At 38.8% G+C, this 144,179-nt stretch overlaps 1 protein-coding gene across 4 annotated transcripts; it reads left to right on the top strand.

Moving 5' to 3' along the window:
• Positions 1-41,712: 41,712 nt before the first annotated feature.
• On the top strand, positions 41,713-99,639 carry ST3GAL5 (ST3 beta-galactoside alpha-2,3-sialyltransferase 5). 4 transcript variants are annotated; one of them, XM_074285654.1, is made up of 7 exons: positions 41,713-41,805; positions 63,558-63,678; positions 71,798-71,909; positions 79,575-79,918; positions 85,859-86,045; positions 88,328-88,486; positions 93,799-99,639. In XM_074285654.1, exons 2-7 carry the CDS (start codon positions 63,560-63,562, stop codon positions 94,045-94,047), a joined length of 1,170 nt encoding a protein of 389 aa, XP_074141755.1. In that variant the 5' UTR covers positions 41,713-41,805; positions 63,558-63,559; the 3' UTR covers positions 94,048-99,639. The 4 variants fall into 4 exon arrangements, with proteins under 4 accessions (XP_074141755.1, XP_074141752.1, XP_074141753.1 ...); XM_074285651.1 differs by lacking the exon at positions 41,713-41,805 and adding an exon at positions 42,181-42,441; XM_074285652.1 differs by lacking the exon at positions 41,713-41,805 and adding an exon at positions 42,711-42,877.
• The last annotated feature ends 44,540 nt before the right edge of the window (positions 99,640-144,179 follow it).

Here is a 144,179-nt window from a genome sequence, read left to right as displayed (position 1 = left end):
GGACCCCAAAGAGAAAGTTGCTAAGAAGGTGTGAATTTTAGGGTTATTTTATCTTGTGAAATACAGGGTTTCCGGAGATCATCAAACCCAGATGACCAGCCAAGTAGGACAGTGTCAGAGACAGGATTTGAAAGCAGATCTTCTTGCCTCCAAGGCCACAATTCTGTCCTCTCACTTCAAGGCTATTGAGGAAAGAGGATAATATAGAGGTTGATTTTTTTTTTTTTTTCATTTTCTTCTTCCCAGCAGAGATGCTAGCCACACTTTGTGAAAAGATCAATTATATTTTAGGGGGAAAGAAAGCTGCTCCTATTGCAATTTGAGTGGGTCTCCTGAGGGCCTTATTGTTTGAGCTCAGCTGAATTACCAGCTGCTGTGTGAATGTATTTCTAAAACTCCTTCCCTCCTCCCCGAGGGCTCTGTGCTCAGGCACTACTTATCTTGGAAGGTCTGTCCTGGTTCTAGATGGAAAGCTCTCATACCTTGAAGACCCCAGACTCAGAGTGGCTGTTCCACTTAGAATCTGAGTCCATAAAACAGCTACAGGCTGCCTGTCTCCAGTCCCACCCTCTTGTTTTCCACAGGGCAAAGAGAATTGATTCCTCTCCACCCAGGTCCACCCCTGTGCCCCATTCCACTCCATTGTTATCTCCTCCCCCCAGCACTGGACTTTGAAATGAAACAAATGGGTTGCTGGGTCATTTAATCCACCTGATGCTAAGAGGTAGGTGCTATTATTATCACCATTTTTCAGGCAAGGAAATTGAGTCAGTTAAATGACTTGTCCAGGATCACACAGCTAGTAAATGTTGGAGAACAGATTTGAACTCAGGTTTTGCTGACTCCAGGTAGAGAGTTCTAACTGATTCTATTAAAAGGGGCTTGAGTGGTTATTGCTGCCCAGGGTCCTTCTTTGCTTATCTGCTCAGAACATGCAAATGCCACATTTTTTTTCCTGAGAACATGGATTCTAATGAACGCATGGATTGTAGCTTTCTCCATTCTGTTTTTCTTCAGCCACTTTCATTTGTCCCATCAGAATTCTCACCCAACCTGATCACTGTAAACAAATGTACCCCCATAAGCATTCAACTAGGGTCATTATCTTCCTGCCTTTTTCATATCCTTCCAGCTACTCTCCTGCCACCATCTGTGTGCCTCTCCCCCATTTCCTACTACCCTAGGACAATTCATCCCCCTCTCCCACTTATGTGTTGCCTTCTTCTATTAGAACGTAAGCTCCTTGAGGACAATAACTCTTTTTTTCTTTTTACAATATTTTTATTGTTATCACCCAAATTTTCCCTTTCTCTTTTCCAAAGAGCCATCCCCTATAATAAGGAAATTTTTTGTGAAAGAAAATATGGAAGAAGAAACAATCAACAAAATTGCATATATCAGAAAGAAGTCCAATATATGCTGAGAAAAAGAATTAATTTGGACCCCTACTTTATTCCAATCAGTATTAATCATTCTGACAGAATCATATCAGAGTTCTGTCTTTAAGGCCCCAGAGCTGTGAGGTGTAGATTCTAAATTCACTTGCTTAATCTAGGAAGTTAAGGAAAGACCCTCCACTTTTGTTTTGCCTTGGTGATCAAATCCAATGTGACAGAAATCACAACTATGCAGAAAGTCCCCCAAATATTTTTTAACCTCTGGACCAATGTCCCTAGGAGCAGATAACCATCTTATGACCACTCGGGTCACTGACTGTGATGGCTTGCACCATTTCCTCCTGCCCAAATTAAAAGAAGCCTCTTATGTGAAGATATTCCTTGTTTCACTCAACTTGTGCCCCTGCTGACATATTCTTTTGCTTATTTTAGCTTATGCATCATATGTCAATCAATAGAATTATTCTGTATTTGGCAAAGATGTTCTTGAATGACTGGACATCTAATCCTATAAAAATAGGGCCTTGCAGGGAGGAGGCATCTCAGATTTGTCATGATCATTTGATTCATTGATAGAATTAGATCATAAAATCATAGACTTAAAGCTGAAGGAGACTTTAGAAGCTATTTTGTCCATTTTACAGATAAGGAAAGTAAAAAAAAAAGTTAAATACATTTTAAAAATTTTATTCTCCTCATATAGATCATACTTGTGAGGATAAGATTTGAACCTGTAACTTCTGTTTCCAAATTCAGTGATCTTCCCACTGTATTGTTTTAGAACACAGCTTCAATTGTCAAGTTAATTGTGACAAATCAGTGAGTATCTCTGCTAGATTGTCCCATTCATCCCAAACTTTCTATCCTCTAACAGCCAGAGGGCATCCGGGTACTGCTAGAAACAGGATGGGTTTAGGAAGTTCTCAAGTCTTTATTCTCAATGGCGATAGGTACTTCCAAGCTCTCATTCTTTTGGGGAATTTTGGGGGAATTCTTTTGGGGAGAGCACTCAAGCTTCCTATAAGGGAGCCAGTCTAGGGAGAATCTCAACAGGTAAAACTGAATGTGGGTAGCTAAAACCAATGGAGGCTGGGGAATTTTTTGTGAGTCAATAATGAGTCTATCAACAAATATTTATTAAACACCTACTATTTATTTCCCAATGTACTAGGCACTAAGACTATGAAGGCAAAAATTAAACAGTTACAGACCTGAAGGAGCTTTTATTCTATTGGGGAAAGCATGTATGAGTGTGTTTGCAAAGTAAATCTATTTTCAAAAATTCTAAGATAATTCTAGGGAGAGGTTCTTTTGGAGTCATCTCAGAACCTCATCGTAGGAAGGGACTCCATCTAGTCTAGCCCATAACCCCCAAAGAGTGCCTTCTGCAATATACACAAATTGTCATCTAAGTTTCTGCTTGAAGACTTCCTCTGACAGAGAACTCACTACCTCATGATGACTAATATGAAAACAAATGAGTGGAGAGGATCTGTTTTCTTTCTGAAGTCTCTTACCAAAAATTACTGTAACTACTTCAAATAGTGAATTTATGTGGGGTTTTTGGTCTTCTTTCAGCTTTGAACTTTTTTTTTTTTTTTTTTTAGGAAAACTAGCACTCTCTTTTTTACTTTTTTTATCCTTTCGCCTTTTTGCAAGCCTCAGCCACTTCTGTGCTTTCCGCTTCCTGACAGTTCCTTAAAGAGCTAAAACATTCTTTTGAGTTTGATAATAACCCTTCCACTTCCTTTCCCTTTCAGTCATTTTATGACCTGAGCTCAATTGGGGAATTTCCTGGGCAGTCACATTGTTGTTTGTTTTCAGATGTGTCTGTTTTGTCTTCCTCCTTGGGATTATTTGTGGACACAGCCACTCTTATTTCCGAATGCCCCCCACCCCACCCTCACTTCCTCCCAGCTACATTTCCCCTCTTGAATAGGTTCAAGCCTATTTTTTCTCCTGATTTTTTTGAAAACTATTTTCCTGGGAGAAGGAAATCTGGCTATTTTACTTCATCATAAGCAAGGGTGTCAAGCTGACACTTGTTGGAAGAGATTATTTAAGGCAGAATTTCATTTTATTGAATCAAATGCTTTGAGTCTCATTTCAGGGTTCAACCTCAATGGGAAAACTTCCCCATTCTCCACCAAGTCTCCTATTTTTAGTGCTTTCCATTTCTTTAAGTGGCCTGGTCTAGCAGCAAACAGAAGTTGGACTAAAGAAAAAAATCACCTACTTTCTCTCTTGCCCCAAGCCTTGTGGGATGGAACCATTCTCTCCCATCCCCTTTAGGCCTGATTTTCCCTTTTCTTATCATCCTCCACAGGTCCTTGATGGAGGGGATAAAGCTTTTTAAACCTGATTGAGAATAAACAATAAGAAAAAATGATTTGACCAAGATTTTAAGGAAAGGAAAGAGAAAGAATGAAGCATTTATATCCCTCTTATGATCCCAGGCAGGCAGTCAGGAGGGCAGTGGATAGAGTGGAGTCAGGGAAAACTCATTTCCTGAGTTCAGATCCAGCCCCTGAGCAGTTTGTCTCAGTTTCCCCATCTGTAAAATCAGCTGGAGAAGAAAATGACAAACTATGGCTGGATCTTTGCCAAGAAACCCCCAAATGCAGTCATGAGGAGTTGGACACAACTGGGGGAAAAAGACTGAATGTGCTAAATGATGAGGAGTAAACTGAGGTATAAACTGAAATGGGTCAGTTCCTTTTCTCCTTCCCAAAGTAACCACCACGAGGGTCGGGCAGCAAGTGAATTTGCTACTCAGTGCTGTATGGAAACAAAGTCTTTATTGATAGTAAAGGGATAGACAGGCATTTGGCCTTCAGGAAGACCCAAACTGCCTGCAAGGGGATGCCAGTTGACGGGCATTGGCTGGTATACACCAAATGCAAAGATTTCATTTTTCAACCTTTCTTATATACATAACTAGAGTCATCAAAACAATGTTTGCACTGAGGTGTTATCAAGGGGTTCCAGAGATATTTGTCAATAATACAAGAACTCCCTGTTATCTCCTTCAGTCTCTCCCAGAAAGGAATTTCAGATCATTAGAATGGGGGCTGAAAACCAGAACTAGTCCAAAGGAAATTGGAGATTAAACAAGGAATATCAGAGAGGGCTACCGCCCCCAACACTAAGTGCTTCCCAAATATTATCTCATTAATAATAGCAAGTCTCTTCTCTGTTAATACACCTTTTAGCTCAGGGTGCCCAGAGAATCCACTAGGTCTGAATTCATGTGGTTTCTTTTTTCTTTTTCCCAGTTTGTGGGAATCACAACACTATTTCATCAGAAAATATCTCTTTGGTTCATATTGGAGCCCCAGTCAGACATCACAGGGATTTGAAAAGATAATTGCTTCCTGTGTTTGTGGGTGTGTTTCAGAGTAACCCTCCTTCTAGCTCTAACTGCTTCCTATAATCTCCCTGAAGACTCCCCCTCCAGCGATCAATATCCTAGAGAAACCAGTTTCATTTGGTGAACACTTGGCCCATACAGAAAGCAAACAAAGTGCCTGAAAGCAGTAAGAAATGGAAAAGAGAGAGAGCCAGCAGGGAGTGGGGGTGGGTTGGGGATCCGGCTGTGGTTAGCAGGCAGCAAGCAGCCACGCTACCCCCTTACTCCCCCCTGCAGGGTTGGCAGTGGCCACGGCACTATGAGGGACCTGGTTTTTTATCCTCTGTCCTGGTCATCCCAGAAAAGTGCCCTCTGCTACCCCTTAAGCATTTTTCACGGCCTGCCTCACATGAGTTTCCTTTTGGATAAAAGGAGGGAGAATAATCTTTTGGGCTACCCTCCATGTTCTCACAACTCCCAGGGGCTCATCTAGATACACACCGGAGACTTGATATCTACTTGAGGGCAATGTCTCTAGTGGTTCAGTAACCTTGTTGTCTATCTGTTTATTTATTTCCAGGCCAGTGATAGCCAGGTATCACCGGTCATGTGGGCCGGTGTCCAATGCTAATCCATCCATCCTTTAAATCCTTCCTGTCTTCTCAATATGGGAATCGGGCTTCTCAATGCTTCAATTTTATCCCCTATCTCAAATTCACTCATTCCCATGGGATAATTCTATTATTATTAATAATTATAAGTTAATATATTATCATACACAATACTATATGACATAATCTATTATAATAATAATAAAATAATAATTATTAAGAGTCCTCCCTAAGAAGAAGGGAAATTTAAAAGGCACCAACAATATAAACACAAATGATGTGTGCAACAGATGGCTTTATTCCCAGCCAGAGAAGGTCATGCTAACCAATAGGATGCTCAGAACCAAATTCAGTAACTTATCCTTATACTACAATCAGTTGAAAGAGTAACACACTTAAACCTGCTCATTCCTTGGAAGAAAATATGGGGAAAGAGAAATGCCATCGTTAAATATCTTTCTTGCCATTCCAGGAGATGCATTATCAGGCTTTTAGCTGTGAAGGGAAGTAAAATGTAAGAACAGAAGGGTAGGAAGGGGCAAGGCTGCAGGAGTTTGAAACATATTTAGATTAGAGTTGACTCTGACTATATCTCAGATTCAGAACTGCTCTAGCTCAGAAGGAAATAAAAATGAGACAAGTGAATGTTGATAAAGCTCTGACCTAGGAGGGTGTCAGTGACTCTAGGTAGAGTCCAGCCTTTTTTTTTTAATACTCCCTTTCATGCATGGTTGCTTCTTGCATCCACAGATGAACAAAGAAGTTCCAAACAGGACAAATGGAGATAATTCACAGAAAGAAGAGCTCTGGAACGAAAAGGTATTGAGGAAGATTTCTTGTAAATATATGGGATTTTAGTTATAACTTAAAGGAAGCTAAGGATGTCAATAGTTGGAGAGGAGGGATAGCATTACAGTGATAGGGAACATCCAGAGAAAAAAACGGGAGGGATCTTGTTCCTGGAATGGCCTGTGGGCAGTGTCACTGGATCAAATAGTATGTGTTGGGTAATAAGGTATAAGAATACTGGAAAATATAGGACGAAATTAGAGTCTGAAGATTAGATTGTTGAAAACCAAAAAGTATTCTTGGGTTTGATCCTGGAGGCAATAGGAAGCCACTGGAGTTTGTTAGGTACAGAGTGACATGATCCCACCCGCATATGAAAATTACTTTAGTGGCCAAATGGAGGAGGGATTGGAGTGAAGTGCACTCTCCATTCCCGCCTCCCATCAAGCTATTGCAATAGTTCAGGTGTGAGGTGATGAGGGCCTGAGTGAGGGGGTGGCAGTGTTGGGAGAGAGCAGGGGTATGTTTGAGATGAAATGGAAAGCCTTGGAAAGAGAATGGATGGGATGGGATGGGGGAGAGATGGGGGAGAGAAAGGATGATCCTTGAATTGGGTCTGAGGGTCTAGGAAAATGGTACTGCCCTCTACAATAATAAGGGAGGTAGGAGGGAGTGGGGGTTTAGGGGAAAAGATGGTGATTTCCATTTTAGCCATAATGAATTTAAGAAGTCTACTGGACACCCAATTCAAGATGTCTGAAAGGCAATCGGAGATGTTGTTATGCCACAGTCTCCTTGAGCTGTTCTCCCTCAGTTTCCCTGCACTAGTTTCTCTTATTGTCCTGACTGTTTCCCTGAATTGTTCTGTCTCAAGTTTCCTTAACTGTTCTTCCTCAGTCCCTTAAGTTGTAAAACCCCCTTGGTTCATTAAGACTGAGGACCATTTGCTCTAAGGTTATAAATTGTCAATGGGAGATGAGGAGCAGATCAGACTTTCTGGCTCCTAGCTCCTTCTGCCCTCAAGAATTTATGACACTGCCCCTCTAAGATATTCCAAAAGATAAGACTATCTCGGATACTTCACTGACATCTTTACTTCTGTTTATTCGAACTTCCTGACTCTGGCTTTTAGTAAGAATTTATAGCCTCTCCCCCAACCTGACAGAACCAAATGGTTCTAACTTTTCCCGCTCTTCTTCTTTTCTTTGTCTGAAAAGCTATAAAAGGGTTTTTCATTCCCCCATTCATGACTGGATACTTTGAGATGAGAGTCCTGTCCAGTCAATTAAACTCTCCAATTAGTAAAATATTAAAAACTCTCTAATCTCTATCTTGCCTCGGTTTCTCCGGCATTACAATGTGAGATTAAAGTTAAGCAGAAAGTTTGGGGTAAGATCTGTAGATTTGAGAATCATCAGCATAGAATTGGTAATTAAATCCATACCAGCTATGAGATCATCAAGTAAAGCAGAAATAGAAAGAGAAGGAAGAGGGCCCAGAACTTGGAGAGACAGCCGTGTTTAATAAGGGACATGAACTGGAAGAGGATCCAGCAAAGGAGACAAAGGACTGGTCAGAGGGGTAGGAAGAGACCCGGGAGAGATAGTGTCACAATTGTAAACAAAGCTAGCACAATTAGATTATTAGTAGAGGCAGAATCTACTGACAGTGTGGGTCAATGGCCACCTCAGTAATGCCCAAAACGCTGATAAAAGCCTCACTTCTCAAATATATAGAGAACTGAGGCAGATTTATCAGAATACAAATCATTCCCCAATCGATAAATGGCCAAAGGATACGAACAGGTGATTTTCAGGTGAAGAAATCAAAGCTTTCTATAGTCATATGAAAAATGCTCTGAATCATGATTGATTAGAGAAATGAACATTAAAATAACTCTAAGGTGCCATCTTACACCTCTCAGATTGGCTAGGATGACAAAGAATGATAAATATGGGAGGGCACATGGTAAAACCAGGACTCTGATGCATTGCTGGTAAAATTATAAACTTTTCTAACCGTTTTGGAGAGCAATTTAGAACTATGCCCAAAGGGCTATATAAAACTGTGCAAATCCTTTGATGCAGCAATACTACTACAAGGCATGTATACCAAAGACATCAAAAAAAGAAAAAGAGAAAAATAACTAAAATAACTATTTGTACAAAAATATTTAAAGTAGCTTTTTTGTGTGTGTGTTGGTAAAGAACTGGAAATTGAGAGGATGCCCAACAATTGGGAAATGGCTGAAGAAGCTGTGGTACAGGAATACAATGGAATATTATTATGATGAGAAGTCATATTTCAGAAAAAAAACTAGAAAGACTTACATGAACTGATACAAAGTGAAGTGAGCAGAAGTAGGAGAATGTTATACATAACAATGGCAATATTGTGGGATGACCAACATGATTGACTTTGTTCTTCTCGGCAACATGATGATTCAAAACAATCCTAAATGAAAAATGCTATCCACATCCAGAGAAAGAACTGATGAGGTCTGAATGCAAATCAAAGAATACTATTTTATTTCATTTTTTCATGTTTTTTTTTCCTTTTGGTTTATTTCTTTTTTCACAATATGACTAATAATCAATCATGTTTTACATGATTGCATATACATACAATATTCTTATTGTCAGGGAAGGGAGAGAGGAGAAAGAGGGAGGAAGAAAATTTGGAACTCAAAATTTTAAAAAGTGAATGTTAAAATTTGTCTTTACATGTCATTGGTAAAAAATAAAATACCATTTTTATTTTTTGTTTTTTTTTGTTTTATTTATAATTTTTTTGACAGTACATATGCATGAGTAATTTTTTTAACATTATCCCTTGTATTCATTTTTCCAAATTTTCCCCTCCCTCTCTCTACTCCCTCCTCTTGATGACAGGCAATCCCATACATTTTACATGTGTTACAATAAAACCTAAATACAATATATGTGTGTAAATACCATTTTCTTGTTGCACATTAAGTATTAGATTCCGAAGGTATAAGTAACCTGGGTAGATAGACAGTAGTGCTAACAATTTACATTCACTTCCCAGTGTTCCTTCTCTGGGTGTAGATGTTTCTGTCCATCATTGATCAACTGGAAGTGAGTTGGATCTTCTCTATGTTGAAGATATCCACTACCATCAGAATATATCCTCATACAGTATTGTTGTTGAAGTGTACAGTGATCTTCTGGTTCTGCTCATTTCACTCAGCATCAGTTGATTTAAGTCTCTCCAAGCCTCTCTGTATTCCTCCTGCTGATCATTTCTTACAGAACAATAATAGTCCATAACATTCATATCCCATAACTCATTCAGTCATTCTCCACTTTTGGGCATCCACTTGGTTTCCAGTTCTTTGCCACTACAAAAAGGGCTGCCACAAACAATTTTTACACATGTGGGTCCTTTTCCCTTTTTTATGATCTCTTTGGGATGTAGATTCAGTAGAGACACTGCAGGATCAAAGGGTATGTACAGTTTGATGGCCCCTTGGGCACAATTACAAATTACTCTTCAGAATGGTTGGATAAATTCACAACTCCACCAATAATGTTTTCCCGCAACCCTTCATTTATCCTTTATCCCCTCCCCTCACATTTAAGATTATCTTTTTCCTGTCACCTTAGCCAATCTAAGAGATGTGTAGTGGTATCCTCCCAGATACTCTTAATAATTTGCTTAAATCCAAATAGTTCTCATCACTTTTTAGAAAGAAATGGAAAGGAAAAGAGACTTAGGTCATGGAATTCTATGACTTTTGGGTAGATCCATGAATAAAATGGGGAAACAGACTTCAAAAGCAAGAAAAACTCAGAAACTCACAGTATATTTTGGTCAAGATTCAAGTTTTGGGGAGTTACAAGATCAAAAGTTAGCTTATATTTCTCATCCACCTATTCCCTAAAACTGTCTAATAATCTTGAAAATAAAACAGAAGGGAAGACAGATACAGCATTGTGAGGATGGTTACATGGGAGAATAAGCCAAACCCTTAATTTTCTCTCCTTTTTTTTCTTTTTACCAAGGGAGTCCTAATGAAAAAGAACCCAATATCAAGAATAGATTACTTTATCTGTTCTAATATTATATCCCTCTGCTCCACTTTTCCCCCCTTGCACCTCCTCCCCAAAAAAAATTAGGACTTGAGCTATTTTATTTCTGTCTTTGTGTGCTTACTACCTAGGATAGAGCTCAGTGTGGAGCAGGCTGTTTTGAAAAAAATGTTTTCTTGACTTAACTTAGATCGAATAGAATGCTAAAGGGAAGAAGACTGAGTTTCTGTCCTCTTGTGGTTTTCAGAATTCTCTCTTTTGCCTCAGGCTGGAGATCTGCTCCTTCTGTTCTAGGAAATGGTTTATTCTCTTCAAAGGCTCTTTCTACTCAAATCAAGAAGCTTTTTAGTTAAATGTGGCTTTGTAGGCTGGAGCTATCACATAGAGGTGACATCAGAGCCCTCTGTAATGACATTTTAGCTCTTTTAGCAAAATTCAAGATCTATTTTTAGGATAAAGGCCCTAACAAGATGGGCTTCATGCTCTGTTTCCCACAAATTCAATCATAAATCATTTACCAAAGGCCTGAGTAAATGGAGAGAAAATGTCTCAGCCTTGCTGGTGACCAGATGTTACAAACAACTTTTTGAGTTTGAAAGTCAGTATCTTGGCATTAAACTTCAACTGGCCTATGTGGCCCCCTTTTCTCTTCAAGTATTTGTTGTAGAATTCTTCTTCTTCTTTTTTTTTTTTTTTTTTGCTATGGCAATTGGGGTTAAATGACCTGCTTAGGGTCACACAGCCAGGAAGTGTTTGAGATTCAAACTCAGGTCCTCCTGACTTCAGGGCTGGTGCTCTATCCACTGCACCACCTAGCTGCCCCTTATTGCAGCATTCTTAACCTTTTTCCATAACATGGCCCCTTGGGCAGCTGGTCAGGTGAAACCTGTGGAAGTCTCTTCAGAATTATATTTGAAAGTAACTGGAAGAAATGCATTAAGTTTGAGCCTCTTCTCTCCAAAGACAGAGATGGTAGAGGAAAAATTGCTCCAACTATTGGAGGAATATTTTATATTTTTGTTCTTACTATATCTTCATAACATAATAGTAAAGCTAATTGATGTTATTCTATTGAATAATAGTTGGTATTTAATATTGGGGTGAATTCACCAAAATGGGGAACTCAAGCCAATACATTAGAAAAATTCCTCTAACCTCTCAGGGATGCCCCTGAATTTAGATTCCTGATGGGAATATGTAGCCAGTTATGCTCTAGGTAGCTGACTTGACAAAGAGTAAAAATTGAATTAAGAATCCTTAAAACTTAAAATGGCTATTTTAATATTATGCAAACTCAGAAGGATCCTCTATTTTTTTAAATAATTCATTTGTTTTCCTCTTTTTCTCATTCTCCTGAAATGAATTGTTTCAAATCTTCTTCTCTTTCCTAAAAGTCCCAAATCCTCAGTCTCTCCTTTGCTGTTAGTTAATAATCTCACCCATTGATATAAGAATCAATCCCAACCACAGCTTATTGATCTGATCAGCGGAACATATGTGTAGATATGTATATGCATATAAACATAGAACATATGTAAAGAAGGTGCAAATTAATCCCTGGAGGGAAGATTATTTAGCAGCTAAGTGGGGAAGAAGGAGGTACTTGATCTGAAAACTAGAAGGAACCTGAGATTTCAAGAGGGGGAGTTTAGGAGGGAAAGCATCCATCAGCAAGTAGAGTGGGGACCATACTTGAAGGTTGTCTCCTTATAAAGAGGTAGATATCAGCACCAGGGGAGAGAAGAAGCAGACTGAGGTAATCCTATGTTCTTGAAGTTTTGAGATCTTTGACAACAAAGATGGCTGGCAGAATACTGGATACCCAGGAACAATAATACTTTGCATTTATATTGTACTTTATAATTATTGAGTCCTTTCGCAATATATTATCTCATTTGATTATTTCAATGACCCTGTAAGAAAAACAGATAAAGTTTGAGCAGGAGTTTTTCACCTTGAGTCCATGAAAGTATAAAAATATTTCTATATTCAATATAAGGTGCGTTGCTTATGTATATGTGTGTAGGTATGTAGGTATTACGTATTATTCTGATGGATGGGGTTATGTATATCTACATGGATCTGTCTAGATGTGATCCACAGGAAGGCAGGAATATCTAAAGTCTTCACTGCTGGATTGGATGACCATTTTTAAATTCCTTAATCTGGCTGATCCTTCTGGTCTCTTTTGCCTTTGACACGCTGGTGACGTCTTGATCCGATAAATCCTCCTGCAATCCTCCTGTTCGCTCTCTCTTCCCTGTCTTGGATGACTTTGTGACACAGGGCTCTCTCTTGGTTCTCTTCCTTGCCTGATCAATCACTTGGTCTCTTTTGCTGAATCATTATCCCAACTGCTTTTGGTGAGCTTATTGAAAGATTATTCAGGGTCCTCTTATCTCCTCTTTCAAGACGTTCCTTGTCCATCCGGTGGGCGGATCCCAGAGATGATATGACATGACTCAAGGGAGGTTGCCAACTAGAGAGCAGAGATAGCTTGGTTTGGGGGGAGCATTTCTGGGGCGCGGCTTGATAGTGAGGAAGAACAGGCACTTGACAGGGTGTGGGACAGTGACCACTAATCCAAAATAGTTCAAATAATCCAAAATAGTTCGCAGAGCCAGAGCAGAAAGCACTTTATTCAATTCCTGCAGAAAACAGGCGTCACCTTCACCAGTATAGTCTAATGAAAGGAGGCAAAGCACAGGCAACAGAGCACCATTTTTATACTCTGAAACAATTCTCACCCCATTTTGGACCCCAATTATCCCTGACTTAATATCGAGGCCCATAGTCTGTCTCGGGAACACACTCCACTCTCAGGATACAAGAACAGGGGGACTCTAGATTACAAAGCGTTTTATGGGAGATTAAGCAAGGGTACAAGCAAGGGGAATTTTCCTAGAATTATAGCCCCAAACTACAATGTCAGGGTCAGTTTTCTTTTTTTTTTCTTTTTGTATTTTTATTGAAGTTTTTTTTTTTTTTATTTTCAAAACATATGTAAGGATAAATTTTCAACATTGACCTTTGAAAAATTTTGTGTTCTAATTCCACCTCCCCTTCTCCTACCCTCTTGCCAAGATGGCAAATAATCCAATATATGTTAAACAAGATAAAAAATATATGTTAAATCTAATGTACGCATGCTTATTTATACAATTATTTTGCTGCACAAGAAAAATCAGATCAAAAAGGTAAAAAAATGAGAAAAAAATAAAATTTAAGCAAACCACAACAAAAAGAGTGAAAATGCTAGGTTGTGATTCACCTTCAGTTCCCACAGTGCTCTCATCATCACAAGATCATTGGCGCTGATCTGAATCATCTCACTGTTGAAGAGTGCTACGTCCATCAAAATTGATCATCATATAATCTGGTTTTTGCCATGTATAATGATCTCCTGGTTCTGCTCTTTTCCCTCAGTATCAGTTCACGTAAGTCTCTCCAAGCTTTTCTGTATTCATCCTGCTGATCATTTCTTACAGAACAGTAACATTCCATAGCATTCATATATCAGGGTCAGTTTTCTGAGAAGGCCTTGCGTCCTCTCTTTCCCACTCAGTAGCTTCCTATTTTAACTAATTTCTATTATTATAAGAGAAGTTTAGTCTTGCTACATTTGCTTGAGACAAATCATATTACTTGCTAGACTTGGAGAATTCAACTAAGACATCAAATTTTAGTTCAGATGATTGATGGGTTATTGAGAAGAGTATATTAGCATTGTTAACTCTGTGCACATATGGTGAGCATATAAAACGAACTGGAGAAGGAAATGGCAAACCACTTTGATATCTCTACCAAGAAAACCCCAAATGGGACCATGAAGAGTCAATGAAACCTGAAGTAACTAACAACAATTAAATTATAACCCTTTTAAAATTATACTATGTATGTATGCATACCACATAGAACATATATACACTATGTACTATGTATTTATTTATATGATACAGACGTATATGCATATTTAGCCTCTGTATAATAAGAATTATAGTTAGCATTCTTTTTCAGGTAGGAGTGGGACTAAATGGATGCTATGGTCCCGTCCAACTCATCAAATCTGTCCTCAAATACATACTCGTTGTGTGACTTTAGGCAAGTCACCTAACTTCTATCTGCCTTAGTATCCTGAGGATAATAATATATGCTTTGCAGGCTTGTAAAGATCAAATGAGATAATATTTCCAAAAGTGTTTAGCAGCATATGGCATATTGTAGGCACTTAATAAGTGCTTGTTTCCTTCCCTTCTTTTCTACCACAATTATAAAGGCTCTATCCTTCCTCAAATTACTTTATATTTACTTATACAGCAGAGTGTAAACTTCCTAAATTTGTTGTTGTTGTTTTTAGTTGTGAGTCCTGTGCTTTCTAGTCAAAGATACTGGAGTGTTTGGCCATTTCCTTCTCCAGCTCATTTTACAGATGAGGAAACTAAGGCAAACCAGGTGAAGTGACTTGTCCAGGGTCACACAACTAGTAAATGTCTGAGCCCAGAACCACAGTCTATTCACTGAACCACCTAGTTGCCCTCAAGTTTCTTAAAGGCTTATTTTGTTTTCTATTTTTCCATCACATGTATCTTGCCTTATGTGGGAGGCACTTCATTCCTTCAGTATACCCATATTTATATGTTGTAAGGGGAAGAACTTTTTTGGGAAACTCCTCATCCATTAATTTACAACTCCTCTTGCTTCCCTTCCCCATTCCCAACCCAGTTGATGAAATCACAGAAAGGGAGGGAAATGAGAGAAGCAAAGAGGTACTAATATTTTATTTTATTTATTTTTAGGCTGGGGTTAAGTGACTGGCCCAGGGTCACACAGCTAGGAAGTGTTAAGTGTCTGAGACCAAATTTGAACTCAGGTCCTCCTGAATTCAAGGCTGGTGCTCTATCCACTGTGTCACCTAGCTGCCCCGAGGTACTAATATTTTAAAGAATCTAGGGGAAGCATTTCCCCTTTCCACATCTATGTTAAGTCCTCTTTGATGTAATTAGAGGGCATGTGGCCATTGGCAGCCCTTTGGTAGCCTGTAAAAAGCAATCTTGTCCATCCTGACCTAAGTTTCAAGGTGTGAAATCTTGGCAATCCAAAGGAGAGCCAGTAACCAAAAAATCCAGCTCTTGAGTAGGAGGTTTCTAGATGGGGGGTTGTTAAGAGATTTCTCTGAGTCACAACTACTCATCCAGTAGGAAGCTATCGTATCCAATAAGAACTGGGATAGTCAGTAGAGGCAGCTTCAAAGAACAGGACCCCTAGCAACCAAAAGGAGAAACAGTTATGGAGTCAAGAGAGAATGGGCTCAAGTTGTAGGAAGGTACAAGTATGAGGACGTCCAGAAGAGATCCAAAGGAAAAGTCACCCAACAACAACAGGAGAAGAGAAAGGGAACAGGACGGGGGTCCTGCAGGGCAGAAATAGGAGTAGCCTTGACCATATATTTTTCCTCCATGTGTATTTCACTACCAGTATATTCTATATATGTGCCGAGCCTTAAAACCAGTACTCTTTGCATTTATGGATATAGTATTCCCAAGGTACATCGAGGAGGAGCTGATTAGTAGCTATTGTTCTTACTATATCAGCTTTCGCTAATGCCTTTCCTTTGAGCTAATTATGTCTACTGGGTGACTATTAAAGATAAATAACCCCATAGGGGCTCATTTGCTATAAATTAAGAATGTGAACCCAGAGAATCTGTGGAATTTATAGCAATGATTGCCTCCTGGGACCCAGCTTACAACGGTAATATCAAGATGGGGGCCATGGGGAGGCGGAATAATTGAGAGGAGGTGCTACATAAGAATTTTGTTTTCCTTGATAAAAGGTAAAGGACTTACTTCATTCTTGCTTTTATATCTCCGTTGCCAAACAATTCCTGACACATGGAAGACATTTAATAAATGCTGGTTGACTGATTGTTTGATAAATGTCTATTGCACTGAATTGAACTGAACTGAATATTAGATTTGCATACCATCCTTAATATCATTTAGTTCATCTGCTTCATTTGAAAATGAGGCAAATGGTAAGATAGAATAAAACTCATTATAATTTTTTTAATACTAACAATCATACTATTCCCAATAAGGAGTGAAACAAGGTTGCCCACTATTACCATTACTATTCAATATTGTATTAGAAATGCTAGCTTTGGCAATAAGAGTGGAGAAAGAGATTAAAGGAAGTAGAATAGGTCATGAGGAAACCAAACTATCACTCTTTGCTGATGACATACTTAGAGAACCCCAGAGATTCTATTAAAAAGTATTAGAAATAACCCACAACTTTAGCCAAGTTGCTGGATAAAATAAACCCACATAAATCATCAACATTCTTATATGTCACTAACAAAATCCAATTGAGTTACAGAGAGAAATTCCATTTAAAGTAACTGTCGCTAGTATAAAAATGTTGGGAATCTATCTGCCAAGGGAAACTCAGGAACTATATGAGCAAAACTACAAAACACTTTCCACACAAATTAAGTCTGATCTAACCAATTGAAAAAATATTAAATGTTCTTGGATAGGGCGAGCAAAAATAATAAAGATAGCAATACTACCTAAACTAATCTATTTATTTAGTGCTATACAAATCAGACTCCCAAGAAACTATTCTAATGACCTAGAAAAAATAACAACAAAATTCATATAGAAAAACAAAAGGTCAAGACTTTCAAGGGAACTAATGAAAAAAAAAATCAAATGAAGGTGACCTAGTTATACCTGATCTAAAACTATATCGTAAAGCAGCAGTTACTAAAACCATTTAGTATTGGCTAAGAAATAGATTAGTTGATCAATGGAATAGGTTAGGTTCACAGGACAAAATAGTCAATAACTTTAATAATCTAGTGTTTGACAAACCCAAAGATCCCAGCTTTTTGGATAAGAACTCAATGTTTGACAAAAACTACTGGGAAAACTGGCAATTAGTTTGGCAGAAACTAGGCATTGACCCACACTTAACATCCCATACCAAGATAAAATCAAAAATGGGTCCATGATTTAGGCATAAAAAATGAGATTATAAATAAATTAGAGGAACATAGGATAGTTTACCTCAGACCTGTGGAGAAGGAAGGAATTTATGATCAAAGAAGACCAAGAGATCATTATTGATCACAAAATATAAAATTTTTATTATATCAAATTGAAAAGTTTTTGTACAAACAAAACTAATACAAACAAGATTAAAAGGGAACAATAACCTGGGAGAACATTTTTATAGTCAAAGGTTCTGATAAAGGCCTCATTTCCAAAATATATAGAGAACTGACTCTAAATTATAAGAAATCAAGCCATTCTTCAATCGATAAATGGTCAAAGGATATGAACAGACAATTCTCAGATGAAGAAATTGAAACTATTTCTAGACATATGAAAAGATGCTCCAAGTCATTATTAATCAGAGAAATGCAAACTAAGACAACTCTGAGATACCACTACACACCTCTCAGATTGGCTAAGATGACAGGAACAAATAGTGATGAATGTTGGAGGCGCTGTGGGAAAACTGGGACACTGATACATTGTTGGTGGAGTTGTGAAAGAATCCAGCCATTCTGGAGAGCAATTTGGAACTATGCTCAAAAAGTTATCAAACTGTGTATACCCTTTGATCCAGCAGTGCTACTACTGGGCTTATATCCCAAAGAGATACTAAAGAAGGGAAAGGACCTGTATGTGCAAGAATGTTTGTGGCAGCCCTCTTTGTAGTGGCCAGAAACTTGAAACTGAGTGGCTGTCCATCAGTTGGTGAATGGCTGAATAAATTGGGGTATATGAATATTATAGAATATTATTGTTCTGTAAGAAATGACCAGCAGGATGATTTCAGAAAGGCCTGGAGAGACTTATATCAACTGATGCTGAGTAAAATGAGCAGAACTAGGAGATCATTATATATTTCAACAACAATACTATATGAGGATCAATTTTGATGAATGTGGCCCTCTTCAACAATGAGATGAACCAAGTCAGTTCCATTTCTTCAATAATGAATCAAACCATCTACAACCAGTGAAAAAACTCTGGGAAATGAGTGTGAACCACTACATAGAATTCCCAATCTCTCTATTTTTTCCACCTGCATTTTTTATTTCTTTCACAGGCTAATTGTACACTATTTCAAAATCCAAGTCTTCCTGTGCAGCAAGATAACTGAATGGACATGTATACATATGTTGTATTTAACATATACTTTAACAAACTTAACATGTATGAGTCAATCTGCCATCTGGGGGAAGGGGTGGGGGAAAGGAAGGGAAAAGTTGGAACAAAAGATTTTACAATTGTCAATGCTGAAAAATTACCCATGCATATATCTTGTAAATAAAAAGCTATAATAAAGAAAAGAAAAAAAAAAAAGAAAAAGAAAAAACAATCATCAACAAACAAATATTTAAATATGTGAAATTCAACAAAAGGATTACATATGAAACTGAATTTCCATGATGAAATTAGTTGTTTTAAGTGTGAATTAAATATAACAAGATAGTGAAATAATCAGATTAATTTTTAATTGATCCTATTTACAGTCAATTGATTTTGTCCTGCCACTACCCTAAGTCATGGTTTTTTATCTCTGAACTTAGTTCAGAATTCAGCTGGCCTGTAATAAGTTAAGTTTAGAAATCCTGTTCACTCCTTAATCATCATTCTATTTTTGTGTCAAGAAAAAAGGAAAGAAAAGAAGGAAAGAAAGGAAGGAAGGAAGAAAGAAAAAAGAAATAAAAAAGGGAAGAAACAAACAAACAAACAAAAGAAACAAAAGAAAGAAGATGAAGGGAGGAAGAAAGAAAGAAAAAAACAAAAAAAAAAAGAAAAAGAAGGAAGGAAGGGAGGAAGGAAGAAAGGAGAAAAGAAAAATCAAATTGAGAGGTAGAAGAAAAAATGAGAGTAATTAAACAACTGAAGAAAAATCAATTGCTCATGGGAAGGTGAAAGAAATATTATAAAAATGATAATTATGCCTAAATTTTAATTTACTTATTCATTGTCTTACCAATCAAACTACCAAAAATTATTTTATTAAACTAGAAAAAAGTAATAACAAAATTCATCTGGAAGAACAAGAGGCCAAGAATATCAAGGGATTAGTAGGGAAAAAAAAATACAAAGTATGGTGGCTTAGAAGTATCAAACCTAAACTATACTATAAAGCAACAATCATCAAAACCATTTGGTATTGGCTAAAACATACAGTGGTGGATCACGACACATGACACAATAATCAAGGCCTATAACAATCTAGTATTTGATAAACCCCCAAACTGCAGCTTTTGGAATAAGAAGTCACTATTTGACAAAAATTCTGGGAAAACTGGAAAATAATATGTCAGAAATATAACATAGACCTACATCTCACACCCCATACTAAAACAAGGTCAAAATGGTTGGATGATTTGGCCATAAAGGATGATACCATAAATTAGGAGAGCAAGAGATAATTTATCTATCAGATCTTTGGAGAAGAGAGGAATTTATGACCAAAAAAGAACTAGAGAATATTATAAAAGATGAAATGGACCACTCTGATTACATTAAACTAAAAAGTTTTTACACAAAGAAAACTAACAGAAGCAAGATTTAAAAAGAAGTATAAGGCTGGGGAAAACGTTCCATAGCCTGTATTTCTGATAAAGGTCTCATTTCTTAAATATATAAAGAACTATGTTTAAACTTATAAGAATACAAGTCATTCCCCAGTTGATAAATGATCAAAGGATATGAGCAGATAATTTTCAGATGACGAGATTAAAACTTGTATTACATAAAACTTGTATTACTTTCCTCACTTATGAGGGTCAAATGAATTTTAATAGATAGATAGATGGATAGATAGGTAGATAGATAAATAGATAGAAAAATAGATAGATGGAAAGATATAGAGAGAGATCTCACTTTGTAATTATTAAGAAATATATAAATGAGAGTTATCACAATTCTCTACTCATAATAGGGCTGACATAATAGAGAACCTGAGTTTGAATCCTGCCCCTTGTTTCTGACTATATGATCCTTTAACTTCCATTTCCTCATGTATAAATATACAGAGGCTAGGTGATAAAATGAGTAGAATGCCAGTCTTGGAGTCAAGAACACCTGAGATTGAATCCTCCTTAAACACTTGCTAGCTGTGTGACCCTGGATAAGTCTCTTAACTACTATTTGCTTAGTTTCCTCATCTGTAAAATGGGTATAAAAGTAGTACTTGCTTGACAGGGTTGTTGAAAGGATCAAATGAGATTACCTATCAGAAGAATTAAAGCACATTGTAAATGGAACTGCTGCTGCTGCTGTTGGTGATGGTAATGTATTGATAAAAGGCAACTTTGACGCATACTAGGAACAAGACATTTAATCTCTCTGAATTTCAATTTTAATCTGTAAAACTGGAGAAGCATCAGGACATAATCAAGAAGACCTGGGTTTGAGTCCTTCCTTTCAAACCTATAGACTGAACCATTCCAGGCAATTCTTTTAAGATGACCAGTTTTAGAAGAATGGCCTTCTTTTATGGAGGGAGTTCTCTAACATTGGAACACAAATTTCAGGCCAAAAAAACTAAGTATAATAATCTTCACAGACCCTATCTCATAGTGTTGTTATAAATGAAAAAATGAAATGTGCATACTTTGCAAACTTTACAGACATATGTGCATATACATATACATATATATTAGATAGATAGATAGATAGATACATAGATATATACATATGTGTGTGTGTGTGTGTGTGTGTGTGTGTGTGTGTGTGTGTGTGTATGATCAAGAAAGCCAGGACACTCTCTACTGGGCCTGTATGCCAAAGAAATAATAAAAAAGGGAAAAGAACCCACATGTGCAAAAATGTGGCAAGCCTTTTTGTAGTGGCAAAAACTGGAAACTGAGGAGATGTTCATCAGTTGGATAATGGCCGAATAAGTTATGGTATATGAATGTTATGGAATATTATTGTTCTGTAAGAAACGATGAACAGGCTGACTTCAGAAAAGCCTAGAAAAATTTACATGAACTGATGCTAAGTGAAGTGAGTAGAACCAATAGAACATTACATATAGCAACAAGATTATGTGATGATTATCTGTGATGAACTTGGCTCATTTCAGCAATGAAGTGACTCAAAGTAATCCCAATAGACCTGGGATGGAAAGAGCCATGTGCATCCAGAGAAAACTATGGACTGAATGTGGATCAAAGCCTAGTATTTTTTTTTTTTTTGGTAGAGTTGTAGTTTTTGTCTTTTTTTTTTTTCTTTTTCATGTTTTTTCCCCTTTTGATTTGATTTTTCTTGGGCAGAATGACGGATACAAAAATATGTTTAGAAGAATTTCACATGTTTAACCCACATAGGATTACTTACTGTCTAGGAGAGGAGGGAAGGGAAAGGGAGGGAGAAAAAAATTGGAACTCAAAGTTTTGCAAAGGTGAATGTTGAGATGAAAGGATCCAAATCAGTTCCAATTGATCTGTAATGAACAGAATGAGCTACACCCAGCGAAAGAACATTGGGAAATGAGTGTGGACCACAACATAGCATTTACACTCTTTCTGTTATTGTCTGCTTGCATTATTGTTTTTCTTTCCAGATTATTTTCACCTTCTTTCTAATAGGAAAGAAAAACAATTTCTGATTTTTCTTGTGCAGCAAGATAACTATATAAATATATATACCTATATTGTATTTAACATATACTTTAACATATTTAACATGTATGGGTCTACCTGCCATCTAAGGGAGGGGGTGGGGGAAAGAGGGGAGAAGTTGGAACAGAAGGTTTTGCAAAGGCCAATGTTGAAAAATTACCCATGCATATATCTTGTCAATAAGAAGCTATAATTTAAAAAAAAAAAAAAAAAAGGTGAATGTTGAAAATTATCTTTGTAGGTATTTGGAAATAGAAAAAATTATTATTAAAAAAAATTAAAAAGACAGCCAGGCCTTCTTATCAGACCTATTCTTGAAAACCAGACTTCTCATCTGAGCTCTGGTCTGAGAAGAAAAGGGATTGTCCAAGGGGGGCTTAAGGGAGGTAGCAGACCTGCAGAGATTTCTGCTGAGGGAGATGTTTGGTAATACATTCCTTCAGGAAATGAGAAGAGGTCTGTATAAGAGGGAGTTTAGATCTTGGCAAGAATCCATGGGAGGGCAGAGGGAGCTGAAAGGAGCCATGCCAAGTCCTCCCACGGGGCAGACAGGAATCCAGATACCAAGGAGACTCCCTGTATAGAGAGAGGTACCATTGTCTCTCAGGCTTCTGACTGCCCCTGGGGGCTGGCAAGCTCTCTCTTAGCTCGACCTGACTGAATTCAGGGATTGACATGATGACCTTAGTTATGAACAGGAAAGAAAGGGCTGCCCCATGCCCTGTAAGAGGGAAGCAGGTGAGTCTGCAGACCTGTAGCCACTCGGATTAAGAGAAGACGAATAATAGTAAGGAATTCATCTTGTTTTCCCTATGACTCTTTATTTTTCCCTCTTTCTTTTGCTTTGTTGGAGAATCTACTTCTAACCTGAAGTCATCATGACATGTGACTCTGCTTAACCAACCAACCAATCCACAAGCATTTATTAAGTGCCTACTGCATGTTAGGTGAAAATACAAATAAAAAAGTGAGACAGTGACTGGCCTCAAGGAGATTGTATTTGGCCCTTAGTTTACATAAATGGTACAATGGATAGAGCCCCAGTCTTAGAGTCAAGGAGCTCTGGCCTCTAATCTGTCTTTGGACACGCACGAGCTATGTGACCCTAGACAAATCACTTCACTCTGCTTGCCTCAGTTTCCTGAGTGGATGCCCCCAGTTGGGGAATGGCTGAATAAGTTATGGTATATGAATGTAATGGGATATTACTCTTCCATAAGAAATGACAGGGAGGCTGATTTCAGAAAAGCCTGGAAAGGTGAGCTGGAGAAGGAAATGGCAAACCCCCCAGGATCTTTGCCAAGAAACCCCCAAATGAAGAGTCAGACATGACTAAAATGACTGAATGACAGCAGCAACAGCAAAAATGAGACCTTCCAGCTCTACAACTAATATCCTATCATTCAATTCAACATACATGTACTGTGCACTTACGCTTTGCTTACTCTTTGCCAGTAGCTGAGAATACAGTGAAAGGCAAAAGGCAATTCTGCTCTCAAGGAGCTTACATTCTAATGAGGGAGGAGACAACATGAAAACAAGTATGTTCAAACAAGTTGTAGACAATACAATCATATTTATTATACTTATAATCAATTTAATTTCTTAATAAATCAATATTATAATTATAATCAATAATTATCAATTAGTTGGGATTTGAAGGAAGCAGGAAGTAAAGAAGAGAAGGGAGAGCATTCTAAGCATGGCAGCCAGCCAAAGAAAATGCCCATTGATGGAGCTCAAGAAACAGCAAGGAAACCAGTGCCATTCAATAGAAGGTTATTGATGGGTGTGAGGTATAAGAAGACCAAGAAGGTGTTGAGAGGGCAGTGTCTGAAGGGCTGTGAATGCCAAACGGAGGATTTTGTATTTGATCCGGAGCCATTGCAGTTTATTGTGTAGGGGTGACATGATCAGACCTTCGCTTTAGGAAAGCTATTGCGATGGCAGAGTGGGGAGTGGGCTGGACCAGCAACTCCTGCAACAGCCCAAGCATGAGGAGATGGCGGTCTGCACCAGAGGAAGGCAGCATCAGAGAAGAGTACTCGATAAATGTTGCAAATGTGAAATCAAAAGACCCTGGCAACCAGTGATTTAGTGGGCAGTAGAGAGGACCCCTGGGCAGCTGGGAAATCAAAAAGTTTGATAACCTTTGAAGACACTCTATAATATTCCCTTCTAGGTAATAGGGAAATCTGGATGCAGGGAGGGCTTGGGAGAAAAAAAAATTCAGTTTTGGATGTGCTTAGTTAAAGATGTCTACGGGACACTTCAAGATGTCTAATAGACAGTTGGAGATGTGAGACAATGTACTAAGTGCTGGGGATGCAAAGAAAAAGTATTTCTTCCTCAAGAGGAATTCATGATCTAAAGGGGAAGACAACATGAAAATAACTCCGTGTGAAAAAGTTAAATACAGGATAAACTGGAGATCCCCACAGAGAGAAGGGATTAGAATTAAGGATTACTTGCTTCCCTAGAGGACTGAGTCAGAGATAGACATTTGACATCTGGTTAGGGTGGCTGGAAGTAGGGCTAGCTCTCTGGGGAAAAAAAATGAGAAATTGTCTTTGGCTCCTTTCTCTGATGGACAGCCAGGTAACCCCGCAGTGCATGGGGAGCCTGGCCTGGAGTTAGGAAGCTGAATTCAAATATGCCCTTAGATGCTTACAAGCAGGGTGACTGGGCAAATCATTTATTCCTGTAAAATGGGCTGGAGAAGAAAATGGCAAAACATTCCAGTATCTCTGCTAAGAAAACCCCATGTGGGGTCACAAAGAATTATATATGACCAAAATGAATGAACAACCTTTCTCCCCTCTCAGGGTCTCTCCCTTCCCTCATAAAGTCCTCCCTTTTGTCCAGGACAGCCTGGTGTACATTCCCTACTTGGAACCTCATGCTCTTGAAATTCCCTGCTCTAGCCCCTTGCACATCCCCACTACTCATCATAACTTATTAGCTTTGTTCCTCTTTCCCCACGGGAGCTCCTTCTTTGCCTGCTGATGGAAGTAGAAAGAAAAATTAATTGGCAGTCTTGTTGGGCAACCTTGAACAGGTCACCTCATTGGAATCAGCTTGCTTTTCTGCAGATTAGGAGGATGGGCTTGGATAGATGAATACAAAGTTCTCCGTAAGCTCTGATATTTGATATACTGATACTTTCCAAGTTAAAATCCTGCCATCATCCTGATTTCCAGACCTATCCCACACTGTAACCTCCCCAGCCTCTACACTTGAGTAAACTGGAAAGTATGGATAACCTATGAACATACTCTAAACTCTCTCTCCCTTCTATGTCTTTATTCTCATTGTTCACCAGGATATGCCTAGAATGTTCTCTCTCCCCTCCTTCACCTATTCCATTCCTTTTTGTTATTTATTCATTTTCAGTCATAGCTGATTTTTCATGAATTCATTTGAGGTTTTCTTGGCAAAGATACTACCACTTCCTTCTCCAGATCATTTTGTTGCGCCACAGTTCCCATTTCCCTAATTGTCCTACCTCAGTTACTCTGCCTAAGACTATAACCATTCTCTCTTAATCATTGGAATGTTTGATAGGATAAAGGTCTTCTATCTTAGACATCATTAGAATATCAGGTACCTCTCTCCGTTGTGTCATCCCAGGTGCCTCCCCCATTAGGTTATTGTTCTTGTTACCCCATAAAAGAATCTTTGTATCTGATATTTGCTGCTGGATTCTTGAAGACGACAGTCTCATTTAGCCCTGGGACCAAACCATGGATCCATTTTGTCCCGGTAACTCTCTCCCTTTTAAATAAATTATTAAATACTCTCTAATCTCTATCTTGCCTCAGTTTCTCCAGCATTGCAGATGAAGAAACTGAGGCAAACAGGAATAAAATAACTGTCCAAGGTCACACAGCTAGTAAATGATTTGAACTCAAGAAGATGAGTCTTCCTGACTCCAGACCTAGTACTCTATCCTTTGTACCACTTAGCTACTCAATTCCAATTCCATTCCTATCTATTAAACATATCATTTACCAATCACAATGCAAAAAAAAAAAAAGTATTCAATAAAGGGCTGCTAAAAAGCAATTAACAATTAATTAGAGACTAAATAACTTAATCCCAAAGAACAAATTTCAGATAAGGCAAAAAATAAGTCATAGCGAGTAAGTGTCTCAGGTAGTATTTGAACTTGAGTTTTCTTGATTCCAAGCTCAGTGCTCTATCTACTGTACCACTTACCTGCCTATAATGACTTGTTTCCTGATGGATAACCTTTCTGCATTTTTAAAAGGTGAGGGCTGGGGAAGGGAACAAAGTGGAATTTCTTTATAAAGACTTCCTCTCATGTATGATTAAACATTGGAGATAGTCCTGGGTTCTTGAAAGTTTTGCTGGGAGAAATGGTTTTTGGTAATTCTCTAAAGAGCTAGGAAATCATCAAATCCAGACCCATAGGGACTATATAGTATATTATCCAAGCACTAGCAGAGCCCATTCATGTTAGTCACAAGATCTTGAATTTTTCACCACTGCAACTTTTAAAGACTACCTACTAAGTGCTTCCTCAGGGTGTAGGCTTTATCAGTGAAAGAAATACCCAAAGAGATAGAATTACAGATCCTATGGCTAAGAGGGATAGTAGGGGGAGGGGATGAGGGATAGTAGCAGCTGTCACCCACCCACCCTTCCCCTTTCTTCTCCTCCCATCTTTCCCTCTGCCATTTCTAAACTTTTTGTATTCAGATTCATCTTAACTACTTTGGGTGAATCAGTCCTATGCCAGGATAAATGGAGAGTAAAATTACAGAATTACTGTAATTACTGGAACCTGAGAGGATAAGAAAGGATTCAAGATGACCTTTGGTAAATTGTGGAAGAAGATACAGACACTTAGAATGTAATTCAGTTAAAAAACATGCAGGATAGATCAAATGAAAGATGAAACAAAGAGCCCAAATGGAAGAGTAAAAGTAATGGTTGTAGCACATCCAGCCAGAAAAGATCCAGAAATCAGAGTGAATAACAGTGTGGACAAATACAATGCTGCAGTGAAGACAAGGGGGAGGGGAAGGAGGAGGGGACAGAGATATACAGTTTGTGTCTATGATGGTCTGTTGAGAAGGGAGGAAGTGTCAGGTCATTCTCCCATTGCCCCTAGCATGGGTCAGGCCATTGGAGAGGAAAATGTGTTCAGATCACAATCGAAAAGCACTTTGTACAAAGTACTCAGAGAGAGAGAAGTGAACAGCCTAAGAGTAAACAGGTCCCTTGAGGACTTGTGTGGGAATATGTTTTTGCAGTAAATAGAGGGGACATAACTAGCAATTTTGGTGTCTGAGGAGGACGGCATGAAATAAACCCTCAAACTGGCTCTGCAACAGACAATGTGAAAAATCCCACAGGAATCAGGAAACACCCAATTAAGGGAGAGGGAGAATCTGTTACTATAGTGACTCAAAGGATAAAAATCTCCGCATAAGAAAGGACATCCCCCATATACATGTATAATATACACATACAGAGTTGGAAGGAACCTCAGAGGTCATCCATCTATTCCTATCCCTTTATTTTATAAATGAATTTATACAAAGCAAAATCATTTATAAAATTATAAAAAATACTAAAATTTGTTGCATTGTGAAATTACAAAAGCATCTATTCAAAACATTAAAGTTTGCAAAGTGCTTTTATAATTACCAGCCCATCTTATTTTCACAACAATCCTGAAAAGCAGGTGCTATTATTATCCTTATTTTACAAATGAAGAAACTGAGGCCCAAGGAGGTGAAATAATTGGCCCAAGGCGGTAAATGACAGAGATGGGATCTGAAACCAGGTATCTACACTCCAAATTCAGGAGGCTTTCCACTGTGTTATGCTTGCTGCCCCAGCAGGCATCCAGGCTAAGCCACAAGATCTATAATTTTATGCTACTTTTGTTCCATGAAAGAACCTTGGTCAGGAAAATGATGCTGGGATTATTGCTTATTCTCACTTGGGTGAAACCCTGTTGCTTTCAGAGGGACACAGGAAAGAGACTCCTGCCTGAAAAGGAGAGAGGGAATAATAATAATAATAATATGGATAATAATTTAGTAATTTTTATAATTTTATAAATGATTTTGTTTTATATAAATTCATTTATAAAGTAAAGTGATAGGAATAGATGGATGCTAATGATTCAATCACCACAGCAAGAATTTGCTATGACAAACCCGATGATCTATAAATACTTGACCATTTGCAGTTTAACATTTTTATCAATGAATTGCATGAATTAGATTGTAGCGAGCTGTCGTCTCCAGAAGCTGCCGGATCGCTCTCTGGGAAGAGATCTGCTGTGTCTACTCAAATCTCTCAGACAGATTCTTCTTCCTGTAGAGAACCGTTGTCTCCAGGCAGTTGCTGTTAACTCTTGTCCTTAGAAGTGACTTCCCTTCCTGCAGAGAGCCCCGTCAGGCCTGATGTAATGCAGAGAGTCTCTCTTCTTGAATCCTGGCTCTGAATCTCCTCCAGCTCTTATCCTTCTCCAGGCCGATCTGCTCTCTGCGCCCAGTGCTGTCTCTTTTTATCCTCCCAGAGAATGGGCGTGGGATAATGCAAGGGCTTCTGGGAAGAACCACCCCAGCCAATGAGCTTGCCCCCTCTATCAAGTCAACCTGAGTTCTCACCTTGTAATTGTCCAGAAAACCTGAATTCTCACCTTGTCACTATCCAGACAACCTCAGTTCTCACTTAGTAATCCTAACATCTCCCCCTTTCTTTTGATTTAGAACATAGGACAGTCATGACCTTGAAACATAAATCCATCAATATGGGAAGTATTACAGATAATTACATACATTACATAAGCACATAGTAACATAGTAACATAACACATGCTAGAAGTATATAACATAATCATAATCAAATAATCATAAATTGAAAATTTATAAATGTCCATAAGTCCATTGTCCATTAGTCTCATCTTATGTGAGGAAGTCCAATGATTCCTGCTGGTTTTTAAAGTTCTTTAACAGTCTTCTTATTATCCATGCTCTTTCAGTGTCAGATGCTTCTTAGATCTTCTCCTTTATTTTGAGGTCTTTCTCTTTTTCTGTCTCTCTCTGATGGATAAGGCGAATATGACTCGTTGGCACCCATCTGATTCCTTTTCCTGCTGAAGAAATACAAGCAAACCCTCTCTCCCAGGCAGTTAACCTATCTAATTACCTTCTATTTACCACTTTCTAAATATCTTCTCATCATTTGGCAATTACATTGGAATTGTTTGCACTGGACACAGCCCTGTTGGTTTAAAAGGCCTGTATTCTCCCCAAGTGTAATCCATTTTTGCAATCTGATTGCCTTTTGGCTCACTTATCAGGTAATCCCTTTCTACCATGTGATTACTTTTCTGCTGGTTGATCAAATCAGAGTCCTGCCTTCTAAAGGCTCTTTAGGTGTAACATCAGCTGCCATCATGCCCCAAGTCTTTTTTGCCTGGGGCCCTGGATCTGGGCCCCTCATCCTATTTCCCTGAATTATTCTACACTCTGATGCCCAATGGAGTCCTCTGTTGCATTTTGGACATGGAGTTTTAGGTCTTCTCTCACCCTGTCTTCTCACTGTATCTCCATATCTACACTGAGCTCTTAGATGTCCAATTTTTCCACATTGAAAACATCGCCGAGTTTCTCTAGAAGGCCCTTGCCAGGAGGGACCCTGTCTTTCCACATTCATCATTGTCCGGGTGTAAAAAGCATTTGTTCCCACTGTAGCACAGCGTCTTATGATCTCCTCTAAAGGAGCATCTTTGTCTAATCCCCATATAATTCTTTTGCAAATCTCGTTGGCATTTTCCTTAGCCAGATGTCTGGTCATTATTTCTGTAGCTGAATTTTCTCCAATAGTTCTTTTGACAGCAGTTTGCAAACGTCCCACAAAATCTGCAAAAGGTTCATTGGGACCTTGCTGTATTTTAGTGAAAGCCTCTCCGCGATCTTTCTGTCCAGGGAGGACACCCCAAGCTTTTATTGCAGCCTTAGCAATTTGTTCATATATTGTCATGGTATAATCAGTCTGTTCTGAATTCTCTCCATACCGACCTTCACCAGCCAAGTGCTCAAAAGTGAATTGTGTGTTAACTCCTGTTTCCAAATTGCATCTGACTTGAATTTTACATAATTCATGAAATTCCGAAAGCCATAATAAATTTTCTCCAGGTTCCAGGCATATCCTTGCTATGGATTTCCAATCATTCGGGGTTAGGACTTCATAAGACAAACCATCTAGTAACATTTTAACATAAGCTGATGTAGCCCCATAAAGGGTACAACCTTTTTTCAAATCTTTAATTTTATTCAAATCTAAAGGTGCATATCTTCTCCTTTTTTGACCTACAGAGTCAATATTTTCAATCACAGGATATGCATGTATAAAATCACTTATATCCTGTCCTTCTCTCTTAGCTTTAACCAATGCTTTTTCTAATCTTGTCAAAGGCTTAGGCTGCTTCACAGGCAATTCTGTTTGTGTTTCTGCCTCTTCCTCTCCTCCTTCTTGCTCCACCCCTGAAGGGTTAATTGAGGGAGGAGATGGGAGGTGCTCCTGTTGCTGTTGCTCAGAATTGTACTTAACTTCATTGTTATCTGATTCATCCTTTTCACCTAGTTTAGTTGACACCTCCCCATTTTGCTCCTTCATCTCTTCCTTTAGAATAACATTTTTTAAAGCCATTTGGATTAAATTGTAGGTATGAATTGTATCTTTGGAAACTGAGTTTGGTCTGGAACCAAAGGGCAAAATGTCACAAAGGCAATTGTAGTGTTCACCTAATTGCTCTCCTACTAATTTCCACTCATCTGGATCCAATTCTTTTTCCAGAGAAAAAGAAGGACATATGACCTTCACAGTTCTTAAAAGTTCAGTAATCTCCTCTAAAATTATAATCAATCCTTGGCTTTTCATAATCTTGATGATGCTCTCTAAACATTTTCCTTGAACAGAAGGTGTTTGCCCCATTTCACTATAAGAGATTCCTGGTTTAGCCCTTAACAAGTTAAGTTCCTTATTTATCTATTAGCACGCTCACTTAATCTTTAACGAAGTTTCCTTGTTACTCACGGTTCTGGGTCAGAGAGACTGAGATCTGGATGGGAGGCTTTTCCACTGGAATCAGGACCGTGTCTGTCCCTGTTCGGGCGCCAAATTGCGAAGGTCTGGTCTAGCTCCTCTTGTCAGGATAAGCAAAAGTCCTTGCCCCACGTTGGGCGCCAAATGTAGCGAGCTGTCGTCTCCAGAAGCTGCCGGATCGCTCTCTGGGAAGAGATCTGCTGTGTCTACTCAAATCTCTCAGACAGATTCTTCTTCCTGTAGAGAACCGTTGTCTCCAGGCAGTTGCTGTTAACTCTTGTCCTTAGAAGTGACTTCCCTTCCTGCAGAGAGCCCCGTCAGGCCTGATGTAATGCAGAGAGTCTCTCTTCTTGAATCCTGGCTCTGAATCTCCTCCAGCTCTTATCCTTCTCCAGGCCGATCTGCTCTCTGCGCCCAGTGCTGTCTCTTTTTATCCTCCCAGAGAATGGGCGTGGGATAATGCAAGGGCTTCTGGGAAGAACCACCCCAGCCAATGAGCTTGCCCCCTTTATCAAGTCAACCTGAGTTCTCACCTTGTAATTGTCCAGAAAACCTGAATTCTCACCTTGTCACTATCCAGACAACCTCAGTTCTCATTTAGTAATCCTAACATTAGATAGTTCACTTAGGTGGTGTAAAAGATAGAACACTGGGCCTGGAGTCAGAAGACCTAAATTCAAATCTAGCCCTAGCCATTTTCTAGCTGTGTGATCCTGGGCAACTCACTTAACCCTGTTTGCCTCAGTTTCCCTATCTGTAAAATGAGCTAAAGAAGAAAATGGCAAACCACTCAGAGAGTACAGACATTTAATACACATACTTCATCTGCAGAGGAAGGAGAAGGATGGGACAATTGTGGGGATAATGGATTGTAGATAACTCAAACCTTTCCTTTGCCTTCATACCACAAAGGTCCCTGAAGAATTTAGGACTAAAGAAAATATGGAAAGCATTACAAAAATGTAAAATAGATTTTTTTATGAAAAATTTAAAAGTCTTTTATAAAACAAGACCAATGTGACCAAAAATTAAAAGGAAAGCAGAAAACTGGGGATTTTTTTTTTTAACAAAAAGTGTCTCTAATAAAAATCTCTTTTCTCAAATATATGGAGAACTGAGTCAAATTTCTAAAAATGCAAGCCTTTTCCCAGTTAGTAAATGGTCAAAGAATAAGAACAGGCAGTTTTTAGATGAGGAAATCAAGCTATCTCTAGTTATATGAAAAAATGCTCTAAATCACTAATGATTAGAAAAAATAAAACAACCCCTGAGGGTACTATCTCATACCTATTAGATAGGCTAATATGACCAAAAAACAATGATAAATATGGGAGAGCATGTTGAAAAATTGGGATAGTAATATACTATTGGTTGAGTTGTGGACAGATGCAATCATCCTAAGGAACAATTTGGAACTATGACTAAAGGGCCATAACTGTGCATACCCTTTTAACCTGTACTACCATGTTAGTTCTATATCCCAAAGACAAAAAAAAAAAAAAAAAAAAAAAAAAAAAAGAAGTGGGGGGAAAAAAGATCTATTTGGTCAAAAACATTTATATAACACTCTTTTTTTTGGTGGCTAAAAACTGGAAATTGAGGAGGTGACCAATTGGGAAATAGCAGACCAGATTCTGGTATATGATTTACAAAACAAAACCAATGTAACCAAAATTAAAATGAAAGCAGAGAACTGGGAAAATTTTTGTTTATTGAAAATGTTCCTAATAAAAGCCTCATTTCTCAAATAAATAGTGAAATGAGTCAAATTTCTAAAAATGCAAGTCTTTCCCCAACTGGTAAATGGTCAAAGGATAAGAATAGGTAGTTTTCAGATGAGGAAACCAAGCTATCTCTGGAAGGAATAGTAGAATGTTCTGTGCAGAATATTACAGGTCAAGGTCTGTGTTATCTTAAGGAAGTTAACTCCAAGACTTACCAAAGTGTAATTAAAACAGGATGTAGTCTTTTCATAGATCCTCCCTGGCAGACCTTATCTCTAGAAACTTCTATAAACAACTTCCTTTAAGTTCTTTGGACTCTTGCTTAACCTGGAAGTAGCTAAGCAAATAGGCTATTAAATCATTCTTTCTTTCTTTTTTTTTTTTTTTTTTTTTACTAATCTGGCACCTATTAACATCGGATCATTGAAGGATTCATCTATGCACCTGACTTTGCTTCTTTAGATAAATGTTTCCAGTAACCTAAATTTTGCCTCAGTACAGAAAGGCCAATTAGCTAGAGATTAATACAAATGTAAATTAAGACAGAGACAAATTTGTGCTTAAATATTAGGAATTTTTCTAATTGGAGGCTCTAAGCAATTATAATTGTACATCATTTAATATAAATTTTCTAAAGCTGCAGAGGAAGGAAGTGTATTGACCTAAGGAGCCATTATATTTCCCAGGCTTAAAAGCAGATAATTATTGTAACAGGATGTTACATGTGAATGGAAAGTTTTCTGTGAACTTGGCTTGGACCTATAGAATGTGTCACATGCTACAGCCAGAGCCTGCAAATTAAGAGGTTCCATCTAGTCATTTCATTATGATTCCAAGGAATGAGAAGAGGGAAAATTTCTTGGCTCAGCTGAATAGCCCTTGGTGGTTTTCAGTCAGATACCCATAAATACTAAGTAGTGAGGAAAAAGGAGATTATATGGACTCACTTCACTTATTCACATGATTCAGAGGCTTTATTTAGAGTATTCTCTTGTTGTGTGGAAACCAGTTATAGCTATGTCAGTCAGAAATCTTACATTTGCCTCATCTTGGTTAGTCAGTCAATCAGCAAACATTAAGTGTCATTATGTAAATATTAGTGTTAATTGTGATATTAGTTAATATGACAGTAATTTAAATATTACAATCAATAGGTGAATATTGATTATGAAAGTGAGTTATCTGCTTCCTTCATGCATATGTTAGGATTTTTTATGTGTGTATCTTTTGTTTCATATGAATGAGTTTTATAAAATAATACAGATATTGGTTGACCAACTATGAGTGAATATAAATGGGTAAATCTGGAAATACTATTCGGTGTACATATTGAATATGAAAACTTAAAAGAGATCAATTTTTGTAATGTTAGTGATATTTTGTTTAAATTATGAATTGAAAATAAAAAAAAAACATTAAATTAACATTATTATTTATTTTTAAATTATTAATTAAATTAAATTTTAAAAAATTTAAACTAATATTAAGTGGTGAGTTATTCTGTTGTACTATTAATGATTAAATTCCTGTTCTGTTAATAAAATGCTAATAATAATTTATTAGTAATAATGCAGCACTTTAAATATTACAATTATTAATGTTAATATAAATTATTAACACTGAGTTAATAGTGTTTATATTAATATTAAATGCCTATTATTATGTGCCATGCTAGACACTAATGGTATAAGGAAAGGGAAAAAACCCACTTCTGAGGAGTTCATAGTCTTATGGAGGAGACAACATACAACTATATGCAAACAAGATTTATACAAGGTAAACTAAAGATAATCAGGAGGGAAGTCATTAGTACTAAAGGGGATTAAGAGAAGCTTCTTGTAACTTGTGTGAAGATGTGAAGAAAGCCAGGAGGTAGAGATGAGGGGAGAAAACATTTCAGGCACTGGGGTGGGAATGCATGGGATTGGGAGATAAGAGTGCCTTATGAGAAGAACAGCAAGAACACCAGTGTTACTTGATTGCAGAACACATGGAGTTGAAGTTTACATTCTAAAAAGGCTAGAATAATGGAAGGGGAACAAATCATAAAGGGCTTGGAATGACACAGATCCTGGAAGTGACAGAAAGCCACTGGAGTTTATTGAATAGAGGGATAACATGTGTCAGACCTTGCTTTAGGAAGATCAGTTTAAGAGCGGAGTCTAGGATGGTTTGGAATGAGAGACACTGGAGGCAGACCAACCTACCAGCAGCTATTGCAATAGTTTATGTGGGATGGGATGAAGGTCTGCATCAGAGGGATGTAAATGTAAGAGGAAAAAGGTTTCAAAGGTAAAATCAGTAAGACTTGGCAACAAATTGAATATGAAGGGTAAGAGAGAGAGGGAGGAATCAAGGATAACGTGTAGATTGGGTGCTTAGTTTGACATTTCAATAATAGGAAAGTTTAAAAGATTATAGGATCTGGGAGAAAATTCTCTGAGATGACTTTCCATTTATACTACATGTCTTTTATTTAAATAGTAGTGTACAGGACTGTCCCACATGTGGCAAGGACCTTTTCCTCCCCTTGTAGCATCTGTGTGATTCAATGGGAAGCAGAGTAGTTATCTCTAGCCTCTTCTTCCCCCACCATTTTCTACTCCAGGTCTTAATTCCTGTCAGGGGAGGAGATAGTTGCAGTCAGAGGACACTCTGCTCTCCTCAGAGATTTACATCTATTTTTTATATATATTTACTATTTTAAAATTTTATTTACATTTATAAATAAATCTATTTGGTTTCTTAAATGCTGTTAGTCTAGGGGATGTGATCAGGTTTAATCTAATTCCTGATTGCCATATCATTATTGGGGGGAGGCAGGACTTCAAGCTCTATAAGCAAGGCTTGACTCTTTCCCAACAAATACAAGTTTCACAATAATTCACATAGTGAAAAGCAAAGAAACACATCTATCCAAATTGTAGCAAAACAGAAATTAAAGACCGTGTGAGAGGAGGATATGTACCAGACCATACAGCTTGAAGGAGCTTTGCGGCTGGCAGCGAGATAACTTGGCTCAACCAAGAGAATGCCTCTTAGATCTTACCCTAAGGGAAACTCCCTGAAGTCTCTAGCCTAGCAAGGTGGGTGTACACACACACACACACACACACACACACACACACACACACACACACAAAATCATGAAGCCTGCCAGCTCCTCCGTGTCTTCCCAAAATCTTTTTCTTCACGTAGCTGAAGTGTAAATGGCCTCTGCCATCTTGCCTCTCAAAGCTGAAAGCCAAAAGCACCTGAAGTGACTCAAAGCTCTAAGAGAACTCCAAAAGGCTGGATGTCTCCTGCTTTGCCCTGCCCCTCATGTGGGCAATCTGCACCAATAATCCCCAAACCAATGGGCTTTGGTACTGCAGTTACTTTCAATCATTGTCTCTCTTCTTATAATAATATAAACTTCTTGGGGGAAGGAACTAGTATTCATTGTAGGGAGCAGTAACATGCTTCCCTTCCATACCATTGGATCCTTTCCTTTCCTTAGACTCTCTGCTTTTATTTTTCCCCAGCTTGTCTAGCCTTGAGATCTTCTCTTTAGTTGTGGCTCACCACCAGCCCTGGCAGGTTCTGGGCTTCTTTCAAATCTTCTTCATTTTACTTAATTTTTTATATCATTCTACTTAAGTCCCCTATTTTTCAGATTCCATTTTCCATTCAGATTCCTGTAAGATTCAAAATCCCAGATTTTCTTGCTGAAATGTGATTCTTATAGCATTTGATGGTTTTTCCTGTCCTCCCTCCTCCTAGTTTTGGGCTTGACTGGCCGTTTCTGTGTTCTTCCCTTTTTTCCTCCAAAGCAGTAACAAGATGGTATTGTGTTCTATTTTGTCCGAAGCCTCTCTGCTACTTTATCCATTCCCAAATTAGCTGCAGCTCCAGATTCTACCCCATTTCTACCAGTACCTCCATAGTGACAGAGAAAAATGGAGAAACTGATTGTTTTCCTTACCCTACTTTGAGAATATTCCCAACTCTGCCTTTTTTCTCCTCTAGAACTCTGTATTTGGAATCTTCTGTATTGGAAATGTCACATGATTTGGGAGGAGGAAGGGAATGGACAGGAAGGATAACTCTTCCTACCTCTCTGGTTAAAGATGAATAACCAATCAGATATACCTAAGTGAGACTTTCTCTCTTTAAACTCCCCCTGGCCCTAGTCTATACCTCTGTGCAACAGGAAAAAACCTCCCAACAAACTAATAAGAGTAAAGGGTTTGATAATAGAACCTTGGTCTTGGCAAGTCCAAAGGGCAGACCCACACCCACCCCTCACACACATATACTATCATACTTATTCCTTTCTGTGGTCTAAAAATCTTCATACCTGAGGCCCGTCATCCACCTTCCATGATTGAGATCAGGCTGTGTGTGTGTGTGTGTGTGTGTGTGTGTGTTCCTTGGCCAGTCTTCCTCTTTTGTGAAAACTTCAAAGACTACAGACTAAGACACATATGGAAGCAATGATGCACAGAGAAGAAAGAGGCAACTTCAGAGCCAGGAAGACCTGGCTCCACACATACATCTCATAACATTTGGGTGCTCTAAGTAACCCTGTGGGATTCCTGAGTTGAAGCAAAGTCGTTTTCTATCCCAGTGAAACCACAGGTCTCGTCCAGATTCACGGCTGTAATTGTGGCGAAATCCTTCCAGGACAGAAGACAGAGACGTTCCATGCTGGGCGCCATCTTGAAAATAAGTGAGAATAATGCACATGATGGCATTCCCATACAAAGTCTCTCCCACTTCCTTAGACTTGGACTCTGCCATTATCATGTTTCTCAGAAACATCTTTACCAGCAAACTCATCATCCAGTCAGATTACATCCTATTTGATAACTGTACCTCCTCAGGATCTTCTCTCCCTCTAACTGGAGAACTGCAAAACAGAGCAGAGAAGCTGTTCCAAAGCCCTCCTTTGAAGAGGGCTCATAGACCAGCCAACTTTTCATTTCTTACTGATGGACCTGATGGTACTTGGACTTCTATCAAAGTTACTCCAAACCTTGAAAATGAATGTGTGTGGGGTCCTGAGGCTGATTCCCAGGAAGCACATCAGCTTTTTAGGATTGGCAATGATCAGTCCTGGCAGATGAGTTCTCCCAGTTCTATTTGTATTCTGGTCTTCAGGAGTCACTTGGCAGATTTATAAGCTTTCACAGAAAAGAAAGACTGGCTAATGAAGGTAACACAGAATCTTTCCTTCTCCCCCTCTTTCAGGCTTCTTTTGTGTGTTGTGTGCCTCCTTTACTTTGTAAATTTCTTAAACTTTCTTTAAAGAAAAAAAAAATGAAAAGAGAGAAAGGAAGAAAGGAAAAGTTAAGAAATGTGTATCCCAAGCACTTTAGCACTTTACTTAATTACTTAATGTTTGTCAGCTTATTGACCTGTCCTTTACCAATACTGCTTAAGTTAACCGCAACTAAAATGCTATGAGAGCAGTAGGTTCTTTGCCATGAATTTTGTGAAACTGAATGGAAATCAACCATAGTCATTTTTGTTGTATTGTTTCAATCATATGAGTCTTTGTGGTCCATTTGGGGTTTTCTTGGTAGAGATAGTGTAGTAGTTTGCCATTTCCCCCTCCAGATCATTTTATAGATGAGAAAACTGAGGCAAACAGAATCAAGGAACTTGCTCAGGGTCCCATAGCTAGTAAGCGTCTCAAGCCAGATTTGATTCCAGGAAGGTCAGTCTTCCTGATTTCAGGCTCCATTCACTGCACCACCCAGATGCCATGATCATATGGTGACAGGTTATATAATTAATATTTGTATTGTTCTGAGCAGCAGACTGATGTCAGAAAGGTCTGGAGAAATTTACATGAACTGATGCTAAGTGAAATGAGTAGAACCAAAAGAACATTATTGTACATAAGCAACAAGAAGATTATGTGATGATCAACTATGATGGATTTGGCTTTTTTCAACATTGAGATGATTTGGGACATTTCCAGTAGATTTGTGATGAAGAGGGCCATCAGCATCCAGAGGGGACTGAATGTGGATCACAACACACTGTTTGCTTGCTTGGTTTTGTTTTTGTTTTTTGTTTTTTCTCTCATTTTTTTTCTCCTTTTTGATCTGTTTTTTCTTGGGCAGCATGATGAATGTGAAAGTATGTTTAGAAGAACTGCACATGTTTAACCTGTATTGGATTGCTTGCTGTCTGGGGGAGGGAGGAAGTAGGGAGGGAGAGAAAAATGTGGAATGTGAGATTTTGCAGGGGTGAATAGTGAAGGCTATCTTTGCATGTATTAGAAAAATAGAATAATAATTAATATTTACAAAATTTGACATTCTAACCTTGGCTTAGGAAATTCTGGATCCCCTGCAGCTTAGATATCAAGGAGTAATGCAGAATGAAGGGCTCTTCTTGGGAAAAAGGAAGTTGCATAGAAAGTCAGTTATGTATAACAGTATAGGCAGCTGCTTCTGTCTAGTGATTAGTTTCGAGAAGGTGGTTTCACTCTGAAATATCTTCCCTCCTGGTTTTGCCCACACACTGGATACCAGGTAGTAGAGGGCTAAGCAAATGCAAGAATTCACCTTAGCGCACCAGTCATTTATTAGCCACTTTCTATGCATAGAGAATTGTGCCAGAGAACTACAAAACAAATATATGATCCCTACCTTCAAACAGATGATTATTCAGGTGGACTGATTATGTGGTAAATGAGGTAATCAAAAAGGGTTATTTGGACCTCACAGACCCCACCATTGATACAGATCTTGAGATATCTTTAGAAACTGTCTACACCTGGAGCTTTGTTCCGAGCAGACGTCAACTACTCCTCAGCCTTTGAATATTTCGAAAAACAATTTCACTCCTCCCTGTTGCTGCCTCTCCCAAGCACACCTCCTTATTGAAGTGTATTTAAACCCAGGTTCTCCTTTCCATCTCTCCTGCACTCCAGTTCTGTGAATGGCCTCAAATTGCAATTCCTTTGCCTCAGTCGAGACCCTTGTTGTGGTTACTTTAGTAGTGGTTATTTCAGGTTGACTTATGTATCCAAACAATTGGAATATATGAAAGCTAGAAATAAAACCCTATTATCGTTCAATGGAAAGGGATCATTCAAGATGGCAAGAAGCAAGTAGTATTTGAGCTTACTCTCAAAGGATGAACAGTATTTCAATTAATCAATCATTAGAAATCATTTGTTAGGAGCCAACTAATAGACCAGACCTGGAGATAGGAAAACAAAAGTGAAACAGTACAGTTTGTGCCCTCAGGAAGCTTAAATTCCAATGGAGTAACAACATATAAAAATGGTATTTGAGTTGTGTTTAGAAGGCAGTCAAGGATTCCAAGAGAGGAAATGAAGTGAGGTATGTATTAAAGGTAAAAGGATAGTCTGTGAAGAGATGGATAGGAATTGATTAAGGAGATAAAGAAGCAGCAAAGTGTCTCATCTTTAGGAGCCTACCTAACAACCAGCAAAAACTGGGAAGATTAGAAAAGGCCTGGTTGTGAAAAACTTTAAATATGAAAAAGAAAAGTCTATACTTGATCTTAGAGGTAACAGAGAGCCTGGAGTTAACTAAATGGAGTGGGGAATAGGATGGTCGATATGATTAGAACTGAGCTTTAAGAAATCACTTTTGGCAACTGTGTGGAGAATGGATCAGAGAAGGGAAAGAAAAAGTGAGGGGCTCATTTAAAAGACTATTGCAAAACTCCCTGAACTAGAGAGGTGACTGAGAGAAAGGAATATGTGCAAACAATGTTGAGACAGAACAAAACTTGGCAACTGATTGGCTATGTGGGGTGAGGGAAAGTGAGGAATTGCACATGACTCAAAGATTTTTAGGGCCTAGGTGACTGGAAGAATATTTGTGCACTAGACAATGATGGGGAAATTCAGAAGAGCAGTGAACTTTGGAGGGAGAGAAGGATTACCAGGGAGGGGGGGAAACAATAAATTCTTTTTTGGACACATACTTGAAAATATGTAAATATTGAAAAATCTAGTTTGAAATGTTCAATCATGCAAAGGAGGTGAAGAGAGAGGGAAAGAAGGAGAGAAAAAGATAGAGAGGGATTAGAGATAACTAAATTATTGTGGGAGTTATTTGCATAAAGATAAAGGAAATACACTGGAATTGATTAAAAAGTTAGAGAAAAACATACTTGTAGTTAGTAAAAGGCTTACCTAGATGATACAGCAAAAATAAATGAGAAAAAGTTTAGGAGGAAAACTCAGAAAGGAGAGAGTAACTGTCAAATGCTGGCAAGTTTTTATTAAACTGCCGACTTTGTGTCAGGCTTTGGGGATACAAAGGCACAAGACAATTCCTGCTCCCAAAGGAGACAAGGATGAGGATTGAGAAGAATATGGATTGAGGAAGATCATAAGATCCAGTAATTAAGCAACTCGGTTAACTTTGGAACATTTTCTCTGAGTGATGAAATCAGAAGTTTTAAAATCCAGTAGGGGGCTACGCAGTGGAGGTGTCGAGTGTAAATTGTAGTGATGGTGAGATCCAGTTTTTAAGAATGGATGGTTGGGGTAATGCACGGGCGTGTTTGGAGGTAGCAGGGAAGCAGTCAGTCCATAAGGAGATATGGAAAACTAGAAAGAGTGGGATCTGTAGGCTGGAAGAGACCTCACAGGCCATTTAATCCAATTTCTTCTTTTTGTAGATAACGAAACGAGGTTTGAAGAGGTGAGTTTGGATGCCCTACTTAACCGACCCAAAAGAACTGATTGCTGTATTTTTCGTGTGAACATCTACATCCGGGAAACCCGCGATCGTTACAAACCGGAGCTTGATTTAAGTGATGTAGAAATGCGCACAAAGCAGATTAAAAGTGTGTCGAGGGTGCATCCTCCCCTCTAGCCCTCCAAGAGAGCAGGTTGTTACACATCTACCCGCATACCCCTGTGGGTAATTCTGGACTAGCTGTTGCAGTTCTCCCTACTCTACAAACGCGGTGAAGTTTTTACCTAATTGTTAATCAGGGATGCCCCCAGGGCCTCACGTAAAAAGAGAGATAAAAGCCCCTCCCAGTCAAGGGGCTCGAATTAGGGAAGGGCTGCAAAAAAAGCCCTCGGCCCTCCTCCAAGCTCCATAGAAACGTCAGCAGTCACGATGACGATGCTACTGCCGCCGGCGGTAAGGGTGATGGTGCTAATTCTTTGGGAAGAAGGACTTGGGTCCCTCCCGATACCCCCAGAGTCTATTCAGGGCTCCCCTCTCTCCGACCCGCCGCCCCCTTAATCGGCTCGACTCCGAAAAAGTGAACTCGGATGAACAAGCGGGTCCCCACGTTGGTCCCAATGGTTGGGTCCAGAAGCCCACTGCGGGCTCTGAGTGGCTGGCTGGCTTCCCCGTGACCGCCCCTCTCTCGCTCCGTGCTGGGATCTGGGGAAGGCGGGGGAGCCCCTGAGGGGAGGGGGAGGACGGAAGCGGACGAGGGGAGGGGGAAAGAGTGGAAAGGAAAGAGGGGAGAGGGGAGGGGGGCGGGGAGGAGGGAGAAGGGGGTGGCGGCTCGCGCGCGCCTCTCTGTGGCCACCTGGCTGCGCCTAGCCGGCGCGTGCTGAGCCTGGGTCACCCTTCCTAGAGTGTCCGGCGGCGGGCTGGCGGCAGCCCGGGAAGATGCGCTAGAGTCACGCGGGCCCCGAATCTTTCCAGGCTTTATTATGAGGAGGAAGCCCAGGGCCGGCGGTGGAGAAGGACGCGCTCTCCCGCAGCCCACCCGGGACCCGGACCCGGCTCCCGAGGAGGCGGCGGCGGCACCTGCCGACCGAGGTGGGTGGTGCCCCCGAGCCGGCCCGGTAGCGGACTTGGCCGTTCCTGCTCTCCCCACCCGGCCGAAGCCGTAGCCGGGTGCCCGGCACATAGAGCGGTTATCTCCGACCGAGCCCCGCGCGGCTCGGCCTCTAGTGTCCTCGCGCGAGCAAGGATCCCCGCGGATCATTGGTGAGGGGAGGGGGGAGGAGCGGAGCCGGCTCAGATCGAGGCTCCCCCCGCCCCCGCTGCCTCCTGCGCGCGCCTCCCTCTCTCCCCCCACCCCTTCCCCGCCTCCCTCCTTCTTTACCCCCTGCCTCCCTCTCGGGTCCCGCGTGCCTGAGCTGCAGCGGCGGCCACAGCAGCGGCGGGGGCGGCACGGGGGACGCGGGCACCGCGGCCCGGGCGTTATGGCACCGAGCACCGCGATCCGGCAGCCGCGGGGGAAGCGGAGCAGGTGAGGAGAGAGCGCCGGAGTCCGCTCCCCGGAGGGCAGGAGCCGCGAATGGGGGCTGGGGACGCGGGAGTCCCGGAGGGAGAGGAGGTGTCCCCGCTGGGAAAAGCCTCTTCGACCCGGACGGAGCTCCGGAGCGTGTCCGCCCCAGCCTCCTCCCTTCCTCCGCGGCTGCTCTTTCACGGCTGTGTGTGCCCGTGCATAAGCGGGCTTGTGTGTGCACGCACCTCTGCAGCTGCGTAGTCGGGAACCGCAGGACTTTAAGGAGGTGTGGGGAGCAAAGCGGTCCATTGCGGGAGCCAGGTGGCAGCCCTCTGCTGCGGAAGAGGGGAGCATAACTGCAGAGAGCCTGGCTGGAGCGGGTGAGAGGGGCCACCACTGGGAGATGCCCCTTTCACAGCGCACCTTTCCAGAGTGCTTCCCGCTTGGCCCTGGCAGCTGCCCCTAACCAAGCGCCTTCCCTGGCCAAGTAGCTCCGTCTCTTCGGAGATTTATCTCGGAGGCATTGAAGTTTCCGTGTGGGTTCCCACCGTGGAATGAATGCAAGCCGCCTGACAGTCAGAGCTGGTTTGGTTGAAATCTTCAGTGCGCAGCCAGTACCTGGCACACAGGGGCCTCTGAAAATGCTTGTTGGTGATTGATAACATGACTTATCAATCAAGTCATGACTAAATAGCCTGCCGGTGGAATTCAGAGGCAGCAAAAGACATTTCTCATGGCATTTATTAAAACTGTTAGTGCCAAGCTCTGGGGTACAAGGCTGCGCTCATGGAGCTTTCATTCTGCGGAGGGGGTGGGGCAAAATATGTAAATACTGGTATATAAAAAAAAATGCGGAATGTTGGGGGGGCATAACTGGGAAAAGTTAGAAATAATATAGAAACAATTTCTTAAGGTACATTCAAAAAAACTTTTAAAATAAGTAAGGCTGTCATGTCTTTTTTGTCTGAGGGAACAAGAACCCCGCTGTGACCTTAATTCTGCTCATTTGTTCCATTAATATTTTGGCATCCTTGACTTGTTTAAATTGTGATTTAATTTTTTAGAAATAATATATGTGTATATATGAAGGATATTTGTCTTTTCTTTTTTTGGGGGGGAGTGTTTCCGAGGCAGCTGGCATTAAGTGACTTGCCCAAGGTCACACAGCTAGTACTAAATATTTGAGATACTCCAAGTATTATATGCACTCCACATCTAGTGGACCCTGTGAAGGATTTTTTAAATAAAAAAGGCAGGGAACTTTCTAAGATCTGTCTAAAGAGAGAGACAACATACACAAAACTATGGATAAACGAGATGTAGACAGAATAAATTGGAGGTAATTAGCAGAGGGAAGATAGAAGAATTAAGGGAAATTTAATTAGAAGACTACATACATAAACATATACATTTCCCATGTTACAATGTTTCTTTGAGGGCCCAGACTTTTGCTTTTTATATCCCTAGGGCTTAAGTAGTTACATATTTAATAAATGCTTATTGGTTCAGTGATGTTTAGAATGTTTACCTGGTAATAAATTTCTGTGGCAGTTAAGAGACCACATAGTACATTTATTTCAAGACTATTTTTGCATAATTATTTCATATACCACAATGTATTTTCTATTAATTGGACAGATAAGTTAGGGTGTATAACAAAAATTAGGACTCAACAAGATTAAATGTTTAACCAGGGGTTACATAACTAATAAATGTCAAAGGTGGAAGTCTCAGATCTTAACACCATAACCCATCTGCACCTTAGGTGTGAAAAAGTTATCATTGTCCTCCTCCTCCTCCTCTCTCCATTTTTCATAAGCAGCTCTGATTGATTTTTTTTTAATTTCTTTTTATTTTTACAAAAATTTTATGCATAGGTAATTTCCAACATTGACAATTGCTAAACCTTTTGTTTCAACTTTTCCCCTCCTTCTCCCTATCCCTTCCTCCAGATGGGAAGTTGACCAATATATGTTAAATATGTTAAAGTATAAGTTAAATACGATATATGTATACATGTATATAAGTTAAATACAATGTATGTATACATGTCCAAACAGTTGTTTTGCTGTACAAAAAGAATCAGACTTTGAAATAGTGTACAATTAGCCTGTGAAGGAAGTAAAAAATGCAGGCGGACAAAAATAGGGTTATTGGGAATTCTATGTAGTGGTTCATAGTCATCTCCCAGAGTTCTTTCATTGGGTGGAGCTTGTTCAGTTCATTACTGCTCTATTGGAACTGATTTGGTTCATCTCATTGTTGAAGAGGGCCACCACGTCCATCAGAATTGATCATCATATAGTATTGTTGTTGAAGTATATAATGATCTCCTGGTCCTGCTCATTTCACTCAGCAGAAGTTCATATCATTATCTTCTTAATCATGTGTTTTGTTCATTATTTCAAATTGTCTTCTATGGAAGGAAAAATTTCCACTTTACATACATAAAAAAAAAATTTAAGTAAACACTTGTCTTTAATAGTTTTTTGTTTGTTTTTTCAAAATCATGTTGATAAGTGACAGTGTTAAGGGAGCAATCAGTTCTTAGGAACAACGTTCCAAATGAGTACAGAGTTGTAGCAGAGGTTTCCAACATTACATAGAATATAATGTACTGTTGATATTATGAAACCACAGTGGTCAGGATGACCTTAAAGTATCAGGGAGCTTTTTTGATTGGTCAGTAGAACTTAGAGTTTTTATATTGGTAATTCTGAACATTTGGATATCTTTGGGAGCTTTCCTATGTTTCTGGTTCCAAAGCATCAGTGTGTCCCATTTGGAGTTTTCTTGGCAGAGAGTATCTCTGCTTTGCCATTTCCTTCTCCTGCTTATTTTCTAGATGAGTAAACTGAGGGCTTCAGGGTCACACAGCTACTGAGTCTGAGGTTAGAGTTGAACTCGGGAAGATAAATCTTCTTGTTTTTGGGCTGAGCCCTCTATCCAAAGTGAATTTGGCCAAGATCAAAGGACTAAGTAGCCAAAGAGCTGGAACTGAAGGAGGACTCCAGATTCCAAGTCTGCTGCTCTTTCTGCCACATCATCTAGATGGCCCAGGAGTCTGGAAGACCTGAATTCAAATTATCTTCAGTTATTGTCTGCCTCGGTCTCCTAAAGTATATAGTGAGAATCAGGGTTATTATGAGAATCAAATGAGATAATATTTGTAAAGTACTTAGCACATAATGTGTACTTAGCACATAATGTGCCTGGCACATAAGTACTTAATAAATGCTTATTCCACTCTTCCCCCCCCCAAAAAAAAAAATCTTCCATTGTTTCAATATGTAAATTGAAAGAATTATGAACAAATAGTTGCCATTTTATATAGTCTTAAAGTTTGCAAGTTTTTACTGCATTCTCATTTGATCACCTTAGTATTAATTAAGGAGAGTATTATCCCCACTTTACAGATGAGAAAACCAGGACTTAGAGAAGCTAAATGACTTCCAAATCTAATTCCTTTCCTATTAGACTATTATTATTATTAAATCATTAGGATGTTTTGCACTTTTATCATAAATGTTATTATTTTTGTTTGTAGTGTCATTGTTTTTCATAACTTGTTACTTTAATTGGACTTGGAATAACTTTAAGAATCCAAGAATGTTCCTTGTGCGCATTAGCCTTTCTGAAATTTATGACAATGGTCAAAATTCCTTAAGGTGAAAAGAAGAGGAGAGAGAGGAGTAAATGAGATTGAAGAAAGAAAAAAAGTAGGGGAAAGCTGTGCCTTTAAAAATCAATTGCACTGATATGAGTTGTGCACAGAAAACTTATATAAATACGTATAAGTTTCTTGGGGCAGCTAGATAGTGAATTGGATAGAGTACTGGCTCTGGAAAAAAGGAGGACCTTAGTTTAAATCCAGAATTGGAAACTTAATATTCCCAGCTATGTGACCTTGGGCAAGTCACTCAATCCCAATTGTTTTGCAAGAAAATAGTTTTTTGATGAACAAAAATAACAATAGAATCATGGACTTTGTCCAATTTTGACTCCTCCCCCCTTCCTTCCCTCCTCCTCCAATCTAATGTCCAAGGATAGGGATTTGATAATTCTACTGAAGTCTCCCCTGGTGATAATAGCTCTCATTTACATATTTCTTTAAGGTTTACAAAGTTATTTCATAACAACAGTCTTATAATGTAGGTAGTGCAACTATAATATCATTTTACAGATGGGAACATTGAGGCTCTTAAAGGTTAAATGATTTGCCCGGAGTCACAGAACTAAGTATCAGAATTAGGGATTTGAATATCCATCTCCTGATTCCATACCTATCACTTAATCAACCTCTAGGAATCTGAGATAGTAGATTCACTTTTTGACATGTTTAAAGGCACATTTTAAAAAAATCTTATTTTATGACTATATTTTGTTTTTATATCACCTTTATTTCTGAACACGTGCTTCCCTCCTCTACCCAGTGAGTGATAACCTTGAAACAAAAAAGAAATAAGAAAAAAATACCAATTCACCAAAACCAACCAATAAATCAATTGTATTTGATAGTGATTTCCCCCACCTATAGGCATCCTCTCCCCAATGAGGGGGAAGAGACATTTAAAAAAATCTCTTTACCAGTGCCAGTTTATCCAGTTCATCATAATCAATGTTCCTTGATGTTTCTGTTTACATGGTTTTAATCATTTTTCTATACACAGACTCGCAAACACACATGCGCATAGGAAATGATTTTTTCAATATGTGGTTTTGCTTATTTCATTCTGTATCAGTTCACATAAGCCACCCTATGCTTATATGAATTTTTAAAAGCATAATAATCTTATCAGTCACAATAATCAACATTCATGTGCCATAATTTAGCCATTCCTTAATTGATGAATGTCTACTTTGTTTTCATTCCTTGTTATCACAAAAAAAAATTTTGGTGTATGAGGAATCATTGTCAAATTGAAGTGTATCTAGAGAAGAGTCAACAATGGTAAGACGCAGAACTGTCCCATGTGGGGAGAGTAGAAGGAACTAAGAATTTTAAATCTAAATACAAGATGACTTAGGAATGACATGGTTGTTCCTCCAATATTTGAAGAGCTATTACGTAGAGGAATAGATTTATTCTTTGTTGACTTTAATATGTACAAATTAACTAGAATCAATGGGTAGAAATTGCAGTGAGGCAACTTTTGGCCAAGTATAAGAAAAATCTTTTTAATAATTAGAACTATCTCAAATAGAATGGCCTGTCCCATAAAATATGAGATATCTATGACTGGAGGTATTCAGGGGAAGTTGGGTGGCTACTCTTTGGAAATTGTCATAGATTGGAAACTAGAAACTATCTTAGAGATTATCTAGTATAACTCCTATTCACTGAGCAGGAAATTAGGGCCCAGAATCAATAATAGGTGATAGAGCAGAAATTTGAACCCAGGCCTTCTAGCTTCAAAGACTTCACTTTTCCTATTGTGCCACAGAGATGATTATTGTTTTCTGTAGGGTCTTTGGACAAGGTGATTTTTGCAGTTCTTTCTGGCTCTTAAGCGTCTGTGATACTAAGAATCCTTGATACTTTCGACTTGGGATTTCCTCATGTTGGAAACCTTCCATGCCTTCTTATCTTGTGTGACTTCCATTATTCTTCAGAGAGATTGAGACAGAGACTCAGAGACAGACAGAGTTAGAGAGAATGGGAGGTGGTCTGGGGGCATTTTGAAAGTACATCAGTGTACTACTAAGACTGGCTCACCTTATTATATGAATGGCCTTCTGTCTTCTCTGTTCAGCCATAGCTTGGATCCTTCTGGCCACGAATGTCTTTTGTATCTTTTGAAGAGCAAGTGTCTATGGACGATATATAATGGATTGGGCATGCCCATCATATATCTTCACTCTGCCATGTAAGATAGTGAGCTCTCCTCCCTTTGAGTTGTCATTTTAGTCCTATTAACACTATGGTTTTTTTTATGATTTGTAGCCAGATGAACAGACTTGTATGAATTTCATTTAACATCAATAAAATTGTGATTGTGATAAATTTGTAGAATTAAAAGTAGAAATCTTAGTTGAATAAAACCAACTGTTTTTCCTATTCCATCTCTTTCTTTATTTTAACTTGTCCTTAGCTCTTTAGTTGTATTGAGAAGACTCTAAAAACAGTCACGTTCTTTTTTCAAGTCATGGCTTGAATGGATGGCAGGAGGATGGCAGTAAGAAGACATTTTGCTTGGGCCCTTCTGTTAGTAAACCTTTGTGGTGAAAGATGATGTGGCAGTAGTGGTAGGAGTAGATTTATTTGTGCCAACAGATGTAATCATGAAGGATCATTTGTTGAATGTTTGAAATTCACTCAGTAATAGCTTAAGTTTTTACTGTGAGCTCTTATTAAAGAGTCCATATCCTCTAGGGGTTGAGGAAACAAGGAAAAAAATACAGAAAGCAACAAGAGGAATAAGCAAGGTAGAGATGATATTAGATAAACTACATACATATAGAATAAGCAAAATCAATGGAAGTTATCTGTACTCCAGGAATCAGTCTTTGGCCTTGTGGACTTTTTAAATTTAATGATTTCGATGAAACCATTGAAGATGCTTCCTGAGTCTTTGGATTATGTGTATCTGGAATAAATAGCTAAAATGATGGCTGACAGAATCAAGAAACTATAAAGATCTCAATAGACTAAACCCAGGGATCTAGCAAATGCAATCATATTTAATAAAGAAAATATAGAAATTTCCTATTAAAGACTTGATGAGTATTAGTGGGGAAGTGTGTCTAGACTGGGGTTTCTTATACTTTTTCCACTCGCAACCTCTTTTCATTTGAGAAATTTTTATGTGATCCCTGGCATATAAGTATATAAAATAGTTATTCAGACCAAACATTTACTAATAATAAATCATAATTTCACAATTTTCACCTTTAGTTCTGAGATGCCATATGAGGCCAGGAACCATAAGTTTAAGAAACTGGGGTGTAGCCAATGATAATATGAAAAAGATCTAGGAGTATGAGCAAGTTGTCTGTTCAATATGAGCCAATACTGCCCTAGTTGGCTGAATTAAGAGAAGCTAAGTTCAAGGATCCTGAATAAGGTAGGTGAGAGGTCCAGGGCATTCTGCCCTAGTCATACTACCTCTAGAAGATCATGATCTGGATACCACATTTCAGGAAGGTCACAGACCAAAAATGAGATTTTTGAGAAGAGATAAACTGAGATATGAGATAGTGAGTGAACTGAAAAGGATGCAGTAAGAGAATCAGGAGAAGGGATGGAGTGATACTTTTTCTGGAAAGGAAATGGGGGAGGGGAAAATGTAGTCTTATTTTGCTTGGCTTAAGAGGGCAGACCTAAGAAAACAGAGGGTGTAAGTTGCCCTGTGGTTGGTTTAAGGAGAAAAACATTCTAACAATTACAACTGTCCCAAAGTGGAAGTAAATAGCTCAGTGGGAAGCACAGATGGATGGGATTGGTGTGGGGGAAGGTTCTTTTTTAGATTGTTATTCTCTTCAATATCCTCTTGGATATTTTTCCTTTAAAATTCTGTTCCCTTGTTCTACTTCTCTAATATATCTCTTCCTCTGGCACCTGACTGACACGTGCCAGGTCATCATTAAAGTCCATTTCCTCTAATTCTATGAGCAGAGAATTGGTGCTGCATAATCATATTTCATAAATATACATACTAATAATGGGAACTCACAGAGAGCAAGGCCCTTTCCTCAAAAGAACCCTGTGAGGTAGACATCGACAAGTATTATTAGGATTCCTGTTTTACTGATTAGGAGATTAGAGTTCAGTGACTTGTCCAAGACAAGGGTCAGAGCCCTTGAACTGAGGCTCCCCCCCCCTTTTCTTCTCCTTTCCCTTCCTTTTCCCTTTCCCCCCTTTTCTCCTTTCTCTTTTTCTGGTTGGTCTCCCTATCTTTCCCATAAGTATACTGGCTACTCTTAGGTCCAATTTCAGTAATAGTGCTTTAAGATTTGCAAAGCACTTTCCATACATTTACTCATTTGATCAGAATTGATGGACAGGGAAATTTGATCTACCGTGTTTTAACCATGGCTAGTCAACCCTCCCTTAGACAACTTGGTGGCCCTGCTCTTGGTGCATCAGGTGGGTCTTGGAGCTGGGGTCTATCATATATATATATATATATATATATATATATATATATATATATATATATATAGATGCATAACATGGTGTGGTCATCCAATCAGTTTAGCCTGCTGTGGCTCAGAATTCCCAAGCTCAAGCAATCCACCAGCCTCAACCTCCCCAGTAACAGAGACTACACCCAATATTTGTTTTGTTTTGTTTTGTTTTTAATTTTATAATTATAAAACTTTTTTGACAGTACATATGCATGAGTAATTTTTTTATAACATTATCCCTTGTATTCATTTTTCCAAATTTACCCCTCCCTCCCTCTACTCCCTCCCCAGATGACAGACAATCCCACATATATTACATGTGTTATAGTATAACCTAGACACAATATATGTGTGTAAATCCAATTTTCTTGTTGCATGTTAAGTATTGGATTCCGAAGGTATAAGTAACCTGGGTAGATAGACAGTAGTGCTAACAGTTTACATTCACTTCCCAGTGTTCCTTCTCTGGGTGTAGCTGTTTCTGTCCATCATTGATCAGCTGGAAGTGAGTTGGATCTTCTTTATGTTGAAGATATCCACTTCCATCAGAATACATCCTCATACAGTATTGTTGTTGAAGTGTACAGTGATCTTCTGGTTCTGTTCATTTCACTCAGCATCAGTTGATGTAAGTCTCTCCAGGCCTCTCTGTATTCCTCCTGCTGGTCATTTCTTACAGAGCAATAATATTCCATAACCTTCATATACCATAATTTACCCAACCATTCTCCAATTGATGGACATCATTCATTTTCCAGTTTCTAGCCACTACGAAAAGGGCTGCCACAAACATTTTGGCACATACAGGTCCCTTTCCCCTCTTTAGTATTTCTTTGTATACCCAATATTTGTGCTAAATTTTTAAAGAAGCCAGGTCCTTTTAAGAGATGGAGATCATTTAAAAAATATCCAAGTTCTTTTTTTTTTTTTTCCAAATCACATTATCCTCCCAACTTGCCTGTTTCTACAAATATACCAATATTCTTCTAGTCATTCATCTCGCAAATCTTAGAATCATATTTGGTTCTTTCACAGTTATCCCTTTTTCATCTGTTCCCTTCTTCCTTGCCCTGTCTTACCCTCCACAGTAAGTCATTTCTCAATTTTTTCAGTTTTTGCTCTTGTTTGTTTCCTTTTTTCCCATCCTCATGATTGATTTTCATTATTTACATAGAGGTTATCTGAAGGCTTGACTATCATCATAATCTCCTACTTTGTCCTCTTGCTTTGAGACTCTTTCTTGTACTTCTTCATGCATTTCCCTTTCCTTCCCCCAGAAGGAGAAGCCAAGATATGTAAAGCCTAACCAGCATATTTGCTGGTTCATTTAAAAAAAATCATCATAGCTATAAACCTGACCAGTTGACAGAGGATATGCCAGTCATTTTGTGCCATACTTGATAAAGCCCCCTCTTTCCATAGGGAACATAAGTAAAGGTTCTGGGACTTTCTGGGGTCTATTCAACTTGTGCCTTTATCATAAACCAGGTACAAATGACATTTGGGATTGGCCTTTAGAAGGAACTGATTTTGTTTGGTTTTTAATGTCTGTTTCTGGGGAATGATAAGCATACATTTAGAGTCCATAATTATCCTGTTGTCTGGTAAAATACAGCTACTATCATGCTAGGGCTCTGTGAATTCTGCTAAACTGTAACTGTTGGAGAAGAGCCCTGCCTGGGAGGAAGGCAGTGGATCATATCAGAAGATCCAAAATCTTATTTAAAACAAAACAAAACAAAAAAACAGTGCTGGAAAAGTGTCCCAAAAGTAGCAGTTGATACCAGGGACACAAGTATCTGGTTAACATCAGTGAATTCAGTTTTTATATTATTTGAGGACATGTAATCCAGTTGGGACACTTGGCTGAAAGAACATGTTTTCAGAGAAGTGATGACTGTACAAAACAAGACCTCCCATTTGTTACCAAAGATTTTCCCCTTACTTGGTAAGTAAAAGGTTATGCATGATAGTTATACAGTCTGTGATGGATGGCAGTAACTGAGAGGGTATCAAAAATAGATTGGTTGAGACATAATCCTAAATTAGAATAAGAAACTAGGATTTGTGTCCTGTGGGTTCCCCCCTTCAATGGACAGAGTCATAGGGGATTGTAAACTTCAGTTGAGAAGAGAGCATCCTGCCTTGCAAAAGAGACCCCTTAGGAATGTCCCTAGAATATTAGGAGTTTCAGGAAGATATTTTTAAATTAATTATTTATTTGTTTTGGTTAGGCATGTAAATTCAATTTTTCATTACATATTTTCTTATGAATCACATTGAAAGAGAAAAATAAAACATAAGAAAATAGGGAAATTCTTTTTTAAAAAATTGTTTCACTTTTTCTGGTTATACACATGTATTAACTTAAAATATACATTTCTTTATGGATCATGTTAGGAGAGAAAAATCAGAAAAAAAGGAAAAAACCACAAGAGGGAAAAAAAAAAAAACAGAAAAAAAAGGGAACAAAGCATGTGTTGATTTATACTCAATCTCCATAGTTCTCTTTCTGGATGCAAGTGGCATTTTCTATCCAAAGTTTATTGGGATTGCCTTGGATCATTTGACCTCTGAGAGGAACCAAGTCTGTTACAGTTGACAATCTTGCTGCTACTGTGTATAATGTATTCCTGGTTCTGCTTGTTTCTCTCAGTATCAGTTTGTGTTAACTCTTTCCAGATCTTTCTTAAAATCAGCTTATTCTGGGGCAGCTAGGTGGCACAGTGGATAGAGCACCAGCCCTGAATTCAGGAACTCAAGTTCAAATCTGGTCTCAGACACTTAACACTTCTTAGCTGCGTGACCCTGGGCAAGTCACTTAACCCCCAGCCTCAGGAAAAAAAAAATCAGCTTGTTCATAGTTTTTTAATAAAACAATAATATTCTATTATTTTAATATACCATAATTTATTCAGCCATTCCCTGTCTGATGGGATCTCCTAATTTTCCAATTCTTTATCACCACAAAAAGAGCTGCCACAAACATTTTTTGCATATGTGGGTCCTGTTCCCTCCTTTATGAGCTCTATGGGATACAGACCCAGTAGAGACACTGCTGGATGAAAGAGTATACACAATTTTATAACTCTTTGGACATAGTTCCAAATTGCTCTCCAGAATAGTTGGATCATTTCACAACTCCATTAACAATGCATTAATGTCCCAGTTTTCCCACATCTTTTGAAAATTAAAAAGCTTTAATTAAAAAAAAAAAAAAAAAAAAAAGGAAACGAGACCTTTATCAGAAACATTAGCTGTAAAGATTTTTTCCCAGCTTTGTACTTCCCTTTTCAGGAGCATTTTAATGAAGAAGAGCAATCCCTTCCCCCCATATTACTCATATAACTTCCTATTTCCTGGAATTATTTTCCGAGATAGTGTCTACCCCTAATCAATAGAAGCTATAAGTGGTGGGGGAGAGGGGGAGAGAAAGGAAGAGCCTGTCCTTCAAAAAAAGTCATTGTAAAAACTATTCCCAGCTACTCCCCACTGTACCCCAGATCAGGGCATTGCTGAATTTTTGTGCTGAAGAAGTGGTGGATTTTCACTACATCTTAATGACTGGGGCCTATATGATATAATGGTACCAAACAGCCAGCTTTTTCCACGAAGACTGTTCTGAGGAAGTGGAGAAGGTATAGACAGTATGTGACCTTTGGGAAGTTTATGATTAATCTGCCTGCCCATAATACAGAAGTGGTGGAGTCTTCCAATCTTTGAGAAGCCTCCAGGGCACATATATTTATCCAGGTATATGGTTTAAAGTTCAGCTTCTTTCTTTCTTCCCTTAAAGACTGTCTCCCCATTTCACTGGACTGGGAGTGTAGAGACCACTGATCTGCAGGGGAGCTCAGATCTGCTGAGTTGTTGCTGGTACTTTGCAGATGAAACTGGTTTTGCTTGTTACTTTGCCATCTTTGTCTGGTATCAGGATATAAGGGGAACTTAGACAAATGCATTATGGGACAGCCCATCTCTTAATGGGTAAGGGGTCTACGGGCACGAACCAGCGATTCTCAGAAGACTCGCCATGTAAATCGGCGCCAAGGTGCCATCCAGCAGACTGGTGTGGATGGCAGACCTGCCTTGGAGTGTGCCACTGGGGGAGCGATGGAGCCATTGGTCCCTGTCTTGGTTCAGACACTCTGGTGACCTGAGTCACAGATTCTAAGAGATCATCCAGCCAACCAAAGTTGTTTTAGAAGGGGGGGTTAGGCTGGATACCTGCCATCTGTTGTGGCTCCAAATCCCCAGTCCTCGGGAGTTTGTGAAGCTGATGTAGGAGCTCTACTGCACATAAGGAAAATGTGAATCGTGGCATTCAAAGGGCTGAGTCCTCTCAGCACCTTAATGGAGCCTACTGGTGTCAGGGGCATTCAGAAGTTTCATTTGCCCTAGGACCAGGGTGGAGGTGGGGAGGGAAGTAGAGCAGAGGAAAGGGGCAAAGCATTAGAATCCTGGAAAGAAAACATTTTCTGCTAGTTTTTGTTTCCTGTTCACAGTTTACTGACCCTTTTAATCTATTGAGAAAGGGAATGTTGTCTCAGTGCAACATTCCTGGTGTAATGGATTCCCATCCCAGGATGATCTGAGCCAGAGCCTAGGAGCTCAGACTCTCCCAGAGCCATCAGCATCTTGAGCATCACCTATGTAGAACTGGGAGCCTTCACTTTTTTGTATCTGGTCCCCTCTGGGAGCCAACTGGTTGAAGCCCATGGATCCTTCTCAGAACAATTTTTAAATGCATAAAATAAAAAAGTAGTATTATAAATGAAATTATATTGAAATGGAGCAATTTTTAAATTTACTGATCCCAGGTTAAGAATTCATGGCAGAACAAGAACTCTCAGATACATCAAGTTAGAGGATTATCTGGAATCCATAGTATTGGAGAATTATAGGAATATTAAGGAACTCTGGCATTACTTGGGAGTTAGAAGGGGTCTGTTCCAGAGATGTGAGCTGGGAAAGGGTTGAAGACAAATATATCGCTTCCATTGAAGATACCAGGATGGCCATTGGCTGTCTTTCTTTCCCCCCCCCCCATGGTTGGTGCTGGGATCCCTGGGAGATTAAGTAGTATTGTACATGAGTCACAAGCAATCGAGATAAAGCCTGCCAGCTGAGAATAAGGAAGCCTTGTGATCTCCTTCCCTCCCCACCCTCAAGCTGCTCCGCTGGGAAAGTCAATTGATAACCAGAAAATGTGTTAATATGTGGCTTTAGACAAATCTTTTCATTTAGTTCTCTTGCTTTTGTTCTCTAGGTCCTTCTCTCCTCTGGATAAGAGTTCCCAATCTCATCCATGTTCGGAGACCCCTCAGACCCCATTACATTTCTAATGGCTTAGTTTTGGCGTGGGCCTTCTGGCCTCTCCTTAACAGCCTGGTGGTCCTACTACAGTAGCTCAAAACTCCATCAGCTTCTGTTTCCCCAGGAGCAGGAACAAGTAGCTACCACCATGTCAGGCTAGCATCTAATTTCCTAAATGGGGCTGATTCTAGTCCAAATGAAAATAAAAATGAGAACAAAAAAAACCACTAAAATAACTTGATACTTGAACTTCAGATAGTGAGATTAATAAAATGTGTTTTTTAAAAGTAGCTTTTAAAAAACCTCCCATTGATTTAATATGATATAAATGAGTAGTGTGGAACTCAAATGGAAATGAATCCCTGAGGACTGCAGATTGACTAAGGAAGCCACAAATTAACATTTTCTCTGGCTTATTATATTTTTATTTTGTTAAACATTTTCCCAATTACATTTTAATTTGCTTCTAGCTACATTTGAGAATGTTAGGAGGCAACCATGAGTTAGACACCTTTTCTATAGAGGTTGGAATATTGGGCTTGGAGACGGGATGAGTCTGGATATGAATTCTACCTCTGACACTTATTAACTGTGAGGATAAACCCTGTTTACCTCAGGAGAAAAAAGTGGCAAACCACTCCAGTATCTTTGTCAAGAAAACCCTAAGTGGACACAACTGAAATGACTGAACGACAAAACGGAGACAAATCCCTGTCATTTTGATGTGCTCTAGCTCCTGGGGAGGATGTAGCAATAATCCCAAGGCCACCTGTCCTTAACACTAATTCTACCTGTAGTTCCACAAACTTTGCTGGCAGTCTGGTAACAATCTGTTGGTCTGTAATAAAGTTTCTGAGATAATAATGAGGTGCATTCCACAACTCTACCTCTAAGTCATAAAGTCATCATGTCAGTGACATGAAGCATCTGGTCTCTCTAACTTTTTCCTATTTATCTTTTTTTTTTTTTTTTTCTATTGGTTCTCTGCTAACTTCTTTTGGAACTTAGTCTGCTTTGATGGTGTTAGAATTATAATAAACTTTGCTCCTTGACTTGGAGATGGGACCAAGCCCACAAATTCTTTTGAGACACCTATTCCATGAGTTTCCTTGTTTATTTGGTTGAAGGGATGATAATGCCTTGTTAACCTTATTTTTTTATTTTGAACTTAAAATTAATGGAAGTACAAAACTGGGGAAAATGTTTTCCAGTGTTTCTGATAAAGATCTCATTCCTATAATATGTAAAGAACTGTGTCAAATTTGTAAGAATGCTAGTCATTCCCCATTTGATAAATGATCAAAGGATATGGACAATTTTCAGATGGTGAAATTAAAGCCATCTATAGTCATATTTTAAAAATGCTCTAACTCACTATTGATTAGAGAAATGCAAATTAAAACAACTCAGAGGTGCTATTTTATACCTCTCAGATTGGCTAAGAGGGAAGGAAAAGATAATGATGAATGTTGAAAGGGATGTGGGAAAACTGGGACACTAAAGTGTTGTTGGTAGAATTGTGCATGGATCCAACCATCCTGGAGAGCAATTTGGAACTATGCCCAAAGAGCTATAAAATTGTGCATACCCTTTGAACTTGTAGTTCTATTGTCATAAAAGAGGCAAAAATGTTTGTAAAGCCTTTTTTTATGGTAGCAAAAAATTAGAAAATGAACAGATCCCATCAAGCAGGGAATGGCTGAATAAGTTATGGTATATGAAAATAATGGAATATTATTGTTCTATTAAAAATGATGAACAAGCTGATTTTAAGAAAGGCCTGGAAAGAGTTAAACAAACTGAGGTTGAACGAAACAAGCAGAATCAGGAATCCATTGTATATAGTAACAACAAGATTGTCAGTTATGAAAGAATTGGTTCTTTTCGGTGGTTCAATGATCCAAAGGCAATCCTAATAAACTTTGGGTAGAAAATACCATTTAAATCCAGAAACAAAACTATGAAGATTGAGTGTAAATGAACACATACTTTGTTCACTTTTTTTTCCTTTTTTTTTTTTTCCCTCTTGTGGTTTTCCCTTTTGTTCTGATTTTTCTCTCCCAATGTGATTCATAAATAAATGTATTTTTAAAAAGTTAATATATATGTATAACCAGAAAAACAAATTATTTTTTTCAAAAAGAAAAACTCTAGAAAAAGAATTTCTGTAAGCAGCAAAATATAAAAAGTGACTATATATGAAATTGTGAATATTCCCAACACTTGTATTTTTTAAAGTTATTTAAGAATTCCACATGGGTATTTTGAAAATTATAGTGTGTGTTACCTTCTATGCATTTTTAAAATGGCTTTTTTTTTTTTAATTTTTTATCATTACCATTGTTAATTCAGATCCACCCTTCCCCAATTAAGAGAAAGAGAAATACTGGGAGACAGAGATAGAGACTGAGAGCCCTTTAAAACAAACATGCATAGTTAAGAAAAAACAAATCCACATAATGGCCAAGGCCAAAAATGCTTGTCCCTTTTTGTATCTTGAGCCTCTTGGCATTCTGTTAGAAGGTAGGTAATGTGTTTCATCATACACCATTGTTTATTCAGCCATTCCACAATTGATGGGCACTTGGTTTCTCACTTTATTTCCGTTTCTTTTAATTCTGTCTTCTCCCTTTTCATTTCCTCTTCAGGATTGGGAAATCTGTTCTGCTTGTGGTTATCCCCTTTCCTTCCTCTTAACTGCTTCCATTCCCTTCATCCCCCTTCCTCACACCATTCCTAGTATGTTTTCCTGTGCCGAGAGTTTTTACAACTCTGTGTGTGTTCTGCCTTCTTTGTCCATTTGAGATAGGGGTTAGGATTATCTGATGTCCCCTCCCACCCCTTGTTCCACATATCTATACTCTTCTCCTGCACCCCATTTTTGAGAAGTAACAAGTTCTAGCCCCTGCTTCCTTCTTTTTCCAGTTGTGATTTCTTCCTTTTACTTTCCCTTCTCTTTTCCCTCTTCAAATCCTCAAAACTAATCAGCTTAATCCCTCTTCAGATCCTCTATTTTACTTATTTGATATTCTCAATATGCTTTGAACAAAATGAGACTGAGGACCCTTGAATTCTTCTCCTCCTGTTAAAGTGATGGTACTACACCATCATGTAGCTTCTTCCTAAACACATTAACTTTTTGAGGTTTCTCTTCATTCTTGTGCTTATATTTCCTATATTTCCTTTGTTCTTATTCAGGCTCTGAGATTTTCTTCAGAAATGATAGAAATATCTCTATTTTAGAGGCAGGTAAGATAGATAGCTAAGTAGACAAGAGTTCTAGGCCTGAAATCAGGAAGAGCTGAGTTCAAATTCAACCTCAGATAATTGTGTGATCCTGGGCAAGTCGCTTAATTCTGCTTTCCTCAATTTCCTCATCTGTAAAATGAGCAAGAGAAGAAAATGGCAAAACCAGTCCAGTGTCTTTGCCAAAAAAATTGCAAATGGGGTCACAGAGTCGTACCTGGACAACAATAACCTCTTTTCTTAAAAGGTCTACTTTTCCCTCTGTATAACTAGTACATTCTTCTTGATGGTAAGCTGTAGTGAGCTGTCGTCTCCAGAAGCTGCTGGATCGCTCTCTGGGAAGAGATCTGCTGTGTCTACTCAAATCTTTCAGACAGATTCTTCTTCCTGTAGTGAACCGTTGTCTCCAGGCAGTTGCTGTTAACTCTTGTCCTTAGAAGTGACTTCCCTTCCTGCAGAGAGCCCCGTCAAGCCTGATGCAATTCAGAGTCTTCTCCTTGTCTCTGGGAGTCCTCTCTTTTATTCTCCCAGAGAATGGGCGTGGGATAATGCAAGGGCTTCTGGGAAGAACCACCCCAGCCAATGAGCTTGCCCCCTCTATCAAGTCAACCTGAGTTCTCACCTTGTAATTGTCCAGAAAACCTCAGTTCTCACTTAGTAATCCTAACAGTAAGCCTATTATCTTTTCCCTCTTGAAACATTGTATTATAAAATCACCTTGGGTTTTGTTATTGTTTTGTTTGCTTTTGTTGTTATTGTTAAGTTATCCGGTCTTATGTGATCCCAACTCTGGTTCCTTGGTACTTGAATTACTTCCTTTCTGAATATTGGGCATCTTTTTTTCCCCTTTAACTTGGAATCTCTGGATTTTGGCTAGGACATTTCTGTGACTTTCTCCTTTTGGAATTCTTTTCAGGAAGTGATTAGTGGCCTCTATCTTTGCCCTCTGGCTCTAATAGAGCTGGGCAGTTTTTATTTATGATTTCATGAAATGTAATATCCAGACTTCTTTTTATCATACTTTTCAAAGGTCTGTGACTCCTAAATTTTCTCCTTGACCAATTTTCTTGGTCAGTTATTTTTGATATAGTTCTTATATTTTCTTCTGCCTTTTTTTTTTTTTTTCATTCTAATCTAATATTTCTTGCTCCCACGGAAGCACTAATTTATGTCTGATTAGTCTTAACTTTCAAGGATTCCATTTCTTGGGTAAAGTTTATCCATTTCTATCTTATCCATTTTTATTTATTCTTCTCATTTTTTTCTCCAGAGTCTTTTTTTTTTTTTTTTTTTTTTTTTTTAAGTTTCTTGCTTTATTTCTTTCAGGTATTCATGTTGTACTTGTGAAAATCCATTTTTTTCTTTGAGTCTCTGATTTCGGTTATTATGGAGTTTGGAATAATCTCTATAATTTCTTAAAGGCATTATATCGTTGGTTTACTTATTTCAATTTATTTACTGAATTGAGATCTTGTGCCAGACCCAGATTTCTCCCCACTGCTTCATATTTGTAGGGGTGGGGAAGAAAGGAACAGGGAATGATCAGTCCTACTTGGTCTTGAGCCTTTTTGGTGTCATGGGACAGAGTGGGAGGGAGCTTGAAGGGCTCTGGGCCTGTTCTGAGCACAACCATTCTAGTTACAACTGCTCCCACCTGAGGTTCCCACCCTGGATTTTTTCCAGAGAGCCCCCTCCTCTTAATCCCTTCAGGCACAAAATCTTGCATATGTGATCTTGGCCCTTCTAGAATCCTGCTGAGAGGCTGCTGGTTTGTTTGCCTTCTTTGGCCCAAGCTTTGCTGATGGCCCGCTTTCCTGTTGGGAGGTCTGGTTAATTTTTTGTTCACTTCTGGGGTGGAAGAAATCACTAGCTTCCTTACCATATTTCTTGGTCAGCGTTCTGGTACAGATCTTAGGTTTTTGATGGGCTGCCTCTGTTCAGGCTGCCATTTTGGCTGGAAGTCCCAGCAGCTTTTTTGTGAGTTGCTCGTATTATCCCTCAAGAGTGAGCATTTATCCTCTCTGTATTGATCTTGTAAGTTCAGATTTATGTATTCTGACTCTTTCATTAAAATGTGAGGTCCCATAGAGCCCGGCTTCTTAAAAAGGGATCATGAGTGGAAAAGTGGAGCAGAGCATGACTGATGCTTTGTGTTTGTGTCTTTAATGCTCAGCTTAGTACCTGGTGTCTAGGAAGTGCTTCATAAATGCTTGTTGATTGATTGGTAAAAGTCACTGAGGTAAGCAGAGCAGGTTTTTTATGTGTGCAGTGAGCAGCTGGCTGGTGAAGGCCTTGAGTATGAGACATGAGGATCAGTTGAGAGAACTGAGCGTGTTTAGACTGGGAAAAAGATGACTTGGGGAGGCAGGAGACAAGGAAGGAGAGGCACAATGACTGTATTCAAGTGTCTGAATGGCTTTCACAGGAAAAGGGGGGGGGGGAGGGCCAGGACGGCTCTCTTTGGTCCAGAGTCAGAAGTGATGGGTAGAAATTGCAAAGAAGACAAAGTGGGGGTCTTCTGGACATCAAAGAAAACTTCCTGGTGGCAATAGCTAGCCCAGGCTCTCCCTTGCCTTGGGCACTGGGTTGCTGAGTTGTCTGAAGGGGCTGCTGAGGGATGCTGCCTCTGCAGAGCCTGAAAGAAGGTGGATATCTTCATTTTTTCCAGCCTAGCTCACTGTCATCGCACGGGATTTAGTTTATTATTGTTCTCCTTTCCTTTTATGTTATTGTGTAGGTTGTTTTTCTGGTTTTTCCTTTCAGACTTAAATTTCAAATCACCCGACATTTATTATGTGCCTTCTATGTGCAAGGCCCTTGGACTGCTGAGACCATCATGAGACAGTCACTGCCATCCAGGAGTTTACTTTCCTGAAGAGGAAGGGGGATAAAATGTGTCCCCATAATTACAGGATGAGGCTGAGGAGGGAGAACACAAAGATGTCTGAAGCGGGATGGGGGCCTCAGAGCCGACCTGGAATAATGAGCATTTTGAGAAGTGACAATCAATGAGGAAGGATTGTTGTTCAGACAGGGAGTAGATAGGTACATAAAGCATGCCTGTATTAAGTGCTAGCTGTGTACAGGCCAGATTTGTTCTAGAGTCTTTCTGGTTTCTGTAGCTCTCCGCTGAGCACTGCTTTTGTTCCTCAAAACAGAGAACTTGCCTAGTTAGGATGAGGAACTGAGCAGTAATCCAAGTATCCTAAAGAGGTTTTTGTTGTCTCTAACTAGTTTGACCTGAGCTGAAGGGAATTAGCCTTGGGGCCTTTTCCTGTCTTGGGAAAATAAAAGAGCCTTTGCTCTGAAAGACAGCATTCACTGCATGTAAATGCAACCCCGAGGGAGGAGGGGCAGAGGGTGGGAGTGGGAAAGGGCTCCACTGGGGGATGGGGGGAGGGGAAGGTGAGAGAGAGAGAGAGAGAGAGAGAGACAGAGAGAGAGAAAGAGAGAGAGACAGGGCCCTTGTCTATAAAGTGGAAGGCTTCAACTAGCCGACTTTCTAAGGTTCCTTGTCATAGTGATTCAGGGATCCTCTGATCTGAAAGGCAGCTCCTGGCCCTTGATGAGAATGGTTGTGACTGCTGAAGACAAACTGGGAAGGAATAAAGCAAGTCTTGTATAAAAGCCTTCAGATTCTGCTCCAATCCTTCCTATTCTTTTCTCATGGGGGCTTGGGAAAGGACGCTGGCCTGGATATTCTGCACAGCTGTAGGAGGTGGCCTTTTAGTACAGGACAGAGATCTTCTCCCCATGCTCTGGTGTGGCCTGTGCCCAGCATGTAGGTGCCTAAGAGAGGCTGTTTCCCTTTTAGGGTTTCTACTTTGAGGAAGAAGATGAACCATTTATAATGGAGGGTAGTTACCAAAGAAACCTATTCAGCTGAAATATTTTGAGAATAACCCGAATGTGGAGCATTTATTGCCTAAGTAAATTAATATATTTTTTCCCCTTTTTCTAGCTCCTTTCCATTTTCTCAGTTTTTCTTCCCTTCTTTTCTCTTTCTTAACAGCAATGCCAAATGAATATAACTATATGAAACTGAAGAGTGATTGCCCTCCTTCTCTGCCATGGTATGCCCAACCTCCCAAAAAAATGAGAAGACCCAGCCTGTTATTAAAAGGCATTCTCAAGTAAGTCAGACTCATCATAAGAATACTGAAAAAAAACTAGAAAAATCATTGCATGTATTTTTGAATGTTAAATACCATGAATTTTGATGGTAATTGATTTTGATAACTGGTTTTTGAGAAGACAGTGTATTTTCCGAAATTCGAATATCCATAGAATCTAATCAGGGTGCTTTGTTTTCATTTCCTTCCATAGCTAATAAGGAAAGAAAGCATTTTATAGGATTGAAATCAAATTGTGAAAGCTGATCTTTTCTTCCGTTCTCCCAGTTCCATTTCCATTTCCCTCTTCCTTACCCCAGCTTCCCTTTTACTTAATTTGCTAAAGAATAAAATTAACACAATCAGTCTATCAGCTACATGCTTTCCAGCTTCCCACTCCCACCCCTTCATCACTTCTTTTTTGGTGTGGGCTCTACTTCCCTTGGAGCACAGGAAAACAAAAACAATATTTGCTTGAGGGAAGAATGTAGGTATGGTGCAGCAAACTCTACATTTAAGAGCACAACAGTCTCCTGGACAGGTCTGTATGAGAATCTGAGATACCTGCTGCTTCCCATGGCTGGGAGGGAGTCAGTATCCCACAGCAGCAGTGCTTTGGGGATAACATGTGCCATTTACCCAGGACTTAGCATGACCCAGAGGACCATGAAAATTGTTCTGACCATAACCTTGCCCAAGGATTACAATGGACATAAAGTGGCATAGGTGACTTATGTTAACATATGGCACCATTGGTGAAGCTCATCTGCATCAAGTTTAAAGATCACTTCTGAGAGAGAGAGAAAGAGAGAAGGAGAAGGAGGAGGGGGAGGGGAGGGAAGAAAAAAGAAATAGAGAAGGAGGAAGGAAGAAAAGAAAGGGAGGGGAGGGGGAAGGAGGAGGAAGGAAGGACATACCCACATGCATCTGGTTTGGTCTTCATCTGGTAGCTATAGACCACCACCTCCCTGCCTAGAAGGAGACATGCTTTGCCATCAGTCTTCTGTGGTTAAGCTCAGGCATTATTACATTAATCAGAGTTCTGATTCTTTTCATTATCATTTTCTTTACATTCTGTGGTCATGTTGTAGATAGTTCTCTTGATTCTACTTCATTCTGCATCAGTTCATATAACTAAAACTTTGCCAAGTTTTTCTAAAGCTTCTTATTTATTATTTCTTATGACACAATATTCCATTACGCGTACTTCTTAATTATTAGCCCTTCTCCAGAATCTGGGTTCTGTAATTCACTACAGCACCTCCCAGGTATAGGCATTCTCTCCATTGGGGTAGATGGCAATTCATCTACAACTTGGTAGATTGTGCAATGTAGACACTGAGTCGAACACTTCATTAATATTGGAATTTTATAAAAATACATCAAATTTCATAAATTCAGCCAACACATTCATAGAGTCTGGCTTTAAATAATGAAATGGATTTAAACAGACATTCAGCTTTAGGAGTTTGAGAGACTACTCGTGTAAAACCACATAATTAAATTAGGTGATCTGTAGGATCTCATTCTCATTCTTCTCCAGCCTTTCCTTCTTCTTTCCTCTGTGTGGCCTGGCCTCCATGCTTAGATTACCCTTTCCCCTCCTCTCTCAGTTTCTTTGAGCCTTCCAGGCTCAGCTTGAGTGTTTATTCCTTCCTCTGTAAAGCCTGTTTCACAATCAGATTGTACCGGCTGGTATTTAAGATGAATGAGGGCAGAGGTGCTAGCTCAGAGAGCCTGAATAACCTTTATGATCCTGGGCAAGTACTTCACTTTCAGGGGCCTCAGTTTCTTCATCTGTCAAATGAGGGGGTTGAATGCACTGACCTTAGAGATTCTTCTCAGCTCTAACTCTAAGATCTTTGAGATAGAAACAAATCAAAGGGTGTGCTCGGGATTATGGAGGTGCTGTAAACTCTTAAATGTTGCCTATTAATCAGGCTTGAAAGCTCCTAGTGTTTTATCATTCAATAAAAAAACCATAGTATTTATTAGTCATCCTTGCTTCACTGGACACTGCCCAGGGGCTCTGCTTGTGCTATATATAGACCCACCTACCAAGAGCCCTTTAGAGAATAAAAAATTCTGCTTCAGGAGGGAGGAGGGTGGGTGGGAGCGCACTGGGCTCAGTAGAAGATCGACACTATAAACTTAGCCAAGCACAGTAATGGTAATCTCCTTTTGGCCTAGCAAATATGGAAAAGCAGAATATTTGGCAGGAAATAGAAACTGTGGCAGTCTTGCCTTGGTTAGTATATTTTTAGTGTCTCTAATACTAATTTATAACATTTACATAAGCTGAGTGTTCATCTCTGTTCATTCCCCTGCATCCGTCATCTTTTTCTGTTCTTTTCTTTCTGGTTCCATGCTCCCTTTTGTTTTGCCTTTCCCATCACTACTCTGGAGGATCTAGCTTGCAGAGACTCAGCTTCTAAGTATTTACAAAATTCTAGTTTTGGATTTATTTCTCTACCAGCCATTCTCTCATTTTCTCTTTGTAGAGTTACTGTCTCTTCTCTGAGATTACTCCTCTGTATAACAACTTCCCCTTTTCTTCCATCCCTGCTATTATCACTCACACCTTCCTCCTTCCTGTCAATTGTACTTCAGATGCTGTGACTATTATAGATTTAGGGGTTTGGGGGAATAAATTGGGAGAAAGTATTACTCTGACTGATTAGGTTCTGATTTATAACTTACTTTATAATTGTCCATGAAAACAAAGTTGTAAATTAAAAAGGAAAAAAAAAAATCACCAAGTATCTGTTTTGTGTAAGATTTTATGTCACCTGTGGAGGCTACAAGCAAAGTGAAACCATCCCAGAACGGAGGGAGCTTATGTTCTCTGGGGGAGGGAATGGTAGTGTCAAGGATACAGCATATACAGATAAAATTAAGGTAACTTGAGAAAGGAGCAAGAGAGTAGTAACAGCTGGGGAATGAGGTGATGTTAGGAGTTACTGGCTCAATTACACAAAGACTGGTAAATAACCCCAGGACTTCCTGGAGACCTCCCTCCCACACATACATTTTTAATAACACATTTTCTATGGGAGATTGCTTAGAATCTTCTACCATCTGTCTTTTTCAGTGAGTTTATAGTCTAAGCCACTATTGTTGGCTCTCTCTTATTGACCCGCATTTATGAGCTGAGATGGTTTCTGGGATCTTTTTTGTGGCTATTATTTCTCAGTAGTGACAGCTTATGAGGTTCATTTATCCCTTTCCCATTTTGGGAACCATTACTTTATTTAATTAGGTCAGTGTGGAACTTTTGTGATTGTATGGCCTGTCTTTATTCTCAATCCTTTCTTCCATCTTGATGTGGATTTGAACTTTTGCTATAGACACATCATGGAGGAAAGAACATTGGCTTTGGAGTCAGACGTCTTGGGCTGAGTTCTGGTTCTGCCTCAGTCCTATGTTGGCCACTTCCTATTTCTCCAGTGAAGTGGGAGAGGAGCAGAAAATGGGGCAGGAGTCTGAGAATCACAGTTCATAGACTGTCTACAAACTGGCTATATCACCTGCGGGACTTTGGACAGATCATTAACTTTTCGAGCCATAGCTTCCTCTTCTATAAAATGGGAGGACTAGAATAACTGGTTTCCAAAAATCCCCAACTTTAGAGCTCCAGTATAACTTGACGGTCTGTCTGTATGTGGCAACTGATTCTGAAACAACCACCACGTGTAGAAACAGCATTATCTGACATTTGGTTCATTGTATACGCTGCTTTCTGACTCTCTTTTGGAAGAATTTTTTGTGACACACAGTCATGAAGTGAGGCTGGTAACCACAATCCTTTGACCTTTTTTTTTTCCTTACCCATAAACCAGGTTTTTATACCATCTCTTTTTGACTGTCTTCTTAGAACCTATCTTTACAGTGTTGGCAGTGAGTTTTAAGTGGTTGTTTATTTGGTCTGGAATTGTTCTACACCATCATCTTCTGCAGCAGGTCTTGACATGTAGTAATTTTCCTGATGGATTTCTTGGAGAAGGACAGATGTTCATTATAATCACAGCAGATCAAAAAAATTTGACTATCCAGTGATGATATTTCAGTTTAATTAGTTACCCAGAAAACAGAAGGGTGGACCTCCCAGGAGCCTGGAACCCCCTCCCATTGGGGGCAGCCGCTTCTGGCTTCATTCAGATTGAGAAGGGCAACATTCACAAGGTGCACTTCCTCCGGGTGATCTCATTCCTGTGATGAGAGCCTCATGAGAGGTACAGCCCCCTTGTAGATAGTCTATGAACTCTGATTCTTAGGATCCTTGCCCCATTTTCTGCCCTTTCCCACCATTGTTGGAAAACAGGACGTGGCCAACATAGGACTGAGACTGTCTTTTAATTTTTCTTTATTTTCTCTTCTTTTTTTTTCCTTTTTTAGTGAGGCAGTTGGGGTTAAGTGACTTGCCTAGGGTCAACACTGTTAAGTGTCCTCCTGATTTCAAGGTCAGTGCTCTATCCACTGCACTACCTAGCTGCCCCCTAAATTTTTTTTGAAGTTGCTGTGGCAAAAGAATGCATTACCTAGTGGCCAAAGCTACTGGCTATGAACCTTTCTGCTTTTACTTCTGTTCTTAACTGACATAGAGAACCAAGAGTTACCTTCACTCCCTGACAAAGCATAGGGATAAGACTTTGTAGAAAACTCAAATAGATTTAAAATCTTTGAGAATGATTTAAACATGGCAAAGTGTCCTTAGTGACAATATGAGAAGATAAAGAGAAGGCACATACAAATGATTTTCTATACTTGACCATATATTTACAGCCCCTCAATTAAACGAAAGATATGGAGAATACAAGATCCTCCTATTTGTTATCCAAAAAATTGTATTTGACTTGTTAGAGCAAAATGGAACCTATAAGTCTCTCCCTGTGTAGGGGAGGAGAAGATGTTGCCCATGTATGTTAAGCTCCTACAAGATTATTTGATGGATACAACCATAGAAATATTCACTGATCTTCTCTTTATCGATATAAAATTAGGTATAAAAGAAGGAGGCAATTGTATATACCATTGTCATGGAGGATATCCAGATGGTGAGGTCTTTGAGGTACTCATTTTGTGGATCATTTTTTGAACTGACCATATCGAGCCCCACTATTATGGAACCTCTTCCTTGGGGTCCCTGACTACTCAAAATAATTCAGTGTAACAATTTACACAAGAAAAAAACCAAATGAATGAAAAATGCCTGTTGTCTTTGTGGCTATTGCCTATTCCATAATCATTTGGACAGGCATTGCAAATGAATGCTGAGTTTGATGCAGAACTGAATAGATAGAAGAAAACAGGTTGAGAAATTACATAACACTTTCAATATACCCGCTCTTGTCCCTGGCTCAAAAAAATATCTTTTTTTTAAAACACTCATATTCCCTTAATGATTCATGGAATCGCAGAACACTACAATCACTGAAGAATCCAAATGATGGATTAGCCACATGGCAGTGGAAAGGTGTGACCTAAAGCATATTAATACTGGAGACTTGTATTCAAGAGGGAGCATAAAAAATTTCATGATAAAAGATGCATGATTCAATTCAACAAACATTCATTCTGTGCAAAGATTTGCACATGGTTAGAACAAGACATGACCTACTCATTGACGTGTAGCACAGACTCTAAACAAAGGATCCTTAACTTGGAGTCCATGAACTAGGGTTTGTTTTAGTAATTTGATAAATATTTCACTGTAATTAGTTTCCTCTGTGCATTTTATTTTATTTATTTAGAAACATTGTGGGGGGGGGGGTGTCATTTTAAGGCTATTGCCTGCAAGCTTCCATCAGTGAAGTGATTGTTGATTCATCAATTGTTTTCAATTGGTCAGCTACACGTAGCTTTTAGAAAGACATTTTTACTGACTTCACTGTTCTCAGCAGCACAATGATCCACGATTACTCCAAAAGACTTATGATGAAAAATCCTATCCATACCCAGAGAAGCAATGGATTTGTGTCCGAATACAGATTGAAGCATGGAAAAAAAAAAGAATTAATGGGTTATATGTGACAGATATGGATGTGTTTTTTTTAATTACATATATTTTACCTAGATCAGATTGCTTATTTGGGGGGGAAGGGGGAAATAAAGGAGATAGGAAGAAAAATTTGGAACACAAAGTTTTACAAAAATTAATACTGAGGTGTCCAGCATAATAAACAAAGAAAATTATCTTAAACCATGAGAGGATAAAAGTTGTGTAATTTAAAACTCATGTAACTCTCTTACTCTTTCATCTTTTAGTTTGTTTTGTGTGTTGTGGGCAAAAGAAGAAAATTGCATCGATGAGAATATCAGTAACATTTAATCTTCAGAATGCACTGAATGACCTTCAATAAATAATTGTTTCATTGGCAATAGAGGAGAAGTATTGAAAAAAAAGAAAAGAATATTTACTAAAGTAGAATATATAAATATGGCTGATAGGGACACCCTCTCATCATGAGCATGTTCCTAGTTCAGAAGAAGGTGGGCTCATGCTTGGAGAGTGCATGTGGAAAAGGAGTACTCCATCCTTACTGCTTTCTGGAAGTTCTGTTCTCCTTCCACAGATTCCTCTTCTCAGTATGTCCCCTTCATCCTTAGCCGCTGGTTTGGGCCCCACTCTCTGCCACCCCTGGGGTAGGGGTTCTGTGACTGGCTGCAGATGGGGGGCTCGTGTCTCTGAACTTGTCAGGTTTGCAGGACTGGAGAAGTTCACTCCCTGTGAGGAGGACTGGGGCAAAGAGGGAGGAAACAGAGGTTCTCTCTCCTCCTGACCCCAGGTGATGTGTTCTCAAAAGCCTGGCCTCCAGCTATAATGCCAGGGAGCCATCCTGGCTTGCTGTTTTCTCCTGGGCCCATGAGGCCTGGCTGAATCTCTCCAAACAAGCCCAGTGCAGATTCTGTGCAGGATCAAAGACAGAGGCATTCTGCCTGAATGCCTCATAATAACAAGACAGTTCAATTTTCTTAGAAATAAAGATGCTTTTTAATGTGTCTGCCTTCTGTGTTTTTTCTTCTAATGATAAAAATGACTTAAGCTGTTTCTTAAGTGTTTGGCTTTCTGTGAGTTTGTTGAATCCTTGAAATGCTTTTAATTTGTCTTAAAGTAGCCAAAGCTGTATGTTAAAATAAGTATCAGTTCTTTTGTGAATACTAACTGAATTTTAAAATGGCTATAAATTGGAAGACAAGTTTTTAACTATATTGGGGAAATTTGAAATTAAATGTACTCTTGTAACATTTTAACAAAAGAAAATAGGAATAGTTGACTGAAGGAAATTAGACAAGACAAAAAATTGTCCCTTGTTTTCCAGCTGATATATATATATATATATATATATATATATATATATATATATGTATATTTAAATTTCATTCTTATAGTTGAATGAATGAAAGAAAAATGTAATTTTTTTTTATTAGTACTTAGATTTATTTCAGGTATGCAGTTTACACGCATATTATTGAGCAAAATTGAATTGCAAACAAATATACAAATATCATAACAAGCATTATCAAATAACATAACTGGCACTAGTGTTATAAGCATATTAATGGAACTGGTAAGGAAGAATCATGGAAGAGGACTGCAGCCCATGGCATTTTTCTTTTTAACCAAGCCAAAACTCTCGGTAGCACCATAATGGCAATACTTAAAAGAAACAGAGAAGATAGAACATTTTTACTATTATTTTTTCAGAATCACTTGCTTTGCATTTAATGAATTAGGCAGGAAAGTGAACAGTGCATGCATTTTGGCCAGTGTCAACTTCTTTTGTAAGCAAAGTTAAAGGGAATAAAGCTGGCCATAATGGGTATCTGCAGAAAAATGTAATTTTTAAGAGGCTCTCCTTTATGTGCCAAGTACCATGTCAAAAGGACTGGAGATACGAGATGGAAAAATAAAATGGTGCCTACTTTCAAGGCTCTATCATCTTATTGTGGGAAAAACAGCAGAAATGTTAGATTAATGCTTTGATTGCAATGATTTCTTCACTTAATTTTTCAATTTTATTGTTCTTATAAAATATGTTTCTAGTAGAAATATTCTTTATCTCTAATATTCTATCTAGAATTCTAGGGTCATCACCATTGAATTGTATACAAATAAGTAACTGAATTTTTCCTCCCTCAGATGTTTGCTACTTGTGTTTGGAGTGTGGATCCTCTATATCCTCAAATTAAGTTACAGTGCTGAAGAATGTGACATGAAAAGAGTGCATTATGTGGATCCTGAGCGCGTAAAGGTTTGATATTTCTGAAATTTTTTTTTTTTTTGGTCTGCATTTTTGAAACTTTGTTCCATACATGTAAATTGATTTTCCTTAAGAAAATTCCAATGCTAGTGGCATCTGGCTTCTAAAATATAAAATGTTTATTATATAAGGTAATTGTTTAGTAAGGAAATAGACTATCACCTCTTTTGTGCTAAAAGGTCATTGATCCCCTTCCATTTTTAGTCAGAGTTTTCTGTACTTCCCAACCTTCCTTATTAGGTTCCATCAAGATGTTTCTCAGAAATGCATCCATAGCCTGTTTAGTTTAGGGAAACACTATATCAAATCATTGCATGGTTCCTTTGGGTTAAATGAGCTAAACATGTTAGAGGATTATTACATGAAATGTTAATGACATCACCAAAAGGTTGTGTTGAATTTTCTTCAAATATTCAATACATTCAGGGCAGCTAGGTGGTGCAGTGGATAGAGCACCAGCCCTGAATTCAGGAGGACCTGAGTTCAAATCTGGTCTCAGACACTTAACACTTCCTAGCTGTGTGATCCTGGGCAAGTCACTTAACCCCAGCCTCAGAAAAAAATTTTTTTTTGAAAAAAAAAATTCAGTACATTCCTTTAGTTGCTGGTTTTGGTCTGCCCAAACTAAAATAAACAACAATAAAATGAACAACAACAACAAACCTACATTTCCTGTAGATCCTTCTATTTTTTGAAGCAATTAGTCCATCTCTACTCTTTTTTTCCCCCACCAAACTCTTTGGAAAAATAACTCTTGAAAAAAGTAACTCTTGATCACAGAGTGGTTGTAAGGATTAAATGAGAAAATATTTGTAAGGAGCTTAGCTTGATTCCAGGTACATACTAGGTATTTAATAAGCACTTCCATTCCTGCCCTTTCTTCAGCATTTGATTCTGTTCCCTGTCACCTTCTTGAGTATCTTCTTGGTTCTCCTAATCCTCTCTCACTTAATTATTCCTCTTTTTCCTTACCCTTAATATTAATATTTTTTTAGGATTCTGCTCCTCTCCTTTCCTCTCCTTACCCCTTCTGTTCTCCCCTCTCTTCCCCCATCCCTGAGTTTTCTCTTTCCCTTCTTTTTCCTCTCCTCTCCTTCCCTATAGTCTCTTTTTAATTTTTAAAATTTTATTTATTTAATTTAATTTTTTAATTTTTTAAATAGTATTTTATTTTTTCCTCAGTTACATGTCTAGAAAAATTTAGTCATTCATTTGGCATTTAAGATTTGAATTCCTAATTTTTCTCCTTCTATCCTTCCCTCCCCTCTAATGTTCTTTTTTTCTAAATTATAATCGTTCTCTTGGAGCAAATTTCTTGGAGAGCTTCTGGAGGCAGCCTTCCTTTCAATTCAGTTCAATTAATTACCTCAAATTTAGCCAGGACTTAAAGTTCAGCTCCTTTATTATGTCTTTCAAAGTCCTAAATCTTTTCCTGGGCCCTGTTAGCTTTTTTAGAGGCCTCTCTCTTTGATTCCCGAGAGCTCTTTCCAAATCTCTCCAACCAGCTTCGGCCTCTCACCCTCCCAATGTCTCCATCCAGCACAAAGGTGGAAAATGGAATGAATCTTGATTCGAAATCTTCTAGAGTGTGGGATTGTGGGTTTTTGCCTTGTGAATCTCCTGGAAGTTAATCCTAGTTCTGAATCTCCTGGAAGTCCATGAGCGGCCTTTTCCTTTAGACTTGTGAATCTCCTGGACTTTTGAATCTCCCTACTGAATCCTGGCTCTGAATCTTCTCTCAGAGAATGGGCTAGTCCTTTTATATGCTCTCTAAAGGTATGAAGTCTAATGTGTGAACCATTGAGCGAACTCCTTTAAAGGTGTGAACTAAGTACATAAGTACATCAGTACCTTGTCTCAAGTTCTGGCCCATAAATCTCCTTGTAGGATCAGATCAATCATACTGAACCATTAGATAATTATATCCATTCCAGTGGCTAACATTCCTTTTCCCTCTTCTGAAGATGACAGGCAGTTTGATAGAGCTTGTACATGTGCTATCCAAGTAAAACATATTTTCCTTATCAGTCACAGTTGTGAAAAAAGAAACGATCAAAAGGGGAAAAAACATAAGAAAAAATAAGGTGAAAAAAATATGCCTCAAACCGCCCTTCGTTAGTTCTTTATCTGGTTATGTAGAACATTTAGAGGTAGTATTTGGACCCAGATTCTCTCATTTCAGATCTAGTGCTCCTTTTACTCCACTAAGCTGCCTGGGTCTGTTCTTCTTTCTGTCTCCCCTCTTCCTTTGCTCTCCCCACCTGCATGTCCTACCAGCACTTGAAAGCGAACTCGTCCAAAATGGAGCGTGCTGTCTGTCCCGCAGCCCTGCTCTTCCCAGCTGCCCTGTTTTGTTACCCAGGTTCATGTCCCTGGACCCAGATCGGAAGCCATTTAACTTCTCTGAATTTCAACTTCTCCATCAATAAAGAGGGATGAATAGTAACACAATAATAAAGAATGTGCCCCATATTTATTAGTAATTTGGACATGTGCATTTCCCACCTTTTATTAGACCAGACACTCCACAAGGATGATGATTGTGCTGTGTTTGAATTTGGGTCCTCCCGACTCTTTAAGACCAATGCTCTAGCCACTGGGCCATCTAGCTGCCCCACATATTAGGTCTTTAATGGAGCATTTGCCACGTGGGATTGCATCCCTTAAAACAAATTTTAAATGACATTTTAAACATTAAAGATAATGATATTTTCTATATTTTCGTGGAGTTATTGTGGGCCAGAATACTGGGGAAAATGAGGTAATACGAATTTGACCCTTCCCCACCAACCAGTAGCACAAAACCATAGAGTATGAGAAAAGGACACCAATGGGAAGTTGAGTAATTTGAAAACCCGATTTCTTTCTTCAGGACTCTTTGTTCCTCAGACTTAGAATTTTTTATGTTCTATGAAAGAACTTTTTTTTTCTCTTGTCTTTACCTGGGATATAATTTCCAGGAATCACTAGCTCTTTATTAATGAAGCCCATATTTGTTTGTTTTAATTTTTTAAAATTTCTTGATTACTTATCATATAGCACAGATGTCAAATTCAAGAAGAAACAGATTCTCATGGGTCACATGCTGATTTAGAAAATCACAAATCAATATTTTCTAAGTGGTATTGTATTTTTATTTGTTTTATTAAACATTTTCCAGTTAGATTTTTATGATTTTATCCAACAATTTTTTTATAAAAAAGGTGATGTTATTGTATCTGAAAACCCCAAAAGTTGCTTCTTCCTTGCATCATAGACTTTCCATCTTTAGGTTGAGAACAAATAAAAATAAACAAAAAATAAAAAGCAAATAAGAAAATAAAATCTTAAAACATGATGCAGGGGAAATGCAGGTATCCTGTTGTATTTTAAAGCTAACATAGGGTGGTTTGAGCCCAGGCAGGAGAAAAATTTAACAGAAGAAACTGCATGGAGAAGTTACCATCTCCCTCTCCCCTCCCCCCTTCTCCCTTCCCCCTTTCCCCACATGTCTGATCTCATGAGGAACACCTGACAGGAGGAGGATCAAGGAGGATGCTGGGAGAGAAGCGGAGCTCAGACTTGTCGGGATGCTGTAAGAATCTTTGGAGCCCAAGCCTTTCCAGAATAGAATAATCTCAGGATGCCTCTTGTCAGGGATTGAGATTTTCTGTGTCTGCTGTTTTGAGAGGCCCCTTAGGGGCTCATCTCAAAACCAGGTCTCTCCAGGGAAGAGGCTGAGGGACTTTGAAAGTCCAGATTATTATAAGCGTACATTTAAGTGTAACTGGGGGGGGGGGCTCCCGGTGTCAGTTTGAATGTTGGGCCATGTGGCCTCATCAGTTAGCTTGTGGTCCCAAGCTGGCCCAGGAATCGCGTTGTCTGCGGCAGAGACTCTTAGCCTTGCTGTGTCTCGGACCCCTTGCGAGATCCCAGTACATGGCTCTTGCTGATATCTATAAGGCTTTGGTGATTCTCTAACATGTCATCTCTTCTTCCTTTCTTTGTTGTTGCTGTTGATGTCGTCATTATCATTGAAAACTCAGATTAAGGTCCTTTGTCCTTTGATGAATATGAATGTTACTCCCCACAAGATGAGGGTTAAAGATTCATTGATACAATTTCTAGATTCTGGACGACTAACAGATTTTCTTACAACTGCAAAATCTCAACTTGGTTGTATAAAAGTCAGGTACAGAAGTTGCATTCATTTACATGAATTTTCCTTTTTATGTTTAGTTATGAACTACAGTGGTGTCAAACTCAAATAGAAATGGATTCCTGCAGGCCACCATGTTGACTTAAAAAACCACAAATTAACATTGTCCATATTGTACGGTTTTTTTTTTTGCTAAAGATTTCCCAATTGCTTCTTTGGTTTGCCATGGCATGTGGGCTGGGGCCCTGTACTTGATAGCTCAGATGTAGCTTAATTGCTATTGTGCTTACCATTAAACAAGACAAAGTAACTTTGAGTTTTATTTGATTACCACTTGAAATTCTGTCCTAGAGACGAGGGGATTTGCTAGTTAATTAACTTCTTAACAAATAAAAAAAATCTTTAATTCTTAACATGATAATGTAGAACTTTAATTAGTGTTGTTTTTTTTTTTTTTTTTTAAATGACTAACTTTATCCCCTCTCTGAATTTTTTTCTTTTTTAAGAAACCCTTAGTAGGAAGTCACATTATAGTTATCTATGCCTTGGATTACAGAATTTAAATGTAGAAAGAACCTTAAAGATAATGGCTGTCCCTTTTGTTTTATAAATGAGAGAATCATAGGGTGTTTAGTGATTTTTTTGTTGTTGTTGTTTATGATGTTACCCTTTTTAAAAATAAATTTTTGCCATAGTTTTTTATCTTCCAAATACATGCAAAGATAATTCTTCAATATTCACCTTTATAAAACTTTGTGTTCCAAATTTTTCTCCATCCCTCCTCCCCAAGACAGCAAGCAAAATTATATGTTAAATATGTGCAATTCTTCTAAACATACTTCCATTTTCATCATGTTTAAGAAAAATCAGATTAAAAGTGAAAAAAAATGAGAAAGGAAAAAAAAAAAAACAACAAACAAATAAAAGTATGTTTAGGGACCTGAACAAGAACATAGTGAGATAATGGCTGAGCTAAGATTTAAAACCAAGTCTTCTCTGAGATGTGGTCTTAAAGATCACTTGTACCAAAGGCTTGCAATTTATGTATTGGAAACTTCTCTCAGTCAGCTAAACCTTTACTATGTGTGTGTTGTGAGTGGTCATCTTAAGTCATCATCACATGTCAGAAATCCATCTACCTTCATGATCTGGTAATGCTAAAAGAGAAATTGAAAATATTCTGAAAATATTTGGGGAAAAAAAACCAGGTAGCTTCTTCTGTTTTCAATTTTAACATTGTATATTGTGCAAGACTGTAAAGACTGGGAATTTTGAAGTAAAAGCTAGATTGTATCTGGTAGTACTCATGTGCAGTCATCCTCCATATTGTTTAGATATAGAGGGATTGATTCATCTTTCAGGTTGAAGTCAGTCATCTTTAAGCTACTTTCCAATTTTCTAATTTTACTGGTCACCTGTGCGGGAATGCATTAGTAAGTCAAGAGCGTGCCAGTTACAGATTCTCACTTCTCTATTTTGGGATGAATGAAGGATGACATCAGTATAACTAAGGACAAAGGAATATTACTTGTCCTACTAGCACCATGGCTCCAGGGCCATTTGAATTTTGCATGTTGTTTCACATTCCTGTAAAATTCCTGCTGCAACAGTTTAGGGAAGTATTTCCTGAAAGAATTATGAAGTCCATGCCTGACTCGGGGCAAAATGCAAGTGCAGCCTTGTTTACAGATAAAGCAGGAGGAATTCTAAGTAAATTAATGTGGGCTGATGGGGGAAAAAATTACGGCTTGGGAGCAGGAAAAAAAATGATAGGCAAATCACCATGTTTCATCCCTAACCCCTCTCTTACAGCTGAGGAAAGTGAATTCTAAAGAGATTAGTGGCAAACATGGGACTAGAATCCAGGTTTTCTCTTTCTTCTATTTGGGAAAGGGAATTAGCATTTATAGAACACTTACTACATAGGAGGCAATGTGCTAAGCACTTTAGAAATACTATCTCATTTAATCCTCCCAATGACCATTTTACATGTGAAGAATTAAGGAAAACAAAGTTAAATGATTTTCTCTGGGTCACACAGCCCGTAAGTATCAAATATCTGAGGCCAGACTTGGGGTCTTCTTCACTTCAGCTTGGAGCTCTATCCATTGGGCCACCCAGCTGCCTCTGGTGGGTATTATACACAGAGCACCTTATCGTCATCCCCTCAAAAAACCACACATCCTGTTCAGGAATCAGTGGAGAGGAGCTAACCACACTGTGACTCAGGGAAAAGGAGGAGCTGGGACACAAAGATGTCTGTGCCTAAGGCCAAACATGACAAAGACCAGGGACCCTGTGCCTAGATCTTTTGGGGGTTTGGCTTCTGCCCTTCCCTCCCAATGCCCCTGATTCCTTGCTCCCTTGTCTTTTCCACACGCAGACACACCCCTTGCCCTTTGCCCCCAGTTCTAGATAATTTGGTAGTGGATCTCTTTCTGCTGGTATGGTCTGGCCTTGAATCTGGCCTTTCACAGACCCACGACTGGACCACTGTGGCTGATACCACCCAACCTTGTTCTGACCTCCATTAAACATAAATAAGTGGGGCAGCCTTGCAGTGCCCCTCAAGGCAGTGGAAATGGGTGTGAACCCCGTTATGTGCAAAGTCTGTGCTTCTCAGTATTTATAGAAGAAGCTATGAAGTTGTTAACTTGCATGACTAAGTGATTTTCTTATCTACCTTGCTGATAGTCATAAAAAGATAGATACTTCTGATGTTTTATATGAGAAATTTTGTTCCTTTGAGAATTATGTCAAGATCATCACTACACAGGTCCTAAGGGTTTTGATGGTGACTGGGTTTTGCTTTTTTTTTTTTTTTTTTTTTTTTTTAATAACCAGCTTAACTGAATTTAAGACATGATCCAAAATTAGGAAACTTCTATGGGATATGATAATACTAAACTGTAAACCTAAAAATTAACAGCAAAACATAGATTTATTTTTTTTAATCTCAGTTTATTTTAGAGGAGTTTATAAAATTTTTAACAGGATTAGATTATACTTGCTTAATTTGTCATACATGGCAACTGATATAAGACCATCAACATATTAGTAGGTACTCAAATGTGCCTGATAATTTAGTCTGCTTATAACCCCAAACCTCTTACTTTTTTTTTTTTTCTTATACATAAATTCCCTGTGGCTTTACCTGGACTTCCCATAAAACAGCCTAATTTCCCAAAATTTGCCTTGTAAGCTGGGACTGGAAACTGCCCCACTGGTCTGTTTTGCTACTGAACCAGGACCGAGGACCTCAGTTGATGATCTGCTGGGTTTAAGGTCCTTTCACTGGCTTTTCCAGATTCTGTCTCAGATGGACTAAAAACCCCTTTCACTCCAGTGAGACTCCATAAATCTTAGCTTGAGAAAATATATTTTATGTTTATTAAATGAAAAGAATCATATAAAAGATAGACTAGTCTTTGTTTTTAAGGTATTTGTTATCTATAACTGAATACTTATAATATCTAAAACTTATTCTCAGATCAAATTTTGCTTTTTCCTTATTCTAGAGAGCACAGAAATATGCTCACCAAGTATTGCAAGGGGAATGTCGCCCTGGTTTTGTGAAAAAGGAGATGGAACGATTATTTGATCAGAAATATGATATGGACTCATCCCCTTTTGTGAAAGAAAATATGGAAATGAATGAAGATATATATAAATATGATCCTCCATTTGGATTTCGCAAGTTCTCCAGGAAATTGCAAAATCTTTTAAAACTTTTGCCTGAACACGATTTGCCTGAAAACTTGAAAGCAAAACGTTGTAAACATTGTGTTGTTATGGGAAATGGTGGAATACTGAATGGACTCGGACTGGGCCACATATTGAATCAGTTTGATATTGTGATAAGGTATGTGCTAGTCTTTTATTAAAATTGATTTTATTTCTTAGAGAATTCAATTTGTAAGTACTTATTGAGTCTTTACTGTGTGATGAGTACTGTACTAAATGCTGTATGGGATACATTGAGTCCTGGTCCCTAATCAGATAATGGAGATATACATGAAACAATTGAAAACATTAGGAAGTTAGATGTGTAGCAAAACCATCTATAAATAAATACAGCAGGAAGCCAACAAACATGTGACAGAAGTAATGGGGAGGCTCTTACTAGGGACTTGTGGAAAAGAAGGATGGGACTGGACAGTCAGACCAAGGCGGTTGGGCTTGGTGCAGTTAGTTCATGTTCAGAACCTGGTGTTTTAAAAGGGTGAATTGGGCAGCACCAGCCCTGGGCTTTCTCCTGGGACCACCATGGAGGGGAGCATTTGAAGGTCCTACCAGGGGAGCTCTGTGGGGGTCAGTTCCAGCAGCAGACTGTCTGCTGCCTCAGAATGGCTGAGGTAAGTGTAGAAAAGCTCTTCACTCACCAGACTGGCCCCAGGATAAGAAACTTTTTGATTATGATGACCAATGTAATAGATACAAACCCCCTTCATGCTTTGACAGGGGAAGAGTGGAAGGAAAGGGGGCAGAACAGTCTTAAGAATTAGTTAATGTTGTTGTATTCCTAAAAAATAGAACCATTACAGTTTTTTTTGTTGTTGTTATTCTAAATAGTTTAATAAGAGTTCTCTGCAAGGCATTAAAATACCCAGTTTGTGAGGATAAACTCCATTGGAGAGAGAAAATACAGACTGCAGGAGCAGCGGAGCTGAGAAATTTTCTTGATACTGGGCAGGATCTAAGTCTGCTGCTTTCTGATCAGCCTTGCACTGCTCTGTAATCTCATATTTCTCTTGGTGTTGAGGACTGTGGAGCCTCTTCTTCTTGAAGAAGGATGATTTGGAATTTTTGCCGTAGACAGATTAACCCTGGCAGGGGTGGCAGGGGCAGATTTCTCACAGGGCCTTCGAGAAAGAACACGGTGGAGGGTCAGAGGTCCAGTCACAAGTAGCGAGCCACTTGCCCCTGTGAGCATGATCCGAACAGGGCCCGGGGTGATGTTAGACCAGAGTCTCTGACATGCTCACGCCAAGGTGACCACGAAGCTAAAAGGGACAAGTCCACAGTCATTACTACTTCTTGTGTGCCAGGCACAGTGCACAGCCTTGGGGATGTAGAGAAATAGAGCTCCTCAAGAAGCACCCCGTGGGATGGAGAGCAGCAAGCACATCCTTTACCAAGATATATGCAAAATAACATGGAGATAATGAATAAGAGAAGCGCTAGAATTAGGGAGAATCAGGAGAGGCTCACTGTAAGAAGGTGAGGTTTTAATGGGACCTGAGGAAGCCAGAAAATGGAGGTGGACAGCCATTGATACTGCCTCAAATTGGGAGATGGAGTGTTTGGTGAGAACAGCAAGGAAGGCTGATGTCACTAATAATAGAGCACATTTGGGGAGTAACACAGAAGATTGGAAAGGTGGAAAGAGGCCAGATAATGAAAGGCTTTAAATGCTAAGGAAGGGACTTGATCTGGCAGTGATAGGGAGCCACTGAATAGAAGTGTAACATGTCAGATCCATGCTTTAAGAAGATCAATTTAATGGCTGTGCCCCTTTATAAAGACTTGTGGATGGCCTTGCATCATACCGGACTTGAGTTAGATAGACAGGCAGACAAGCAGACAGATAGATAGAAAGACAGAGAGAGAGAGAAGAGAGAGAGAGTGAGGGAGGAAGAAAGGGAGAAAGGAAAGAGAAAAGAAAGAAAAATATGTGGATGTATAGGACAGATAGAGGTACAGAAAGACAAATGGATAGAGGATACAATGAAAGTAGAAGCAATAAAACTTGGCAATGGATTGGATATGGCGGTGAGAAAGAAATTGAGGATGACACTTAGGTTTCAAGCCTGAGAAAGTAGGAAGATAATGGTGCCCTTGACAGCAACAGGAGAGTTAGGAAGAGGGGAGGGCTTGGGATCCAGCTTTGGACATGTTGAGTTTGAGGGTTATGAGATATCCAGTTATGGATGGCTATTGGATAAGTATACCTGAGAATAATCAGCGTAAAATGGTCATTGAACCCAGGGGAGCTAATGAAATAGTATGTAGGGAGAAAGGAATAAGGTTCAGGATAAGGTTTTGGGAGACACAGTTAGTGAGCATGACCTGGGCAATGGAGCAGAATAGAGGAAGTGAAGTAATCCAGCATATAAGAGGAGTACCAGGAGAAACCCAGAGAGAAGACAGTCCCAGGGAGAAAAGGGTGATGGAATCAGGGGCTGCCAAGAGGTCGGGAAGGAGGAGGACTAAGGAACAGGAGGATTGACCAGTCACAGGTCTTCCTCAGAGAAAGCTCGTGTTCCGAGTGGCTCAGTCATTCCACCTTCTGTCTGTGTTGAGCTTACAGAAATGGCATTGTGAAGATAATTTTATTTAATGTGTGGATAGAGAAGGAGAAAAATTTTCTCAAAAACTTCACCAAGGCTGCTAAACCAAACTACCAGATTTGTAAAGATGCAGTAACTTTGCCTCCCAGCCAAGATGGCGTTACTCCTTATCAGCCACCATACCACCCAGACCCAAAGGATAGGAATGAGTTCTCCATCTGCAGAGCAGGGCATGGACAGATGCCGTGACTAGTAGTTTTCCAGCTCCAACTTGTTGCTATCTGAATCTTTCATGCTCTTTCCCTTCCTTTCCAGTTATAGGATGATAATCAAATCAGCTGTTGTTGCTCTCAGGGTGTGTGTGATATCTGATTCTCCTGTGGCTCCACTCACTATCTGTGAAACTTTCCCAATCAAAATAACACTCCTTAGTCACCACTCCTTATATAAAAGATGTCTTCATTTAATAAGATATTTGTAAAGCACTCGGCACAATGCCTGACACATAAATGAATGCTTTTTTCTTCCCTTTCTTCTTTTCTTCCCTCTCTCCTTTCTTTTGACCTCCCTTCCTTTCTTCTTTCCTGCCTCTCTCCCACTCTCCTTCCTCCCTTTCAAGGAGTGTCTATTCCTTGAGACAGGGACTGTCTTTGAATTTCTAGCCATGCACAAAGCATGGTATATAATAAGCATTTAATAAATAATAATAATAATATAATAAACAATATAATAAGCATTTAATAAATGCTTTTTCATTCCTTTTGTTCAACCAAATAAGTAGATGGTAAAAACTTCCTTGGTAAATATGATTTAAAATATGAAACTAAAGAATCTAGATGTTTGTTTCATAGTTTCAAATTTTTGAGCTGGTAGGATGTTAGAGGTCATCCAATCCAAATTCTTCAATTTTTCAGGTGAGGAAAGTTAAGCCCAAAGAGTTTAAGTGACTTTCTTGGTCACACAGGCTTTTCCCACTGCACTATAAACTCTGTCTCACAAATGCCGTCTTCAAAAAACCAAGCACTAGATGTGGTAAACATGACAACAATTTCATGCTCCAAATGACACTGACCATCTCTACAGACAGGAAATGACTAACAATATGGGACTTTGTCCCAAATTAACTCTTTTATTGTCATAGTTAAATCAAAATAATACCAAGTTAAAAGAAAAATTAAAAATGAGAAGATGCCTTTTGTTCAATTTCCATAATTCCAGTCCAACTTATTTAAACAGACTGTTAGCACTGGGGAAAAAAAAATTGAAAGTAGATAAAAGTAAAGTTATTGAGTCTGATTATCACTATTTCTGAGATAAGTTTAACTTATAAAGGGACAAGCTCTTTTTTCAAAATATTCTACAGGGAGATGGTAAAGGATTATGAATTGTAACATCTTCTAAAATAGTAAAAGTCAGTATGTGAGAAAACAAGCCTCCTGAAAACTTGGCATTAAACTTAACAAAGCCAAGGCATCCCCAAAACATTTCAGCAAATCCCTTGACTTATGTACAAGGAGCTCCAGCTGAGAAGGAAAGGAAAAAAGAAATATAATAAGGCATTCCCTAGAGATTACAATTAAAACAAGTATAAAATAATTTGAGGAGAGAACGCTAGCCATTGGAAGGAATAAGGAAAGCTTTTTGGAGGACCGCCTCCAAATTAAACCTTGAAGAAAGATAAGGTTTCTAAGAAACAGGTGAGAAAGGAATGAGTGCATTTCTTGCTGTTGGGACACAGTTTGTGCAAATATACAAAGGAATGGAATGGAATGTTGAGAAGGAAGAATAATTTTGGTTAAAAGTTCAAGTTTAAGATGAGGCGTGATACCAAACTGTGGAGGTCCCTAAGTGCCAGACTAAGGAATTTGCATTTTACCCTAGAGTCAGATTTGTTGAAGGCAGAGCAGGGGAGTGAATGGGGAGTGAATGACATGGTTAGATTTGTGTCTTAGCATGTTTATAGGAGCCTTGTGGGAAATGGATGGGAGAAAAGATAAGCTGGAAGCCAGGAGAGAGAGAGGTTGAGAACTAGGGTTGTGGATAAGTCATTGGAGGAAGATGTGTGATCTGAGAAGTACTGCCGAGATAGAATTGACAGGATTTAAGGGATTAGCCTTGGGGAAAGTGAAAGATTAAGGTAGACTTTGAGATTACAAATCTGTTAGGGAGATAAGTTAATGCCCTTAAAGTTTGGAGGAAGGGCAGGGGAAACAGATGATATCTCTTGTGGGCCATTTGGAGTTTAAGATGCAAATGAAATTTCTTAGTGAAGTTATATTGTGGGCAGGAAATCAGAAGCAAATTGGAATAGATAATATTAGTTCTTTTTCCAGGTTTATGAACCAGTATGAACATGAAGATGAAGATCTATGAATCTGTGAATCTATAAGTCTGGGATTCTTTGTGGGACTAGAATTGAGGAGAATTAGGGTTGAATATCTGAATGTGTGAATTACCTTTATATGAATATCATAAACCTGAAAAAATGATTGATATTATTAAGGGAGATTGGATAGAGAAAAAGGACCCAGGTCAGAATTTGAGGGACGTTCATATTTAGATCATGGGAGATGGTGGAGAATCCAGCAAACATTAGACTTCTCAGACAAATAGAATAACAAATAGATGCAAAACGAAGTAGATTTGCCAGCATTTGTTTTTTTATAATAATTTTTTATTTTTCAAAATACATGCAAAGATAGTTTTCAACATTTACCCTTGAAAAACCTTGTGTTCTATTTTTTTCTCCCTTCTCCATTTCCCCCCTCCTCTAGGCAGCAAGTAATCTGATACAAGTTAAATATGTGTAGTTCTTCTAAACATATTTCCACATTTATCACTAGCATTTCTTGAGAATCCTTTTAAATAATTTTGATTTTACTGCCTAAGTGCTTTTAGGTATTTGGTAAGGATGTTAAAAATGCACTTAAAGAGATTGTAGGAAGAACACATACGAAATCCATGCGGCAGATAACATAATTTTAAGGGTAATTAAAGGATTGATTTTTTAAATATTTCAAAAATGTTAATATTTTAAAAGAATGAAAAAGAATATAGATGATATTAGTACCAAAAACAAATGGTGACCAAGCCAACATTAACATGTATTGACCCATATGCTTCCTTTTTTGTATAAATAAAATTTGTGAGTATGCTCTATGTATATGTCAGATATCATTTGTGAAAAGATGAGAAGGAAACAGGTTTTTATAAAAATGTTCTTTAACCAAGCATATTTTTGGCTGACTGAGAAGTGTACCAATTATACTGCCAGATTGTTAGGTTTTTTTCCTTGTTGATCATTACCAAAAAATAAAGGAAACTTGATTCATTGGAGTTAAATAACAGTTTTAAATTTGTGTGTAATGTGGAAAGGACATCATAAATGTGCATTTATGGTTTTAACTGCATGACACACCTTGTTTGAGTAACACAAAGGCCAGCAACAGATAATTAGTCTGAAAAGTTGTGGTTTCTATTTTAAAATTTACTTCTATTTTTTTTTCCAATAGGTTAAACAGTGCACCAGTTCAGGGATATACAGAGCATGTTGGGAATAAAACTACTATAAGGATGACTTATCCAGAGGGAGCTCCATTGTCTGACCTCGAGTATTATTCTAATGACTTGTTTGTTGCTGTTTTATTTAAGAGTGTTGACTTCAACTGGCTTGAAGCAATGATAAAAAATGAAACTGTGGTAAGGAACAAAAGTTCATCTACAAAATATATGCTTTGATTAAAACAAGGTTTGAGATTTAGTGCTGGAAGAGGACCTTAGGAGACATCCAGTCCAATTGCTGCATTTTACACAAGAAGAAATTGAGATTCAGATACTTTTTCACCATCATCTAAGTCTGAAGTAGCAGTAGACTGTTTTATAACAAACATGGCAAACCTCGTTCATTCAAATGAACCGTCTGTCAACGTGGTCCTCTTGGGTGAAGAGTTTGCACAACTCAGTTTGGGAATACTTCTTCATTTGCCTTCAGAACCAGATAATAAGCCAATAAAAAAAAAAAAAAAAACAGCCTCATCACTATATTAGTCATGAAAAAATGACATTCCCCAATTTAATTGTCTTTCTTTTATTAAAATTGGTTCCTGATGATTGTTGGCCATCCTCAAACATTGATTTTACTCTCAAAAAATAAAAATATACCACTGCTGAACATATTTAAAAAAGATGTGATACAACTTATAAAGACAGTTCCAAAAGAGAACTTCCAAAAATATTTTGAGCAAAGCCAACATCATTTAGAGTTGTTGGACTTTTTTTTAAATATAAAAAGATACACTGTTTATCTCTATATTTTGGGGGGTTATATGTCTATCTATTTTTTGTGGTCAGCCAGGTGGCACAGTGGATAAAGCAATGGGCATGGAGTCAGGAAGGACTGAGCTTACATTCAGCTTCAGAAACTTAATAATCCTGAGATCCTGGGGAAATTATTTAATCCTGTTTGCCTCAGTTTCCTCATCTGTAAAAAGAACTGGAGAAGGAAATGGCAAAACATTCTATTATCTTTGCCAAGAAAACCTTAAATCAGGTAATAAAGAGTCAGACATGCCTGAATAACAATAACAAACCTATTTTGGCATATTTGTAGATATACAGAAGTATTAACCATATGAAAAAATGGAGTGTCTTAAATATACAATTTTAAAAAATATACCTATTATTTAACCTTCCAAATGCATACCATATTGCTATACTTCGGGGATCTTAAGTCTTCAAAGCTGGCATTATGAAGGTCTTCAAAATTGTCATCTTTTTCTATAGAGCAGTTAAGATGCTATCTTTTCTGGCTTATCTTCTGAAAAAGTTTTTAAATTAAAAATCAGAACTGTATATTTCTCCAGCTATACCATTCTAAAAAACCTTGAGTAGGTTTGGAAAGGAAGAGAAAGGGAGGAGGGAATGAAGAGAAAAAAGGAAGGAGGGAAAGAAGGAAGGAGGGAGAGAGGGAGAAAGACTATAAAGAAGGAAGGAAATAACCTTCCTTCTTCTAAAGTTGGAGGCAGTGGTTTAAAAAAAAAAAAAAAAAAAAAAAAGCATGTTATGTACTATTTGGTTGGCCTAAAGTGCTAGTGATCATTTGGAAGGCTATCTATTCTCTTTGTATCATCCCTCTTAACATAGGCGTAGATCATGAGAACAGTCAAGTTTTTCTGTAGCTTTGAGTTGTATTGTAACACCATAGGTTAAGTGGAAAGGAACATGATGCTTGGAGTCAAAAGAGTAAAGTTTTAGTGCCAGGTGTGGTGCTAACTCAGTCTGTGCCCAAATCTTACCTCAAGTCCTAATGCTTGGGGCACTGACCTCAGGGGTTGGGAAATGCACTTGGTTTGGAGAAATGGAACCACGTTCCGGAGTTGGATGGGACCCAAAATGAAAGCTAATCTAAACCCAGACCTGATCGAAAGTGCCTTCTACAGAACTCCACTGAGTGGTCATTCATATTGTCCTTAAAGACCCTGGGGGAGCCGATCATCTCTGGGGGGCCCATTTGGGGCATCTCTAATTATTGGAAGTTTTCCCTTTGTATCAACCTATGTCTGCTGCAATACAACTTACATTCATCAGACCTGCTTTTGTCCTCAGGCTGTGAACAAGTTTACTGTCTCCCATATGATAGCCCTTGAATACTTGAAATACTTGAAAACCCTCATGTTTCTCTCACCCTGCCTCAACCCTCAGGTTGCTTTTTCAGGTTAATCAATTCCTGTTCCTTCAAAGGATCCCCATGTTACAAAAACCTGCTGCACAAAAAGGGGATAGTGATCGGATTTGGGGTTTTCTTGTTATAGGGCATTCTCAGTTGAGGAAACAGCCACTGCTTGGGGTGGGGGGGAACCTTCTCTGCAAAGTCTGATGTGTGACCTGATCTTCCTGGCTCCAAGGCTAGCACTCTTATCTACTGCCTCTTACAGAAACATGAATCACTATTATTAATATGAAAAATTACTTCCCTTCTTCAGCCATTTTGGGTGCGCCTGTTCTTTTGGAAGCATGTCGCTGAGAAAATACCACTCCAATCAAAACAGTTCAGGATTCTGAACCCAGTCATCATTAAAAATACTGCTATGGACATGCTGCATTACCCAGAACCTCAAACAAGAATCTGGGGCTGGAGTCAGGTATGGTCCTTTTTGAAAAAACAAAAACTGCCATTTCTGGGGAGGGACCACAGTTAGCACTTTTCTAAATGTTATAAAGACTTAGTTCCTAGTGCCTGGTATAGTAAAAGTGACCTTGGTCATCCCGGGACATCCGTAAATACATAGATGTCTGTGACTCAGTGCTTTAAATAGAAGACTATCTTTTACTGTTCGGGTGATTCATTGGGCTTCAGTGACCCACCTAAATGTAAACACAATTGACTCTCTTTAGGAAATTGATGCTTCAAGACTCAATTTTTTGCTCAATAGTATTTTATTTTTCCAAATACATGCAAAGATAATTTTCAACATTCATTTTTGTGAGACTTTGGGTTCCAAATTTTTCTCCCTTCTTTCTCTCTCTCCATTCCAAGGCAGCAAGCAATCTGATTTAGATTATACATGTATAACACTTGTGAATGTATTTCCTTATTTGTCATATTGTGCAAAAAAAAAAAAAATCAAACCAAAAGGGGGAAAAAACAAGAGAAAGAAAAAGCAAGCAAGCAAACAGAAAGGATGGGAATGATATGCTTCCATCTACATTTAATCTCCGTAGTTCTCTCTCTGGACTGAGGTGGCATTTTCCATCCTAAGTCTATTGGAGTTGTACAAGACCTAATTCAGTATATGACTGTGCTAAGCCCTATTTATTTGAAAAATAAAATACAACTTTTGTCTGTCTAGTAAGGTTCAGTTTGTATCATGTGAAAGCAGAGGAATATTTAATGAAGGTTTTCTGCTTGTGGGAGGTTTACAAAAATGAACACAGGACAAACCCTGCCCTCGAGGAGCATAGATAGAATCTACATAGGGAAAATAACTTTATTGTTACTTTGTTGTTTTGATCCTGCTATATAAATATAAACTAAATAGAAATATAAACCATATATATATATATATATAAACTATAATATAAATATACAAATATCAAAATCACACTGTGGAGCATGAGAAGGATCACAAAATGCCTTGGGAATTAAGAGGAGATGTGAACACCAGACGGAGACAGATAGAGACAGAAAGAGAGAGAAGAGACAGACAAATACAGAGAGAGACAGAGACAGAGAGATAGAGTCAGACAGAGACAGAAAGGCAGAGATAGAAACAGAGCCACAGAGAAAGGGAGGGGTGGAAATCACATGTGGCTGATTGGGAACAGCATGCAAAAAAAAAGAAAAAAAACCAGTGTATTTGGGGAACTGGCAAATAATCAAGTTTATCTGGAAATTCAAGCACTTTGGGGAGAATATGACGGTTAGACCTAGGTTGTAACAAGGTTTTTAGAGGAACTTGACTGTTAAGCTGAAAATTGATGCCTGGTGTTTGATGTCACTTTAATGTCAAGCACTCAGGAGTCTGTTTATTTTCTCTTAGATCCTCTGGCTGTATTTCTGAATGAGCAGTAGGATTAGAGAAGGTCATGACCTTCTGGTCTGAATAGCCAGACTTCTTCTAATGTGGTTATCATGCTTTCCCATTTAGTGGGGTCTTGAAAAAAATAAATTAGTTTTATTAAGATTTCTTATGAGATTAGGGTATAAGATTGTTAACCTATTTGTGAATATAACTATTGAAACAACATTTAAATAGACTTTAAGGGTCCTTCTCCTTGCCAAGCCAATTCCTCATGTTCTTGATGCCCTCTCCCTCATGTCTGTGCAATCTTGTCCTCTTAGTCTTTCCCTCTGTTCTTCATCTTCAGTTTCTTCTCATTTATTGGCTCCATCCTTGCCTTTTAGCAATCTGCCCAGATCTTCCATATCCTATGAGAGGAAAGAAAAAGTCTGCTTGGTTCTTCATCTCCTCATGCTATACTCCTGTATCTGCTCTCTTTTTTCATAGCCACTGCTAGAAGATGTCGTCGACACTTATTACTTCCCATTTCAAACTTCACACTTCTTGCACCCTTTCAAACTGATTGCCTCCTGAGTGAAAATTCTTAAATTGACCAAATGTCTCTGATCTGCTAAATCTGATGACTTTCTCAGTTTTTTCCTACTTAGCTTCTTTGGCATAATTACAATTTCAAGTCTCTTCTTCTTGGATAGTCTTTCCTCCTTTGGCTTCCATGATACTGTTCTGTCTTGGTTTTCCTCCTGTCTATCTGACTTTGATATTCCCAGCCTAATTAGCTTCCCCAAATCTCTCTCTTGTACCTTCTCTAGACATAGTCTCTTTTGGTGAGACTATCCATTCCCATGGATCATTGATCATATTTGTTAGAGACTCCCAGATGTAGAAGAGCAAGCTTTCATTGCTCTCCTGGACTCCAATCCTATATTGGCAGCTGCCTCTTGGACATATCAATTTACTTCTTTTCACCTTCCACTCATTGCTCCTAATTCTTCCCTGTGGGAAACAACTTTAATCCTTTCGTGTGTCAGCCCTTCAGTTGCCTGAAGAAAACTATCAAGAAACCCATTGGGAAACTACAGTAATAAAATTTGTCTACCTCATAACTGGATAAAAGTCAACCAGAAACCAGAGGGCAATTGGAAAAGGAATCTACCAACAAAGCCAGTGCTAAGACAGAAGAGATTCCCAGGGATGAGAGATAGACTAGGAAACACTTAGAGTCTGTGCAGCTCTCACCTGAAGCAAGGGAGAATGAAGGCCTCTAAAAAGCCTTAAAGTCTTAGAGAATGGAGGTGGCAAACAGCAACCACTATGGCCCCAGCACTCCTAAAAAAGACTGATCAGTGGCTCTGAGATACTAGAAAGGGACCTGAAGATCCAGCATTCTGGAAGCATAACGGTGGGAGGCAAGCCCAGGTGGGCTCCACCCGAAGATGTAGCAAAGGGAAGAGGAGCTTGCTCTGGAACAAAGCCCCAGCTCAGGAATTAAAATGGAAGAAATGAGAAAATCAAAAGTATTTCAATCTGCAAATGTAAGGCTCCACAAAGCAAAGGAGCAAGTAGCTCTGTAATCACTGCAAACATAAACTCAAATGAAAAAAAAGCAACAAAACAAACAGATTTTTCCACAAATATTATATGACTATCTGGAAGAAATGCAGCAAGAGATAATAAATGAAATAAAAACCTCTAGAGGAAAGAATGGGCAGGAGAAGTGATGTAGAAAAGAAAGAGTAACCCTTACTCAAGGAATTGACTCTCCTCTCCAGAGAAGTTTCAGATTTCCCTGACATTGCATCAGCAGTTAAATCTGCATCTTCTTCTGGGCCTTGATTATTCCTATCTTCGATAGATATCTCTGCTCAGCTCCAGCATGGGCTACCAGTCTGCCCTTTGATGTTCTATCCTTTCCCATTCTAAAGCATAGAATTCACTGGTAGAGAAGACGCAAGTAAAAGAATCAGCCCCCTCCACCTTATTTCTGGTGTCACTTTCATCATATCCTTCCCCTCTCCTACCTCCCAAGCCAAGAACCCATTCTTTTTCTCCCACTGCTTAAACATAAGAGTAGAATAGAATGAATTTGCTTCCTTCTTCTAGTGGGACTTGGCTGATGAGTTCACTCTGCACCTGCAGCAGCATCTTCAGAATTATTCTTCCACTTTCTTCATCAGAATGTTTCTTTTTGTGACATTTCCTGTTAGGCATGGATCTCTCTTCAGCTGCTTAAGTCTTCCACAGCTGTCTCTCCTCCACAGATTCAGTTGGAAAAGAAAGACAGAGCTGGCTTCTCAGGGAACAGGAAATAATTTAATCCATGACTGGCTGATCTTGAGCACTGCAGATCTAGGAATAAACAGGTGACACAGTAGATAGAGCTCTCGGAGAGGAATCACTAGCTGTTGTCATCCTGGGCAAGTCATTTAATCCTAAAATGAGATGGAGAAGGAAGTAGCAAATTGTTCCAGTATCTTTGCCAAGAAAGCCCCCAAAGGGGTCACAAAATGTTGGACAAGACTGAAAAAATGGCTCAATATTTGCTGGGAATCTGTAGTTTCTTGTTCAATTGTTTAAAAAGAGAGAGAGAGAAAAGGTGATTTATAGAAATGTCAGACCATAAGCATGCTGTTGATTCTTTGTGGGATTATAAAATGGATTATAAAAGTTTGTGTGCTTCACTGATTGATGACAAACTCACCTCATTTTCATTTTTGACAAGGTTACTAGATTGTTAATCAGGGAAATGAAGAGTCTTGATTTTTAGTAAGATCTTTGATAAAAACATCATATTCTTGTGGACATAAATTGATGAAATATAGATTGAATGACGGTGGTCCATTTGAGGCTGGTCTAACAGCTATATCAACAGTATTAATTAATTGGACTATTGTCGCCAGGAAGGGTCTCTATTAACATGATCTAGGACTCATTTCTAGGCCTTGTTTTGATTATCCTTCCCATTATTCATTCCTGTCAAAGATTTGACATTTCTATTGGATTTGCAGATGAAATGGAGCTTAAAGGGATAATGATATGATATAAAACAATCGTTTAAAGACATTCATGGGCTGAAATAATAGCCTTAGAGCAACATGATAGAGGCAGCTAGGTGGCCCAGTGGGTAGAGCATCAGTCCTTAAGTCAGGAGGACCTGAGTTCAAATCTGAGGTCAATACTTAACACTTCCTAGCTATGTGACCCTGGGCAAGTCACTTAACCCCAATTGCCTCAGCAAAAAAAAAAAAAAAAAGAAAAGAAAAAAAAGATAAAATTTAATGGACATAAATTTCAGTTTTACAGTCTAGTGGATAGAGTGATGATCAGGAATAACCAAGTTCAAATTATTCCCTGATATATCCTAGTTACTGTGAACCTGAGTAAACCATATACTCTCTCTCAATCTCAGGGGTAGTGAAAGGGTTGGACTTAAAATTCTCTAGGCTTCCTGCTAATTTTAAAATTCTGATCCTGTGATTCTAAATGTAAAACCTCATATTTTCATTCAGAAAATCAATAGCATAAACGTAGGATCGAGGACAATGGCTTGACAAGAGTGTATATGAAAATTTGGGAGGTTTTAGTTAATGATACGTTCAGCAGAAGTCAACAATGTACTTTGGTGGCTGAAGAATCATAGGTAGCATTAAGCACAAAGACCAAGTCAAGGGAGGTGAGAATCCCACCATACACTCCTCTGAGCAGACCACTCCAGAGTACAGAACTCAAGTCTGGGTTATCACATTTTAAGAGAGATTTTGACAAGTCGGAGTATGTGGGATTTTGAAGGCTCTAGAAACTTTAACAAAGGAAGAGTGATTAAAGGAACTGACGTGCTCCACATGAAGAGTTATTCTTCTAAGGTAGGGTGTTAATTATGGGAAAGGAGTGAATTGGGCAACCTTTTTTTAAAAAAAATCTCTTTCCCTTTCCAGAACGTACCCACAATGGGCATCATTGCTGTTGTCCTGGCCACTCATCTGTGTGATGAAGTCAGTTTGGCAGGTTTTGGATATGATCTCAACCAGCCCAAGACTCCTTTACACTACTTTGACAACCTCTGCATGGCAGCAATGAATGAACAAACTATGCATAATCTGACAACAGAAACCAAATTTCTGCAAAAGATCGTGAAAGAAGGGACTGTGAAAGACCTGAGCGGAGGAATACATTGTGAATTTTAAGGAAATGAAAAAAACTTCACGATTTCACCTGAGAGGACAGCTTGGAACGTGATTCCGCAAACAGGTTGCTGACCACGTTCTCCATATTTTTCATTGTGTTAACATTTTGAAAAATAGTTGGGGGTTTTCTTATTCTTTAAAGAAAATTTGATTTATTTTCTTGTGTTATTTATTTGAGGTCAGTGTTTGTTTTTGCACAATATTTGGGTAAGTTGATTTAAAGGACTGAACTTGGAAGATTTTTTAAAAGAGAATTTATGTAATATTGGTTTTTTTTTTTCTATTTTGGAAAATAATTTTCATTCTAGAAATTTGTCTGTATACTGCACATAGAATACCATGTAATGAGGTGAGAGGAGGGAAAAGGTGTCAATAGTTCTCTGGTGATTTTTACGTGCTTATTTTCCAATTTGTTATTTTATGTGGTTGCATGAATTTGTAGAATTCTTCCAAGGCATGCAGAGAAGGGCTGAAGGCCAGTGGAGTTGGGGTGTGGTTTCACTGGGGCACAGGCTGGTAGTAGAGGGAGCAGAGAGAGCCATCCTGACTGGTGATGGCCACACCATTTATTTATTATAAGACCTTTCAAAATCTTTAAGTCAGAATAAGGGAATCGCACCAAGGGACCAGGATGACTGGGACAGAGTCTCCCCATCTTCATCTAAGTAACCAAATAGGGCAAATAACTCAGTCTTCACAGAAATAGTGGCTGTTTGGCAGCTCAGAATGGGGGTACAAGAGACTTGGATTGTGTTGCTGTTTATAGATTGTTGTTTTTCCTTTCATTTCTGATAATTCACTCTCTTAATTCAAGTTGCTCTGCTTTGTGCTTATGAAAAAAATTTTTTTGGTTGTTATCGTGGCTTTTGTTAAGTATGTAAATCTTCTGTTATCCAGAATTTCCAGAGGATAATACATTCCGGATAAGATGATTTTTCTTTTTAGATAAATGAGAGTTTTTCTAGGTGATGGAGTTCTCCAAAATATGCTAGGTATTTCAAGTGTTGTATTTTATTCCAGGAATAGGAATGGAAACAACTAGAGTCAGTATGAACTTACCTCATTGCTTCTCACTGTCACCCACACAGAGACAGGGAGTGACTTCCCCACACCATTAAATAACAAGCCTGGCTGGAGGCCTACTGTGAAACCTTGGGGAAATGCACTTTACTCTCTTTTTGGGCATACATCCCCTCTCCATCTGGGTTTTGGGGGGCTATTTTGTACTGAGGGACAGAGGCTCTTCTCCGAACTAACCGCCTCAGGCCACAGAGATGCTCTTTTCCCTGCTGCCAGGGTCCCCAGCCTGCTGCCCCCAGGGCTGCTCATTATGTGCCCTCCTGCCCTTCTCTCCCTTTACTCATAGGTTGCCTTCCTTTTTGTCTCTCTTGCTTCCAGTTGCCATAGCTTCTGGGCTTCTGGGGATTGTTTCTATAAAGTTATTTTTATAGATGTTATCAGCCTTTTGGTACCTAATTAAGGGATTTTCATAGCTTTTTGTGGTTTTCACTGGAATCTTTGAGTTTGGGTCTCTTCTTATTGTTTCCGTTGTTCCTTATTTATCATAGTCTTAAATCTTTAATTTAGAAATTCTTCCCTTTAATTTTTTTTTTTTTTTTTTTTTACTTGAGAGTCTGGAATCATTGTGGATTCTTAAAATTGCTATAAGGCTACAATATCACTATGACAATTTTATGTTGTTTATCACACAAACATACACAAATACACACTTCCCGAAACGAAACAAAACAAAAAAACCCTTGCATATATAAAATGAGTTAGTTGTGAAACAACTTGAGAAAAATTTCCTTTTCTATATCTCAGCCTATATTTTGATGGCACTAGAAAATACGGACTAATTTAGCAGTTATTTTTTTAAAAGACTATATTCAGAACCTTGAACAGGACTTGGAAAAATGCATTGGAGGATAGGGTAAAAAATATAGTCTCTTAGTTTTTTAAAAACAGAATTAAGCCAAGCTCTTAACAAAGCACTTTTAGTTTTCTAAAAATCTAGTTGTGTCGTTAAATGACTTATTTTTCTAAAAATCATTTACTTATGTTGTTTTATAAGTTTAATATAATACAGGTTATGTTTGTAAGCTCAGATCATACTGACATAAATAACCCTAAGTCAGTTGAAAAAACCCACTTTTTCTTAAACATATTGTTTGATATGACATATTAAATTGGTCAAAAATGTTCACCTGGGTTTGCATGTATAGATATACATTCATACAAAAGAATGCTGAGAAAGAATTTTGAATCTAATGATATGTTTATAAAAATAATCGACAAAGAATACCTGTTTATTTCAGTAACATGCTAGCTATTTTTTTGGCTTATTACACATAGAACGATTGGATTTTCTTTGTAGGTTGCTAATTGCTTCAGACGCTTTTAAAGCAAAGGGATGAATAGCAAGGCTAAAGACCAGTAAATGCTTCTCAGGATCATTTCTTATTTTCAGTCTTACCTTATACTTTTTTTCTTCAGTTTTCAAAAATGTTTCCTATATCAAAATAAATAGCATAGAGTGGAGGAAAAATTCATAATTCTTGGGATGATTTTTGTAAGTGAAAACTCCTTGGTATGAAGCAGGTTTTTTTAGTATAATTATTATCCAGGACTGTCCAAAGGTTAGAATAATAAGTCTGTATTCTCACACATATGTGTACACAGCCACACACTCCTCCCCACGTGCACGTGCGCGCGTGCGCGCACACACACACACACACACACACACACACACACACAGAAAAGCCAAGTCCCCTTTAAACAAAGGGCCCTCTTGTTTGCTCCTGGTTATTTTGACTGCTCCCCTGCCTGTGATGAAAGGAGACTTTCTTAAGCCATAGAACCACGTCTAGCTCCAGGTTCCTTTTCAGTCTTATTCCTCCATAGTGAGTTATCCACACCTCTCACCTTCCTGCAGAGAAGGTGACTACTTGAATGTCATAGGAAGAATTTTATGAGGCCACGTGAAACAAAGATGGACTGATCTCAGGGCCCTGCCAGACACCAGCTTATTTACATCTTGATTCACAGCTGAGACTTGATCACATACTCCAGGTACATTCACACTTAGAAGACAAGAAAAGTCACACAGGATGCCGATTCCTTGCAGTCCCAAACAATGACATGTGATGTGTTACTCATGTGCAGCTTTTCTGGACTGGAAATCAATGTAGGAAACTACAGTGAACCCATAGGTAAATCATTAGCCTTTTATATGTAAATCTAGCCTGTTAAAGGTTAATCTCCATGTCCCTCATGCTTCAGGGACTCGTGATTTCAGCTTGTGAATGAGCCTTCCCCTTGGAGGGAAATTCCCTTCCTCTTTCCCACCTCAGAGATGGCTCCTCATGAATCTCTGTAACTGAAAAACTGATGTCCAACTAAGTGGGAATAAGCCTCTCTCCAAATTCAGCTAGGCCTGCTGCAGATTGCAGGCTAATCCCTCACTGAGTCTGCATCCAAAGCCTTCCCCACTCAGTTGAACCTGACAGAATTAGTGTTTCTTTGGCACAGAAACCTTATTTTCATGCCTCTGTAAGGCAAAGAAGTAGTAATGAGATGAAAAAATATTTGTTTTTTTTCTTATTTGAATAATAGTTAATATTTATTTTGTTCACCTTAGGAATAGCATGGCAAACAATCAGAAAGTAATTGATATAATGGAATTTCTTGATTTTCTAATTTTAAAACCATCTGATTAAAGTTCTATTTTAAAAGATGTTATGTTAAGAAACTAACATTCTGAAATAATTTTCTTCCCGGAGAAAATGTAAAGTATTGCTTTTCTGTGTTAGGATGAAGTCTCCGATATGCCAAACGCCATGGTTTCTATCTGTTCTACTCTGGGATGAGAATGAAGTTATTCTGTTTTTAGACTGAAAATAGGCTGTTAATCAAATTGTATATTCAGCCACATCACATTGTAGCAGCAATAGTATTAAATCTGGTTGTTTGTTAACAATTGGGAACTAACTTTGAAAACTGCAATATATTTCTACTCTTATCATCTACCTGCCTATCTATATATTTATCTAATATTTCTTCATTCTGGAGAAAACTAATTCCAGGGGACATTGTAAACAAGATAGTGTGTTGTTTAAAATCTGAATAAGCCCTGGCAGAAACGATTAACCTTAACTGCCAACCAGTGTTAACTTCTACAGTGATGTGGAACAAAGTGCTGAGAACAGTCACCCAAGCAACACAGTTACAGTAAATGAATAGTCAGTATTAGCAGGACTTTTGGAGAGTTAGTTTAGTTTAGTTGTGGGGTTTTAAAAATTGCCATTGAGCCTAAATGAACAACATAGATTTGAATTTCCTTGAGGTCACATATCTTGTATACATTATGAATACTCAGCAAATCCTTGTTCAGCTTTGATTATCTGCTGAGATAGTATATTGAACCTTGATTAAAATGGGACGTATCATCACTAACCAATTATATAGAATATTACTCATCCGCTCATGGGATAAGGATGGAGTATGGTTCAGAGAAAGCAATATATAATGAAGTCATTTCCTCCTTAAGTTTGGAAATTCCAATGATTTTTTTAAAGGGGAAAGAATAACTGAGCAGGTTTTGTAATACATCCTGTGGAGAAGACTTGTAGATTATATGTGGAATTGATATTTGCCCGACTTCTTAAAAGATGTACAAAAGCTAAAAATTAAATAGAAATATGTTACATTGGCATTTAGACTGTTAACTGGAAGTTTTTTTGTACCTAAAGTTAGATTTTTGCATCAAAAATTGTTGTAGTGGAATTTATTGTACAGTATTCGGAAAGTAAGTGAACCTACTCTTTTTGTGTAGTTGTTTCTTGTCCATTCATTTTCACCATCCTTTGTTCATTAATGAAAGCCCAAAATAAGGAGCAATCTATTTTAGGCACCTCTCCTTTGTCAGGACAAATGCAGTAATTTGAAAAGTTGGTGGGGTAGAAAAAAGTGTCCTTGGATTTTTTAAACTATGTGTAATCCTGCCAAATGGCTTGACTTGGTTTATTTTTTTTTTTAAAGCGTACATCCTGTATAATTCTATCTACCTCACAGAAATGTTCAGAGAATAGGGTACTATTGTTAATGTGCTTTGAGATCTCCCATTGGAAGATCTGCGAAAGGGCCGGTTCTAAACACATCATTAAACATCATTAAACACAGCACCTGAAGCAGCCAGAACAGCATGACTGGCTTTGATGACGTTTTAGAGAAATGTAACAATGTTGTTGGCTTTGAAAATGATGAACGTGGAAAACAAAATTCTAATAAGTTCAGCAAGCTTATTTCAGAACCAAATTATGATCAGGTTAAGAGAACAGGAAGCAGACGTGCACATCTACAGAGCGAGTGATGAGAGCGGCGTGAGATGCACTAAGGAGCTTTCGTACTGAATTGCTTCAATCACATTGTACAGTTCATTTTGATTATATGCAACGATCCACTATCGGTGTCTTCCTTGCCCTTTAAAAGTTGATGGAATCGCCAGCAATTAACACAACCTTTTCTGTACTGAGAATTATTTTCTCCTTTTGTTTCTAAAGTTTATTTTTTAAATAAAAGTTGATTTTCCAATGGAATTTTATGTTTTGGATACATCTGAAGGAATGATTTGGGTTATAGACATTTTCTTTTGGGTGACCAGCAAGATGACTAAGTATTTTTTGTTTGTTTGTTTGTTTGTTTTTTGCAAACTCACACACCTCATGGAATGAAGCCATGTATCAAATATGGTGTAATTAAAGCTGAATCTCACACCCCCAGATTAAAAGCCAGAAACACCACTTCAGGTATAAAACATGAAATTATCAGTAGATAATTCAATTACCCAAAGGGCCTCCTCAGCATCCTCACCCCTCAGTCCACTACTAGAGCAGTGAACACATGCGACCTTGCTGCCCGCTTGTTCAGGATCTGGTTGTGAGGATTCCTGCCCCCATCCCCTCGTATCAGCGGTGTACTCTGATACTCTCCCTTCCTACTCCAGAGAGGCAGCAGGCACCAATTCTGCTACCAAAGAAAAGGCATAGGAATAGAGGCTGTGGGAGAATAGTCTAAAAGCAATAAATGGGACAGCTTCCGAGTGGGGAGTGGGATCTTGACCCAAAGAGGAAAGGCAAGGCACTATGGGGTGGGAAGATCGTGTCAATGAAAGGGCCTCGTGTGGCATTTTCTCTTGGGAATGCACATGAGAAGACTGTCTTTTAAAGAAAAGGCTGCCTCCCCCCCGCCCCCCAATGCTGCATCCTACTTAAGGAGAAGAGACCTAGGGGTTCCTGGGGACGAGGGACAATGGACAATTGGGATAAAACATGAAACAGGGGTAAGGTAATAATGCGCCCTTACAAGTGGGCTCACTCATGCTAAGGATAGGGAAGGGAAGACCAGACATTGTGACTTAGGACATTCCCACCAGAGGATGCTGCTTCCATCTGGTGAATGAATGAAGCATTATGCTAAGCCCTAGGATGACAAATAGAAAAATCAATAGAGTTCCTGTTCTCAAGGAGATCGCTCTGTAATTGAGAAAGCTAATGCTAAAAAAAATTCAGCTGTGGGGTAGATGGAAAGATCCAGAAGTTCTTAAGGGACATCACTAGGCCAAATGGCAGTTCTTGGAAACTGTGGGGCATAGAGACAGAGGAAATGAAGCTGTTCCATCACATCCGGTGAAATAGTTACTGTCATCTTGCCCTCATCTATGAGCAGTCGGGAAGGGGAAAAGCAAGAGGGAAAGGATGGCTCGCTGGTGCATGTGTGCTCACCATTTCCTGAGTCATCTCAAATAGAATCTGGGCTCACTGGAAGGAGCAAGACAAAGGATGCCTCCAAGAGTGCTTCTTTTAAAAACTGATATTTTTAAGGGTAAAGAATAGCAGAGTATAGGAAGGAACAGGGAAGATCTATGAAAAACAGTACATAGTCATGGCATAGAAGAGAAAGCTCAAATTTGGTATTTAAAATTTACCCCTAAAAAGGAACAGATTTAAGTAAGAAAATAAAAATAAGCTCACAAATTAGATAGTCCAATTAAGAATAGATTATAAGGGAGAAATATAATGAGAAAACAAAGGAAAGTTTTTATTTTCGTTTTGGAAAGAGGAGGATGCAGCAAAAGAATACTGCTTAAAGATAATAGACTAAGATGGGCAGATTGTGAGCTACATGATGGGGAAAGAGAAAGATCAAATGATAGGAGAGAAATTTTTTTAAAAGGAAATTGACAAAAAGAGTGAATTTGACATAGAGTGAATAAATGAGGGCATGGAAGGGGGGTTGTCCCGAAATACATACATATTCATATATTTATATTTATATATTTCAAAGTGTAAGCCAAACTATTTGCAAGGACAAAATACTATCTTAAAATAAGAAAGAGTAATTTTTTTAGCTAGTAAGAGAAAATACAGGTCTGATAAACATACCTTTAAATATGCATGGATTAAATGGATTAAAATATAATGAGGGGTAAAAATAAAATTTTAAAACCTATAAATAAAAAAAGACACACAACATGAAAATGACAGAATAGAACAAAATCTCCTATGATTCCAGAAAAGTAAGAAATGCGTTCATGTATTCAAGTAGAAATAAATTTAAGAAAAAATTAAAACTTAACATCAAGAGAAAAGTCAGTGGAAAAGGTACCTGATGTGTATGAGCAGGGTGCAACTTAGAATCCACAAAGAATTACAAAGGAGAACAGGAGTAGGAAATGTTATCAAGGAACTGGAGAATCAGAGAACCCTCACGATGTCAGGACAAAGCATGGAAGTCCTCCAGCATGTTGGCTGGAGCCCCACCACCATTTTTTGAATGGGAGCTAAACAACATCAATAAGCATAGATGGACCACATCCTCTATATTACTGAAACAGTAACTGAAAGTTACTGTTAAGTACTCAGCTGGGAGTACCAATAAATGTAAACAGGAAAATGCTATTATGCTCAAGGAAAACAACATTAACACTAAATATATTCACTAAAATGCACAAAATTTAAATTGATAAAGGGAAAGTCAATTGAATTACCAAAGGTTAGAAATAGTAACCAAAATTTTCAATTTTGGTAATAACCAAAGACTTTAATGTTCCTCCCAAGTATGGCTAATACTATATAAATATAAAGACTAATACTATATAAATAAAAAAGACAAAAAGAAAAACATAAAACTGGACAACCCTTTGGAGATGTTAAATCTGAAAGATCCATGGCATCTTTTGGATGGGAACACTACAAAACATATTTCTCTACAGCATGTGGTACTTTACAGACAATAACACAATAAAAATAATAAAACAGGGAATGCAACAAAAACATAGACATAAATAGAAACTATAATGATATTTTGACTGAGTGGGTCAACAAGCATAGACACTTTATATGAAGAAGAATGATAATGATGAGCCAAATACCAGAAGTTCTGGGATGCATCTATTAAAATCCTCAAGGGAAATGATTATATCTCAGAAAACATACATCAACAAAATAAGGGTTAATAGAAATAAGGGTTAATAGACTTAAATTTGAAATGTAAGCTTGAGCTAGAGTGGGTCTGTGATTGATATGGGGAACACCATGATTAGGAAACTTCTTCAATGAATGCAAGTCAGCAGCTCCTCTGCAATTTATATTCTTTGAGACTTGCTCAGAGTTCTGAGAAGTCAAGTGGCTTACTGGTTTACAGTCAGATATCTGAGGTATTTAAATTCAGAGTTTGTGATCACCTCTCTACCCATAACATCATAGGTACCTTTATGCAATTTTTTAAAGTAGAAAATCAAGTAAAACCAAAACAAAACCCAAAGGAGAAATCTTTAAAATGAGATTAAATATAAGGCTTTATCTTTAATAAGATAAAATTATGAACTAGATAAAGATAAAATTTATAAGATAATATTATGCACTAGAAGACAATATGTGTTTTATATATATATATATATACACACATATATATGTATATATATTTATAGATTCTCTACATATATAATATATATTTGTGTGTATTAACAAAAAGACTATATAAAATGATAAAAGAAAACTAACCACTGGTCCTTTCAAAAGACCACCAAAATCAACAAAAATTCAGCAAACATTTTTTTTAAAAGGAGGGAGGAAAGCTAAATTACCAAAATGAAAAAAATGAGCAAGGTAAAATTACAAAAAGAAACAGAAATGAACAGCACACATTATACAGATTTAGTTATATGCTCTTATACCTTATTAAATGCTTGCTACATTCTGGGGATACAAGAAGAAAAAAGTAAACAATTTCTGCTCTCAAGGATCTTATATTCTGTCACAGAAGACAACATACACATCTACAAACATATATAAATATATATGAAATAAATGCAAATTGTTTAAGGTGAGGCCTTCAGCCCCTGAGGGAACCAGGAAAGTTAGTTTTCTGCAAAATTTAACATTTGAGCTAAAATTTCAAGGAAACAAGCAGAGATAAGGAGGGAATACAATACAATAACAAAGGCTATCCAATTTAATCGCATATGGATGGGTAGGTTTGGGGAGTCAGGAACAGCAAGCAACTCAGTCCAACTAGATTGCAGAGTGCAAGAAAGGAAGTGGCGTATAACAATTTGGAAAAGGGCCTTTGAGTCAGCGTATGAAGGATTTTAAAAGCCGATCTAATTTATGCATGATCTTAAAAAACAATAAGGAGACACTGAAGTTTATTGAATAGGAGAGTGACATGGTCAGAGCTGGGCATTAGGAGAATCATTTTGATAGCTGCATGGAACGTGGTTTGGAACAGGGAGAGACTGGAGGCTAATTTGAGGGCTGTTGTAATCATGTAGACATGAAATGATAAAGGCCTTACCTCAACTTTGGTCATGTGAGCCTTGTGGGAATAAATCAAAGTACAAGCACAACTATTTGTAGGGGAAAAAAAAACTATCTTAAAGGGAAGGAAATAATTTTTTAAGAAAAATTAACAAAATACAAAGCTGATAATCATAACTTTAACTGTGCATAAACACAATGTAACGAGAGGGGCAAACTCCATTAAAAACACATATACACAACCCATAAATAAGTTTTTTTAAAACATCTAAAAATAAAGACATGGAAAATGAAAGTGAGAAAACCCAGAACAAATCAAGTGATTCCAAAAAAGCAAGAGTTGTAATCATGCTATCAGACAATTGGAAGAAAATATAAACTTAGCTCATAACTTTAACTACGAATGAATTAAACAATCCAATAAAACAAAAAAGTGACATTTTATAAGAAAACAAAGCCTTCAATATTTTGCTTACAAGAAACACATTTAAAAATAAAGGCAAACATAAAATGAAACTGAGGAGGAGAAATTTTTGCTATGTATCGGGTGAATCCAAAAAAGCAGAAGATGCCATCATGCTATCAAAGTGAAAACATTCAAAAATAAAAAGGGATAAACAAAGAAACTATGCTGTACTAAAAGGAACCATAGACAAAACAATATCAGCAATAAACTTATATTCTCCAAATGCCTTGGCATCCATTTTCCCCTTTATTTTATTATATTTATTTATAATATTTATACTTTGTATCTATTTATATTTTATTAATAGTATTTCTTTTTTTCTGAACACATGTAGAGAGAGTTTTCAAAATTTCATTTTTTATAAGATTTTGTCTTCCAAATTTTTCTCCCTTACTCCCAGAAGCATCTGTCCCAATCCTGTCTAGAAGTAATAACAAGCTCTAGGTCTCTAGCTAAGAGGTTCTATTTTTCTTTGTTTTATTATTATTATTATTATAGCTTTTTATTTACAAGATATATGCATGGATAATTTTTCAGCATGGACAATTGCAAAACATTTTGTTCCATTTTTTTCCCCTCCTTCCCTCCATCTCCTCCCCCAGATGGCAGGTTGACTAATACATATTAAATATGTTAAAGTATAAAAATAAAATATATATACATGTCCATACAGTTGTTTTGCTGTACAAAAAGAACCAGACTTTGAAATAATGTACAATTTACCTGTGAAGGAAATAAAAAATGCAGGCGGACAAAAACAAAGGGATTAGGAATGTTATGTAGTGCTTCACACTAAGAGGTTCTATTTTTCAAGGTTATCATGTGGAAGAAAAACAGCAACAAGGCCATAGCTGCAGAGAAGAGAAGCAAGACCTTTCTCTGATCCCAAGCCTCCCATCTTCCTGAGGAAAGGCAGCAAGGCCAGTCTACTTCCATGTGCCCCATTACCTCAGCAGTAACTTTCCAGAGACATCCACATAGATGAACGTAGTTAAATGCACATCGCCAGAACTAGCTCAGAATTTTGGAGGCTCCAAAATAAAGTATGGGAGAAGTGAGGTAGTAACAATCATATAAAATAATCCCCCAAATCAGTAATATATATTTAATATATATTTAAATGTAGTATATATTTAATACCAAAACAACCCTGAAATTTCAGATTTTTTTCCAACAAATTGGCAAAAACTAGCCAAAAATAGGAATAGTGTTGGAAACTAGATGGTACAGTGGTTAGAATACTAGACTCAGGAAGATTTGAGTTCAAATTTGGCCTTAGACACTAGCCATGTGACCCTGGACAAGTAACTAATTCTCCCTGAGCCTCACCTATAAAATGGGGAAAATAATAGTATCTGTAAAGCACCTTGCACTCCTTAAAGTATTGCATAAATGCTGGTGATTATAGCTAAAGATTGTGATGTTAATGCAATTGCACCAATCATGTATTATCGGTGGAGCTATGTATCAGGACAATAATTTTGGAAAGTGATTTGGAATGATTAAAATGCACTAACTAAAATGTCCATATTCTTTGACTCAGAGATTCTACTGTGAGACATATACTCCTAGAATATCACTGGGATAAAGAACGGCTCCAAAAATGCCAAAATATTTATAATAGCACTTTTCATGGAAGAGAAGAAATGAAAATGGATGTCCATTGTGATGAAGGCAGAGATGCATGGAAAGTTTTTTGTAAATTGACACAAAGTAAAATGAGCAGGACCAGAACAACAATGTATACAATGACTGCAACAAGGTAAACAGAGAAGGCAACAATGAAATTATTGAAACTGAATGCTACAAAAACGATCATGACCAAAGGAGGAGATGTGATAATCCACACTCTCAATTTCTTTGGAAAGGTGAGGAACAGTTGAACATTCCCTGTTATATCAAATTTTTATGTAGTAATTTTGCTGGACTTTTTTTTTTTCATTTTTTTGTAGGAAATGATCAAAAGATAAAAACAGTTTTCAGATGAAATAATCAAAGTTATTTATAATCATTTGAAACAAAATACTCTAACTCACTACTGATTGGAGAAATGCAAATTACCTACAAGATTTTCTAGGAGGGAATGGGGGAAAGGCTGCATTGGGAAATACAAGTGATCTAAGTACCAAAGATATAAATATAATATAAATAAAATAAAAAATATGAGTGATCTAAGTACCAAAGAAATATAATATAAATAAAATAAGAAATATAAGTGATTTAAGTACCAAAGAAATAGATATAATAGGAATAAAATAAAAAACATGAGTGATCTAAGTATGAAAGATATAAAAAAAATTTTCCCAAAACACTTATTAGCAGATTAGCTAATTCCAGTCTTGCATTAAAATACCCTCCTCTTGCTTACTAGAAATTGCACTCTCTCCTCACTAAAGGTCATGTGGTCTAGGACCACAGGAAAAGGCTTTCGTGAATCCTTTTATGATCCAGCCTACACTATCTTTGAGCCTAGCATGCTAACCACCGAGGCACCTAGATCCTTCCTGTCATAAGCCTAAAACATACTAGATGCTTAATAAATATCTGAGAGATGAATGAGTGAGTGAATATTTAGGAACGGCCCAGGCAATCGGGGTTAAGTGACTTGCCCAAGGTCACACAGTTAGGAAGTGTTAAGTGTCTGAGACCAGATTTGAACTCAGATCCTCCTGACTTCAGGGCCGGTGCTCTATCCACTGCACCACCTAATTGCCCTGTCTAACAATTTTCTTAATCTTATTCTTACTCCAGTCTTGGATCTCTAAACCAATTAAAAGGTTTACAACCCATGTCCCACTTGCCTTGCAAGTTAACCTCCCCCTTGGTTTTAGATTAGGAGCCAAAAGTCCTTCCATTTGGAGAAAAGAGAGATCTCTAACATCCTATTGGCTAAAGACATTCTTCCCTTGTTCCAAAATGTGGATTTCTACCTAAACCTTTGTTTAGCTTTTATACTTGTTTTATATCACACTAGCTCTATCTTGTGGTCATTTGACAATATTGCATCTTTGACCATCACCCCAGACTTGTATAGCCAATGTGTTTCAGAGGATCTTGGATTCCTAGAAAAAAACTTGATTAAGTCCAGACCAATTTTTTTTTACAATTGGGGAAACTGAGGCCCAGAAAGGTTACATGATTTACCTAAATTCATGCAATACAGTCCAAATTCAGTGCTCAATCCAACCCCCCTTTTATCACTGGGCTTATTAGCTACGTTTTCTCTGATGCATATTTCCATTCTCAGGATAAAGATTAACACCCCCCCCCCCAAGCTCTGTGGATGCCTTTTGCTTTTTTTAATGCCACAGATCTGCCCCTTGTCATAAAATAAAAACAATATTATAGCATTTACAATATTTGGTAACAGTAGGCTCCTGTCTCTCTGCTTTGAGAAGGAAAGTGTGTTTCCTCTGGAATCAATCTATACCATCCATTTATTTATTTTCTTCTTGATAACTTTGCCTGCAACTTAGGGAAGAATTTACCAGATGCTTTTTTGTTATGTTTTCAATTTGAAGAACCAGGCTTCCATTAAACAGGGTTCACTGAGAAAGAGAAATAAAACAAATGCAGTTTGCCTGTTCAGTTATATTTTTGCTTCTGATCTTCAATCCTAGCCTTTTAATGTTTATGCATTGCTATTTTAATAATCAGCATTAATAATCACCACTAATATCACTATTCTATATTAATAAACACTATTCTTTAAAAGGATGAAACCTAATTAGAATAAGATTTAAATAGAAGTAAGTTATAACAGTAACCTTTCTCACTAAGAGTAATCCTTCACTCACCAAATCCCTGCTGGTTTGTTCAGTTGTGTCCCATTCTGCATGACCCCATTTGGGTTCTTCTTGGCAAAGATTCTGAAGAAGTTTGCTTAGATCCTTCTCCAGTCCATTTTACAGATGAGGAAACTGAGGCAAATAGGATAAAGTGACTTGCCCAGGGTCACACAGCTAGTGTCTGAGGCTGGATTTGAATTCTAAGAAGCTGAGTCTGATTCCAAGCCCAGTGATCTGTGCACTATGGTGCCACCTCACTGCTTCTAATCCCTGTTTCATCAGATCTTGAGTTTAGTGTGCTGGAGTCATAGAGGAGGGATTATGGGAAACAGCATTAGACCTGGAGTAAGAAGTCCTGGATTTGAGTCCTGCATCTCTTCCTTACTAGACCTATAGCAAGTCATGAGCTCTCCAATCCGCAGTCTCTGAATCTCTAAAATGGGAGTAATATTGCCTTTCAGCCTTGATATAATGGAAGTACTTTGCAAGCTACGTATGCCTGCTATCCATTTGTTATAGAATCCTAGAGCTGAAAGCAGCATTAAACACCCGAGGTTTAATCCTCTCTATCCCATCCCCAATGCTTTCAGGTCTCCAGTGACAGGGAGTCACCACTTCAATCCATCGCATTTGAGGATTCATCAAATCAGTTCTGCCTTTTATTCTACTGAAATCTTACCTTTCTTTTACATTTAGGTGACAGCTGTCCTTGGAGTCAGGAAGTCTTGAGTTTAAATCTGGTCTTAAATACCTCCTAACTGTGTGACCCTGGGTAACTCACTTAATCTGTTTGCCTCAGTTTCCTCACCTATAAAATTGAAATAATAATAACACCTACCTCTCAACATTGTTGTGAGTGTATGTAGTCAGTATTTTCTGTACTCCCTATTTCAAAATTAGGTTGCTAGATTAGGTTGCTTCAGTGTTTTAGAGATGCCCCTGAATGGTTGGTTACAAGTGACTAATGCCCCAGTTCTATTTAACCAATTAGCTTTTACAGAGGGATATTTCTTTAAAGATCTAAAAAAAAAAAAAAAACAGAAGTACAAACTTCCCCCCAACACTTCTTCACGTCTTGGTTTCTGGATGGAATGGGCTGAGACTTGCCACAGTTTCTGCTTAGCATTGGTCCCTCAAAACCCTTGGCCAAATATAGCATCACTTCTGCTTAGTTCTCCTCTTAGCTCCTTCTGGGATGGATCCTGAAGATCAAGAATCTCTCCTCAGCATATAGTAGTCTGGAGTCCAGCATGAACTGGAGTCCTGGATGGCTCACTCTTCTGGCCTTTCTGGGCCCTATTTTCCAATTTTATTTGGAACAAAGGAACAAATTCAAGGCAGAGAATAGAGGCCAGTGTTTGCGGGATCAGTTGTTAACTTCAGTGAGAGTGCCCCAAGTCCTTCTCCCCTCACAGCTTTGTCTCTCACCAGACACCGTCACTGAAGGGGCCAGACTAACAGGTGAGGTCCAACCGGGAGAGAGGTGGAGACCTGCTCCTGCCCTTTGAAGCCTCCTTAGCCAAAGAGCTTCCTTTATACCACATAGTTAGCTGAGCAGTACCAGTTATCCCCATCGCCACATCGAATTTCTATTACAACTTAAGGGTGACCAAGGGCTTTACATATATCATCTGATCCTCATAACACTGCAGGCTTGGTACTCTTATGCTTGATCCCCTTTTATGGATGAGGAAAATATCACAGAAAAGTTAAGGAACTCACCCACCGTCACACAGCTAAGTGGTCAAATCTGAATTTGTGTCTTCCTGACTCTAAATACTCTCTACCCACTGCACCACCTAGTGACAAGTTGTGAAAGGTGTTGGCAAGGATCTACCAAGGTGCTGCCATTGCCCCACCATTACTCCTTTCCCAGAAAGAGGATCTCTAGTTTCTTCCATATGAGAAACTATCTATACTCTACCCATATCCCAGGTCTCCTCTGTGAGAATCAGGGGATAAAATTATATAACATAAATGTTTTGTAAATCTTACAAGTGCCTCACAAACATGCTAGCGTCACTGTTATTACTGCTACTCAGTGGTTCTTGTTCAGCTTCCTAAGGCCACAAAGACGAGTGGGACTTCTTAGACGTAATAGCCCAAGGAAGTAATTGGTTCCCATGAAGCTTTTCTTCTTCATACACACATCTCTTACTCTGTTAGACAGAATAAATTATAACTTTGTAAATAAATAAAATAAAATAAAATAAATAAATAAAAATAACTTCATAAATAAATAAATAACAAATAATAACTACTTGTTGAGCCAAGAACAGTGAAAATCCCATTCATCGATGGATTGGATAGGATGGTCTCTGAGGTCCCTCCCAAGTTTCATGTTATATAACACACCATCCTTTGTTCACTCTCCTAATTGCTTCATAATGGCCTTGTCCTTCTCAAATTGTGGAACCTGGAACTCTGCTCACTGCTCCAGATAGAGTCTGACTAGGAGAGAAGGCAATACCTAGGGTGGTGCCACAGAGTGCCCGGCTTTGAGTCAGGAAGACCTGAGTTCAAATCTAGCCTTAAGACACTTACTTATCGTATGACTTGGAAAGTTAGCTCATATGCTCATTTCTCATTTTCCTCTGCAAATGGGAACCTGCCAGCTAGGATTATCATAGGAAAATTAATTTGGAACACATGGAAAGTGCTTTGCAGATGTAAAACACTATATAGATGTGAGTTTTTATAATTTTATATATATATATATGTATATAATTATTATTAATCTCTATTAGTAGTAAAACACTATATAGATAGAAGCTTTTTTAATTATATATAATTATTATTAATCATGATTATAATAATCATTATCATTATTACTATCATTGCAATTATTATCCTCATCATTATTATCTTCATTATTGTCACCATGCTGGGAAAAGAGAAGTATTGACAGGTGTTTTCACTCAGTGTCTCCATTTGTAAATGGACACTTTCCACACCCTCATGTCCCTTTTCCCTGGGAAGTTTCTTCTCCATCCACCCCTTTTGGAATTGTGGGAGGTAATACCTGTTAAAAGATCAGTGCAGAAAATGATTGTCTGCTGTATGATTCCCATATCTTATATTTTAGAATATTTTTGTATCTTGATTAAATGCTTTTGCTATTAGATTGGTGGTGGTTCCAAGGCATGGTAACAGAGAAGCTCAGATCATTGTTTGCATAATTTATTAACCTAGTATCTTTCCCCCTGGATCTATAGAAATGAGCTGAGGCCCAGTGGAAGTGATATGGAAGCCCCCAGAGAGGCAATGAGAGAAGAAATCAGCTGAGTCGTATATCTAATTTATCTGACTATATCTTCTTTGTACATCATCATTCTTTCCCCCATTAAATTTTGAGCTTCTTGACAGAAGAAACTCCCTTTGGCCTTTCTTTCCATCACTTAAGCCCAGCACTGCTTGTTGAATGACTGCCAAGGACAGGATAAAAGTGGTCATAATCTAGGAGCAGCATCATTCATAGAATAGACTTTCAAATTAGGAAGAGACCTTCATGGAGAACCTCCAGGTGAAAAGGCTCTTGGTCCTGGGCAAAAAACGACAGTGGAGGCAACTAGTGGTTTTTCTTTATCTAATCCCATATCATGCATGCATGCAAATGGGAGCGTGTACCAGTATTTGGTGTTGGCCAATAGAATAGTTTCCCTGAGTCTTTAGTATTAAAAGTTTAAGCTAACTGAAAGATGATAATCCTCAAAGTAACTATCTTAATTAACAAATAGTTGTTGAGTTTCTACTCTGCTCAGGATGTCTTTAGTTATAAATATCCATAATTCTGATACCATGGAGTGCCCGCTGAGGATTACATGTTCTTTAGAGTCAGCCAGAATGATTCCTGCGGTATTACGCAACAAGATCAGACAAGAAAAAGAACCTGGAAACAAGATACTTCAATCTGGATTCTGATCCTATGTGTGATACTTATTATCTCTGTAATCTCCCTCAGTTTCAGTTTGTTCATCTCTAAAATGACTAGGCCTGTGCAGGGTCTCTAGTCTGGTAACCCAGAAATCAGTACAAGGAAAGGCAAGAGAGAATCTCTCTCCTCAAGGGACTCACAGTCTAATGGGGAAGACAACATGCAGACAGCTATGTAGAAACAAGACACTGACAGGATAAATGAGGTAATCATCTCATTAGCAAAGGCATTTTGCTAATTCAGTAGGAAGACATTAGCATTAAGGGAGATCTGGAACATTTCTACTAGAAGCAGGGTTTTAGTTGGAACTTGAAGGAAGCCAGATGAGGAGGTGACAAGGGAGGGCAGTCCAGCTTGGGAGACAGCCAGAAAAAATGTCTGGAGTTGGAAGGTGTTGGGCCATGAAGAGGATCCTTCTTCCATTTCTTATAATACATTTCCTATGTGTTATATAATAACATGTATATGTTATACATGCATATACATGCATTATATAACAAAGGATCTTATAAAGAAAAGGAATAATAATTATTACTTGGTATTTTTCTTCAGCTATGTAAATTTTTGTTGGCAAAATAAATGTGTGGAAACTCCCATTAATGAGGCAGCTTGAGCATACATCTATAATTTATAGCCAGAGTTTCTTGGAGGCACTGAGTTTTCAGCAACTAGGTGCCACTGCAGGTCAGAGTGCCGGGCTTGGAGTTAGAAGACTCCTCTTCCTGAGTTCAAATGTGACCTCAACAATTTATTAGCTATGTGAATAATGAGTCTTCTAACTCTGTTTGCCTAAGTTTCCTCATCTGTAAAGGGAGTTGGAGAAGGCAATGGCAAACCACTCCAGTATCTCTGCCAAGATAGGGTCATGAAGAATAGAATAGGTCTGAAAAAATGACTGAATAACTAAGAAGTTAGACTTGTGATGACACAGCCAGTAGGTGTTAGGAGCAGGGCAGAGAACCCTGGTCTTCACGACTCTGAGGCTGACTGTCAGCCACTGCATTATACTGCCTTTCAACAAGTTATGTTTAGCATTTAAAACTAACACTTCCCTTTTGAGGGAAAAAGACCCACATATGCAAAAATGCTTGTAGCTGTTCTTTTGGTGGTGGAGGCAGCCCCACCAAACCTTCAGTGTGCCTTGGCAGTAGGTAGAGCCTACTGCAAGTGATCCCAAGACCCAGGCCATTTTCAGCCAGCCCTCTAATTATGGACTCCTATACTAGAATTGATTTTTTAAACACATTGTAGGTGCTTAATAAATGCTTGTTTATTGATTTTAGGTTCTGCTGCTATATAATATAGTGGATTATTGGCTTTGTGAGCAATGTGGATGTGTTGACTCAATTGACTTCTCTGAGCCTCAGTTTCTTCATCTGTAAAATCAGGGAGTTGTACTAGTTGATTTCTGTGTTCCTTTTCCACTTTGAATCTATCATCCTATGATCTTACACTCATAATATAATTAGGTTATTAAGTGTCTACTATGTACCATATTTGATTCTGGAGACACAAAGGAAGATAAAAAAAGGTCCCTGTAGTCAAAGGTGTTGCATTATAATGAGAAAAATAACAATAATAATAGCTAACATTTTAGAGCACTTACTACATGCCAGGCCTTGTCCTAAGTACTTTATAATTATCTTATTTGATCCTCACAATAAGTGTTATTATCATCCCCATTTTATAGAAAGAGGAACTGAGACAGACAGAGGTTAAGTGACTTGTCTAGGATCACAGGGTTAGGAAATGTCTAAGGATGGATTTGGATTGGGTCTTTCTGACTCCAGGCCCACTTTTCTTCCCCTGTGCCACCTGACTGCCTCAAAATAAAATGTAAAGAACTAGAAGCACATAAGATATCTAAAAGGCAATAAGGAAGGAAAATTATTAGCATCTGGGGTGAGGAGAGAAAAAAAGATGAGTGGGGCAGGAAAGGTTACTTATAAATGGTGGGATTTCAGACAAACGCTGAAGAAAGGCAGAGAAATTCAGAGGCACAAGGGACACCATTCCAGGAATCATGGATGGCCAATGCAGAATTGGCCGATGCAAGGAACATCAAGGAGACCAATGTCACTGTATCATAGAGTGCAGAAAGCAGAGTAAAGTCTAAGAAGATGGCAAAAGGAGGAAGAAGTCCTGGGAAGAAGTTGTATTTTCGGGGTTGCCATAATAGAGCCCAAACCTTTCATCAATTCTTATACATAGTATTCTTTTGTGCAATAGTATTCCATTTTATTCATGTATCATAACTTGTTCAGCATTCCCCAAATGATGGCTATTCCCTTAGTTTCCAGTTCTTTAACATCATAAATAACCAATTTTTTAAAGATATGGGTCCTTTTCTTTGTTTTGATCTCTTTGAAGTATATAGACCTAATAGCATTATCATTTGTTTAAGGTATGGACAATTTAGTGACTTTGAGGCTTAAGTCCAATTACTTTCCAGGAAGAAAGTTAAGGCAACCAATTATATATTAATGTGCCTATTTTTCTCCAACCCCACCAACATATGTCATTTTTTGTCATCTTAACCAATTTGATAAGACAGATCTTCAGAGGTGCTTTTAATTTACATGTCTCTAATTAGTAATGATTTGGAGAATTTTTTTTTCATATGGATATTGATAGTTTAGTTCTCTTTCTTTGAATACTTCCTTTTGTATCCAACTGGGGAATGGTAGTTACTTATACATTTGAACTGATTCTGTGTGTGTGTGTGTGTGTGTGTGTGTACATGTTCTTTATGAGAGAGAAACTTGCTGAGAAGATTTTCCCCCCATTTAACTCTTTCTCTTATAATTTTAGATGCATTGGGGGGCTTATGTAAAAAACTTTTTAATTTCATGTGACCAAAATTGTCCTTCGTATCATTTGTGATCCATTGTATAGTAAATGTGCTCTGTTGTTACTATCTGAGAAAAAGACTGTTTCATTTCATCCTCAAGGTTCTAGGGTACTCCTGAGAAGTCAGAATGTGTCTTCTCTAGTGCCATTAATTCTAGTTGTGTCCCCCTCCCCTGCCACTGGTAGGTATTAGTAACTAATACAACAGTTTCATTTAGCCAATTTAATTTAACAAATGTTTATTTATTTCAAAGAGAAAGAAAGTGAAAAAAATACAAGTGTTTTCTCCAGTATCTGAAGGACACAGTCTCCTCTATACCACCTTGGTCTCTAAGGGGGAATGCTGCTCAAACTTAATTCAACTTCTACCTAAGTCTTGGTCCCTCCTAATTCAAGTCTAAGGACTTTACTGGGTGAGTCCTAGTCTCAACTATTACAGGGCTATATCCCAAAGATCATTCTTTACTCTTTGGGGCCTTAAAGCTGAGCTGGTGAAAAACCCTGATGTGGAATGGCTGAATAAGTGTGGTATATGAATGTAATGGAATATCATTGTTCTATAAGAAATGACGAGCAGGCCGATTTCAGAAAAACCTGGAAAGTCTTATATGAACTGATGCTGAAAGACTTTCATGAACTGATGTTGAGTGAAGTGAACAGAACCAAGAGAATCTTCAGCAAAACTGTGCAATGGTGAACTATGATAGACTTAATTTTTCTCAGCTTATTACTTCGAGACATTTCCAATAGACTTAGGATGGAAAAAGCCATCCTCATCCATACAGAGAACCAGGGAGACTGAATGTGGATTGAAGGATAATATTTTCACCTTTTTGTTTGTTTGCTTTTTCTTTCTCATGGGATTTTTTCCCTTTTGGTCTGACAAATATGGAAAACAAATTGAACCAATATTCAACAAGCAATATGTTGGCCTATTGGTTGGTTCCCAATACGGAAAGGACCCAAAACATTGTCTTCTCTCAAAACATTTTCTTTTAGTCAGATTCTGCCACATTGAAAGAAGCCCAATCGAGAGAAGCTAAGGTTCTACCAACTAGTCCTTTTAAATTGCATCCCCAGTAAGTCAAAAAAGGCTCCTTTCAGACTGGAAGCAATTACAAAATGTTTACCAAAAGCTTCTCCAGGGCCCTTTTATTACATAACTTCATGACTCTGGGAAGAAGGATCCCCAACTTCTTTCAGTCAGTCAATAAACATCTATTATAGGCTTTCTATATGCCAGGCACTGAGAGTACAAAAAAGGGCAAAAGGAGTACACACTTTTCCCCTCAAGGAACCTGCTCTTTGATTTTAGGTGAAGGAGATGGATTTGATCTTGTACATTTTGAAAGGACAGAAGAGGAATCCTCTTGAAATTCAGGATATCTAGGTTTTTTCTTTTTTCTTAATAGCATTTTACTTTTCCAAATATACATAAAGAGAGTTTCCAACATTCATTTTTGTAAGATTTTGTGTTCCAAATTTTTCTCCCTCCTTCTTTTACTGTTTCTCTTCCCAAGAAAGCAAGATATTTGATACAAGTTTACAATCCTTTTAAAGAAATTTCTATATTTGTCATTGTATAAGAAAAATCAGACCAAAAGGGGAAAAAAACCACGAGAAAGAAAAAGCAAGCAAACAAACAAACAAAAAGGTGAAAATATTATGCTTCAATCTACATTCAGTCTCCATGGTTCTCTGGATGCGGATGGCTTTTTTCATCCCAAGTCTATTGGAATTGTACATCATATGTACTATGTACAACACAGTAAGGGAAGATAAATGGAAACAATCAAGAGAAGGCATACACTAGGATTAGAAGGGATTAGAAAGGACTTCCTATAGAAGGGGGGATTTTAGCTGAGGCTCAACAGAAACCAGGAGGCAGAGATCAAGAGGGAGAGTATTTCCAGGAATGGAAGAGAGCAGGAAAACAATATCCAGAGTCAGGAGATGGAGTGCCGTGTTCATGGAATAGGGCAGCTTCACTGGCATGAAGAAGTCCATAGGAGGGTGTAAGATGGAAGAAAATTGGAGGGGTGGGAGGAGAAGGCATGTTAATGAAGGGTTTTGAAGGCCAAAGGATTTAATATTTGATCTGGGAAGCTATAAGGGACCACTTGAGGATATGGGGGGAGGGAAGTTGTCAGACCTTTTAAAAAATCACTTTGACAGATGAATGGAAGATGTACTGGAGTGAGGAAAGGCTTGCGGTTAGTAGACCCACCAGAAGGCTATTGCAATAGTCCAGCTGTGAAGAAATAAGGGCCTGTACTAGGATAGAGTATGGCAATGTCAGAGGAGAGGAATTGTATTCAGGGGACATTACAGAGGAAAAATTAACAGGCCTTGGTGACAGATATTAGGGGAGGGGTGAGATAATGAGGACTTGTGGGTAAGAAACAGTGAGGAGTCAAGGATGACTGTTAGCTTTTAAATCTAGAAGCTTGGAAGAATGGTGGTACTCTGGACAATAATAAGGAAGTTTAGAAGGAGGGAGATTTGAGAGGTAAAGATGAGTTCAATTTTGAATATGTTGAGTTTAAGATGTCTTTGAGACCTGTGGTTCAAGATGTCCCATCCAAAATGCAAGGCCAGAACTCAGCAGTGTTACTACTGGGTCTGTATCCCAAGGAAATCACAAAGAAGGGAAAAGTATCCACATGTGCAAAAATGTAGCAGCTATTTTTGTTGTTGCAAAGAATTGAAAAATGAGTAGATGCCCATCATTAGGGGAATGGCTGAATAAGTTGTGGTACATAGTATATGAAGGTAAAGGAATATTATTGTTTGATAAAAAATAGGTCACAAGCTTATTTTAGAAAGGCCTGGAAAATGTACATGTACTGATGCTGAGCAAAACAAGAACCAAGAATACATTGTACATAGTAACAGTAAGATTGTTGATTGATGATCAACTATGAAAGTCTTGGTTCTTCCCAGCGGCTCAGTAATCCAAGGCAATTGCAATGAACTTTGGATAGAAAATGCCATCTGCATCCAGAAAAAGAATTATGGAGATTGAATATAAATCAACACATGCTATGTTCACTTCTTTTTTCTGTTTTTTTTTCTCTTCCATGGTTTTTCCCTTTTGTTCTCATTTTTCTCTCCCAACATGATTCATAAAGAAATGTGCATTTAAAAAGTTAATATACATGTATAATATGAAAAAATGAAACAATTAACAAAATTTTTAAAAGAGAGATCATTGATGACTTTGGAAAGATCAATTTTGGTGGAGTAAAGGAAGTAGGACTGGCAAAAATTAAGATGAAGAAAGGAAGTGGAAGCACCCATTGAAGTACCTCCTCCAGGAGCCCAGTCCCAAAAGATAGGAGAGAGAAGTAGATAAATAAAAAGAAAGGTTTTTAAGGATGGTGTATTTATAAATAGTAAGGAAATAGATAAGAAATGCATCAATGGCAATCTGTGTATGATGATGAGGACTGGCTCAGTGTCCAGTCCCCCTTTATACCTGACTTACTCTGTAGATCTTTATAGAAATAACCCTGTTAATCTCTCTTGCAGAGATCATAAACATATATCAAAACAAATATTTCTCATGGGGCTCTGGAATTGGGGTACAATGAGCCAGATTCTGCTAGAAAACTATGACATCCCTCTTTTAGAAGCCACAGTTCCCCAGGCCCCAAATCTGTCTGTGTGAGTTAAGATTTGCAAGGTGGGAGGGAGACAGGAATGGGGAGGGAATGGTCCATCTCCACTAAGAGTCCTGGTTCTGCAACTTTTAAAAACACAAATCTATCCCTAACCCCCAGCATTGTTCATTGTGATGGAATGAGAAAATATTTGTAATGTGCTTACCATGCTCCTTGGCACAGAGCGGGCACCTAATAAATACTTGTTCCTTCCCTTTGCCCTGTCCATGGTAGATCTTTCAAGTTTGGATCAATGATTTGATCAGTGTGGGGAACTTCTCATGAGGAAACCCTTCCCAATGTCAACCATAAATAAGTTTTACAGAGTTGCCTGGAAGATTGAGTGTTTTGTCCAAGGTCATGTGTCATAATCAGGATTTGAACTCAGATCTTCCAGGTCTTCAGGAAAGAAAATAGGGATTCTAAAAGTGGGACGTGAGGAATGAGAGATTCTAGGCGTGGGAGACGTGGAGACCAAACAAGTGCTATGTGACTTTGGGCAAACTCTGCCTCTCCAGGATTCTAGAACATGAGGACCAGATGATCTCAATATTCCCTTTTACTTTAAACATTTTGAGTCTTCTCTGACTCTTCAGGTTCAGTTTTATAATTCCCTCTTCCCTTCTATTCATCCCTTTATAAAAGAATTAGAGCGGCAATTTCAGCAGGTTGCCACCAGATGGAGCCAGTGTTTTGTTTGAATGGTCAGAATTACTTCTCTCAAACTATTGACTGATAATGGAGAAAAGACTGTGTGAGGGGGGTGGGTGGAGGGGACGCTTTAAGGGAGGAAGGGGGAAAAGGGGAGAGAGGAATGCAGGAGGGAAGAGAAGAGGTGTAAGAGAGAGACAGAGAGAGTATAAAAGAAAGTCAGATGAACTTGGAGTTTTATAAAGTAGCCTGAAAGCCAAAGGCCAAAGAGCAAAGGTGATTCTGTAAAAGCTTCCTTGCTAGCAACTGATTCTCTCTCCATTTGGGGAAAAGATTCAAGTTTGGTGAAAGGTTCACGGGATCCAAAATATGAACTTCCTTTAATTTGACAGATATGTGAAGCCAAACTCTGGCTCTGCCATCTATCATAGAACATAGATCTGAAGCTGGATGAGACCACTGAGTTTACCCCATTGCCCATTCATCAGTCTCTCCACCTATGTATGCATCTCTCCATCAATCCATCTATCTATATGTCCATCTATTTGTCTCTGCCTATCTCTCTATGTTTATTTGCCCATATGTGCATCTGTCTGTCTATCTACCTGTTTATCTGTCTATCCATTTATTTGTCTAGCTGTACATCCATCTATGTTTATCTATCTATATACTTGTCTGTCCATATGTCCTTCTATTTGTGTCTATTTATCTATCTATCCATATATTTGTCTATTTATACATCTATGTTTATCTATATCTATCTGTTTATCTATCCATATATTTGTCTATCTGTACATCTATGTTTATCTATATTCTATCTACATATCCACATATTTGTCTATCCATCTATGTTTATCTATGTCTATCTGTTTATCTATCCATATATTTGTCTATCTGTACATTTATGTTTATCTATATTCTATCTATATATCCATATATTTGTCTATCCATCTATGTTTATCTATATCTGTTTATCTATCTATACATCTATCTATGTTTATATGTTTATCTATTTATCCATCTACTTGTCTATCTGTCCATCTATCCATATATTTGTCTATCTATATATCTATGTTTATCTATCTTTCCACCTATTTGTTCATCCATCTATCATCTAGCTATATCAATCTGTCTTTCCACATTATCTATCTACCTAGGTTTGTCTTTTATCAATCTATCCACCTATTTGTTTACCCATCTATCCATTATCTAATTATATTTATCTATCTACCCATCTCTCTCTCTCTCTTTATATATATATATATATATACATATGTATATGTATATATATATATATTCATCTATCCATCTATCCATTCATCTGTCTATTCTGGGGCTGGCAGCAATGGGGTGAATCTAGATTCCCTCTACAGAGAGGTAGGTGGTTTCTTTTTATTTTGGGCAGCCTGACATTAATTAGGAAGAGAGAGTATGGAGCAGTAGATGGGGTGGTAAACTTGGACCTAAAATGACTTAGGTTCAAATCTTGCCTCATACACTTAATTCTTTATTCCTTAGTTTCATCATTTGTAAAATGTATGGCTTTCAAGTTTCATACTAGCTCTAAATCTATGCTCCAATAAGGAAGAGGTCCTTAATCTAGTGTCTGCAGCCTTTCTCTTTTCTCAGGGGTCTGTGGATAGATTTCACTGCTTCCATGAACTTGGTGGGGGGAAGACATCTTGTGTTAACAAATTAGCTTCTTTTATGAATCCTCTATTTTATTTTATGCATTTAAAAACATGATTGTGAGAATCTTCAACTGTCAACATGGACAACAATGAGGTCCATAAAAAAAAAAAAAAAAAAAAAAAAAAAAAAAAAAAGATCAAGAGCTGAAGCTAGAAAGCGCCTCTAACTGGGATCTCCTTAAGCACAGGGAACTCTCATTCATCTTTCTGTCCTCAGTCTCTGGCTTAGAGTTGTCATACATTAGTCACTCAGCAAGCATCTATTTGGCACTTGCTGTGCACCAGGCGCTGTGCTGGGCACTGGGTATACAAAGAGAAAAAGGAAAACAGTCCCAGCCCTGGAGCTTCTTTTATAACATTCATGCAGAAAAATAATCACAAACTATATGCCAAGTAATTTTGCAGGGAGGCAAAACCATGAACAACTTGGGGGAGTTAGATTAGGACTTGTCAGAGACAACATTGGGACTAAGCCTAGAAGGAATTGAAGGAGGGATTCTAAGAAGTGGGGAGTGAGAAGGGAAGGTATCCCAGGTATGAGTGAATGATGCAAGGGATGGGACAGCACGAATGGAGAACAAGTGGGTCAGGTTAACTTCCCCACAGAGCACGGAAAGGGGAGGAATGTATGATTAGCCTGGCTAGGAAGACCAGAGCCAGCCCATTAAGAGTCCATCAAAGTCAAAAAGTTATCAAACCGCGCACAATCTTTGACCCCGAAGTGTTTCTACTAGGATTATATCCCAAAGAGATCTGAATCAGAGAATCTTAGAGCAAGAAGGGATCAGAGAGGTTCCGGAGGCCAGCCCCACTTCCTCCACTCATTTATTTACTTTACAGATTAGAACAGAGAGCTGAGGTAACTTGCCCAAAATCACACAGAACATTGATGTCAGTGTAGTGGCAAGAAGTTGGACACAAACACTTAGTAACACTGTTCTAAGTGGGCAGTTAGGTGGCACCATAGTGGATAGAGTGTCTGGTCTGATGTCAGGAAGACTCATTTGCATGAGTTCAAATCTGACCTCAGACAGATTAAGTCATGTAAGTGTGTGTGTGTGTGTGTGTGTGTGTGTGTGTGTGTGTGTGTGTGAGAGAGAGAGATAGAGAGACAGAGACAGAGACAGAGACAGAGACAGAGAGACAGACAGAGAGACAGAGACAGAGACAGAGAGACAGACAGAGACACAGAGAGACAGAAAGAGAGAGAGAAAGAGACAGAGGGAGGGAAGGAGGGAGGGAGAGCAAGAGGGGGGAGGGAGAGCAAGAGGGGGGAGGGAGATCGAGAAAGAAAAGAAGAAGGGGAGGAGAGAGAAAGGGAAGGGAGGAGAGGGAGAGGGAGAAAGGAAGAGAGATGCAGCCTTCAAATCTATCATTCTTGCTGGGGAGAAAGGGAAGGTAGGCTGGAGAGATGCCTGGGAAGAACATAGTTTACTAGGAGGGACCACTGGGTCCTGGTGATTGCAGAATTCTGCTTATTCTGTGCAGCTGGCATGTTTTTGAAGTAATGGGGAGTGTGTGTGTGTGTGTGTGTGTATGGAGAAGGAAAAAACAACTTCAGCTTACCTTCTAACCAGTTTCATTCAAAATCTATTCAGAAGGCTCCTTAATTACAGAGCTCAGATCAAACTCTTTGACGGGGTCTCAACAGTCATCTACACCCCTATTTATTCATAAGTCCCACTATTACAGAAGTCATCTTAGTTTATTATTTTAAAGATGAGGAGGGAGAGACAGCGAAAGAGAGAGGGGGGAGAGAGGAAAGGAGGGAAAAGAGAGAGACAGAGACAGAGAAAGAGACAGAGACAGTGAAAGAAACAGAGACAGAGAGACAGAGAAACAGAGACAGAGACAGAGACAGAGACAGAGACAGGGAGAGGGCTGCAGCCTTTAACCCCGGCGCAATTCCGCCGGCACTGTTGCTGATTTCCATGGCATCTCGCTCCCGCTCACAGACAGAAGTTGTATATACAGGATTTTAGTATTTCCTCTCCGGCTCCAGCCCCAATTTGAAGGCCTGTAAAAGCTTGAATGGCTTCCAGGCCTCCGTGGTTTGTCTGGGCTTGGCTACAAGCACAGAGTCAAAACAGCCCACACAGTAACCGCGGAGCTGTAAATCTGCCGGGGGGACACAGTGCACACTCACGCACGCACACGCACGCACGCACACAGACAGGGGCCCACAAACACCCACATGCCCCCACACGTGTGGACACCCCCAGCCCCCCAGCCCCACTGAGCCCGGGAGAGACCGAAGTGGGGGAGGGGCCGGGGAGGGCGGTGGCGTGGGGGAGGGGCGACGTGGGAGCCGGGAGTCTCTGGAAAGCTTCTTCGGGGGCTTCTCGGCCTCCTCAGGGAGGAGCACAGACGGCGTCGAGGGGTTTTACGCCGAGGCGATGGGGTGGGGGAAGGGAGCGTGTCTCCTCCCACCTGATCTTCCCATTCCCCCCCTCTCCTCCCATTCCTCCTCTCCATCCCCTTAAAACGGTCAAAAAAGGCCTTCCTTCCACCAGGACTCGGCTCGCAGCGTTGCTGGCCCCTCAGAACTGGGGCTGGAATCAGGGGGGAGAGCCGGGGCTGAGAGGGGCGACTCCCTCGTCTGCTGGGGGAGGCCCAGAGAGGGGAAGTCGTTTCCTCAAGGGCGCCCAGCTGCCTTGGAGAACGTCCTTGGCAGCGAGGGCCTGGAGCAGGGAGGGACCTCGGAGCGGCCGGCCGATCCCCTCATCTGCAGAGGGGGAGCAGACACAGGGACTTGTCCGGGGAGACCCAGGCCTTCCTCACCCCCTCCTTTTCACTTCTAGCTGCCTCTAGGAAACGGGGAGGGGGGGAGAGAGAAAATGAGAAGGGAAACGGAGACACAGAGAGAGACAGAGACAAGCAGAGAGACAGAGAGACACACACAGAGAGATAGAAAGACAGAGAGAAGACAGAGACACAGAGAGATAGAAACAGGTACAGAGGCAGAGAGAGAAGAGAGACAGACAGAGAGATATAGATAAAGAGAGACATGGAGAGAGAAGAAAGACAAAGAGAAAGATAGAGAAAGGGAAGAAGAAAAAGGAGAAGAGAGGAAGGAGGGAGAGGAGAGGGAAAGAAGGAGCTGGAAAAGGAGAAAGGTAATGAAAAGGAATAAAGAAGTGGGGGGAGAGAAGGAAAGACAGTGAGAAAGAGGAGGAAGAAAGAGGAGAAAAAAGAGGAGTAGGAAGAAAAGGAAAAGAAGAAAATGAAAAGATGAAAAGCTCTAGTGTATATGACAATTTGTATAGCAATAATAAGCTACAGGGCTTATGGTTTGCAAATTGCTTTGCAAATATTTCATCTGGTCCTCACAACCACCTTGTGAAGTCCGGCCTATTATTGTCATTGTGCAGATGAAGAAACAGAGGCTGGAGGAGGAAAAATGCCTTTCCTAGGGGTGTTAAATGTCTGAGGCAGGACTCAAACTCCAGCTTCCTATGGCAAGTCCAGAGCTGCACCCACTTGCCAAATGACCATGTTTTCCCAAAAACAACCATCTCAGGGAAAGTAGGGGAAATTTACTTTATATTTTTACCAGTCTCAGACCCAAGGCCCATGAGATGACCTTGCTCAGCACCAGAGCAGCTGTTTGCCCTCTGGTGTAAGATGATAAAAGAGCCCAGCACTCCAGAAGTGAGGACCTCTAAATGCTCTCAGAGAACAGCTGTCATGAGATGTCCTGGGATCCAACTCTCATGAACAGACCACCACATTTTAACTTGTCATCAACCAGATGCTCTGAGCAATGAAATGAAAACTCAGAGAGATTCTAAGGGCCCAGGTCAGAGCCCTGCTGGCGATGGTGAGGCTTCTTCCCAGAGGTCTCTGGGGTGCCTTCTATTGGGCAGTGTGGTGCAGACAAATCACCCTCAATTTGAAGAGAGAGGACAGTCATGATAAGATTACAAAGAAAAGATGGTATGTCTAGAAGCAGAAGGACCTCAGAGATCATCTAGACTGACCCTCCCATTTTACAGTTGAAGAAACTGAGGATCAGAAATGTTGAGAAACTTGCCCAAGAGGGATAGCTAGATGGTGCAGTGGACAGAGCACCAGCCCTGAAGTCAGGAGGACCTGAATTCAAACCCGATCTCAGACATTTAACACTTCCCAGCTGTGTGACTGAGCAAGTAGTTTAATCCCAATTGCCCAATAAACAAACAAGCTTGCCTAAGATTAGTTAGTAAGCATCAAAAGTGGTATGTGAATGCAGGTCCCTTAATCCCAGAATAGTTCCATTTCCAATAAGTACTATAATGATCACTTTTATCAGGGCCTTCGTGGGCCTCAGTTTACTCATCTGTAAAGTAGAGATATTTCTGAAAATTGTGATGAGGATCATTTGAGATAATATTTATAAAGTGCTCTGAAAATCTCAAAGCTCTCTACAAATGCTAATGATGATGATGATGATGATGATGACGACGACGACGACTGTAGTAATGGCAGGGATTGTTGTCCACTGTTACTCTAGGGTAGGATTGTTTTGGTCCCAGACAGGAATAACAAATCCCATGTTCAAAGGAACACAGTGTAATGGAAATGGTGTTGGATATGGAAGCAAAGGGCCTAGATTAAAATCCTTGTCATTTACTTGTCTCTGTGTAGGTCACTCAAATTCTCTTGTTGTTATTCAGTTATTTCAGCTAAAACTGACTCTCTATAGGGGAATTTTGGGCCATTTTTGACTAAGATACTGTAGTGGTTTTCCATTTATTTCCTTTTCCAGCTCATCTTACAGATGAGGAAATTGAGGCAAACAGGGTAAAGTGACTTAGCCAGAGTCACACTGCCACCAAGTAGCTGAAGTCAGATTTGAACTCGGGAAGATGAGTCTTCCTGACGATTCCAGGCTTGGTGCTCTATCCTCTTTGGCACTTCCTAGCTGTTCCATGTCTTAAATGGACACAACACTTCTGGGGACAAAGGCACTACTTCATGGGTGGGACAATGAATCAGTCAATTAATAACTCCTCAGGCTGAGCTAGGAGCATGTGTTTTTTTTTTTCCCCCCTCAGGGCCTTAAAACATTTCTGTTTAAACCTATCCAGATTTAAGACCATACCAAATTACATAAAAATACACTTCTTACCAACTCAGCTAAATAGGACCATAGGTTTAAAGATGGAGGAAGAGAAGACTTCCTCAGGGAAAGGGAGAGCAAAAGGGAGCCAGAAATATTTTACAGAACACAGACTACCTGGAAAGTGTTGCCTTCAGTTTCTGACCACAGAAGAGGAGTTATATTTTATATCCTTTTTATTCTTATATTATGTATTTTTGATTTTTAATTATTAATATAATAATTGGATTTTTGTTTAAGTGGATTTTTTATGGTTCACAAAGGCCTATTGAATTTTTAAAAGACACACCAAAAAAAAAAAAAAAAAACTCTGAACTTATTGAACTAAATTAGATTTAAACTTTGCCCATAAAAAATGATATTTGATACCTATGCTTTAGAATTCTCACTGCATTATTATATATTATATTATTATAAGAGTGGGGCTCAGTGAAGTGACTAAATCCATCAAATCACTCTACTCTCACCTAAAAAAGAAGAAAATGTTCTGACCTAATGCCTTAATAACATGAGAACATATCTCTAGCGTGTCTATTCTTAAGATTCTATGTTAGGATTTGTGATTGGTTTTTAATTGTTTCCTCTGTTCTTGGTACTCTTTTGAATCTGCATATAACCTTTGACTTTGGTTTTCAATTATTGATTAAAAGTATCAGGAATTTCTGATGTGCTTTGGATTCTATTTCATATTTTTCTTCTTCTTGCCTTTACTTGAGGGGTCAAGCAATCAAGAAACATTTGTTAAGCTCTGCCTATGTGCTATACACTTTGCTAAGTCCTGGAGATGCAAAGGAAAAACCCCATAAAAATGAGCAACGTGACATTCACGTGGATACCAAATAGATATAAATGTAATGTTTTGACATCTTTCCATGGTTCTTTCAGTAGTTTTCTCAAGCCTCTTCTACCATGAGGATATCTAATATCCATCCTTTAAAATATTCTCAAGGAGCTTTTCTTTTCTTCCTAATGTTATTACCAGTCCAACAATCCCAATATGTCATGTTGGGAGCAGAATTTTGCATTCCTTGTCAAATATCATGAAAGAAATCATTGGTTCATGATGGTTATCGCAGATAGTAGATTTTAAAAATTACATTAGTTGAATTTTAGCTGAATTTGTGCCATCATGTTCAAAAAGAATTTTTGAAATTCCAATCTAAGTAAGTTTATCTCCTTTTCAAAATCATTCAAACCATCAACATCATATTAGGGGAATTATTTCTTTATTAAGTTGTACTTCTGGAGTTTTTATTAATATAGATTTTCAGTGCCTCAATGCTCTCTAACTTTTCTTTCTTCACATATAAGCAATCCCTTAATTTTTAATCTTATTTCCCTTAATCTAGGTTTAGAATTGAAATGATTTCCTGCTAATCATCATACAGTGATTTATAACACATTTCCGTGTAATAGATTATATCATTGACATGATGAAGGCAGGATGAAGCCTTTGTCTACAATTAGATTTTTTTTAATTTAGAGAATTGTACTAGGTTAGGTCATTGGTCTATTTTCAACGGTGTTATTATGATGCATAATAAAAATATTCATGGGCAGCTAGGTGGCACAGTGGATAGAATGCTGAGTCAGGAAGATTCCTCTTCCTGCCTCAGACTAGTTGTGTCTGAGCCACTTAATCCTAGTTGCCTCAGTTTCCTCATCAGAAGAATGAGCTGGAGAAGGAAATAGAAACCACTATCTCTGTCCAGTATCCCTGACAATAAAACCCCAAATAGGGTCACAAAGAGTCAAACATGATTGAAAAATGACTGAACACAAGAGCATTCATAATGTAATCCATTTTATTGGCTCTTCTCATTTACCTGTGGCCAGCACCATTTTCATCAAAGAACTTTTAGTAGGAGGAGTATTGGTATTTCTGATTAGTTCCCACCTTTTGTGCCTTCTTATTAGACAAGAACACAAAGGAGCACTCATTTCTCTACTGGCCTCTCTGTCAAGTTGATGATCATAACTGTTCTGGATAGCATCACCCTGCAACCCTGGGCTGCCCCATCTATTTCTTAGGGTTCATGGGAGCAGTTATGTCACGCTGGCCACAGTGCTTAGCCAAAGAATGGCATCTTCAGATCCCAATTGGTTGATGTTTTGGGGATCTTGTCAGACCTTCACACCTCCCAAAATGGTCTCGGGGCACACACAGTCACCCTGGCTGATGTTCCATACTCTGCCATTGTTCATCCCAACATGGACAATGGATCTGGCATTAAAGGGGGTTTTGTTATCATTATTACCATTAAAACCGGGTTTTATCACAACCTGTGATCTGACTTCTCATATCTTAGGGACATGAACCAAAATTAATTTCTTGATTGCAATGCATGATGGTTTTCTGAGGTCTCATTTTAATATGGGGATCTCAGGATTCTGTCTCTGTGTGTTCCCTCCATGTCAGTCCAAATAACTCGGGGAACAACTATTGCGGTCCTAGGAACAATGAATACAATGCAGCTCTGTGGTTTGTGTAATGAGGAATTATTATGAACCAGCAGACAACATAATAAGATGGCCTCTACCCTCGAGGAGCTACCAACAATCTAGTTGATGACATATAATGAGCTTTGGAGTGAGAGCTAATAATCACATTAAGCTTTAGGGTCACATACAAGCATAATAAGGAAAGCCAATAATTACGTAGTCCTTCATGTTTACAACATAAATGCAAGCTCACCATATACATTGCAGGCAGCAAATCGGATTCAGGAAAATGTGTTCAAATTCATCCTCTGTCACTTATTGGGTGTGTGATTCTTAGTAAGTCATTTAGCCTATGACTCAGTTTCCCAATTTGTAAAATGGAGATAATAGTAATAGCTTTTCCCTTAGGTTGTTGTGAGAATAAAATCATATTTGTAAAGCCCTTTGTAGACCTTAGCTAATGCTCATTTAGTCCTCACAATAACCCAATGAGGTAGGTAGTCCAAGATGCAACTTATCCCCAATTAATAGATGAAAAAACTGAGGCCAATTGAGATTGAGTGACCTGCCTAAAGTGAAGCCTCTGTTCTTTGTACTCTTTTGAATCCGTATATCACCTTTGGCTTTGGTTTTCAAATATTGATTAAGGGTATCAGGAATTTTTGATGTCCTTTGGATTTCCAGATTCCATTACATGTTTTTCTTCTTGTTGTCTATTTGAGCGGTCAATCAATCAAGAAACATTTGTTAAACTCTTCCTTTTAAGCCACTTATATGAATCCAGGTCCTCTGACCTTAAATGCATATCTCCCATTCTAGTTTCCCATAAAGTCTGAGGATGCTATAAGAAAAAGAAAGTTTTTTATTGTTATTTTTTTGCAGAGTAATCTTTCCCTCCCTATCTTAGAAAGCAGATACTGGCAGATGCTTTTCTCCTGTTCTGTTCCTGACCTTCTGGACCATCCCCCCTTCCTATAATGTAGATATTCTCCCTCCCTGTCCCCTTTGCAGATCTTCTTTTTCTAATCTATTTCCCTATTAGAATATAAGCACCTTGGAGGGTCAGGACTGGGTTTTTGGGTGGCAGTACATTGATTGCCTGTATCTATATTCTTAGGTTATTGTAATAATGATTGGTATCCCCTCCCCCCAGTTTAACTTATCAAATCATGAAACTTTTTAACAGATCAAGGAAGTCTTATGAAACGTTACTGAGGCAATGTTGGAATATGGGAGGAGCACAACATGGCTTGGCTAGCACACTCAAACATTATCCTATGTATGGCGCCATTTTCCCAAATCTAGCTTCATGCAGGAACTTAATCCATATCAATGGCATTCCTTACAGAGTCCCCAGAGGAAAATGGAGTTAAGGGCCTTTTTATTCAATTTAATTAGACTAATAAACATATTATCAGCAGCAGCATTGTTATCAATATTAAAAATGAATAAATATGTCTAATCACAAGAATTCATGAGCCCTCTCCAAAAGATAGCTAATTTAAAGAATAAGGCAATGTAAATGTTCACAGTTGAAATTCAGTTAACCTTTTTGTGCCTCAGTTTCTTCAACTGTAAAATGAGGGAACTACACTAGTCTTCTATCTCTGGAGTGATGATCTCAGTAGTCAGATTGAGTCCTTGTCGAAGCAGATACCTCAATGGAGAGTTTTGTCCCTTTTCAGAGATGGGGTGGGGTGTGCAGCTGAATTCCCCCAGCATAACTGATTGCTTAGTTTCTCTGGTCAGGGTGACCAATCAAGAACCAGGGGAATCTTTGGAGAAGCAAGAGGCTGAGCCATTCAAGGAAAATAATGGTTATGGGGTCATAAGAGGAAAAAAATTTAGGCTGCCTCAGCCAGAAAAGCTTTATACATCTCCAATGGTATAATCTTTATACATCTTTATACAATGGTATAATCTTTATACCTCTCCAATGCAATAATCCTTCTATTGCAAGTGTAGATAGTCTGGGACTCCACAGATAAAAAGAAAAATCATGTGTCTCCCTCACAGGAGGGTGTGAGTGAGCAGAGAAAAAAGCAGCCTAGACTGACGCAGGAGGACTTAGACAGAGGGACAGTTCAATTGTACTTCACCCAGCATACTTCCCCTTACTGAATGTTCCTTCTTAGTCTAACACAGGGGATGTTTATCCTCATCACTTAATTATAGCTAATCAGCAGCGGGCTCACAGGCCAGGGTAGGGTGACAGGACTTTGAGGAATCAGCTCTGTGCTTCCTGCAGCAGCTCTGGCCAGAACATGGCTCATTGGCAAAGCTGAGAATCTCCAGTGCACACTTGTAAAGAAGGGGAAAAGTGGCCGAACCCTGGGCCAGAGCAGAGCCAGACCCTCCCACCCAAGCATGGCCCCATGGAGGAAAGCATATACTGACAGATGCTTTTTTCCTGCTCTGTTCCTGACCTTCTGGATTATTCCCCCTTCCTCTAAGGTAAATATTCTCCTTCTTGTCCCCTTTGCAGATCTTCTTTATCTGATCTATTACCCTATTAGAATATAAGCACGTTGGAGGGTCAGAACTGGGTTTTTGGGTGGCAGTACATTGATTACCTATATCTGTATTTCTAGGTTATTGTAGTGGTTGGTATACAGAAAGCACTTAATAAATACTGTGTGTGTATGTGTGTGAGGCTGTATGACCTTAGGCTGATCCTTTATCCTTTCAGTTTCAATGTCCTACTTTCCAGTCAAAATGGCCTGATAGCTTTTGCCTCAACCAGACTGCTTTTCTTGCACGTCTTCCATACCTTTGGTTTTCAGAATAATAATAATGGCTAGCATTTAAGTACTGTCCTAAGATTTGTGGATTACTTTTCAAACACCTCATTTGATCTTTATGACCACCCTGAGAGGCAGGTATATTATATTACTATTCCCATTTTACTGATGAGGAAATTGAGGCACACCCAGAGTCACGAAGCTAGTCCTCCCCCCCCCTTTTTTTTTTTTTTACCACCTTTTCAGTCCTTAAACCTTTCTCATTTCTCCAATGATTGGTTTTCTCTCCCTGTTCACAGATTTTACTTAATTGGATTCAAGTTTTTCCCACAGTAGGACATCATTTCCTGAAGAAGAGTTTGGCCCAGGGAGCCTAGCTCATTGTTTATTTGTTTTGGGTCCAGACCTACGAGTTTGTCCTTAAAGGGAACTCTTTACAACCTTGGCTTCTACTTAAGTGTTTTGTTGATATCAAACAGATTCTTTCTGTGATCAGTAACATTATATCTCAACATGCAACAAGGTTTTTCAATGTTATTGAACTTGGATCATCTAATGATTCTTTGTTGTGGTTTTTAACCAGCCCTGTGATTTCACTGATAGGAGGATCTCCCAGGGAAGAAATTTTCCCACTCTGCAAGACATGATCTTAGAAAACTGCCTAGAAGGTTCAGAGGTTATGTGACTTGTACAGGATACACAGTCAGGACGTGTCAGAAAGCCACACTGTAACCAAAGCCATCCTGATTCGCTGCCTCTCTTGTGTTTCATAAACAGACTAATCGTAACACACGGTTCAGTTTGACAAATGTTCCTTATTTATCCAGGCAAAGATGAGTTTCATTCTTGTTCTAAATGAATGAATCAAGTTGCTCAGCCAGTTAGTGTTAGGACTCTTTGCAGATAGTGCACTGAATAGAGGAGTCAAGAACTCTGGAGTCAAATTATTAAAAATTTGGATCTTCATGTTACTTCCCAGAAACTTCCGAGCCTCTCCTCAACTTCTCCCTTTTCTGCTTTATTTTTTTTATTCTGAATTTAACCCCCCCCCAAAAAAAAGCACACACTAAAAGAAGATGCTAATTTGCAACTGTGCCCACAGGGTCATCAAAATATGTATACCCGTTGATCCAGCAGTGTTTCTATTGGACTTGTATCCCAAAGAGATCTTAAAGAAGGAAAAGGGACCCACGTGTGCAGAAATGTTTGTGGCAGAAACTGGAAACTGGGTGGACGCCCATCAGTGGGGAATGATTGAATAAATTGTGGTATGTGAATATTATGGAATATTATTGTTTTGTAAGAAATGGCCAACAGGATGGTTTCAGAGAGATCTGGAGAGACTTACATGAACTGATGCTAAGTAAAATCAGCAGAACCAGTACATGACAACAACAAGATTATTTGATGATCAATTCTGATGGATATGTCTCTTTTCAACAATGAGGTGATTGAGGGCAGTTCCAATGATCTTGTGATGAAGAGAGCCATCTATACCCAGAGAGAGGGCTGTGGGGACTGAATGTGGATCACAACATAGCATTTTTGCTCTTTTTATTATTTGCTTGCATTTTATTTTCTTTCTCATTTTTTCCTTTTTGATCTGATTTTTCTCCTATAGCATGATAATTGTATAAATATGTATCTATATATTAGATTTAACATATATATTTTAACATGTTTAACATATATTGGCTTATTTGCCATCTAAAGGACAGGTGGGGGAAAGTGGGGAAAAAATTTGGAACACAGGTTTTGCTTGGGTCAATGTTGAATCCATGCATATGTTTTGAAAATAAAAAACTATAATAAAGAGGATGCTATATGGGAACTGTGAATCCATTTCATAGCTTTTTTTTTTTCTTTTTTTAATTTGTATATTCTCTAGCATTTTCTTTTTTTTTTAAAGTATATGATAAATTTCATTTGTTAATTTTAAAACTTTCCTATTCATATTTTCTTCTGAACCTCCTATGCATTTTTAATCCCCCACTCCAACCTTATACTTGTTTCATTGAGATCTACAATTCTCAGCTGGGTTAATCATTTGAACTGGATCAACCAGATCTGGGTTCAGATCTGGTCTCATATTCCTACTATGTATGGGCCCCTGAATAAGTCACTTCACATGTCTCCCTCAGTTTCCTCATCCATAATATCGGGATCCCACTTCTCAGGATTGCTTCAATATCATATCATAAGGCACTTTGCAAACCCTGAAGTGCATAAAATCTAGTTATTAAATTACGCAGTAGTACCAAGAATCCAAAGGGAGCCCTCCTCATGACCTTTCTCCAGTTTGGAAACAGGAACTTGGGTTTATAGATTTCCAAAAGTTTTAAACTAGAACAGGCCCAAGGCCTGTGCCTCATGAAAGAGTTTTTTGGCCGAGAAGACTCTCTCTCTCTCTCTCAGGACCCAAAGCGCAGCTGTTGTTTTTTTACTTTTTAAAGAGAACAAGATGGAATGTTTTGTTGTGTGTTCCTCTGACTCAAGTCTACTGTGAGTAATTGGCTGGTCATTACTGTCATTGGTCAGACCCAGCAGCCCCTCTAGTCATCTGTAAGGATCCAGACACTTCCAGGAGCAACGCCGATGGGAGCTCTGTCTGTGCTTCTTGCCAGGATGTCAGTCAACCATGCCTTGAATCATAAGGGGAAACTTTTCTTCCTTCTCCATAAGGAAAACCTTGCACAAATGGAACTATCAGTTTTTAGAGGTGTTTTAAGATTCCCTAGTACACAAAAGAGAGAAGCTACCATATTAGGCTAAGCTGCCACATTGGCTCAAGACCAACATAGGTGGGCTGTGATTAGCCAGCTGGCTTACTTGCTTTTTGAATGTCCCCACCTCTCATCTCCACACCTTTGAAATTGCTGCCCCTCCTGCCTAGAGAGCACTGTCTTTTCATCTCCATCTCTCAGAATCCTAGGTTACTTCATTAGAAACTGGAAACATCAAGAAAGACTTCATCTGTGTCAAGTGCCACACAGATGAAGTCTTTCTTGATATTTCTAGCTACTAGTGCCATTCCCTTCCTCCCAAATCACTTATATTCATTGTGTGTGTGTGTGTGTACACATACACACACACACACACACACACACACACACACACACATATATATATATATATATATATATATATATATATATATATATATATATATATATTTACAGACTCACACACATATATACATATCTATCTATCATCCATCCATCCATCCATCCATCCATCCATCTATCTATCCAGCTACCAACCTATCTACCTCTCTATCAATCTACCTACATATTTACTTATCTGTCTGTCTATCTATCTGTCTCTGTGTGTTTATCTATCTACTTATTTATCTACCTGTCTACCTATTGGATTGTTTACTTACCTATTTGTCTGTCTGTCTACCTACCTACTTAACTACCTGCTTGCCTACCTGTCTGTCTGTCTATCTGTCTGTATGCTTGTACATCAGTCCTTATACATCTTATCTTGCCAATCCATATCTAAATCATGTCATCTGTTCTCCAGTCTTCCTCTATATTCTACTGGAATTCATACTCTGGGTCATTGACCTAGGGATTTCTGAGTGAGGAAACCCCCTCCATTAATGCAAATCAGCATCAGCTCTGCAAATTTCAGTCTTCTCTTGGATCATTCACAGGCTGTGATTTGGCCAGAGTCACACAGTCAGTTTATTTAGTCAGAAGATTTACTTGAATCGGGTCCCTTTGATCCTAGGCTCACACAGGAAAGTTTTTATCTTGTTTTTCCTAAAACCAGTCTATCACATCACTTCCCAGAAACTTCCCAACCTCTCCCCAAGTCATCTTTCTATTTTAATTTTTTATTCTGACCCCCCAAAAAGGCAAAGTGACAAAAGAACTGAGTTAGTTTCTGAACCACTCCCTTTCCCCCAAAAATGAGCTGGCATAAGTAGAATTATGCCCTCCATAGTGTATGTACTTTGTTCTGACTGTATTTGTCAAGTGATTATTCCTTCATAAAAGCTATGTGATGTTAAATAATTAAGCTGAACTTGCTACTGTTCCCATACAACTATGGGAAATGCTACATGTGAGGGCAAATCATATAATTAGAGATCCCAGATCTAAAGCTGAAAAGATTCTCCAGAGCAATCTCGTCCAATCTTTTCATTTTAAAGAATGGGAAACTGAGGCCACAGAAGAACGTGTTAGGTATTGAGTTATCCTGATTGTGTGATTCCTTGATACTTGAATCCACATTCGTGCGTTTTGACATCTTTCTCATGACATGTACACTCATGATATTCCACACTCAATTAGACTTATTCTTATCCCTATCTTAACCTCTTTACTAACTAGATGTTATGGTTCTAGAAGGCAGAGACAGTTTCCTCCTTTGTCTTCATATTCCCTAAGCATATTACCTGAAATATCATAGGACCTCAACAAATGTTCCTGAATTGAATCTCAATGAGTAAATTAAGCCATTAAATTAAATTCAGTAAACATTTAATGACTGTCTATACTCCATTGGCTTGGAGTGTTGCCTGTCTTTTTTTATTGAAGGTGGGATAATTTCAATCCCCACAAATCTAAGTTAGGGATTCTTAACATATTGTGTGTGTCATGGGCCTCTTTGGAAGGCTGGTGAAGGCCATGAACCTCTCCCCAGAATGATGTTTAAAAAAAACCCACCACAGAAAAAGATCACAAAGGAAACCAATTCTATTAAGTCAGCATTCAAAATATCTTTTTAAACGAGTTCAGGATAAAAGTAAAATAAAATAAAACAAGTTCAGAAACCTGAAGTTAAGAACTCCTGAACCAAATAGTCTTTGGTGAAACTCTGAAGCCCCAAGTCAAAATCTGTTCTTATTAGCATGGCGTTTATTGATACCTAAGCTGACATGGAAGGGCTAGAATGGATTTGGCTCAGTTGGCTCACTTTCTGTCACTCAGCCCGGTATTTTGAGTTTTCTTCCAGGAAGTGTGTCTCTTCTTCAGTCATAGATTTTATCTCTTATCTAATCAGTTGTGTTTGTTGTTGTTATTGGGTTTTTTTGTTTTGTTTTTTGCAAATTTCTAATGTTCCAGTGAGAGTATGAATGGAAAATGCAACCTGAACCCACCATCAATCAATCAATTGACATTTATTAAGCACCTACTATGTGCCAAGCACTATGCTAAGTACTGGGAATACAAAGAGGTAAAAGACAGTTCCAATCCTCAAAGAAGCTTATAATCAAAGTAAGTTACAATCAAGTCAAGTGGCTTCTGGGAAAACAAAATCACTAAAAAGCCATACTCATACTCTTGTTCAACTGTTTCAGTCATGTCCAACTTGTTATGACCCCATTTTGGGGATATTCTTGACAAAGATATTGGAGTGGTTTACCATATGCTTCTCCGGCTCATTTTACAGTTGAGGAAACTGAGGCAAATAGGGTGACATGACTTGTTCAGATTCACAAAGCTAGTGTCTGATTCTAGATTTGAACAAATGTAGCTGAGTCGACCTGATTCCAAAGCCCAGTGTCCCACTACTCTACCTAGCTCCATTCTTGTGTAAAGAAAAGATAATATAAACTAAAAAAGCTGGGTCAGATGGGGTAAAGTTCCACTCTTCTAGGCTGCCTTAAAACTTCAAGATATGGACTTTTTTTTTTCAAGATCACCATTTCTTTACTGTTCTTCAGTGAGGAAAGATGGGTTGGGACCAAAGTTTCTGGTATAATTAATGCTAGAAATCCACTCCACCCACATGCTGTCTGTCTGCTTTGTCTTTAGAGAAAGAACCAGTAAATGAGGTTGAGTTCAGAATCCTGGGTCCCAGTTCATGCTCCACTACCAACTAGCTATGTAGTTTGAGGCAGATTTCCTGACCCCTCTGGGAACCAGCTTTCTTCTCTGTCCATGGAGTTGATCAGCTCCAGAGCTCCTCTGGATTCAGACCTTCTGAGATTCCAAGGTTGGATTGAGATCCCTTTTAGCAGAGCTGTTTTATCTTGAACCTCCTCCCCCTCTGTCTCTTCTTGTGCTTTCATTATTTCTCTTCAGTGGGATGACAAGACTCAATCAATTCTCAGGGAATCCCCCACTCCCAACCTTATACTTGTCTCATTAAGATCTGCAGTTCTCAACTGGGTCAAATTCACCAATTACTCTGCTGCTACCTCTTTACAACAATTCTGGGCCAAGAAATCTGAGATGGGATTTTGGCCATTGCCTCAGAGCAATGAATCCACTGAATGGGAGGCTATCTTTTCCCTATGCCTTCCCCCAGGAGCCTCAGACCTTCTCTGATCACTGTTGCTGCCTTCGTTTCTATATTTTTACACATTGCCCTCCATTCTTGTGACTGTATTTCCATCTACATTATTTTTCTAACTCTTGTCTCAATCCCTCACTTTCACATTTCCAGTAGAGAAATTTCAAAACAGAACAATATCTTCTCCCCTTTCACTCTGGCCTTTTTCCTGCTTTGAAATAGCTGGACAGAGGCCATGATTCCCCATCCCACTCCCATCTACAGACCAATCAGTGAGCATTTCTGAAGCATCCTATGGTCTGGGAGCTGAGGAGACAAAGCCAAACTAGTCCCTGCCATCAAGGAGCCTCCATTCTAGCAGGGAAAAGAAGGATTCATATATAAGCATATGCAAATTATGAAGTTGAGTCCACCTGTGATTTTTTTAATATAGAGAACTTCTAGTAAGAAAACTTCCTCTACCAGTACAGGTTGGCACCTCCTCTGAAACTTCCATTCTTAGATAATTACCCTGAGCAGCAAGTTAATGATTTACCTAAGGTCACACCTAAACTGCTTAAGTCAAAGGTAGGATTTGAATTCAGGTTTTCCTGACTGTGAGATCTAGCCACCAGGACATCAAAATATGGATAGAATAAATATAGTGTGATTTGGGAGGGAACACATCAGAAGTTGGGTGGGTCAGAAAAGACTTCATTTAAAAAGATAGTGGTGCTCAAGCTGAGCTTTGAAAGACCAAAGTAAATCCCAGGTATGGGGCACAAGCTGTGTTAAGGGATGAGGATGGGAGATGGACTATTATTACATGTGAAGAACAGCAAGACCAGACTGTGGAGTGCATGAAAGAGAATGCAATGGTATAAAGATTATAAAAGATTTTACATACTGTACCAAAGAGAGGAGCTATATTCAATCCTTAAAGTCATGGGGAGCCACTGATGTTTAAGGAGCAACAGAGTGCTGCGGTCAGACTTTGGCAGCTATGGAAAGGATGAGATGGAAAGGGAGGAGAATTGAGATGGGGAAATCAGACAGGAAGCCATGGCAAAGGAGCCATATAATTATTTACAAAGTATAATGGGGAGAAACTGGTTGGAGAGGGTCTGATTCTTAATACACACTTAAGGTTTATCTTCCTAGTGGCTCATACAGGGGCAGCTAGGTGGTGCGGTGGATAGAGCACCAGCCCTGAAGTTAATAGGACCTGAGTTCAAATGTGACCTCAGACACTTAATACTTCCTAGCTGTGTGACCCTGGGCAAGTCATTTAGCCCCAATTGCCTCAGGAAAAAAAAAAAGAAGAAGAAGGAAAAAAAAGAAAACCTAGTGGCTCATACAGAGCATGCACAATCATCACCAACTTGTTCCAATGTAACACTTGCACCTTAGGAGCCTGTTTCTGAAAGGGGCTGGAGCTCTTGAGTCAATGCACGAGGTCAGATAATCGAGCACTTAAGCTTATTACTGATTGGACAATACTCTATAAGAATATGCTTGGAAAATGGCCCTTCCCACTATCCTGTGCTGGCCCAATCGTTTGGTGTATACAGAGAATTGTGGGAGGGACTAGGAGGTGCAGTGAGACTAGCCAGGGTCATTTTCTGCAAGAGAGGTGAGGAGGTGAGGTCACAGAGATCCTACTCGACCATTCTCTCTTGGCTTATGCCGAAAGAGACCAAGAATAAAGACTTTTGCTTATCCTGACTCCAGCTGATTCTAAGGTATCCAGGGTGCTAATGTGGTCGCCACATGTTTCCATACTGGAGGCCTGGTATTGGTGTAATGATGAAATCCATCTCTTTAGTGCAGAAAATGCAAGCAATGACTGTGCTCTATCAGAACTGAATGCCCATACAAAAGGGATACCCCTCCAATATACCCCTCCAATATTTCCTGATGACTAGTGAGGAGCTCTGTGAGAGGCTGGCAAGGGGAGTGGAAGTAAACCCTATTCTCCAATGCAACTTCCCTCTACCCTTAAGCACATGTCTTTGTCTCTATTGTGCTTATCCTTTTCCGATAGAATGTATATGATTACTCCAAGGTAGACATGTCCATGTATTTTGAATTTGGAAGATCCAGATGTCATTTAGAAGTCCTAAGAGCAACCAGAGTTGATAGCAGAGTCCCCTAGAGCCAACAGCAGTGGCTGCCAAAGTAGTAAGTAGTTGATTACAGTAAGTGCCTACAGAAAGATGTAGAGAAACTCTGGTTCAAGGATGGAGAGTTTTGGAGACTTTGGCTTCTTGGGATGAATAGAAATGTTACCTATGGATTTTGAAAAGGTATCTAACAAAAAACTATACCCAAGGGGAACCTTCTACACAGGGAGAAAAGGACTTCCAAAGACATATTTTCAGCCTTACTTCTAGCTTATTCATTGTCTTCAAGGACCTTTTATGTACAAAGGGGAGTGCCCCCTTGGATTAAGTAGGATTGTTTCTTAACAACTTTTCTCACTATACCCTCTCAATTTCTTTTCTTTCCTGCTTTTCTTTTCTTTTTTTTCTTTCCATTCTTCTTTCTTTTCAAAGGACAGGAATTTTTATTATTGAAAAACACAAATGATTAAGTATAAAAGGAAACGCTTTGATATAATTTTTTATTACATTGTGATTTAGTGATTTAGAACATATGGATGTACACCACATCTAAGTACATATAAAATGATATTTTTAGAAACATAATAAGCTATCATTTCCAGCTATTTCTCAGTGGAAGTTTGAAGCAGGGGAGAAGGAAGAGTAAAAAGATTCTTCAACTAGTTTTATAGCAGAGAATGTGCTATATACATCACACTAGATTGAATTGACTTCCAATTATTTTCCCAAGTGTTATAAAATTCTTCCCTTCCTATTGGAAATATTTAACAGAAATGTTTTAACAGAACTCTGAGGAGATGCCAAATCTTTAGGTACATGTTCCAGAGGAATATCAATCAGCAAGCCTCTGGGTATGTGTTCTGACTGTGAAGTAATAATAAAACACACTTGCCTTATGGAGGCAGAAAATGTTCACATTAACTTCTGCCTTTATGAGACAACAGTGATGGTACGTCACCTGCCTTAGGGAACTGACCTGCTGTTAATATGGAGCTAAGCAAACTCTTAAGCTTTCTTGAAAACATGAAAGGAAATGAACTGTAAACATTCTTTCTTTATTATTATTATTACTTTTGCTAAAGCAATTGGGGTTAAGTGACTTGCCCAGGGTCACACAGCTAGGAAGTGTTAGAGATCACATTTGAACTCAGGTCCTCCTAATTTCAGGCTGGTGTTGTATCCACTGTGCCACTACTAGCTGCCCCTAAACATTCTTTCTTGAGAGGAGGGTTAAGAGACACTGATCAATTAATTGTCAGATGTGGATTTCAAGATTTGATCAGTGTTGTAGACAGGCCGCCTTTCATAGTACCATTGCTGAAGCAATTAAGTAGTTTCAAAATAAAACTAATACTTTCTCCATAAAACTGCAGTTTTTGAGAGAAATTTTTTCATCTTCAAATAACCAGAATGAATTTATTTCCCAATAGAGAAATTGATGGTTAGTTGTTGAACTTTGTTCTTAAAGAGGACTATAATGACATCATTATGTTACAGTCAAATTACCGTGTGTCCCTTGTGGCTGATCCGGCCAATATGAGCTCAGAATGCTCTCCCAAAAGTCAGACACAAACAGTCCATGTGAATATTTGAGGTGGATCCTCTAAATTTACACATCATCTGGTATTTTGTTTTGTTTTATGAGATATTTCAATTCTGCTTCATTCATAGAACACAGCCCCTTCTCTGATAAGGGCGTGCCATGGGGGGCAGGCTTGTGCTAGTTTCCCATGCCACATATTCGACTCCAAAGTTCTTTTTTTGTTTATGTTTGTTTTTCTTTTTTTCTTTATTTTTTGTTTTTTGTTTTTAATTTTTTTTTTTTACTCCAAAGTTCTTAAGAGAGACCTTGAGAATGTCGTTATATTGGTTTTTTTTTCTGACCACCTTGTGAACACTCACTGTGTGAGTTCTCCATAAAATTATTTTTTTGGCAAGTGTATGTTTGGCATTTGAACAGAGTGACCAGCCCCACGAAGTTACATTCTCTGCAGTAGAGTTGGAATGCTTTGCAGCTTAGTTGGAGAAAGGAGCTCAGTGTCTGGTATCTTATCCTACCATGTGATTTTTCAGTATCAGTGTGATAATCATTCCCACAATTTTCTTGCACAAAATAGCTCAGAATGTCATCAAGTACTTAAACATTAGTAGGAGCATAATTTCATAATTGTGAAAAGGGGAATCTGACCACAATTGTGAAGCCTGAAAAGAGATTGCTCCAAGTGGGAAATGTTCATCTTTCCTTGACAATGGGATTAATCTCCTTTTGGAGGAAAATTAGATCTCTTTGTGAACTTGGTCAGTTTTTACCTATCATTTTCTCCTGCTTTAAATTATTTTATTCAAATTTTTGAAACATAATCCATGACTCGCCCTTCTTACCTTCCACCACAATGTGAGTGGAGTCCTAAGAGTCTCCCCTAAAATCCAAGCCAAGATAATTACAGAAATGAATAAGTTTACCTATTTCTCAAGCAGAATTTTCTGGGATATAGCAGACTCCCTAGTCCTGTGATTCAAAGCAAGATGCTTCATTTTGAGTAAGTTTTCTTGCATTCTCATAAGCCAGGAACAAGACTCTTAATCCAGGAACAGGAAATAACGGTTCTGGTCTTTCATGGAAAAAACAGCATGAAATTTTAATTGATCTTCCCATTTTGCTCTGGACTTCATGGCATGACTCTAGAGCTTAGGAAAAAAAATAAGATTACAAAATGACCCATTTTCCCCCTAAACTTTAATTCATTTTCCCCAAAATTTGTTTGCAATTGTTTTTAAATACCACACTTTGCCTTATGCTACAACCCAAAAGCAACTTTAGAACTCCTAAAACTAACTTAAAAGCATCCCTGTATCTCTAAACAAAAACTGCAGATCAGGTTAAATTGAATAAGGATCCTAGGTCAAGGTGGGGAAATGAGACTCGTGTTGTTTGCGTTTAGGTAAACAAGATATACGGGCATTGGATCTATTTGCAGGCAGTAAACAAAGAAATGTAAGACAAAGGAAGCTCCTGATTTGCTTTGTCTTAAATTTCTAGAGAGAGAAAAAGATTTGGACCAATTCATAAATATCAAACTTAAGAGGAAATCATGTTCTCTTCTCCAAGCATCAGACTGAGAGTGATGGAAGGACTTTCACTTGGATGCGTGGCCGGGGAGAAGGGCGCCTTTTCATAGAGGCATGGTTTTTGGTGAGCCACCTGAGCTCATCCCTTTCAATAACACCAGAGATGTGTGCACTTGTTGAGCTGAGTGGGGCTTTCCCATTCTTGATCATCCTCATCTCTCCCCACTCTGAGGCCGTCTCGGCACAATTCTCACTTCGGCTCTTCCCATAGGAAGTATCCAACTCTAATCTCTACTTTCTCATCAATAGGTCAAGACATCCGGGACACTCACCGACTTGTTCCTTCCTTTTTTTTTTTTTTCAGCAAATCTTTTTTTCTGAAACTTAATGGCGTTCAATTCATTGAGTTAGGATAGTAGAAGCCTGCAAATTCCCAGGAGATCCCTAAGGGGCAAAGAAATTGTGGTGGAAGATTATGTTTCGAAAAGTTAAATAATTTAAAGCAGGAGAAAATGATAGGTAAAAACTGACCAAGTTCACAAAGAGATCTAATTTTCCTCCAAAAAGAGATTAATCCCATTGGCAAGGAAAGATAAGGAAAGATCCCTAAGGATCTCTTTGGAGATCCCAACCGTGAGTGGAGTTCCTGGCAGAGGGAGGAGGCCTGGAGATGGTGGGCCGTTAAAGTGGATTTAATATGATTTAGAGGAGGGGGCGTACCTAACAGCTGGGTAGATCGAGAGAGACCCCGTGGAGGAGAATGTAACACTTGAGCTCAGCTTTGGAAAAAAAAAAAAAAAAGAGTCTAAGCTGCAGATGTGGAGGCGGAGGGGCAGCGCAGACTTGTAAAAAGGCGCGGATGGAGATGGGAGGTGGTTGGCCCAGAGTTTGTGGGGGAGGGGGGGAGATGTGCCTGGAAAGAGAGGTCCGAGCCAGGCTGTAAATGCCGAGCGGAGGAGTCTGACTGAGAGGCCGCGGGGAGGTGCCGGGGTTTATCTGTGTTGGAGTCTAACCAAGGGGTTTAGATCCTGGCGGCGGGGCTGCCCGCGGGTGTCCCGGGAAACAGGTGCTGGGGGGAGGGATTCTGTTGCAGTGAGCCCGCCGCCTCCCTCCTCAGCTCCCTGCCCACCCAGAGCCACGGGAAAGGAGAGAAGCCGTCAGCTGTGCGCTCCCACGGGCGCTCAGGGAGCCTCGTAAAACTCCGGTTCCAAACTCCGGGAGGCCTCGAGCTTCCCAGCTGTATCGGCGAGCTTTGCTTTTGGACGGGAGCTGGGCGCTCCAGTCCTCAGCGTTATCAAACGTGTGTGAGTGAGTGTGTGTGAGTGTGTGTGTGACTGAATGTGTGAGTGTGAGTGTGTGACTGAATGTGTGTGTGACTGAGTGTGTGTGCGTGTGTGTGACTGAGGGTGTGTGTGAGTGAGAGTGTGACAATGTGTGTGTGTGAGTGAGAGTGACTGAATGTGTGAGTGTGTGAGTGAGTGTGAGTGAGAATGAGTGTGTGCCTGTGAGTGTGTGACTGAATGTGTGTGTGACTGAGTGTGTGTATGAGTGTGACTGAATGTGTGTGT

Source organism: Sminthopsis crassicaudata, chromosome 2, assembly GCF_048593235.1.
Source record: "Sminthopsis crassicaudata isolate SCR6 chromosome 2, ASM4859323v1, whole genome shotgun sequence".
NCBI classification, from domain to species: domain Eukaryota; kingdom Metazoa; phylum Chordata; class Mammalia; order Dasyuromorphia; family Dasyuridae; genus Sminthopsis; species Sminthopsis crassicaudata.
The sequence above is the reverse complement of the archived record's forward strand: the minus strand, read 5'-3'. Positions and strand labels throughout refer to the sequence as shown.

Excerpts from the sequence above, each read along its gene's own strand:
- ST3GAL5 (XM_074285651.1), top strand. The coding sequence starts at position 42,333 with ATGAGGAGGAAGCCCAGGGCCGGCGGTGGAGAAGGACGCGCTCTCCCG. Across the intron at positions 42,442-63,557 it reads GGCGGCACCTGCCGACCGAG|CAATGCCAAATGAATATAAC; the intron begins GTGGGTGGTGCC and ends CTTTCTTAACAG. Across the intron at positions 71,910-79,574 it reads TGGATCCTGAGCGCGTAAAG|AGAGCACAGAAATATGCTCA; the intron begins GTTTGATATTTC and ends TCCTTATTCTAG.